Source organism: Saccostrea cucullata, unplaced genomic scaffold (assembly GCF_032062105.1).
Source record: "Saccostrea cucullata isolate Sc308-1 unplaced genomic scaffold, CSIRO_AGI_Scuc_v1 ctg153, whole genome shotgun sequence".
NCBI lineage: Eukaryota > Metazoa > Mollusca > Bivalvia > Ostreida > Ostreidae > Saccostrea > Saccostrea cuccullata.
Window position 1 is genome coordinate 96,799 of NW_026927023.1, and position 144,179 is coordinate 240,977.

The 144,179-nt window shown below is 33.7% G+C and overlaps 3 protein-coding genes across 3 annotated transcripts; all 3 read left to right on the forward strand.

Moving 5' to 3' along the window:
* The first annotated feature begins 39,274 nt into the window (after positions 1 to 39,274).
* LOC134273285 (forkhead box protein B1-like) lies at positions 39,275 to 40,314 on the forward strand. The gene has a single exon (XM_062755476.1). The coding sequence runs from the start codon at positions 39,381 to 39,383 to the stop codon at positions 40,284 to 40,286; it is 906 nt and encodes a 301-aa protein (XP_062611460.1). The 5' UTR covers positions 39,275 to 39,380; the 3' UTR covers positions 40,287 to 40,314.
* A 20,964-nt stretch (positions 40,315 to 61,278) lies between these two features.
* Positions 61,279 to 67,777, forward strand: LOC134273292 (alpha-2Da adrenergic receptor-like). The gene is made up of 2 exons (XM_062755482.1): positions 61,279 to 61,663; positions 66,215 to 67,777. Exon 2 carries the CDS (start codon positions 66,233 to 66,235, stop codon positions 67,547 to 67,549), a length of 1,317 nt encoding a protein of 438 aa, XP_062611466.1. The 5' UTR covers positions 61,279 to 61,663; positions 66,215 to 66,232; the 3' UTR covers positions 67,550 to 67,777.
* A 7,907-nt stretch (positions 67,778 to 75,684) lies between these two features.
* On the forward strand, positions 75,685 to 112,593 carry LOC134273293 (uncharacterized). The gene is made up of 39 exons (XM_062755483.1): positions 75,685 to 75,903; positions 76,008 to 76,161; positions 76,381 to 76,541; positions 80,243 to 80,921; positions 81,674 to 81,864; positions 82,231 to 82,336; positions 82,417 to 82,578; positions 82,897 to 86,079; positions 86,258 to 86,423; positions 86,520 to 86,618; positions 89,344 to 89,555; positions 89,928 to 90,140; positions 90,258 to 90,388; positions 91,101 to 91,287; positions 91,472 to 91,572; positions 91,995 to 92,058; positions 92,113 to 92,177; positions 92,731 to 92,839; positions 93,747 to 93,922; positions 94,147 to 94,300; positions 94,394 to 94,497; positions 94,596 to 95,056; positions 98,269 to 98,463; positions 98,653 to 98,912; positions 99,002 to 99,201; positions 99,398 to 99,622; positions 100,135 to 100,222; positions 100,489 to 100,645; positions 102,285 to 102,417; positions 103,048 to 104,162; positions 104,238 to 104,430; positions 104,578 to 104,743; positions 104,855 to 104,968; positions 108,293 to 108,571; positions 108,672 to 108,838; positions 110,530 to 110,688; positions 111,037 to 111,292; positions 111,400 to 111,690; positions 112,014 to 112,593. Exons 1-39 carry the CDS (start codon positions 75,685 to 75,687, stop codon positions 112,178 to 112,180), a joined length of 11,262 nt encoding a protein of 3,753 aa, XP_062611467.1. The 3' UTR covers positions 112,181 to 112,593.
* The last annotated feature ends 31,586 nt before the right edge of the window (positions 112,594 to 144,179 follow it).

The window sequence follows — 144,179 nt, forward strand, 5'->3', positions numbered from 1 at the left end:
ACTTATCAAATTAGTAATTTAATTTTAGATGTTTAATAAATCTTGTATTCGCCCTGGTTTCTTGAATATAACATATAAATTAGAACAAAAAATTAATTTGTATTTCATTAACTTTAATATTTTTATATAATTAATGATTCTTTCATTGATCTATAAAATATTAATTCTCAAGTGTTCATTTTAAAGTACTTTTTTCAAATTCATATTAGTCATACGTCTCGTATATTTTGTCCCCCGCTAAAGTGAGGGATATTAATATCAGTCTCTCTGTCCGTCGGTCTGTAGTTCTGCCTGTGCGTAACGCTATGGTTTCCAAGCGATCTCCCGAGAAGCCTTTGAGCTTCTGCAATGGCATTGAAAGGATGACTGCACTTAAGGATATGCGAAATTTGCGTCAAAATAAACTTTCAAAACAGACATTTTTCTTTCAATTGCAGAAATGATCAACATCTAATCTACAACTTTACTTAATTACAATAAATAAAAGTATGTATTTACAATGTACGAATCTGTTTTTTGAGGTTGGGGTCAACATCATTTCTTCAATCTCCGTACGATAATAAGGACGCCCACTTTTTTTTACTGACTTTATACATAGTCAGCGCATGGTCTATTGTTCTCCTTTTAAAAGTAGTTGTATATTTGCATAAGTAATATTGTGTTAAAAGGAGATTAATAGACAAACATGCGCTCATGGTTAAAAAGAGAAAAAACTGCTTCTTCTTACACTCACTCTCTCTTTGTAACCAAGGGCTGTGACACGTTGAATATTATAATTCACCACGTGATATCTTTTCTCAGGTAATATTTTGAATACTAAATTCCGTCACGTGACTTATTGAAAGCATGTTTTGTGATAACTAGGACACTGTGTTCGAACACATTGAATAGTCAGCCATCGATTTAAAATATTTTTACTTACATGGATGGACTCGCACGATTTAAACCTTTGTAAATAATGTACCTGTGCCATACAGATGAAAAATAGAAATCTCGTATTTTTTAATACATGTCATTGTTATTCATCCAGTCTGATTTTAGATCCATTCTTACGATGTTAGCTCCTCCTCTCAGACATACATAATGTTTAATCAAGGGCAGGTAAGTGTAAACTCTCTGTATTCGTAAAACCTGAGGACAAAAAAACATGAAATTAATTACGGTATTACAGTCTAAAATTATTTTTAACATTTAAATAAGGTGTCAAATGGACATACTTCTATAGTAAATACATAAAAGTGAAATTAAGTTAACATTTAAAAGCAACAGAAGCGATCGAAAAAGACCAAAAACACAGCGTTTAGTGCAGTCATCCTTTTACACAATACATGTAAGTGCATTTGACCTAACGAAGATCCCCATTGATTTTGAGGTCAAAGGTCAAGTTCATAAATTTAAAAATTCTGTCTGTTTCAACAGTTTCGTTTTGGCACGATATCTTGATAAATCTTTGAGCTTTTGCAATGATGTTTTATAACAAAACTCTTTAAGGCTTAAAGAAGACCCTATTAAAATTGAGGTCCAAAGGTCAAGGTCATAAATTCATACATTTTATGTGTATGTGTGTGTGAAACTTTTATTTCCGGACGATATCTCAAGAAGATTTTGAGTTTTTGAAATAAAATTTTATAACATAATCCCTCTGTTCCTCCACCACCCTTCTGTCTATCCCTTCATATTCGACTGTATTTCTGTCTGTCTGTAACATTTTTATTTCCAATCGATATCTCGTAAGGCCCCTTGAGAATTTTGCAATTAAATTCTATATAACAACTCCCTATGGCCTAAAGATCACGCCTATTGATTTTGAAGTCAAAAGGTTTAGTAGAGGGTAAACTAGTCACGTTTTTTTTTTGTTTTGTTTTTTTCTTGCTTTGTTTTGTTTTTGTTTTTGTAAAATTTTGATAATGTATCACTTCAGTGATGTTGTTTGTTTTTGCCTGCTTTAACCAAAAAACAAGCTCGGTTGTCGGGCAGGAGAACTAAGGAACATAAATAACGTGATGTTAACATGAATACAATATGTATTTGACTTATTGTTTGCCTTTAATTCCTACCTATGCCAAGTTCGTCGATGGCCGGAGGGGAAAGATTCTCGCCTTGCATGCGAAAGCCCCCCCCCCTCCCCGGTTCGAATCCCGATTGAACTCTTTTTTTTTATGCGCCCGGATCGATAGATTGGGAGTGCATATTGTTTTTGTTCTGTTTATCTGTCTGTTGTCAACTTTAACCTTCGCCATAATTTTTGAACCATGAGATAGAGAATTCATATGTGGTATGCATACTCTACTAATAAAGCTCTTTTACATGACACTAAGGTCAATGAATTTGTGACTTTGTCTTATATGCTAAAAATATTATCCTTTTTTAACCTTTGCCATACCTTTTGAACCATAAGAGATAGGTACTTCATATTTGGTATACTTACTCCACTAACTACGTTCTTTCAAATGACACCAAGGTCAATGACAGTGGCCTTTATGCCAAAAATGCCTTTCTGCCGCCGGGCGAATACTGTTTCACAAACACATCTTGTTTTAATTTCTTTATCAATTACAAAATGATAGTATTTAGCATCTGAAATGAAGAAGTTATGACGCACATTTTCGTGCAAAACTATGATTATTATTGTTTGATAAATATTTTTATTAGAAGAATCTTTTAGAGAATAAGCAGTTAAATTTTTTGTATCCATATTGCCATTTTTTGTTTGCTTCAGTACATAATTTAATAATTATGCAAATCCGGGGAAGGGGGGTCGACCATCTGAACATCCTCCGGTTTTCTCCTTCAGCGGGGGACACAAATTCTCCGAATTAGCTTGTTTCTTTTCCATTAAACTGCAGATGACTACTTTTTGTCTATTGAAATAAAAATATAACAGTGTAGCTGCATCGAAAATGGGAGAGGGGATACCAGTTGCAGATGTACCATACATACCACCCAGTGCAAAACGCGTATAATACATTTAATGATCACACTGAGTGCACTGTTTTTCGTGAGCGTGTGTCTATATAGCTGCAAAACTGCAGCTCTCGGGAAAAAAATATTGACAGACTGGAGATTGTTCTGGTCGTCCATCCAATTTTTTTTTTATCGAGAGGGGTATTAAACAATGAAAAATATGGAGATAACCAACAGTTTTCAAGCTCAAAAGTTCATAAAACACTTCAAAATAGGAAAAGAGCAAACACCGCCTCCAAATCATCAGAGATGAGATCAGGTGCCATTGAGGAGTGAGCATCCCTACCGGTCATGCTCCATGATTTGGAAATAATGGAAAAATCCGTCATCAGTTAATGCAGTGTGTAAGTAATGGCCTAACAATTAGCGACATGAAAAAGTCGGTCAGTATTTGACTCAATGATAAATTGTATTTGCTGATAGATCATTGTACATGTATCAACCAGATAACTTCCGAAATGATGACTTAAAACGAGAGCGCTGTAATTCTTGTTTTATCATAAAGTTTGGTTTTTAGATTAACATTAACATCTCTTTCAAGTAAATTATCCAAATATGAAACAGATGTCAGACTCTGTGGTTTCATTTATCTCAAGCTCACCAGGATATATGGCATCCACATAAGTATGGAAATAACAACTGTAAATTGACAATACGTCATCGATATATCTAAATGTCGAGTTGATGGCCACAGCAAGTGTTTTGTTCTTTTCACGTATAAAGTTTTGGACAAATTCGGCTTTATAGGATTACAAAAATAGGTCTGCTAATAATAGGCCGCAATTGGTACACATGGGAATTCCAATAGATTGTTGGAAGACCTGGTCTCCAAAATCCTCATAGATACTGTCAATCAGAAACTCAAGCATCTTTTTAATGTCAACGTCAGAGTGTACAATAAGAAAGTGTTTTTTTAAAAATAATTTTGCAAATGATTATTGAGAATGTAAGTAAATTTACGAGTTCCATTTTTATTGAAAAAGCAGCTGTCAATGAAATTTAAAAGCATGTACTTTAATTTATCGTTGAGAACTGTTGTGCATGAAGTTGAAAAGTCGTAAGTTTTATGCTTTTGATTTTAGTAAAATCTTGTGATTTCAAAAAGTTAATAAACATATATAATGCTGATTTGTTTAATCATTTTTTTATGGACGTAAATGCTTAAAATGGTGGGTTTTTTTTAAAGATTCTGTTCATTTTTTCTTTCAGTGTCCATGTTATGATCTTGCTAGCAACTCTTTGTTTACTCATATGAGTAGATCTGTAAACAAGAAGCCCACGGGCCTTATATGTCACCTGAGTATCAAGTAACAACTTTCCAACAATTGGATTTTTCAAAGGTGGAATTCAAAGTCACTAATACTAGACTTTGATGGATCTAAAAGGTTTTTACAATTTGTTTAAACATTTAGATTGAAAAATTTACTGAAATTGCTCATTTTTTGTAAATAAATAAAAGCAAGGGGTAGCCTATAAAACACCAATATTAATAATATTAATTTTTATCATATTGAAAAATAAAAAGTCTTTTTTTTTTTAAAAGACTATCTCTATTGGAAGGCATGGATGTATTTTCCACCTTTTTTTCTACAAGGACTAAAGGTCAAGATCATGACACACCCTAAGGTCATTGGCAATCGTGGTGTGAAGTGGAAACTCCGAACATTTTTCTCCATAAAGAAGATACCGATCAGACGCGAATTATGAACATTTTCTGCAGTTACATTGGACTTGATACAATTGACCCTAGTCATGACTCACCCTCAGGTCTTAAACAATTTTTGTGTAAAATATGAATTCGCCAAATTCATCCATAAGAAATTAAGATATAATATTATGGACCGGACACGACTTCAAAACTTTTTTTTCTGTAAGTGACCTTGAACTGGTCAAAATAACCCTAATTCAAGATCAAGATGTTATTTTGGGACCAAAAGCAATTTTTGTGTAAAATTGGAACTCGCCAAGATTATCTATTAGTAAGATATGGACCGGACTGGAATTGTGATTTTTTTCTGTCAGTGACCTTTCTTGTCAAAATGACCTTTGCTCAAGGTATTGACATGCCCTCAGGTTATGGGCAACTTGGTATAAAATTAAAACTCACCCATTTTATCTACCAGAAAAATACTGACCCGACACGAATTATGAGTTTTATTTCTCTGTGACCTTAAACTACACAAGAAGACCTTCCAGAGTAAGCTGGGCGAGGAAAAATTGCGATAAAAAAGTAGGTATGACTGTGCAGAATGCATAAAATTAAAGTTCTGAACATTAAATTACAGATATTGGTGCGAGCCTTTTCTCCTCTCTTTGTCCTCTTATTTTTCCATTTTACAGGTTATTTTCCCCCTCTTTCCAATTTGAAATTCGCAGTCTACTTAAATTTAAATTAAAATATGCGTTTGCGTAAAACTGCAAGTACCATTATGTCATCTGTACCTTGATCTTGAATGAAAAGAACTAATACAGGTCATGTTTGCCTGCTGTTCATTGTGTATACTTTGTATATCAACATGAATAAGAAAAATTCTTAAAATAAAGAAGCAAACTAACAAAACATTTTCAAATTAAAGTTCTTGTCATTTTCATTCCAAAAATGGAGTTCGGAGACACAACGTATCACTACTATTTACATTTAAAATGGTAGAGCATTTTGTTTAAGTGTATCGTTATATTTTGATAACATTTTTCAAAGTCAATGTTTGTGTTTGTTAAAAAATGATTACTATATACATAGTCAAGTAATGTATTTTTTGATTTATTTGCTTCGAGATCTATGGGTTATCACTATAACTGCATAAAATATCACAGAATAAATTTAGTTTGCGGGTTATAGGATCACGAAGGTAAGCACATGTATTAAGGCAGAAGATAAGGGTGTGTTACACTATATTTGTACAAATTTTATGAAACGATGCACGATGCAGTTCATCACAGATGCTCTGAATGTTTATACTTTTGGAATCTGACCAAAACATGTAAATCAGACGAACAGATCATAGATAAAAGAACCGTTTTAGGATGAAAAAAAATTAGACAAAATTTTATATAATGATTCATGTAAGCAGCTAATACATACGACAGAAAGTACAAATATGCTACACAGCAAAGTGTTCTGGTCACCAAGACAATTTACAAAAACAATGAAATAAAGATTTTGTTGTTTGTTTGACGGGTTTCGTGGAAACAGCATTGTTTGGTGAAAAACAACCCAAGCTAGAACCGCTTATTGTCTTGTTTTGGGCGTAACTAGGCATGCACAAAGGATAAGACATCAACTGCCACATTTCGGTACATTTCAATTAACTTGTCGATGGACACTTACAATACACTGGGCACTTACGTGAAATTTTCTTTTTTAGAAAGATTAAAAAAAAAATACCCCCCAAAAATATTCCCAACTTTTGTTTTTCCATAAAGATATTTTCAATAATATCAACAACCAAAAAAATTATAACTATAATAATTAATATTGGTACTGCGATTCAAAATTTTTTTTAAGCCAAATTAGGTTTTAAGGGAAAAAATCCCTCGCTTTAATAATGGAAGATTTAAAAATATTAAGGTTTCGAGAAATTAAAATTTGTGTTTAAAATTGAATATGCATCGTTTCTCATCAGTTTAGCAACGTTTTTCAAAAAATACTACTATTGATTGCGAGTGTACGTTGTTGAAGGTAAATCGTATTTAAAAGTACAGAGACGTATTCCTAACTCTGTTAACGTTAAACCACTGGTTTTAAAAGTTCAACTTTATTCTCCAATTTGTATATTAGTTTTTATTTATTTAGTAAATCTTTAATTTTTTTCATTAGCTCAATAGATTGAGCTACATGTAGATGTTCTATCAATGATTGTTTGACTATATTGATTTGTCTTTAAGCGATCCCGAATTTATAATTTTTAAAAATTTATTTATTTATTTATTTATTTTTTTTTTTTGAAATGATTTAGTGATGATGATGAAGTAGTAAAAGAAATACACAATATATGGTTTCGAAAAGGAAAAAGGAAATTTTTAAGGAACAATTAAAAAAGAAAGTTGAAAGAATTTAAAAACGTGATTAAATTAAAGCTGTAATTAAAGACCTACATGTTAAAACAGTAGTTTGAAAAACAGAGAATCAATTTACCAGAAAAGGAAAAAATATTTCACTGACATAGAAAAAGAATTTACAATCGAAGGCAAAAAATATAAAGAAGAATGCTAGTATTCTTATTTCTGGTCCAATTTAAGATTTTAAAAAAGATGAACTAGGGATATTTTAGTGATGTACAAAAAGTAATCTATGTACTGCCATATTTAATTAATGAGTTAAAAAATAAACGAAATACGAAATAAAGTTCATTTAGAGTAAAATGAAAAAGATACAAACGTACATTTTAGGCACGTAGCAACAGGGTGTGGGGTTGGGGGTGGGTGGGTGGGGCAGGGGGGCCTGCCCCCCCTTTTTTTCCCAACATTACCTATACTATTGAAAATGTCCCTTGAAACATGGGTTGTCCCCCCCTCCCCCCTTTTTTACCACAGTAAAGTGATATCAAGGAAATAGTCTAGTCATTCTACTGAAAAATGAGAACTAATTGCAACAGTATATATTTTAATGCAGATTTGTAGACAAGCTATTAGTAACTCACATATAAAAAGTTAAGAAAAATTCACTCAGGGGAAAGTTGAGAAATCGAAAGATTAAAATTAGGGATCAATATGAATTTAGAATTACCCATTTGCACACCGTACTTATTCTATATGAGCTTTCTATGACAGACAGCCTGTAAACAATAGCCAATTTTCATGAAAAGTTGTTGTTTTAACCTGTAGTTTGTTATGCAATCAAAACTAAATTAAAAAAATTATATATTTTGATTTTCAAAGAAGTGAAGTTTTGACTTCCACACCGGCCAAATATATAATGGTTGCAATTACCATTCATGTAAACAAAAAAGTATGGAACGCTGTTTGTATTCACAATATACATGCATGTGAAAATAAACTTATGTTAAATGTGAATGTGTTTATTTTCATTTTATTGATGGACATTTATACCCCCTTAGTTTTGGAATTTATACACAAGAAACAAAAAATGTATGGAACACAGTCTGTATACAAAATAAGTCAAAACAGCCTTTTCTAAAGAATTCTGCAAGGAAGCTTATCAGACAAGTACAATGTATATCAGAGTTGTTACAATTGCATCATCACAGAATATATTTTGATAAAATATCTAGAATATATATAGAAATTTATCATTTTGAAATAAAGAGTACAGAATTTATGGAATCACATTAACAGGATTAGATTCGAAGGTCTCCAAGTTAAAAAAATTCAAATATTTAATTCCATTCAGGCATCTCCGGAACTTAAATTTGAACTGTGTGATTCAAACAATTTTTTTTGCTCTCCAGATTTACTGCTTATTGCTTTTGTAAAGAGTAGCGAACCTTATATAAAAAGCCAATTGATATTGCACCATGCATCTATACATGTACAAAAGCTGCATTATGTTTATAGTAATGGAAATAATTCAAATGGAATCGTTTAGGCAGAATTAAATGCTCTTTTTTAAAATTCTTAATGTAACTTTTAACAAAATATTTTAAACCCATTTTTAAAAACTTAACTTCTCCTTGTAGATCATATGGTCATTTTTGCAACAGTAAAATGCCTGATGCGGCACTTATAGAAGCTCTGGGGACTAGTGATAACGGCGTTTCCATGAGCATGCTTTAGAATGTGAACAATCTGGAACACTTTCAAAATCACTTCTTAATAAGAGCAACATTGAAAAAAGAAAAGTAGATGGACGTGAATCTTTCTGCTATAATTGTATATTGTTTAACGTCCCTCATATGGAGACGCCACCACTTGCCGATGGAGAGCTGCGCATTTTGTTCTATACTCAGCACTTAGGGCCATTAAGCAGTGAGGGATCTTTTTCGCGCCAGTGCCTACTGCGACACGGGACCTCGTTTTATACTGTCTTATCCGACCGGTCTCCACATCCCACAGTGGGATTTGAACCCGCGACGTAAGGATCGACTCCTTACTTCGCAACTCTAGAGAAGATGCTCAAACCACTGCACCATGCAGGTGAATTCCTAGATTAAAGCCAAAGTCTTATAATTTCTATAACTGTTAGGATTAAAATATTTGGGAAAAATATAACAAACATTAATAATACTTTTACATATGAATTTGAACAAGTAAAAATTGATAACCAGTATCTACCAAGAGTTTAACAATTAATTCTTCCTTGAAACAAATACTTGGCTTGCTCTCTTTTACTTCATTCCATTTGTATAAGTGCTTTAATTTGACCTTACAGATTTTTTTTATCAATAAAAATTAAATAATCTACTGTGTGCTTTCAATTGCCCCATCCTCTTCAAGTAACATTACATAGCAACGGTTTGAAATACATTAAGATTTAAGAAGGGTAACAATATAATAATTATTAACTGCGCAGAACCTTTGCGCACACATATCACAATATTTTGTTCTCAATGCAATTTAATTACTGTTGATTCGGCTACATCTTGGTCAACAATAATCATTTTCAAGGGATGACAATTTCAGATTTTATCCTAAAACGTGTCTTATCTTAATATTATTGAACGTAGTTGAGGGTTACACTGAAAAAATCTTGAAATATTTTTGGGAATATCACCATCCATGAAGCAACATTATATGTTGCTATGTTCTTATCACACCGGAGGGTGTGGTTTCATAAAATGGAGGGTAAAAAATACATTGATCCACTTGATATGAGTAAGATAGCATTTTTATTAAACTCATGACAAGAAATACCCTGTAGGGTACCCGGATGTGGGGTGGGTTCAAGTTCTGATCAAGCAAGAACCATCATACTCATTATAGTGTACAAGCATTTTATGATACTGATGTAAATAGAGTATTTTTTTTTTATTTCTGAACATTTTATACAAGTTACCAACCAATCATATTCCAGGGACTCAAAACTGGTGTCACATGTTGAAAGAACATTTTCTGAAGGGTGGACAACACACTACAAGGTAATGTATGGGGAACAGCTTTGCTGTGCGTAAAAAATTCAGATTTCAGAATATTTTTTGACAAAAAAAAATTAACAACCTACCTAATCCAGAATAAAAGCATACAATCTATTTCGGGGTTCTATGAGATCTTCCCGGCAATTTTCTTCATATATGGGGAAAACCTTTCAATTACAGGAGGAATTCAGTTTTTTTTTTTTTTTTTTGGGGGGGGGGGCATTTTCTGCTACTTTTTCATAAAAAAAATTCTTATTGGGGATGTCCCCTGACCCCTCTAAATCTGCTCTTAATTATTTTCGGATATTACCTTTCATATTAATTAAAACATTTTTATTGTTTCTTAACTTTTGGGATTGAGTATATTCGTGCTATACTTAGCATTGCTGAATACCGAAATTCTTCATGTAAAATTCATTTATAATGTATCCATGGTTACCACCTATTTACATAAATCTTCTAAATAATTTTTTGGAAGCATTTATGGCAAATGAATGCATTTTGAGTATGTGTGTACTAACGTAGCGACTGCATGTATTCGTGTTTGTAAAGGTTCATTGTTCAAAAGTAGGTGATATTCTCAATTTATACTGTTTCCATGGCAACCAACACATACAGTAACCAAAATTTAATATTTTTCCCATTCAGTTTATTTAGTTAAGTTTATTTCCCTACTTACATGTTTTTTTAAAACCAGTATAGAAGTTTCTACTTTACATTGTTCGTTTAACACTTAATCAGAGTGAACACAATACGTCCCAATAATGACCTCAATTTTTCAATTTTCCCATGTATAAATTTTTCTAAACTTTTTGTTATATATTCAGATCATATCATAGATTGATTAAAACAAAGTTTTGAAACTGTTGCAATTAGTTCACATTTTGATGGAAAATTTGATAATTTGATTAGACTAAAATGAAGTAGTGAAAGGAAGTTGGTCTTGAAAAAAAAAAAACTACCCCCCCCCCCCCCCCCCGAATTGGGATTTTCGAGTTTTGGCAATTTCCTTTTTTTTTGGCTTGTCAACTTTTACATGTAAGTAAAAAAAATTCTCTGTTTGCCCCCCACCCCCTTTCAAAAACGATGCTACGTGCCTGCATTTTTGATCGCTACCAAAATTGGAATGAGGAAAAGAAATGTATTTATGGGCATGGGCAACACGCTGACAAAACATGGGTTTTGTAAGCTCTATCCAAACAAACACTAATTTATCATGTGAAGATAAAAATTACACAGGTGAGTATGGATTGCTACAACTTGGAAGTACATTCAAGTGGATATTTAAAGAGAAATTCAACATTTCCCAGGAAGTTAAAAAATTAACAAAATCAAGGATCCGATTTCTAGCTTTACTGGTCAGAGATTGCCTAAAAAAGTTTATTGATTATTGAATAAATCTCTAAATGCAGATAATCACACTTTAGGAAATCAGTGTGGAGGAATATTTTGAATTAGGGGTGCTGGACTTATACAATTTTTAAATAAAACACACATAGATTTTGATTTAATATTGTTCATGATCACGAGCTTATAAAAAGTTGTCCGTCGTCTGTGCGTCTGTCTGAAAACATTTTTTTAATGCTACTACTCTCTTACAGTTTTGGTCTGATTTCAATCCTCGGCTGATTCTTCTACGCTCCATTCAAACCTCGGATGTGATAGTCGGAGGAATACACACCGGAAACTTCCTTGCCACTTATTTCATATATCGCCCTGCAACAAGATCTTCGAAAAGGTTTTTTAAATTGTCTTATTCTTCATATTGTAAATATTAGGTTTTAATTACAACCTTATGTTAGTAGGCTTTGGTGGCATGAACAAAGTGTTATGTATGCCACAAAGTAACTGAGATTTGGATTCAAAGTCATATTAGTTTTCAGGGTAATTAATTGACTTTAGTGAGAAGCACTGACTTTTACAGCTAACGGTTTACTTTGACATTTAAACATGTATCGTGTACGGAGTACAGAATTGATTAAAGATAAGAAAACCTTTCTAGTTGTCATGGGTATGGTGTTAGGGGCACACTGTGAAGGCCGGGAGTGGAGGGTAGGGGGCGTGTCGTTTTCTTCAAGGACAACTTATATGTGCTTTAAAAAGCCCGATTATTTTGTTTAATAAAATGTTGAGCTCAATATTTTATATCGTAAAAAAAGCTTCCGTACATTTTCCTAGTGTAAATGTAAGCGTCAAATGTAAAAGTCGGCGCTCCTCGCGAACGTCCACTAACAAGGCTGATATATATATACGATCTTGTAAAAATTCCTCAGTCTCCACTTAGTTTAAAAAAAATATTAACAAGTCGTTAAGTATTTGAAATTAAAAATATTAAATATCGTCTGCTTGTCTTACAACAAACAAAATTAATTTATTTACTAAATTGAAAAAGATTGATTTTATAGTCCAATGTTTGAAAAGTGCTCTATTTTTTGCATTCTCTGTGCTTATATATAAATTAAAACGATGACCTTGAGATGAAAGATTGCAGAGTCTGACACATCTGTTTTATATTGCGATTTTTTACTTAAAAAGGACGTTAATGGTAATCTAACAACCAAGGTCTACGATAAACGTGATGATTTTAATTTACTATCACCAACTTCCCTTACTTATCCAGCAATATACCTTCATGGCATGCATACGGAGTTTATAAATATCTCAGCTGATTTGATACACAAGAGCATGCTATACGTATGTACAATTTCTAAAACGAGATAAAATTTTTGATTAACAAGTTGATTAAACAAGACATCAGCAGTCTCATTTAAAGCCATCATTTCGTTGGTTTTATGGTCGATACAATGACCTTGTCAGCAAATACAATTTATCATTGAGTCAAATGCTGACTGATGTTTTTCATACTTATAGTCTAATTGTTTGCCCATTATTTATACACTGAATTGAAGAGGGATTTTCTGTTATATGCCGATCATGACAAGGAGCATACGGCGGGTGTGACCGATCCGCGGGGGATGCTTGCTCCTCCATGGCACCAAGTCCCATCTTTGATGTTTTGGAGGTCCTTGTCTGCTCTGCTCCTATTTTGTATTGTTTTATAGACTTTTGATCTTGGGTGCTGTTCGTTGTCTCCATGTATTTTATATAACCTGTAAAATGCCGCGTATAACGTTCAAGAGCGGTTGGCATGGTTAAGGATGGGTTCAGTTTGCGAGGGGTTTACTTTCTTTTAATTTACACACTAAATTTGTTTACATTTTGGCATATTTTTTTTTCTAAATAAAAGAGCTGAATTTAATTTGTAATCATTGTTACAGGTTGCAAGTTATTATAACAGAGACTACAAGACATTTCGGAAAATTCAACAGAATTGGAAGTGTGAAAGATTAACGATGACGACCGAAACCTTGCGTGCCGACACGTCAATAGGATCGGTTCATATCAGTTACCCATTTGCGGGACAGGCTCTTAACGGCACGAGCGACTGCAAGACGCACACTTGATACACATGGAGGTCCCCTCAGTGACCAGAGGGTTAGGAACAGGCTCAAGGAGGCAGGGCTAAGGGCAAGAAGGCCTTATATAGGGAAGGACTTATATAGGGTTGGTGCTGTCTGCTAGACATAGGCAACAGCGTTTAGCATGGGGAAGACCATATCTGGAATGTACGCGAGCGGTCAGATTCAATCTGAGAAGATCAGATGATCGTTCCGGCGTCTAACGGAGAAGAGGTGAGCGTTGCACAGATGCATGTGTGAGGGAACGAGGGCAGTTTGGAGGGGACTCTGTCATGATTTGGGCGGGGATGTCTTTGCAGACGAAAACACAGATTGTAACAATTCATCGGAACCTGCACACTGTGAGGTATCAAAATCTTGTACTGCACCCTGTAACCATACCTCACATCTAGGCAAATTGTGGAATGATTCTGATGCAGGATAATGCAACTCCTCATACAGCCAGAACGACCTATCAGATGCTACATCATTACTGAAAACATCAGGATCCTTAACTGGCCTCCATGCAGTCCCGATCTCAATGCAATTGAGCATGTATGGGACGAAATTGACAGGAGAATTAGGCAACAGAATCCAGCAGATTTCGAACGAGATTTAGTGAACACTTGGAATAACCTTTTACAGAGGTTTTTACACAATTATGTAAATTCTATGAGAAGATGTCAAGCAGTCATTCCAGCTAATGGGAGACACGCACTTATTAATTGAGATTTTTATTTCGTAAAGTACTCCATGTTTTTTTTTGTTATTCAATTAAACAATTCAAACAACGATTAAAAAGAATTTTTTTTTACTCAATGAGTGTTTTTCTTTCTGTTAAACAAAACTTTAGTTGAAATAAAATGATACAGAAACAGTAAGTGATGAAAACTCAGGTGGGGTCCTAGAAATTTTGACTAGTAAAGTTTTGCAAAAACTGCTCTCCAATATGAAATTGTACCTTTAAAAATTCCTTACACTGATCCTAAGTGCTTAGTGAAAAAATCTAAATTCTTTTTGGCAAATATTTTGGGATTTGTGTGATGATAATAAACTGTATATACAAAAAATCAAAGATATTTTTTAAAGCGATATGCGATATATTGGATTCTAAAATAACATAAGAAAAGGCTTCTAAATCATTTTAATGGAATTTCATAACAAATGTTTTATTACCCATTTTAAAGTTCTTGTCCCATTGTCATTACAAAAAACACTTCAAATTAAAACTTTCAATGACACTTAAACCAACATGTTTAAATAAAATTCTCTTTGTATTTTGTAATAATTATAAAATTGTGTTATTTCCTTACTATTATATAATTATTGAACAATTTTAATTAAAAAAAATTGAAATATAATCTTTTGTGATTGAAATTCCCATCTTTTTAACAGAATTAGAAGAAAATTTGTCTCTCCGATATGTATTGGAAGTTATTTTTTGATACGATATTTTTCTTGAATATCGATACGTATCGATAAATCGATATATTGATACACCCCTACTGTAAACCATACAAATCAAATTTAAAGAATGAAAGAAAAAGTGAGCTAGCTCACATACCCCACGCTCCCCCAAAACTTGACGGTGAAACACATAATGAAAGGCACAGCTAGTGTACTTTAAATACATATAGATCAAAAAGGGCAATAATTGCAGAAAAATCTTCAAATCAAAATGTCTTGCATATGAGGACATTTTGATTGTAAATAAAGAATCAAAATTTTTGGCATTATACAAATCCAAACATTAATTTGAAGTGGTGGGGTGGGGTGGGGGAATTTTCTTGAATAATAGGCAAAACTCTTTGGGATAAAATAATGGAATATGTCCTAAATATCTGCATAGGTTGACGAAACTATGTACAACAGTTTAAGAGGAGTGGTGCTGACAAACTGTTCCTTATATCAAAATTGCCAAAAATTAGTTGGAAAGTCTCTCCCGGAAAAATTAACGGAACGGAATTTCCTGAAAATATGCATATCTACACATTGTGTCCTAAATACCTGCAAAGTTTGACGAAATTCTGTGCAGCGGTTTATGAGGAGTTGCGCTGACAAACTGTTCATCTCTAAATTCAAGGTATGGCCAAATATTTGTGCAGCGGAAATTCTGTGCAGCGGTTTATGAGGAGTTGCGCTGACAAACTGTTCATCTCTATATTCAAGGTATTGTCAGTTAAAAAGTGCGGAAACGGGAAAACATATAAATTTGTAATATGCACATCTACACATTGTGTCTAAATATTTGCAAACATTGTGTCGGTTTATGAGGAGTTGTAACTACTGACGGGCTCAATTTTATAACAAATGTGACACTTTGTGAAACGGAAGTCATTATTTCAAAAATAAAAATTGGACATTCAAGGTTAACCATTCATATTTACTAAACAGGGAACATCACCCGGAATGCACACAGGTGACCGTTGGGGCTCTGGTCCTATTGTTTTCAATGTACTAAAGTATGCAGTTGAAAAGGTGCTAAAATTATTTTGATTTTGTAAGCACAAGAATGCTAACTCTTGCATTCTTACTTGTAACGATTTATCCTTTATATTGATTATTCGTCTCTCCCTTGACTTTAGAAAGCGGCAACCAAGTTTTCCATTTAAACAACCTTTTATATTATCCGACCGCATGCTCAATTTTCTTTGTCATTAACACATATAAATTTTGAAATCTTGTATTTTTCAATTTTTCTTGTCATATAAGCTCAATTTAATAACAAATGGGATATTGTGGCATATCTTGTTTTGAACTGATTTACATGAGCTGACTAGTGCTTCCCTGATTTCAATATAACTTGGCACACAATATTTAGAATTGCATCGGTTTTTGATTTCAATGAACGGTGTTGCCATGGTTTCTAAAAATAGAATTTTCTGTGAAATTCCTTTAATTTTTCGATTTCAATATATTGGCACACAAGTAGACTACACTAAGATACATAGAATAGAATAGTGCATCGGTTTTTGATTTCGATGAACAGTGTTGCCATGGTTACTAAAAATAGAATTTTCTGTGAAATTCCTTTAAAACGCTACTCCTTCTACAGTTTTAGTTTGATTTCAAAATAAGTTGGCACACAAGTAGACTACACAAAGATACATAAAATAGTTCAATGGTTTTTGATAAGTACAAACCAGTAGAGCAACAGTCTCGACAGAGACTTCTGGTTATATTTTAGATGAAGTATAATTTGATATTGTCTAACACTAGTCACTATATTGAATAAATTATTATGGTGTAGCGAAACGGTATATTGCTTTGCTGCTCTCTGTCGGTCTGTCTGTCTCTGTCCACCATCAATTTGTATTTTTCGCACACATTAAAATGAAATTTGATATACAGTTTCATCATAAGAATGTCTAGGTCAAGTTCTATATTTTGGACAGGATTATGCCTCACAACTCAGAAAAAATTCCAATAATTGACAGTTCAACGCAGAGGTTGCACATATTGAAATGAAATTTATTACAGATTTACCATAAAAATGTCTAGGTCAAATTTTATCTTTCAATCGGGCCATTTTTTGGAAAGTTATGCCCCTTGGACTTGGAATAATTCCAAAACCTTATAAATCGCGCAACTCGTTGCGGAGGGGATAACTCGCGAATGTGCGTAAGTGTGTGTCAGTGTCCGTGACACGTAACCTTTGCATTAACCACTCTCAGCCTTTACTTACTTGTGTGGCATTATAAAAGGACGAAGCCTATTCAGTTTCAAATTAATCCATGGAATATTTCTTAAAATATATCGTTTTACCTACCTTTTAACTGAAATTTTATGGCTGACAATGCTCACTTTCTCCTTGCTCAAAAAACTGAAGTTTTATGTGTTGACAAATACCCTTTCTTTTAATTAAATGACATGAACTCTTAAAAAGGCATCAATTTTCATCTTTGTAGACATTCCTGTACGCCCTTGTCCGCCATGTTTCTTCGATTCCGCCATATTAAATCGAAAAATTTTGGCCACCTGTACCTGTTATATAAAGCCTCGCACATTTGTTTCACTTGAGTGATTTTCTAGCTTGGCTGTCGACATGTACACATCTCCGATAGCATAGTAGTCATAAATCCATAAACTATCCAATTACATGTTTTAGAAGTAAAAATCCAACAAAAACTTGAACTATGCAGAGAAGTAAATTATTTTTGAATGCATGTGCATTTGCAAAATAGGAAAAAACAACACGGAATACATTCATGTATACCTGTCAGCAAAAACCGTTTGGATATCCACGCCTGCAGATCGAGAATACGCATCGAACGCAGTGATAAAAACATATTGAATACTGCTATATAGGGATGTGCACATGTCGAAGAAAATTTTACTTTTATTGAAACTCGGAAGTCATGTAATCCATTGCTAACTCTACAGTAAAAATGTCGCCACATAGGATTTGGACACACGTGGTCCACGACGATCAGTTTATTTGGTCAGGGGAAATTTCAAAGGTGGAAAGCTCACTGGTATTTTGGTTGATTGAAAAAAAAAATGCATTTTTTTTACTCAAAAATAAATATATTTACAATTGTCTTTATATATAAATATGAACACAATTTATAAACATGGCTTAACTACATCAAATCTATTATATAGCATGCATCATTACGAATCTTTCGTCTTTTGACGAGATTTTTCTCGTGAAGGGAAGGGGGAGGGGGGAGGGGGGTGAAAATGCATAACAATCTTCTAAAATAAAAAAAATTAAACAAATGTCTGAAAAAGATCGGATAATCATTACGATCAATTATTTTCAAATACATAATGTGTACTGGCTTTATTTTTTAAAATATTGACCTAATATAACTTGATTCAATGTTATTCATAATTTTATACACAATAAACGAGTTTGATTCCGTGGTACATGAATGATCAAAATAGAACTAATTAGTGGATCCAGATGGGGCGAGTTCTGGGCGGTTGGAACCCCCCCTTTATTTTCGTACACACATAGAGATTTTTTTCCTGTAATAAAGAAATAATTTGAAGTAATAAAGAAACTCCGTCCTTTCTGCTCGGTAGATCTGTAGATGTATGCAGATTTGCTTTCCTCCGTGTACCTTCACAACCCCGCCTAAGGACTTTGAATACCCACAAATAATATGCAAGGAAGATTCCAGCGAACTTAAGCTATATACCATTTTTGGACCATCTCCAGAAGTAATGCATAAAATATTTTAAATCGAAAAATGTTTAAAAAGCTCCCATAGTAGATGGTGGCCTGGGGACTCACTTTTTCAGAGGATAATCTAGCTTTTGCTGCAGTTTTAAATAATATTCTGATTTGAAAGCTCTCTCCACATTTTTTGTTACCGGAAAATACGCAGATTCAAGCATTTAAAAGTAATGTACCGAACAGAAAGGTTACAGGAAGCCCCCCCCCTCCCCCCTCGATCTATCCCTTCCCAAAAAGAATTTTTAATGGTGGTAAAAAGGTTATGTTGTTGTTGTTTTATTTGTTTGGTTTTGATTTATTTCTTTTTTGCTTTTTGCTTTTTGCATAATGTATCTCTGAAGTGGCCGTGGTTTGATTCTATGCTAATGAGTGCTGGGAGCACCAACCTGGAAACCCCCCCCCCCCTTTCTAAATTGATCCGCCTCTATAATTGAATGTGAATTATATTTCTTGACATAAAATATTAATGCACGAACATATAGAAAGGGAAAGCGAACTGCCGATGAGAATGCCACATTCTTACTAAAATTAACTTTTAAACTTATTCCTCTTGTCTTAATATTTTTTGTCCAGATTCCTTGCCTGAGAATTGAAGGTAATTGAGAAAGTTCACAATGTTCCCATTCCTAGGATGTAGATTTCACTTTTTCCCCTTTCAATTTTCTGCGTTTAGGTTAATTTTCTTGTCAAAAGTAAATTATTATTTCAATTTTTGAACAAGTTTCACAACATCCCTGCCTGAAAAAAAATTCCTAGGGTTAATAAATTAGAGCACAAAGTGCGTAGAATTTTATACCTAATTTTGCGCTAACGAATGGTTACAGGAGAGAGAGAGAGAGGGGGGGTGAAATTATAATGATTCAATGAATAAAAGACTAAATAAAAATTATCCGTATTGAACCAGGTCACAAGTATCCCTACCCTAGTTTTTAAAATTTCTCCCAAAAAGCTAGACTGTCTGACAGGGATAATGAAATCTCGAAATGAAAGACTTCTTGTATTATAATTATAAAACAGTCACATACCTCACAATGTACATACTTTGTGGTCCGAGTGAGACAATAAAAAATCTCAAAAATGGATTTGGCAGAAATGTTTGTCTTCGACATGTTCCACGAAAATTTAGGTAACGGTCATGTCAATTATCTCCCCCCCCCCCCCTAAAAAAATACAAAATGCCTAAATGTCAATATAAACAGGGGATGATCTTTCTCTGTCTGTGTGTTAAAGAACCTACAGATGCACAAATAAAATTCTGTATTCTGGTTAAATGCTTTTATTTCTTGAACTTAATTATTTCCGTATATCAAACTACTCGATTTAGATTTGAGATTAGTACTAAAATAATCAGTTATTCGTAAAAGAATTCTGCGATGCAAAGCAACTGCAGACTATGTAGAATGTTTATTAGAACTATTGAGAGAAAATTTTGTGTGTGTCAGCCGCGCAAATACCAAATACATGTAGCTTCTTTTTCCACTTGTGATATTTTCCCTGACCAAAATCTGATCAGCACGGACTAAGTGTTTTGATGTGGTAGTCTGTAGGGAGTAATGACAGTGTGTTTACTATTGAGCTTTTTATGGAGTCTATTTCTTTTTTGTGATACATATTTCAATAAATGGAATTCAGGGTGTATATCACTTGACTTGTGCACATCTTGTGTGCAGTAACCTTATTACCAGGTATGGGTACGTTTAAGGACGCGTTTTCTCGATATGCATCAATTGCATAGGACCTGCAAATCAAAGACGTTGGTTGTTTTGTTCCATTCAAAATGAAATGATAATAATTTCAAAAAGTGTTTGCAGATTATACTGCTTTTTATTTCAAGTTTATTCTGCACAAATTGGCGCACTGTAAAAATACGTACTCATGCATCTAAATTTCTCTTCCAATTTTGCATTTTTTTTTCTTTTGATTCAAATCAATAATCATTCAGAAATACGCTAATTATGTTGTTTATTTTGATTTTGAAATGTCTTGATCACCTCATGTGTTCTCATATGCTTTACCATCGGAGATGTGCACAAGTCGATACCCAAGCCAAAAAATCATTCAAGTGTAACGAGCGCATTGGGGTATACATCGTTACAATGAGACAATGTATCTGAAAGAAATATGGCGGAAAACGGCTATAGTTGGTATGAAACAAGTCGTACATAGATGAAAATGTTGCGTTTTTAAGAATTCATGTCAGCTTTAACTTTGTAAATTCGGGTTGTTTCGAGAAACTCGCTCAGTGTGTTTTACTTCGTACATGTATTTGCGCATTTTGATATAATTGTGCGTATTAAATACAGGGGACAACATCCTTCAAGACCACATCTCTTCAGCCAAAAACTCCACTTACCTGCCCAAAACCATTCAAAATGAACTGATTGGGATCATTGGTGAACAGATTACCAGCAAATTTCTGGCAGAAGTAAAAAGTGCTCAATTCTACAGCATACTTATGGATGAATTGACTGACAGATCTAACTGGGAACAACTTGCTTTAGTATTAAGATATGTGGACGCTGAAAACTGCATCCACGAGAAGTTCATGTGCTTTGTTCCATGTGAAGCAGTAACTGGAGAAGCCCTGACAGACAAACTGAAAACACTTCTAAACCAATGGGGCCTTCCTATAATGGACATGCGAGGTGAAGGCTATGATGGAGGATCAAACATGGCAGATGCAGTGAAGGGAATTCAAGGTCGCATCAAAGCTAAACGAGAAATCTATCCATGTTCATTGTGCTACACACTGCTTAAATCTTTCCATTGTCTAAGCCTGTCAGCTGCCAATGGTGCGAAATGTGATGGGAACTTTGCAAGAGATCTGTATATTTTAACTGCAGCCCCAAACGGCAGAGGGTATTGGAGGAGACCATCTTATCAGAAGCACCAACATCCAAGATAAAACTGGTAGACCTTTGCAAGACGAGATGGGTGGAAAGACATCAAACTTTTGAAACATTTTCGGAGTAGTACGAATTGGTTTTGTCCTGCATGGAGTCCATCAGTGATACCAGCAGATCTTGAGATTCAAAGACTCTAATCAAAACCAAGGGATTCATTGCCTGCTTGACCAATTTCCAGTTCCTAATGACATTCATCGTCTCAAAGAACTGTTTACGAGACCTGAAACCGATCTCTGTGAACATTCAGCAACGGTCGCAGGACATCATTGCTGCATATGATTTGAGATCTTGTCTGCAAGAAATGAGGAACAACACCGAGACCTACTTCTCAGTGATGTATGAGGAATGCAAGTATGTGGCATTAAGGATTGATGTTGATCCGAAGATTCCTAGACAGTGCAGTCGACAGACAAAACGCTGCAACACCCCAGAGGACTACTACAGGAAAACCTTTCATTCCTTTTTGGACCACCTTCTGGTTGACCTGGAAAACATTGTCTACCCACAGCCACATGGTTGCTAACGAACTCCTCCTAACAGCGGCATTAGTAAAAAAAAAACACAACAGCAGTTTTGCCTGAAGGAATTAGAGTGCTTGCAGATTAATACAGTCAAAACCTGCCTGAACCAAGTGCAGTTGCAAGTGAGTACCATACATGGTGGACACAGTGGAAAACAAAAGAGAGACCACTTCCAAGTCCTGCTCAAGACAGCCTAAAATCATGCAGCAGAGGAATCTATCCAAATCTATACACCCTCTTGAGGATCATGTTTACCACTCCAGTGACCAGTGCAGAGTGTGAAAGGTCAATCAGTGTCTTAAAACGACTTAAAACCTACCTACGTTCAACAATGACCAACGACAGATTCATTGTACTAGCACTGATGAACATTCATGGAACAGCAATGGTCAGTATCGAGGAAATGATTGACACTTTTGCTGGGCAAAACTACCGGAGAATGAAGTTTGAATGCAGCGACTTCCTTACAACGGAACTTTAAAAATGTGGCAAAATACCTTAGTTGAAGTGTTCCTCATAAACTGTGAAGAAGAGTTCAGTGAAAACTTTTCTATAGTCTAGTGTAATGTAATAGAGCAATGTACAGATAGAGTAATTTATTTATTTATTTTGTTGGGATAAAAATATATGTGCACATGAAAATATTGATCATCACCATTGTTGACTTTTTAACATATGTAAGAAAGATATATGTATTTTAATTATATAATGTGTTCTATCCTATTTTTGTGAGAATGTATGACCATTAAATCTATTACGTGTGGCAAAATACCCGTAGCTAAAGTGTTTCTCATAAACTGTAAAGAAGAGTTCAGTGAAAACTTTCCTATAGGCTAGTGCAATGTACAGATAGAGTAATTTATTCATTTATTTCGTTGAGATATATGTCCACATGCAAATATTGATCAACATCATTGTTGACTTTTTAACACACGTAAGAAAGATATATGACGTTGCGCACGGTGTTGGTGTCAGTTTCGGTAACGTCAAAATGACGTTATTTTACGTGAAGTTCTAGAAAATTTACTTGACATTATTTTTATGGAGAAAAAATAAAAACCCAGTAATGTCACATGTATTTTAATTATATAATGTGCTCTATCCTATTTTTAGTGTATGTATGACTGATAAATGCATTACATGTACATGTTTGTTGAAAGCATTTATTGAATTCATGAAAAAAAAAGTCATGTATTTGTAGAGCTTAAGTGAAATGTTTGTATGAATGATGAATTTATATGTTGGAAGTTTTTTTTTTTTTGAATGCATGAACAAAATGTTGAGCTAGTAATATATTTGTTGAGTTTTAGTTTAACATGGTAAATATATACGTTGAAATTATTCATTGAATGCGTGAAAAAAAGTATTAACAAAATAATGTTGTTGTGGGGCTAAGTAAATTAATGCACCCAATGCAGTGAAAAAACATTGATTATTAAGGCATGAAAACAAATTCCTTCCACAGAGCATAAAGCAAATATTAACAATTTGGCAGCATTTCATATGAAAGTATATGATTAATTTTTAAATGTCAACATTTCTATTTTCATATTTGTATGTTTTAAGAAAAGCCAAATGATGTTAATGTTAAACTAGTGATATATCTGTTGACTATTAATAGACACTAGTTTAAACTAGTGATATATTTGCTGACTATTAATACACACTACTAGTGCAATGTACAGTTATGTTTTAAGAGATTTTTGAAAAATAAAATGTTTTTAAAAATGTTTCTTTTTCTTTACAGAATTTTATATTTCAAAGACTTTGTGTCAATTTATCGAGACAGAAAAAGAAATAATTTCACATATAAAATGCACAATTTTGCACTATTCTTTTCAAAAATTTTCCGAGGGAGCCCCCCCCCCCCATGGGAGGGGGTATCCCCCTCCAATACCTTCCACTTCAGGCCTCAACCCCCACCCACCCACCCCATTAACTTCTGGATCCGCCTCTGCGTATTTTTATGCAGTTTGTATGAATTAACATGTCATCTCAAACGCTAAGTAATGGAAATAATTTGATGAACGTCGAGGTTTGATTACCAAATTCAGGTGCCTGGAATTTTGGGGTGCACGTTATACCTGAAAGCTGTAAGAACAGTCCACAAGTTCATTTGACCTTTCGATGTACATTGTTAATTTTCATTACGAAAAAAAATGTACATTGTCTGGAACTGTGAGATAAACTTAGGTAGGTAAATTATTGAAACATGTAACATACGTGAAATGTTTCTGCTAGGTATAAGGGAAACTGCCCAATTACGTATGCATGTTATGCCCCCCCCTTCCCCACTAAAATGCTATGCATTTTGATTTTTGTTAACATAGACACCCCACCCCCTATTTTGTTAATAAAAGTAAATAGTGCTGAAAAACATTTAATTTTCTTCATCCTTTATTATAGCTGCAGATGTGTAGTGTTATGATTTATATTATTTTGTCTTTGACCATAACGCAACAGATCCCGCAATGCAAAAAAGGTCCAAGAAAAAGGTACAGTTTCAATTCAATTTAAGCCCTATATTTTTCTAAAATATGAAAGTGATATAAAAAATAAAAATTCATTCTTTCTGAATCATAGAAATTCCCTGCAGTAAGGATACACAAACCGTTTTTCTCATATGACCTCCCAAATGCTAATTGTGACGTCATTAACTTGTGCATTTTCCCGTATTTTCTTTGAAAGTTGCAGAAGACATCAATTTTCGATGGAATTTTCTTTCAGCAAACATACTCTGCCACCGTCGCCCAGAAAGATTTTGAGATATGTGATTTTTCATAGCATTTTACATCATATATGAAACCAGAAGTCTCTGTCGAGACTGAAGCTCTACTGGTTTGTACTTATAGCAAAGGAAGAGAAAAGTACTTCAGCAGTTGGGAATTGAAACTTAACAACAGCAATAGATAGAATAATGATCCTTGATAAAGTCTCTTTATGTTCTTAGTGTAGTCTACAAGTTATTTGAAATCGACCAAAACTGTTATATTGAAATAAGACCAAAACTGTACTTGTGTGCCAAGTTATATTGAAATAGCATTTTAAGGAAATTTCACAGAAATTTCTATTTTTAGTAACCACGGCAACAACGTTCATCGAAATGAAAAACTGATAAACAGAATTATGTATCTTAGTGTTGTTTACTTGTGTGCCAAGTTATATTGAAATCAGACCAAAACTGTAGGAGGAGTAGCATTTTAAAGGAATTTCACAGAAATTTCTATTTTTAGTAACCACGGCGAAATCAAAAACAACGTTCACTTGTGTGCCGAAATCAAAAACTGTAGGAGGAGTAGCATTTTCAAAGAACACAGAAATTATGTACGTTCTCGAAATCAAAAACAGATATGTTGTTTACTTGTGTGCCAAGTTATATTGAAATCAGACCAAAACTGTAGGAATTTCACAGAGGAGTAGCATTGCAAAGTTATATTAAAGGAATTTCACAGAAAATTTTAAAGGAATTTCACACTTGTGTGAGTTAATTTCCATTTTTCACAGAAATGTCTATTTTTTACCACGGCAACACCAATCAAATACAGATATAGAAAATTATGTATCTTAGTGTAGTCTACTTGTGTGCCAAGTTATATTGAAATCAGACCAAAACTGTAGGAGGAGTAGCATTTTGAAAGAATTTCACAGAAATTTCTATTTTTAGTAACCACGGCATACAGAAACGTTCAGTGTGCAAAGTTATATTGAAATCAAAAACCGATACACAAAATTATGTATCCGAAATGAAAAACTGATAAACAGAATTATGTATCTTAGTGTTGTTTACTTGTGTGCCAAGTTATATTGAAATCAGACCAAAACTGTAGGAGGAGAATTTAGCATTTTAACCACGGCAAAAAAGAAATGTCACAGAAATTTCTATTTACTTGTGTGCCAACTTATATTGAAATCAGACGAAAACTGTAGGAGGAGTAGCATTTTAAAGGAATTTCACAGAAATTTCCATTTTTAGTTACCACGGCAACACCATTTATCAAAATCAAAAACCAATACACAGAATTATGTATCTTAGTGTAGTCTACTTGTGTGCCAAGTTATATTGAAATCAGACCAAAACTGTAAAAGGAGTAGCATTTTGAAAAATTTCACAGTTTACACGGCAACAAGACGAAATCAAAAACCGATACACAAAATTATGTATCTTAGTGTAGTCTACTTGTGTGCCAAGTTATATTGAAATCAGACCAAAACTGTAGGAGGAGTAGCATTTTAAAGAAATTTCACAGAAATTTCTATTTTTAGTTACCACGGCAACACCGTTTATCAAAATCAAAAACTGATACACAGAATTATGTATCTTAGTGTAGTCTACTTGTTTGCCAAGTTACACTGAAATCAGATCAAAACTGTAAAAGGAGTAGCGGGCGCTAAAAATTAAAGCGGGCGACAGTGGCAGACACTGTTTTCTAAAGGAAAATTAGCACAGAAATGAGTCATTTTGGTGCTTTTCTGCATTTAACATAGAAATGTACCAAATTAATGACGTCATATTTCCAGAAAGACCCTCTTTCATGCCATATTCTTTTATGATTTATCATATTCATCTTCTCAACTATTGTTAAAGCTAATTTCATAACTTTTTAAGAACATTAAATTTTTAGGGCACAATAAAGCTCAAACTGTACCCTCTTCTTTACGGCGCAATATTTTTTGCGCACTTTTGGGGAGAATTTCTCCAGTTTCTAGCATGTCAATCAACTACCTTCCACTCCTTAATTCTAGTCACATTCTGTAGCCAATATGTATATTTTATCCACTCCCAACCATTTATAGTTTTCTCTACAGGCACTAAACTCGCTTGAAGTGAATTTTCAGCAATCTAAGTGAGTTAATCACTTGTAGAGACGAATATAAAGGGTTGGGAGATGGATAAAATATACAGATTAGTTAAATAATTCGCCTAGAATTAGGAAGTGAAAGGTGATTAGTTGACCGATGGTTGTAAATGGAGAAATTCTCCCCAAAGTGCGCAAAAAATCTTGCACCGTAAATTGCACCTGTTTTGCATTACAGGATCTGTAGCGTTATGGTCAAAGACATGTATATAAAACCATAACGCTACAGCTATGCACTTTGCATTTTGTAAAAAATGGTCAACAACAACACCCCCCATAATAATTATGTCAAAAGTAAGGGAATTATCCCGACGTTGCGGGTTCGAATCCCACTGTGGGACGTGGAGACTGATCCTTTGAATGAGACCGTGTACACGAAGGGCCCATGTCCCAATAGATGCTGGCACATAAAGATCCCTTACTGCTTAATGGCCGTCAGTGCTTATTAGTTATTATAGGGAAAAATGAGCAGCTCTCCACCGACAAGGCATCAAAATCCTGAGAGGGACATCAAACGTTGTACTATCAATCTTTAACATGTTTAACGTCTCTCTAGAGAATTTATCTCTCTAGGGAATTTATCTCTAATGAGACATTGCCATTACCAGTGAAGTTCCTGTCGCGAGGGGATGCACCGCTTAGCGGTGCCCTTATAAAACTTGTATCCTTATAAACTTTATATCCTTATCCTTGTAAACATTGTATCCTTATCCTTATAAAGTCCTGAAGATTTGAATACTGACAACATTCAAGCTGGTACTGGGTTAGCCGATACTCAGCAGAAGTTGTGAAAAAATACTTGTATCATGGAAGGCGTCTCGAATAACCGCCAAATGGTTGCCCGTTGAAAATGACAACCACCGCCAACGTATTATGTTTATTGTTAATCGTATATAAAAAGAGAGTAGTTTATAAAGAGATTTAATTGCAAGTACATTGTCATCGTTAGAATAAGGTTGAAGCTTTATGAAAGGAAAGCTTCATATTATACTCGTAATTGAAATGTAATCATTTACATAATTCATTTACATGTCTCATTGTGCATTTGTTATAATTATCAAAAAGAACTATTTTGTTTAATTTCTAGAGGCTCGATGAAGATGATCAATTGTTTTAAAATCCTTCTCGAGAATTTTTCACTCATATGCAGACACCACCACTTGCCGGTAGAGGACAACAAATCCTGACCCATAGTAACTCGGTCCTAACGCTATTGACTCCAGTGAAGGATCTTTTTCATGCCAGCAATTTCTGTGGCACGGGACCTCGTTTTATACGGCCTCATCCGACACGGGACCTCGTTTTATACCGTCTCATACGAAGAACCGGTTGCCACGTGACGTCCCTCAGTGATTCAAAACCGCGTCGTAAGGATCAACTCCTTACTCCGCGACTCTACAGAGTAAACGTTCTAACCACTGTGCCACGCGGACGACGGCTCGATATAGAAAACAGAACCCTTCTGATAAAAATAATCATTTTATTTAATCAAAATCTCTCGAAGAAACGATGTTGATCCCTCTCTTAATTCTAACAAGAGGCCCACGGGCCTTATAGGTCACCTGAGTATCATGTAACAACTTTCCAGCGATTGTATTTGGTTCGTGTTTTAATCCAAAAGCCATGAAATTCACAAATTTTGAAGGAGGCACCATTGCTTATCAAAGTGCAGATTTCACAGCATTAATTTATTTTTAGTCAAAGTACCCCCCTGGTACCCCTGACCCAGCGGCCCTGAAATTACCTATTTTGAAAGAGGCCCCTTTCTTCATTATAAGGCCAGCATTTTTTTTTATGTTTAGGTTTAGTTATGAACATGAGAATAAAAAAGTCCCAAAGGAGAAGGAAATAAAAAAAATTTTTTTGAAATAAATCAATTATTAACTTTTGTACATTCTTTTTTATGCTATTCTAAATAGGCTCCTTACCACTGGACACATAGTGCTTACAAATAGGAAAGTAGAACATTTAATTGCTTATTTCATCATCTGCCAGTTTGGGCCAGTTATATAAATTTTGTGATGTTAGTCAAAATATATTTTAAAAAATCAATTCTTTAAAAGTCTTTTAATATATCTTCATTTTTTTAATATGTGTTAGGTGAATGTTTAGACATTGTTCTAAAATTTACTTGATGCCTAAAATTATAATTCCTATCATAAAACAGACAGGGAGTATTGGGGAGTAGGGTGAACAATTTCTCAATTAAGTGTAAAATAATTTTTCTGGCTGATACAAATGATACTACATGCCACAGGTACTTGTGGACAGGACCCCCCCCCCCCCCCGATATTCAACCCCGGGGCTTTTTGGACATTTTTTTAAAAATTATATTTATTACACTTATACATCATGTGTACAATATGAAAAAATCGTCAAAACCCCAAAACAATCGCTCCACAAAAAAATACCCCACTATACATTATAAGGGAGAAAGGTATGCCACTCCAGTTTGTTTATGTTGTACCACCACTGGTCTTTCTGGGTTTAAAACATGCCTTTATTTGATTTCAACCTAAAATGTCGATTCACATCGTCTCAACATATATTTCTGTCTTAGTGCATGCTATCGGATTAACTCTGCATCTCGTAAGAATCCCACAATATCTGATAATCTTCCAGTCAGAACGTTGAAATTTTCCCTAGGTAATCGCAACGGAAGTGCATAGAGAATGTTTCACTTATTAGGATAACGTCCGAGAGAGTTTTGGACTGACGTAATAATCTCTCTCGGGTTTTATCATACATTCTCTATGCACTTCCGTTGCTTTTACTTAGGGAAATTTCAAACCGGAGTGGCATACCTTTCTCCCTTATAATGTATAGTGGGGTATTTTTAGCTCTACTGGTCAGAGACCAGAAGAGCTTATGCGATAGTAATGCGTCCGGCGTCCGTCCGTCTGTCTGTCCGTCTGTCTGTAAACAATTTTTCAAAACGCTACTCCTCCTACAATTTTACTATAACTTGGCACACAAGTAGACTACACTATGATACATAAAATGTTGTATCGGTTTTTGATTTCGATGAACGGTGTTGCCATGGTTACTAAAAATAGATTTTTCTGAGAAATTCCTTTAAAACGCTACTCCTTCTACAGTTTTAGTCTCATTTCAAAATCACATGGCACACAAGTAGACTACACTAAGATACATAAAATAGTGCATCGGTTTTTGATTTCGATGAACGATGTTGCCATGGTTACTAAAAATAGAATTTTCTGAGAAATTCCTTTAAAACGCTACTCCTTCTACAGTTTTAGTCTCATTTCAATATCACTTGGCACACAAGTAGACTACAGTAAGATACATAAAATAGTGCATCGGTTTTTGATTTCGATGAACGATGTTGCCATGGTTACTAAAAATAGAATTTTCGGTGAAATTCCTTTAAAACGCTACTCCTTCTACAGTTTTTAGTCTCATTTCAATATCACTTGGCACACAAGTAAACTACATAAGATACATATAATAGTGCATCGGTTTTTGATTTCAATGAACGATGTTGCCATGGTTACTAAAAGTAGAATTTTTTTCCTTTGTGGAATTGGCACACTTTAAAATGCGGTTTTTGACACCTTCTACAGAATTTTTTTGGAATTCCTTTAAAATGATTTCAATATAACTTATCACACAAGTAGACTACACAAAGATACATAATTCTGTGCATCAGTTTTTGATCAGTACAAACCAGTAAAGCTACAGTCTCGACAGAGACTTCTGGTTTTTGTGGAGCGATTGTTTTGGGGTTTTTACGATTTTTTTCATATTGTACACATGATGTATAAGGGTAATAAATATAATTTTTGAGAAAAATGTCCAAAAAGCCCCGGGGTTGAATATCGGGGGGTGGGGGGGTCCTGTCCACAAGTACCTGTGCTACATGCCTGTATATATTTGTATATTCTTGCCTTTTAATAGTTGATTTTTTTTTTTATTTCTTCAGGTTATTTCTTCCTCAAATGGACTTAACTTCTCTCATAGTTTTATTCATTAATATGATGCACAAGCAACCATAATTCTGTGTATCGGTTTTTGATTCGAAAGAATGAAATGAAATTCTTAGACTGTAAGCTATGGCAACAGAGACCTAAAGAATGTCGCTGGCAATATGAAATTTCTGTGAAATTCTTTAAATAGCTACCACGGGCAGTTTAAAACCTGGCACACAAGGGAGGAAAATAATTTACAATTTTTGATTTCAGATACTTTTGAAATAGAATTTTCTGTGAAACATAATTATCTCACTAGCATGTCATTGTGCAACAAAGTCGTCAGCATTTTATTTGTCCTTTGAACGGGTGAAACGTTTTGAATGGCACTACAGTTTTATCTGATTTGAATTTTGGCACACTAAACCAAGCTATCTTCTCAGATCTAGCTTTATTTACCCGCACCATTTCATCTTAAAACCGGAAGTGCGAGAACATTATTCTTTGGTAAATTTGAAATCTCAAAATGCTACTCCAAATACAGTTTAAGTCTGAATATAAATTTGACATCGGACTATAAAGAACAGAAAGAAAAAAATTATTTTAATTTTTTTCTGAAAATTCAAAACCTTGAGCGGAGGGTTTGTAAAACTGAAAATAAAATAAATCCTGGCCTTAAATATGTAATTAGATCATTAGTATATTAACCAGGAGCAAAGGATAAGATGTTCAAAGAATTCATGCATTTCACTATATAATCAATAGAGCCCCGCCCTAAAACAAGAACCGCCATTTGACCCTGGGGCCATAAAATTCACAATTTTGGTAGAAAAAAATTATTTTAATTTTTTGCTCATCATAACTATGTACTTAGTTAGTTTATTTAATACCCAAGAGCAGAGGAGAAGATTTTCAAAGAATTCATGTATTTTCACTATATAATCAATAGAGCCCCGCCCTAACACCAGAACCCCTGACCCTGGGGCCATAAAATTCACAATTTTGGTAGAGGCACTCTTGCTCATCATAACTATGTACTTAGTTGGTTTATTTAATGCCCAGGAGCAGAGAAGAAGATTTTCAAAGAAATAATGCATTTTCACTACCTACTTATTTAGCCCCGCCCTAGTACTAGAACCCCTGACCCCAGGGCCATGAATTTCACAATTTTGGTAGAGGACTCATTGCTGATTACAATCATGCAAACAGTTTGACTGCTTGATGTCCAGGAGTAAAGAAGATTTTTAAAGATTGCATTTATTTTAGTGGTTTTGGCCCCACCCCTCAGGCCCCAGGGGGGCAGGGATCATGAAATTCACAATTTTTGTTTCCCTTCACCCATAAATGCTTTGTGCCAAATTTGGTTGAAATTGGTTCAGGGGTTGCAGAGAAGAAGCTGAAAATGTTCAAATGTTAACGCACGACGGACGAAAACAGATAGCAATAGGTCACCTGAGTTTACTCAGGTGACCTAAAAACTAGGAATCTTACTTATACTTATTATGAAGGCTTCTTGGTACGCTATGAAAAGCCTTCGATGCCAGTTTAGAAAAAGAAAAACATGTATTTATCTTGCAGAATTTTAAACGCAATAATTATCTCAAAGAAAAAAAAACGCTCTCTTAAAGAATACAAAACAGATGTGGATTTAAAGAGAATTTTGAAAAAAAAAATGCTTTTGAAAACAAAGGTCACCTTCGAACAAGAATACATTAAAACCCAATATATCTCAATATCTTTAATAAAGTTTTGGTTAGTTGCTTAGAATAACAAATAACATTTTCTTCCCTTTTTTTTGTTGGGGGGGGGGGGTTATTTTTCTACTTTTAAGCAACTAGAATGGACTTTTCCAAATTAACCACTAAAGAATAAAAAATGTTTCATAAAACTATCTCTTTGTGGTTACAAAATTTATTCCATGTATATAAAGGAATTTAAGAAACGACTGATGAAATGTTTGAATTAAGTAAAACACTGTAAAAAAAAAATAACTGGTAAAAGTCACCAAGAAGACTAGTTAATATACTGTCCATGCAATCATTACCTTAAAAGTAATTCTTACTATGTACAGGTAAATTTACTAGATAGAATCAGTAAATCTAGAATTTAGAAGTAACTTTAACTAGGTATCTAAGTATCTATACGACCCCCCTCCATAACTCACTATCTTAGTCAGTAAACTGAAAGATTATTAATCACAACAAACGCTTTACGCGGCACACAAATTAAATTCACTAGGTTTTTTTTTTCAATTCATGAACATGAAATATTTACACTTAAATGTATATTCACAATCCTTCCTATGGTAGAACATAAATTATCAAAATGATATAGATAGTTTTCGATGGACCCAAATTTAGCAAAAGTTACCTCCCGTTGGTCGCCATATTGGAGGTCGACTCGTTGAGTTTTCCTCTTTGTCTTACCAAGTTTAAAAAAATGTAGCAGAAATATTTGGTGGAAAATCTTTATTAAATAATTTTTCTTAATAAAGGAGGCTTCCAAAAATTTATATACCTCAGAAAAATAATGATTCCCGATTAAAAATCGCAAATATAAAAGTTTAAAATTGGTTGAACAACGAAGGAATATGAGCATTTGGAACTCCAGTATGGCGGCCAACGGGAGCTAACTTTTGCTAAATTTAGGTCATATGAAAACTATGTATAAAAACAGATTTACAAGTGCTTCATTGCCGCCGAAGCGTCTTAAATAAGTTTTGAAACGTGTACGTTGAGCAATTTATCAAAAGCTTCATTAAGAATGCTGGGTTCCAATACGTAAAACACATTCTGGTTAAGATATCATGGTTTTACTACATTATTCAAAAACTTTATTTTTTTCCCAAAAAAATCCAGATCCTTAAGGTTTATCTTTGAAGTGCCGGATCCAAATAATTGTAAGCTTTGGCTTGGTGATGTCTGATTTTGAAACTACAGTATCATTGTGTTAAATACAAATTAAATCCTTAAAAGAAATGATTGTTGCGTTGATCACATGAAATGCAGAGATTACTGCGTTTTAGAAACACATTTTTCGCGTGTAATCGCAAGTTAAGTATAGCGATTAATCATAAAATTATTGCTTCTCTTTTTCTAAAAATGGAAATCATGAAAATTTGAAAGCATTTGGGAAAAACCGAGAAACGTTCAAAGTCGAGGATGCCTACATATTATACCAACTTGTTCCACAACGCAAGTAGTCCAATTTTTAAATTAAATGTATACATGTATCTTTGTAAACTATGTTGACAAAATTGTTATAAAAACAAATTGGCAGTTAAATGTTTCTTAAACGCGTAATCTATCGCTGAGCTTTTTTCATTATCAACTTCGCATAGAATGCTGATATTGAAGGTATATAGAGCCCATCATTTTATTAACGTCACATCAATTGGAGACCTATCTTTTCAATACAGATCAATCCATTCATGGAATAAAAGAACAATAAAACAGTCCCAAAACAAGTCAAATATTGACAGATAAAGTCCAACGCATATCATTTCTCAGCGTCTTTCTCAAAATATCAATTTCTATTGAGACCGATTTTCACTGCCTTTATTTCAAACGGAAACTAAACGCCATGACAACACTACAAGCGTATTATCCCACCAAGAGATGCTGGAGTTATGATGGCAATTACTTAAATGTCTGTTGATTCGTTCTTCGATTTACAATTAGCCTTTCCATCTGAAAGAAAAAAGAAAGATGTCCAGGGTAACCACAATGCTTCAGTATTGTAAATGAATTCACTGAGTGAGTTCACTGTGCAAGTTTTTGGTTTATTTTAGCAAATTCAGAAAATTGTGATCATGAGGAAGATTGAATAATTATTATGTTTTTAAAAAAAGGAACGAGAAAAGCAAAATTGTTGAACTCTTAAATTCTACATCTTGAGGGGGATTGGGTACATTAAAGATAATTGTGGTAAAAAATCCATTAAGTCATTCCTGATGCTACATGTACATGCCTCTACATGATGGGTTAATGTATAACATAGATAAGCTAACCAAATTGTACGTAGGGGAAAAATCTTAAACAAGAGGTGGTGGTGTGGTGCCGTATCTAACTTTCATTCACAGTTACATGTAGAATTAATTATACTCCAGCTTTGAAATGGTAGACAGTGTTTACTGTTAATTCTATAATAGGCGGTATTTTGAGGTTTTATTTTTTTTTTTCATTTAGAAAAAAATGTTTAAGAACTCTGATCAATTCAGAAATAAGTTCACAATTGTTTTTCCTTTCTCAAATAAGAATTTTATCAACAAAAAAAATCTTTATGGTTTTTCTGCCTTGATTTTTGATTTTGTTGTTAGCTTATATTTAATATTTGAATTTTAAAATATACATGTATCTAAAGAAATATTTTTTCTCCAAATTTAAATTCAGCCTGGTCTGATGCTTTTAAATTATATTGAAGGTCATCTAGTTAATGAAACCCCCAGGGGAGCGTTCGGAGGATCAGTTTCAACGACCATAATAATCCCTTTTGATGTGATACATTCTCCTTTCCAACATCTTAAAACGAAGTACAGGAACAATATCAAATATCAGCTGGAGGAACAAAAGTTCAAAAATTCAATTTCTTTAGTTTTTTTTCTGCGGCCCTGACGTCCAGCAACTGTTATTTATATTTGTGTTGGTATAGGTGATGTTTAACAATATGAGAAATAACACCATCCTTTCATACTATCATGCTCTGCCCACCTGGCGTCCAGTTTGGCGTAATTGAAACTCCGCATCTTCTTTACTGCTAAAGAATGAAACAGACCCGTCAAATATGTGTGTAAATAAATAAATGTATTGCCATGAATTATCCACATAAAGACATCTTGTTCATCAAAATAACCAGCGGTGATTACTGTCCCAAATATTGAAATAGGTTTACAGAAAATCACTTTAACGTCAGTAAAGAACTCTCTCATCAAGGAACACCTGTGTCTGCCTTTTTATGGGGGCAGTTCTCCGTAACCATTCACACCATCACCCACAACAAACATGTCATTTTTAATCGGAGTTTACAGAATAAACTTGATACAATGTATACTTCCAGTTCACAACAGATTGAAAATTCTGTACACCTTGAACAGGCGCATATTTTTTACAGCAACTTTAGAGAAATTAAAACTTGATGTGATACAGTCAATTTTCGCGTACGACGTTTGAAGATATTGTAATCTTAAGTATCCTGTTCCCCCTTTCACAAAAATGACTTGCAGCTTGACTTAACGTTATCAGAGCTAAGATAAATATTTTATTTTACTCTCATAAATTCAAATATATACATTTTTTCCGCCAAGTAAGAATGACATTATAGAATAAGAAAGTTTATCTGTTTCAATCTTATGAACATTATACATAAAAGTGAGGAATGCAGGATAAGAATACCGCTGTTTGATGCATTTGTAAAATTCATTCCGGTTTCATTTGGAGACCTTGCTTCTAGTAACACAAACTTAATTTATCCGGGATATCCTTCAAATCAGAAAGGCCCTGCATTAATGTAATCTCCTCATGCAACTTGTCTAGGCTCCTTATTTACAATGTAATAAAAGAGTTTCTGTGATGGTGTTAGTTCAGACAATTGGATTCGAAAGTAATATTCTCTTGATCTGAGAAATGTTTTCTCGGGATCTCTCTCAGAAATGAGTATTTATCCTGAGCTTACTATAACACATCTTGCACATAAAATAGAAATTCTAACAATACCTTTTACAACAAAGTTTCGTCGAGAAAAAGATTCGGTTTTAAGAATGCAAATTTTGCCAATTTCTTTGATTACCAACTTCGTCGTTTTCAATTAGGATTAGGGTCTGTTGTATTAATGTATATTATTGTCACTGTCATACAAATTTTCTTTTAATGATTTTGTTTTGCTAATGAAAGTAATTTGAGTTTCCTCAAATATTTTTTTATACCGTATCTTTAATCTAGAAGCTCTGATTTAGCATTTTACTTTACTGGCCGCCTCTGAATAATCAAATCAATGAAACTTTTAAAATAGTCAATTTTGGATAATGATTTTATTTTTAAAAGGTTGTGTCTGTCTACATCGCAATACACAATTCTTTAATACATTAAACATCGTATGTTTAAAAAAAATGCAATTTTGTTTCTGCATAGAATTCAATTAAAATTAAAATTGTGCAGTTCTGCATATTATACGAATTGATTATGTGTATTCCATTGAACATGTAGAATGCTTTCACTGTCAGATATGCATTATAATAAATATATTATTAATTTATGTTTTTTATTATCATCGATATAAATGTAAGCGAACCGCGATTTCAGATGGTTCATTTTTTTTATGCTAAAGCCTCCCAAAAACCACTTCTAAACCTATATTCATTATGAATGTACAAGCATACATATTCTCGACCTGTGCTTTATAGAAAAACTTTCTCTATAGGATATCTGAAATAACGAGGCTGGCAACACATGTTAGTTAACAGGCGTATCAAAGAGAAATGCAAATATGTCTAAGAACAGCGACTTGAACTACATACTTCTTTTTAATGTGAATTTTTGAAGTGTATTCTCAACTTTTCTATCGCTGATTATGGACTTTCGTTTAATATGTGAATAATGGGGCAGACTTTCACTCCACTTGGTAATAATTTATCCGAGGCATTTTCTTGAACCTCAAATGAAAACAAATGTGTTTTTCAACAAATGAAGAGTAAATACCTTTAAAGCCGCACATGCTCGATACAAATGATTCCCTCAAAGTGAAAGGGATCTTCAATTGTCTCCCCTTGTACCTTTCACCTCATTAACCTCCAAACTAACGAGTTTTGAATTTGCTTTACCAGCGCCTTGAATTCTCTGAATGGATTCTGGAAGGAAAACCTACCCAGTCGAAAAATCACACGGAATGGAGACAAATGTCACCGAAATTTATATTTATTTAATGACAATTGCTTATTTGATCTTTCCATCAAATTCCGTTTTTAGCTTTCGCGTTTACTTTATTAAACAAATGTTTATTTCAGCGTCTTTTTTATGAAAAAAAAAAATTCCACTTTCCCGTTGATCATAAATGGAAAGTAAAACACTTCCAATAGATAAAAATGTAACTTGTCATTTATTTCTGTGTTAATACTTCACTTACTTAGACTAGCTGTTCTTTGTAGTATATTTAAGCTTTTGTTCTCCAATAATAAACAAAGAGTAAACTGTGGTTCATTGTAAATTCTTGTACCTTTTGTAAAGAAATAAATGTGGAAACGTTAAAAGGTTCTGCACACTTTTATCCTTTAACGATTAGTCTAATTGGCTATATAATAACAATATACAAATGAAGTGACTGCTTGTATAAGCAAACGGGGACTAGCAAAAAAGTCCGAACAAATTCAGCTGAAACTTTAGAATATATGAGAACAAATTCAGCTGAAACTTTACAAACATATGTCTGTATACCAGGATACTGGACATATCAAATAAAAACCCAGAATAATTGATCAAGGACGTTTAACGTATCAGTTATTTAAGAATTTACCTACAGTGTGCAGTGGCTGTCTTTATTGCATCAATTTTCGTTAAAAGTTTCTAAATGTACATTAAATATAATTTCCTGGATATAGTAAGGCTAAAGCAAATGAAAAATAAATTAGAAATGAATCATTCTACAATTAATTCATTTTAAAAATGTTATATGAAAATGTACGAGGGTTGTCCATAAAGTTCGGGGACAAGCTAAACTTTTAAATGAAATGGTCTCATTGATATTTATTATTAACATATTTATAATCCTTTACTAAATGTGAATTACAAAATGTAAAATTATATTCAATTTCAAATATATAATAGTTTCATATATTTTAATATGTTTGTCAATGTTTTTCAGTAATTATCAATGTTGTCCACGAACCTTACGGAAAACTCTCGTATACCCCATCAAATTAATACAGAAACGTAAGACAGACAAGGAGAAATATCAAACATTAAAACTTTGTATGTTGAAAACCTGCGCCCCTCGGGGTCTAATGCTATGTCAATATTAGTTCGGTACAAAACTCTTTAACCGTCTTCATTGAAACATTACCATCATTCGTGTCTTATTCTCGCTTTATGTGAAGAAACTGACAACATTGCTTCACAAACTCGATAAAACGTTCCTTTCATTAAGATGAATGGCAACTTGGCCAATAAAAACGCTATAGTTCCGACGTTGAAGGGATTAAGTCTTGCTTATTTTAATTTCATTTATTATTCCAGTTTTTAACTTTCAAGCAATGTTAACTCTTTTTTTTAAATACAATGTCACGACCCTTGATATTGGCCAAGGCTGTGTTGAAATATCATTGGCTGCTGGTTAGGAGATGATAGTCACAAAATGAAGATGTAACCGCCCATGTATAGAGGGATTGACGTTTTATTGTCCTCGATGTGGAATAACTGATGGCGGTTAAAAATGTAAGCAAGCATTGTCCGACGGGGACCTAGAGTATTATTTGCAGTTAACTTCCAGGGAATATGCACATCTCAAGTAGCCGAAAAGCTGTCGTCTAACTATTAAATTCGAAATGCCTCGACCGGGAAGGAATACGTACAATGATCAAAAGCCCCCTTATTCATATATTGCATTGACTGCCATGGCGATTCAGAATTCTCAAGAAAAGATGTTACCTCTTAGTGATATTTATAAGTACATAATGGATAGATTTCCTTTCTACAGACAAAATACTCAAAGATGGCAAAATTCGTTAAGGCACAATTTGTCCTTTAACGACTGTTTTATCAAAATTCCTCGTCGTCCAGACAGACCAGGAAAAGGAAGTTACTGGGCTTTACATCCAATGTCAGGAGACATGTTTGAAAATGGAAGTTTTTTAAGGAGAAGAAAAAGATTCAAAATGACATTGCGTCCTCATTTACCTATGTCTGACAGTCTGAAGCATTCCTTGGCACTGGACTCCCGAATGTACCATGATACGACTAGGATGAACTTTTTCGCCATAAGCAATCGTACTGTACAATCCACGAGCGGTCCTCTAACTGGACATGGAAACTCTTCCAACAGAAAACAGCCCTTTACGATTGAAAACATAATCGCCCCAGATCAAAAATTAAACTCAACGTTACCGACCCGTGTGACTCCAACAGTATTACCAGCATTTGCATCACAATTTGCAAGTAATTTGTCTTATGTGACACCAATTTCTGCAGGAAATATCTTTTCGACACTCGCTTCGGCATACAGGTTTAACTCAGATTATGAGAAAATATTAAAATCTCGAAGACCTTCTGACTTTCCTTTATCACCATTGACTCCATTACCCATAAAACCGTCTCCAGTATCAGCTCTGAATCTGGCCACAGCGCAAAACAACTCTTTGACAGAAAGAATGTACCCTCCTCCTACAGGAAATTCTTGTTGTGCTCCTTCCGATTTGAAATCCATTATGTGTTGTACGCAAGTAAGCACGTGAACATTTGTTAATTCACTTTTTAATTCAGTACAATATCTGATTAGAAAAAATATTAATTAATAGCCAAAGAATATTTGCATGCTTTATGTAATTTTATTCGAATCAAATGATGGTGCATTGTAAATAAATAAAATATATACGAATTATTTGAGGCTTGTTGTAGATTTGGAATTACCTGTATCACTATCAGGCACATTTCAAAAGTTCATAACAGGACGAATTCCAGGTTAAGATGTGAACTATTAAAAATTGTCAAATCTTCAGCCTGTTTAATTAATAGTTGCATTTCTTTATATTTTTATGTGGTTAAGTAATGCACATAGAGAAATACTGAATAATGTTAGTTTTATTTTTAGGAATATTGCTGTTGTTCTTAACGAACTAAATTACTAATACGTATTTTAATTGTTTTATTAAAGCTTGAGAAATACAGTGTAATTACAATTATCTGCTAATTTTCCCATTTTAATTGCGTCATTAAGAATACTTTAAACATACGAAGAAAAAATAGCTACATTTATCATATTTATTCACTCTAACATTTATTTCTAAATATATTTGAAGATTTTTAAAAATTCTACGGATTGTGTGTTTGTTTATACAAACATGTACCAAGCATAAGCATATTCATATCTCTCTCTCTCATTCTATGTAATTCTAAAGCAAAAATTTCTCTGCTAAGAAGGGTATTGAAAATAATCATAAATCAAATACTATAAAAATTACATTAAAAGTACTTTAAAGCCGAGTCGACATATTTATCATACTGATGCATAACTGGACAGATTTAATGCGAATGTTTACTCTTGTGCCGTTGTCTACAAGTTTATAGTTACCTCGAATTAAATGGTAAATAAATATTAAAAATCGGATAGAAAAAGTGTCAGTATAAATACAAGTACTTTTGATTGTGAATTTGGAAACCAATTGGGTTGTAGACATGGTGTCTAGGAAATTAACAAATGCAGTCATCACTCATATGTAACATGTAATATAAGTAATATTTTAAAATAATAATTACAATGTAATGAAGTACATGTAATATGTGAAACAAATATAATAAACTACATGTAGTGTTTCTAAAGGCAGAAGCAAATTAAAGAAGAAATAATACTTTGTGTAGTTTCTTTCTTTCCCCAAAAGGATGATGGGGTTAAAAAAACAGAAATATATATCCTTATTTATTGTTTGTGTAATGTTTTAATTAATTAAAGTCTACGCCGATAATTCTACCTTGAATTCTCAAAAAGGAAGTTATTTCCATTTTCAGTTTTATGGAGATGTTTTATTTCACCTAACGACCGTATTCTACAGCTAGTGTTTTCAAAGATAATCTACACATGTATGTAGAAAATTAATATATTGTACTCAAATAAAAAAAAGCTACATGTGTCTTTTTTTTTCTTATATCCTCCTTTTTCATCGTTAATAAAATTTTACTTTAAGTAAGTCATAAAACGGTTGCATTTAAATTAAGATTTTTTGTGCTATTACATGTACACTACAAAATGTTTTCAGTCATAAATTGAAATTGTATATTTTTTTTAAAAATGTAATTTATAATGTCTACTGTATATATGAATTAATGGCAAATTGATTCTTTTATGAAAGTATTAAGAACACTAATTAAATTTTGTCATCTTAAAAAAATTCAAATCATTTATTGTATATATATATTTTTTAAAAAAACCCAGGTACTTAAAAGTGTGATAATTTTATAGCAAAAATATTTTCCACATACATGTGATGACAAGAATTTGACTAAAGGTCAATAATAGATTTTAAAATTTTATTTTATTGTGTTTTTATACAAATTTCAGTTAAATCATATTGTCATTACATAAATTTGAATCGCAAAATAAAAATTCAAAAACGTTCAATTTTTAAGAAATATTAGGGAAAGGGTTCATAACCTGAGTCTTCTGTCTTATCCTGTTCACTTCTGTTTAAAAAATATATTGTTTTTGAAATCATTGAGGTCGTCTTCATTTCGAAAGAACCTTCTTCCCAATTATAAAAAAAACTTTAATATTTTTTCCTCTGGTTGCTTTATGCAACGTATGGGTAAATTTCAAATTGCAGAACACATGTCATGCTATTTATGTTATATTAGAATTATTCATATTTAAAAATTGGAGAAAAAAAACAAATAGACAAATACTCACTTCAATCCAATCAAACAGCCCTCATACATGCATAACATGGGGATACTTAAAAATTCCAAGGAACTTTCGGAAAATTTAGTTTTCATAAAATCTTACCAAAATCAACACTATAAAAAATTACGATTTTTCAACTTTATAAACAATCATTCCCCAAAATAAAATCCAGGCCTTTTGATGTTAATGACAGCTGCTTTTTCAATAAAAATGGAACTCGCACATTTATTTACCCTGTTATTTGTCATTTGCAAAATTATTTTGTTAAAAAACATTCTGATTGCACACACAAGTACTCTGAAGTTGATGTTAAAAAGATGCATGAGATTCTGATTGACAGTTATCTTTTTTTTTTTTTTTTGAAACTTGGTCTTCCAACAATCAATTGGAATTCGCAAGTGTACTAATTGCGCCCTGTTATTATCAGACCTATTTATGTACTCATACGAAGCAGAATTTGTCCAAAATCTTATACGTGAAAATAAAACGCTTGCTGTGGCCTTCAACTCGACCTTTAAATATTCCCACGACGTATTGTCATTTAACAATGGTTATTTCATTGTTAAGTTGTTATGATACATGTATATCTCAGTGAGCTTGAAATAAAAGATACCATCGATTCTAACTCATCTGTTTCATTTTTAGAAAAGACGTTCATGGTTATCTAACAACTAAGCATTATGATAAACGTGATGACTTTAACTTTTCAATTTCTCTTGCTTAAGCAGCAACATAGCTGCAATATACCATCATCACCTGTATAGGGGGTTAACATCTCTCAATTGATTCGACATGCGAAAGTATGCTTTACGTATGAACAATTTATAAAACGAGGTAAATTGTTGCCAAACAAGTTAATGAAACAAGAATATCAGCAGTCTAGTTTGATTACATTATTTCGTAAGTTCTGTGGTCGATACAATGACCTTGTCAGCAAATACAGTTTATCATTAATTCAAATGCTGAATGACGTTTCTCATACTAATTGTTAGGTCATTATAAGCACACTGAATTGTCAACGGATTTTTTTTATATCCCATTCACGACAAGAAGACACGACGGGTGATCACTCCTCCATGACACCTGATCCCACCTCTGAAGTTTTGGAGGTCCATGTTTGCTTTGCTCCAATTTTGTATTGTCTTATGGACTTTTGAGGTTGAATATTGTTCGTTTTCTCCATACAGACAAAATACTCACATTCTTTTGTTTTCCTCTTAATCAAGAACGAGTATACTGTATATAAGATAAAGTTTCAGATATACAAACAATAGGCAAAAATATTAAATGGCCCAAATATCTATTAAAATAGTTTTCTTCCTCTTATGAAAAGAGGACCTTGAAAACTGTTATTGCTTCAAAATTCAAATCATAGTTGTTAATTCATACGTACATGTACAGACATATAAATTACAACATTTAGACCCTAAATATATGAGATTATAGTGTCTTGCTCTTTATTGTAGTTAAGTTAATTTGTACAAAAATTAAAACAATTCGTATGATTTATTGCGTCAAAGTGAAAGTGCACGTGTTTACAGGCGGACAAAAAGGCGGACACTGCTTTCTTACAATTTTCAAAGCATATTCGTTTCCTGTGTAGATTTTTTTTTCTCAAGAAGTTGAGATTCTAATATCCATTTAACAGTAAAGATCGACAAATTACAATTATACTTCATTAAATGTGTGAAAAAAACATTGTTTCAAGATGTAAAGTTACCCATTTATCATTTATTAATTATTGTATAATTTGGTGGCTCATTTAGATAGAAAATCTGAGTTATTGATATAAATTTGAGGCCTTTGACATCTACATCTGTATCCACAATGTTTAAACAATATACATGAAGACGGTTATTAATATAAACCTCTTGTATTAAAAGTATTTCGTTCGTAAAAATTGTTTTGAGGACTTAAAATGAGTCATGTTAAGATATTTTAACATGTGACAATTGTTACACATGATACATATCTTTATTGAATTTAGGCACATTCCAGAGGGTCAACATCAACTTGAACTTATTACAAATACATAACCATTTTTATACTAGTCTGAATAGATTGGCTACTTCAAAAAGTAAGTACCCTCTCGATCCATAAACTGGCTTTATTGGTGCATTTTACTCGTTGTTGCTACGGAAACCTTGTTGACGCACATCGCCTTCCGAGGTACACAATGCGCTCTGCAGCATTCTTCTTTGGACAGATTCGGCTGTTGTCTAAAAAGGCGTTGCCAGCAGGTGCCAGGATTTCTAGTGTCAACAAAACATTTTCTTTTTAAGACTGAAGTGTGGCAAGCAATACAAATCAAATCCCTCAAAATGTTCATCATCCGTTAATTTAAAAATGACCACTTATTCTGCTTGGTTTAATAAATCTCGTATTTGTTGTATGTTGTTAAGCCTTTTTCATATCATTCATCAGTTGGATCGCTCGAAAGTACGGTGTATATAAATCTAACATATGTACTTGAAGTAATTTTGTTTATTTTCCATATTTTACAAATCATACGGAATCCACTTTCGCAAGATATATCAGGGAACCTATGGCAAACAACGTTGGTTAAGTTGATCAGAATATGAAACACAAAATTTAGAGCTGAAGAACTGAATGAAAATATTTTTGACGTAATTGGCCTTTAATCAAAACGTTATTCGTTCACTTTTTTTCCTTCGATGGCAATTAAGAAAAACAATATCTAAAAATTGTTTTACTCTGTGTGCAGCAAAACAGAAATGCTCATTTCATTAAGATTATTACAATATAATATGATAATGATTTTATAATTACTTTTAAAAAGTGTCAACTTCATTTGATGAGAGATTTCCGCTGAGAGACAATAAAACTATTCTTTTAGATCAATTGAAAAATGAAATGGTATGTTGTTTAAAATTGGGCAAACAGTCACTTAATAATTTAAACAATATCCATTTAAAGGATAAATTTTCTGTTTATCCTGCTGTTTATAATTACATTTTTGTGATCAATATACCACGTAAAAACCAACTAAAACTTATGGTGGCAAAAGGTGAACTCATTGAATTGCCGCATACAACCAGACTTCCCTAGGGGACAGAACTGAAGGCATCTTAATGAAAGATACACGATATTTTGTTCCTGAATCTAATGCACTATCAACGAGTATCGGATCAAACAGAGCGGCCAATTGTTCCCATGTAAACTCTCCCATGGTGGCGGATTACTTTAATTCAAACAGAATTCCCGAGACAAATTCACAACTTAACACCAAAAATAAATATTTTACGATCTTTTTATTATTGTAAATAGCGATATATGCTGAGTCTTAAATGAAATAAGCATGTTACATGTACACCTTTTAAACAAATACAAAAAAAAAAATTCAAATGAAATTTAAAATTAATCATATTATATTCTTATTATATATTTTGTAATAATATTTTTTTTTTGGAAAACACAAATTGATGTTAAAGTTTGGTTCTGCAAAGCAAATAACAAGACATCCTAGCAAGACGGAGATAGGTTTTCAGAAAAAATGAAGGAAAATGTTTTAAATTATTTAGTTCCGTTATTTTATTTACAAGTACATGTGTTTTGAAAATTAATCTAAATTAAAGAAAGTTATGAATTCTAAGAATAAAATAGAAATGTTATTGTTGATTTCGATTAGAAATACAATGTGCAATTTACTTGTACCTCGGTATAATCTAAAGGTAGGTATAATCCTGTCTATAATTGTATTCAACCTATCTGTAAAGAAAATAAAGATTAGTATAGGTTACCCTAATTTATTTTAGCATTAGTTCAATTATTTAGAGATAGCTATAATAACATATATTTTTATTTCTTAAAACCTACAATGGCATGTATCTTAAATTTAACTGAACCTATATTCAATGCAATTGAACTGCTACATATTCTTTAAAAATAGGAACAAATATTTGAAGTTAGGTTGAGGTATTGGAATATATGTTTATATAGCGTCCTATACGCTATTACATTTTATGACTAATTACTATCACGTTACATACATGTAAAAACAAACAGATCAACCATATCAATACTATCCACACATACTGTACATGTAACATTAAATTAGAAAGATATAGCCAACCCGATAGATTTAAACAGTTCTTAAAATTAAAAAAAAATTGTCACTGATTTTCATTTGGTCTGCAAGTTCACCATCTTCTAGTAGCTGTGTCGGTTCTAAGTCTAAACTTTTACTTTTCAAGACCTTAGTATTTATTACTACATGATTATTTGAATTTAGCAAAGACCATACATACATGTACATCTATTTAACAAATATTACAGTCATCCTCATTAGTCAGCGTTAAGTCAAAAAGCCGACAATTTAAAAAAGTTTACCATCTTTGTTTTTCTCATTCATGAAAATCGTGGGTATAAAGAAGTCAGATAAATAAGTGGCTACCTCTCTATTACCATTTAAGATCAGAAAACATGCATAGTTATACCACAGATTAGGTATCAAATAAAATCTAACTGACAGATGAAAAGGTTTTACAAGAGTTAATACTTCAATCTGTTGACCGACGAACAGAGTTACCGAGCCAACAATATGGAGCCAATTTGTTAAATGTCAATCACGTGACTGAGATCTAGTCACAGTGAGCAAGTCGAGGCCTCAACGGAAGCAACTGATTGTTCCGGCACACCTGCGCAGTAACAGGAGAAAGCCATGTTCAAAGAAGAAATTAACTTGATACAATGCGCTGACTGGGTACTTGACGACCCCTGTCATTCAGAAAGTGGTATTTCTGTAACATTTAAAGTTATTTTTGAACTTAGGGAACATTTAAGGAATTTCGAACTTTTCATTACTTTTCATTTTATTCTTTAATCGTTTATTTGTTTTTATCCGCATAAAATTATAGCATACTCTGTAATTAAATACAGATGGAGATGAAATTATGAAAATGTTGCACATGTATATTACTCTAAAAGTTCGAAAATATTAGGAAGAGGTTACTTACTAAATTAAAAACATTAGACTGTATAATTATCACAACAATTTAAAATATAGGATATCCAGGTTTAAGCCCGACTGACATCAAGGTACGGCAATTTTCAAGATTATCTAATTTTAAAAAGGTTTCAAAAATGAAGGTTGAAATTAAAATTTATATTTTTGTTCATTTTTTTTTATTTTATGCATCTCAGTATATTTCAACGTTCTTTGACCATCTTCGAAACGGTCTTTTGACCTTTGTACCTAACATAATTATGTTTTTATGGAAATCCTACCTCAGTGCAATTTAACATTAGATACCTGTGTTTTAATTTAAGCATGGAATGAATTGAAAATAGAGACAACAAACAGAATTCAACCTCCTAAGTCCACTCAAACAATACAAATCAGGCACAGAGCAAACACGGACCTCTTAACATCACAGGTGGAATTAGGTGCCATGGAGGAGAGGGCATTCCCTGGCAACTGGACGCCCGTCTTATTCTCGTTGTCTTAATTCAGAAAACGAAAAAATCCCTAATGTATGTCGGAGTAGTATGTCCGTGAGTAAAATTATGACCTAACAATGAATTACTATGAAAAATTCTAGTCAGCAATTGGCTTTTGAATAAATTGTATTTGCTGATAAGATCATTGGATGGCACTTGCAAAATGATGGCTTTAAACGAGATATATTTTCGTTTCATCAAATTGTTTGTCAATAGCCTGTCTTCTTTTAGACATTGTTCCTACGTTCATGCTTTTGCATTAATCTTAAAGTCATTATATGTTCATGCTCCTGCGTATAGAATCAAGTGAGTGACATACAAGTCCTGTATGCAGGTTATAAATGGACATTGCTACATCAATAAGAAAGTTGACGACTGAAAAGTTGAAGTCATCACGCTTATCATTAAGTTTTGTTGTAAGATTATTATAAATAAATGTCTTTTACTAGTATCATATCCAATATATAAAATCCAAATATAAAACAGATGTGCCAGACTCTGCGCTATCTGAAGTTTTTATTTCAAGTTTACTGTATATCGAGTCGATATTAGAATGGAAGTAACTATTGATATATTAAATGCGTTTTCGATATATCAAAGTCGAGTTGAAGGACACAGCCATGAAAAATATCTTTGTAACCCGACCCTAAATTCTCTCGATAGGTAGGTAAACAATTTTATTTTCTGAAGCAGCTTTGAAAATACATTCTAAAATTTAATGAAAAATTACCTTTCTAAATAAGAAAAGTACAAAAGAAAGCGATTTGTGATCAAAATGCTACGTATCATACATATGCCGTTTAAAAGCAAAATTCATGATTAATTAATTCACAACTGTTATTTAGTTGAACTTGTGAAATATCTCACGCCATTACATTTATATAAATTGAATAAAATAGACAAGATTCTCAAATACGGAAAGACCAGACATACGAGTATATTTTTCTAACCTTCCATCAGTCTTCAGAGCTTATAGACGACCAATGTACTTGTTTGAGGACAATGAGATTTGCAGTGCTTTTGAAGCATTTTCCTTTGGAGTTAAAAAGTAAGTGGCTAATTTTAATGAGTAACAAGGAGCATAAAAACTTATTTCGCAGAAGATGCTGGCTATCACTGCTTAATGGCAAAAAAAAAATGATGAGTAGGTCTAAAGTTGGAGCAATGGGAAAATGCTTAAATGTCGTCCTAACAAATCTCGACGGGATTAAAAGCAAAGAAACAACCAATCATAATTAAAGAAAAATAAAAATGCTAATCCTAATTTCAAAACTATTTGGAAAGAGTATGTCAACAATATTTAATTGAACCAAACCAAATCTACAAATTATAAAAATGCTAAATACAATGTCACAGTTACGAAGTTTAACCACTAAATAAAGGCAGGAAGAAAGGACATCTGAATTATATTTATCAGGATGAATATGCAGGCATATTTACAACAACTCCTATAGTTCCATAATGGCTTATAGTAAACATAGGAACATAGATGAACTAGTTATTAGATCAAAACTCAAATAAAATAAAACGCAGTGAAATTAAATGATGTGTTCACTAGGTGGGCCCCTCATCTACTCATGAGGCGGGCCTTATCATGTATCATGTACCTTAAATTCAAAGACAGTTTGTTTGTTTGTTGTTTAACGTCCCTTTCGAAAATTTATTCACTCACATGGAGACGCCAAGACACCTCCGAAACACTCTTAATTAGTCACGATAAATTGTATAATCGAATTGTTTCAAGAGTGAAGAATTCCAATTTGCTAAAAGCATAAGATTGAGACGTCGCCATTGTTTTATGAAGAGCTAATGCCCTGTAATCACATCTGGACGTCATTTTGTTTCCAACAAATGCTTGATATTCACAGTAGAACAATGTCGGCCGTTCTGATAAAAACTGATTTTGATCAAATTGTATTTTATAAAACCTGGTTAACAAAAAAAAAATATTTGAATCATCTTATTTGAAAAAAATTTTCAGTCGGTGCGATTTAATTGGGTCGGTCGCGTTAGGGGATACAAAGGTATTTTTTTTATTTTGGCCCAGCAGGTGTTCTTGTGAAGCAGTTTTTTTTTAAAATACATATACATTCTGCTTCATAAATTAGGCTATTCCCTAAAATTAAAAGTGATGTCTTCCAATCGTAGCACAAGCTTTATACACTATCTAATATTTCATATAACAATTGAAATAAATAAAAGAACTAAGACAAAGCACAATTTTATAAAGTATGCGGTTCTCAACCAAAAAAGTAACATATACCTTCATAATCAAACAAATCTTATGTGTCAGTTAAGCATGATCTCCCTCGATTTATTAAACCAGATCAAAACTTTTAAGAGTAGGTACTAAAATTTCTTATTTTAAGTAAAAATGGTTACATAGTTAGTGTAAAATGGTTATTTTGTAAAATGGTTATTTAGTTTTATCATAAAGATTAATCATGACCAAGGAGGTAAGAGTCTCAGTTATGTCTAATCATTTAGTATATTTATTTATTTAATTAATTGATTGTGGGAAGTCATTAGATTTCCGTATAACCGCTTTTGTTTAAAAAAGAAATAAATAAATATTATTAGATCAATTTATTAAAAAATGGTCTACTGGCATAAAGAACTCTCCAAAAGGACAAAAACAGAATCTTTAAACAAATTGAATATCTTTTGTTACTGCAAATTATCATCTACCAGTAGAAACTGTAAAATGGTATGGTATACCACTTTGCGAAAGAATTAATTTAATTTGTAAATTTTGCAATAATGGTCACACTAGTAATGAATTTCCTTTTATCCGAGAAAACAAAGCTAAGTTAATGTTAAAAAAATATAGTCAATTACTATTCTCACAAACCGAGTGTAATGTTCACTGAAGACGAAAATTCCTTAAAAACCATTTAATGACCAAATATTTTTTGTATGAACGACTGAAAAGTAAAGACCTTAAAATTATAGTACATGTGTTTTACTTAAAAATTTTTGATTCGACATTGTCATTTGACTTATTTATAGTTTTGTTTGTCTTAAATAAACAGAACAGCTCTTTTTAAAATTTCAAATTTTTAGTTTCTGTGGCATTAAAATGATGCATCCTTAAAAAATAATACAAAGTTCTCATTTCCCTTCTTTATTGACACTACACAATTTAACATAATTATTCATTCTCTATAGTGAAGAATCCCATCCTTTATTGTCATTTGATTGAATTTAAAATATCATGTGTCATTCACGGCGTGTATAAATATTTTTACCCGAAACAACGTCAGTCTAACACAGCCAATTACTGATGCTTCTATATTTGGCTTTGGACCAATCTGCCTAGTTGGCCCTATATTTATGAGAGAATGGTCTGTATTTGCAATCGCATCCCTGTGTTGTGGATGTCATCGAACACATGCAGGAGACGTTTATTTGTAACTATTCCACTTTCAAATTGAATTTTGTAGGAAGACTTCTTTGAAAATGGGTGATCTGTTTCATGTTTCTGTTGGATTAGTTGTTCGTTTCACGGGAACAACGTACGCCTCTTTGTGGCTTTTGCAGCACGACACAATTTCTGATTATAACTTTCACGTGTCACACGCATCCATACATGAAACATTTTTCAACAACCAGTCATGATCAGGGAGAAAATGGTTTTAATGATAATGAATTTGTAATTAGAACTAAACAACCGATACACTGTCAATCTTTATTATTGATTTGTGTGATCACTTGCAATCTGGAATACAAGCTTTTCGTCTCGTATCTGAACACGAGAATTCATGAGAGCGATTTAATTTACAAAATCTCGGTAACAAAGATAACATGTATATACCTTCTTTGAAGTAAAATGCTTATGCCACCCATTTTACTTTTCAAATTTGTTTTCCTCTAATAATGAAGTATAATACATATTATTTTGTAAATGTTTTTAAAGTTATTAAGATGCATTAATTTCCTTAAAAGATATGAGCTCAGTCGACGAAATTTTGGGAAAACTCTCGTACATACATATACATGAAACAATACTGGTTATGATTGTTGATTTTTCTTTTTAAGAAATTGAAAGCTAGACATTGGTTTCCATAAAAACGATGAAGAAATTTGTTTTAATATGAGTTTCTAAAGATACAGGAAATGTTATCCTGTACAAAATATCTGACATGAGGTAAATTGATAAAGAATTTGGTACTTTCAATGCAGCAAAAACAAAAGCACTTCAAAGTAGACCATCCCCTCGCAACGGCAATTCAGATAAATCCAGGAATCGGTAGAAATGATTAAACATTGCTTGGTTCGGAATCTCTAACCCGTACCAAGTATAAAAAAGTAAATAGCCTGTCATGTATTTTAGGAGATATATTTATTGGTCGGTTAATACATCTAGACCGATTCAAACGTCAAAATTCAAAATTCAGTTTGTCATGACAGAAACTCTGAATATTGTTATCAAATTATTCTGATTACTCCAACTTTGCTGGCTTGGCGGTATACATTATTTTATGATGGCCAGAGCTCTTCTAGAGGAATTAACTTTATTTCAATGTGTGATTGAATTTATGCGGCTGTCATTGTCTCTGTGGCTTTCAGAACATGTGTTTTGAATCTCGGCTCGAGATATGGACGCTTTATCTTGGTTTGTTTGGACCTCAAAAATGATGACCAAAGCCGGGGGGAATCACTGTGAACACGACTTTATTTTGTTCGTCTAATTAAGAGAAACGGGATTATTCATACATATTAAATGAACGTTGACATTTTCTTTAGAAAAAGTCAGGCTTTGGAAAATATCTTCCGCTGACCATACCAACAGGATAAAAGAAAGAAGATTTACTTTTAATGGGGAAATTGGTATTGATATTTTTATAAGAAATTATTTTGTTTCCTTTCTTCATTTGCCTGAATTCGAATCATATCAATTTAAAATATCGAGAACTTCTCTATTTTGAGTTAATGATAGTGTCTGTACTCAAATTAGAATTCAGTAAGTCTTAACAATTAACTGAATTTGGTATATTTTACCTTTCCAAGACTGAATTTTATATACCCATAACATCAATTACTTGGATAAGAGAAAGAGAAAAAAAGTACAACTAAAGAACATGTCTGTAAGTGACATTTCATTCTGAATCATTGTCAGTTGATCAATTAAGTTTTCCCATCTCTATATACATTAACCATTAATCATTAGGCAAACTTGATAAAAAGCACAACATTTCGTGAGGGATATTTAGAGAGGGCTTTCACGAGTAAACATTTTGATTTCTAGTCTATTGGAAAATAAAATGCAAAGGACAAACTGCGTTATTTGACTTCCGCTGTCGGCTCTGGAACACTCTCCTTTTGTAATGCTTCATGACTCTGAATAGCAAACGGAGAACAAACCGGAAGCAACTGGGTTAGCTTAAATTGACATTGAGTGAAACTTTATTCGTTTTGTTTTCTTACAGTTGATTATTAAGACAATTTTATTTCGAGTTTTGCCAATAGAAATTTGATTTCTGCAAGCAAAGTCACGGCAACCAAGTGATCCTGACTATAACCATTGCAACATATCATTTAGCAATTAGATTATATATTTTTCTTACCATTCGATTTTTTTTTTTTGGGGGGGAGGTGTTTCAATGTTTGTTAAATACCAAGAATAGTCATAAACCCCTAAATAAGAGACCTTAGGACTTATAAGAAACCGTGTTAAAATATGATTACTAGCAGTTATCGTTCATTTGTGTGAACATTACATATTATGACCCAGTAGAATAAAAGTTAACACTTCATTTTGAACAGGTTCCAGGTGAGAACTTCAAATTGCGTAACAATTACCATCAATAATAAAGAATCATTAGGAATTCTTTTCGACATTATTTTCCAAGGTTTGGATGTGTAAACCTTATAATAATTCCTCCAATATGCTATATATACATGTATATATATATATATATATATATATATATATATATATATATATATATATATATATATATATATATATATATATATATGAAGGACAACATCTATGATTTATTATCTTTTGGTAGATTTAAACCTCTAAAATTAAGACTCCTTTTGCTCCACCCGCTGACAATATAATTGGGAGACTGCATTTGTTTATTGGTGATTCTGACAAGTTCATACAATTTGTTATTGATGGCTTTTGATGAGAAGTGAAGTAGTAAATGAGCTCCATGGTTTTGTTAACACGTTTGAAGAAATTGATATTAGATTGTCATTGTTGTCAATCTATTCCTTCTATCTCTCACTTAACGCTGTCCAAACACCACAATGCTACAAGAATTATAAAACTCTGTGGCGCTCCTCCCGACTTCAATGGCGTCACCTGCTGGTGCTTTTCGGGATCGTGCAAATATTAATTTTCTCTCAATTCATCTCATTTTCATATGGTCTGTTGATAATGTTTTTGATTCTGATACATACATTGATATGTTTTAAATTTTCAATTCCATGGTGTTTATTCACTTAATATTGTTGAACTTTAAATAGATATCAAATGGGAAATGCATTTTGCCATGTTAATTATCAATAAACTAGCAGCAAAAGTCAACTTCTGTATATAACCGTTAAAAATGTGTAGTTTCTTTTCAAATAATAAATTATTCTATTCTGTATATAATACGGTTTATAGTTTTGAACAGAAAATATTATAATACCTGTAAAACATATCCAGGTTACACTGGAAGCCATATACGGTACAACTAAAAAAATTAACGCCACAAAATTGGGAAATAGCGATTGCTAGTAAAGGAAATTGGAATATCAGATCAAATCCTAAATTGGGTCAAAAACTACTTAGTAGACAGAAGACAAAGAGTGGTCCTTGATGGTTATACATCAACTCTTAGACCAATTAGTGCAGGTGTCCCCCAAGGATCTGTTCTAGGTCCTTTTTTATTCTTATTATATATTAATGATATTTCTTCAAATTTAACAAATAATGTCCGCTTATTTGCTGATGATACTTCACTCTACATTATTGTTGATAATGACATTGTTAGTGCTGCAAACTCATTAACAAATGATTTAGAAAAGTTGGATCAGTGGTCAAAACAATGGAAAGTTGATTTTAACCCCAAGAAAACAGTGAATGTAAATTTTTCCAGAAAGCATTTTTCTCATCCCAATGTTAAATTTGGTTTAAATGGCCCCTTAATTGAGCCATCGGAAAATCACACACATTTGGGACTAAATTTTCAGTGTGATGCAAATTGGAAATCTCACATCGCAAATTACTTATGAAAAAGCATGTAAACGGTTAAATATTCTACGAATGTTAAAACATTTTGTAGACGCGCTAATAAAAATATATATGTCATTTATTAGACCAGTTTTAGAATATGGTGATGTTGCCTGGGATAATTGTAAAGAAAAGGAGTCTTCTTTATTGGAAGAAGTTCAAATTACTGCTGCAAGAATTATTAGAGGAATGAGAGAACTCATCAAGTATACTTTTATATGATGAATTGGGTTAAATAATACATTATCTGACAGAAGGAAAGTACATAAATTAATATTATTTTACAAAATTGTGTATGGGTTAGCACCACAGTACCTTCAAGATCTTCTAAGACCTTGTATTCCACCCCAAACCACATATCCATTAAGAAACAATGACGGTCTTACTTTTCTTATCAAATGACCACATCATATATGAATAGTTATTTCCCATCTACAATTAAATTATGGAATAGTTTGTACCATATTAGGAGTTTACCAACACTATCTTCTTTCATTAATGCTATTAAAAAGACTCATTATAGAACACCCAATAAACTTTTTAATCATGGAAATCGTAGTCAAAATATTATTCATTGTCAGCTAAGAAATAATGCTAGTAGTTTAAATGCTGATTTACAGAAAGATTATATAAGTGATAGCTCAAAATGTGAAAATTGTGATTTTCATATAGAAAATGCATATCATTTTTTCTTTGAATGCCCGTGTTATGTTGAGCAAAGAAACACTCTTTTTCACTGTATATCTAGGATAGACCTGCAAAATCCTATTCCTATTTCCCTTAATCTTTTATTATTTGGTGATAGTAGTATTTCATATGCAAAAAATATGAAATTATTTGATTGTGTTCACAATTATATATCACAAACCAAAAGGTTTCATAAATGAAGTGTAACTATGTAATACTTATTCCAGTTAATGTTTTAAGTTAAATACACATTCATTGTATGTTTATAAATTGCTGTAGTTCTCATTTTTTCGTTCCAATTCATTTCCACATTTATAAACCGGTATTCATATGTTGTTTTTTTTTCCTTTTCTATCTTTACTCATGTATCTTTCTTTTCCCTATGTTCTATTTAAATTTGTGTCTGTATACAACTTATTGGTCATATATAAACCTGTTACTATATGTGTATTAATTAACCTTGTACCTTTGGAGAGGGCTCATATAGGCTATGCCTGCTGCCCAATCCAATTATGTATTTTACATAATAAAATATGTTCAAATCATTGCTAGTGATCCAAATCATAACGAGGTGCCTTAAAATTGTCCCTCTGGAGAATTTTTCACTCATCGAGAGAGATTCCCCCACTTACCAATGGAGAGCTGCAAATTTTGTCCTATACTTGGCACTCGAGGCCATTGAACAGTGAAGGATATTTTTCCTGCCAGCACCTACTGCGACACGGGACCTCGGTTAAAACGGTCTTATCCGAATGATCCGTCTTCTCCTCCCACAGTAGGATTCGAACCTGTCGCAGGTTCGAATCCTACTGTGGGATCAACTCCTTACTTCGCTCTTCCAGAGCAGACGCTCTATCACTGCACCGGTGACATTATAAGGACAACGATTTTTATGTTTCAAGCTATTACGTTGTGCACTGAACATATTTCAGAAACTAAAATATAATAATAATAAATTTGTAAACTTCTTTGATAAAATATTATTTATATATGCCATTTGATTGCCTATGAGGAGTTTAAAAACTTCTAAACATTTATAAAACAAGAACTACAATGTACCTATTGATACATGTAGATATCGCCTGCTTAGCCTAGATGTGATGGTCGTATCATATTCTATTTTTTTATTTTACAGGGTGGTAGTTAATTTAAAAATGAAGTTGTCATATGAATTGTAATCTTTGTATTTACCCGGTAAATTTAAAGATTACAATATGACAGTCGTTTCGATCTAGGGTCGCCTAGTTTGGGGGTTAACCTTACGTTGCAGATTTCGATCTCTCTGTGGGAGGAAGACAACGGGATTCAGATAAGAGTATAAAACTGACCCGTTTAAACGAAACCCCAAAACCTTGCAAAAATTGAACTTCTTAGAATAAATATTCTGTAAAAGTTTTATGAAATCTTAAATCTTATTGGGTGGTAGGTGAGGAAAACATGAAAGGAAATACTTAATGCAATATGAGCTGCATTTTTGAAAATTTTATTTTGCTGTCAAAATGTGTTATCATGATAAAGTATGTAACTTAAGTCTTTACGATCAATTAGACTAAAATAAAGCAGAAGTAAGACTTCTATATACAATCCAATATACAGTTTTATATAAGAAATCATTATTGTACGAGACGACAGTAATATAATTTTGATTCAATCAAAGATTATAAATTGTTCTTCAATCGCAAATATGAGCACCAGAAGTTTTTTGACGTTATTTTTTCTGTCGTTAAATAGTTATTTATAATTTTTTTGCACCAAAAATTCAAAAAAAAGTTGCAGCTCACACTGCTTTAAATTGTGGTAATTTCTTTGAAGACATGCACAATTTATTTTTCCTTTCAATGTCATCGTTATAATCTTGGCAGGAACTCTTTTTATATAACATATATGAATGACCATGACACCAGACTTACCAAGAGATGTCAGTATTGCACTATCTGGCTATGATTGTCTAATCTCTTAGAGAAAATATGTTGTTCTTTGACCTAGTTCATAATTTTATTTTAAAAACACCACTAAAAGATTTCAGAATTAGAAAATTTACTTTATGTATTGTGAGGCATATTTTTCAATCTTGATCTTTCGATTGAACAAATACACAAATAGATATGGTTCTGAGCCTTTTTCCCTTCCACTTTTTTTCTTTCCTTTCATTCTTATCAATTTTTATTGTTTTCTTTCCCTGTTTTTCCACTCATTTTTCTTCCTCTTGTTACTCCGTAAGTCTTTAAAATTAGTTTGAAATACATGTCTCTGTGAAACTGCAAATATGTGCAATTTTTACATTTGTTCCTTGAACTCAAATGGAGAGAACTAAAATAGGCCATATTTGCCTGCTGTTCGATCCATTTTCATTGTACGATATTATGTTGCCCTGCTCCCATTTTGTATTGTTAAATGGACTTCTGAGCTTGACTACTGTTCGTTATCTTCATATATTTCATGAATAAAAAACTTCTCACATGTAATGTAATATAAACAGGCGATGCTCAGTAGGTAAAGGACGAACGGACGTACATCTCCTTCTCTTTTTCTTTATTTTGTACTTGTACAGTGTACAGTGGGCCCTCTTTTATTTTTATTGTACATAAATGACCTTCCATTACATGTAAACAATTCAAATATTGATATGTTTGCTGATGATGTTACTCTGTATTCAAATAATCATAATGCACGATGTTTAGAAAATACGCTAAATGCAGATCTTTGTGAGATTGAAAAATGGTGTGCTCAAAATCAAATGGTTTTAAATGTAGATAAAACAAAATGTATGTTAATGGGAACACAGCAAAGAAAATCAAAATTAGATAATCCAAATTTACAACTTTATGCCTCAGACAAAACAATTGAAATTGTTGAAACTGGAAAAATTCTTGGTGTACATATTGATGATAAGTTACAGTATGCAAATCATATTGACTCAGTTTGTAAAACGGTTAATTATAAGTTATTTACGCTTCGTAGGATTAAGAAATTTCTCCCTCTTCATACCAGGAAACTTTATTACAACGCTTATATTTTACCATCTATTAACTATTGTTTGACTGTTTGGGGAAATGCCCCCAAGCAGGACATGGACAGACTATTTAAATTACAGAAAAGGGCAGCAAGGATTATCCTTGATGCAAGTCCTGATTCTTCTTCTAAACCACTGTTTGAGAAACTTGGATGGTTAACAGTTTATGAACTAGTTGATCTATACAAATACATATTATTATACAAAATTTTCAGTGGAATGACTCCCGAATATCTTCGTAATTTAGTTGAATTTCAGTCTTCAACTTCTTATAACCTGCGATCCGAAACTAATTATGATCTTAGATTACCAAAATTTCGTACAAACTTATTCAAGACCTCTTTTCAGTATTCAGGTGTACATCTGTGGAATAAACTTCCCCAACACATAAGATTCTCTCATTCTCTACGAACATTCAAGCGTAATGTGGAAAATTACATTATCAGCTGTCGAACAATCATTTGAGCATAATAAGAGTTCAATATCGTATATTGTACTGTTATTGTTAAGATGTGTCTGTATTTGAACACTCTATTCATAATTCAGTGATTGTAATTCTCAAACCTATATAACATGTACTTAATTGTATGTGATTATGATGAATTGTATCTTGATGAAGTGTATATATTTTGTATTTGATATATGTACATATATATAGAGGGCCCTGGGGAAGAATAGTGCATGCACTAACCAGGTTACCTTCTTTAAATAAAGTTTTATTATTATTATTATTATTATTATCACATGGCAAAAATATTAATTCAAATTCACACTTTTAACTGTTTAGCTTATTAGAATACTGAATATAAAATAATTAGAATACTGGATATAAAATAATAATGGTTTTCATAGCAGTGAATGCTTTTTGTAATTTATAATGTTTCGATCTTTTGGTTTATGCAATTTTTAAGCAAATGAAAATTTTCCTAGCGTTTATATAAATCTGTTCTAAAGTGCCAATGAAAGGTATATTCCTTGAAATTTTTTTATAATCAACCCCCGCTTGAAAAGACCATTATAAAGTGATATTCCCAGTAGTAATAAGAAAAGTAAAATAGAATGTTTAGACAAATATCTATTTATTTAACTTGAGTGATATTCCTACCTTTAAGTTACGATCAATCATAAGAATGCTCTGATGATTCGATATACGTATGTAAGCTTAAGAACAGATTGGTAACCTTCTTGCCAATTTGAACCGTACATTTTAAGTTGAAAATTGAGATTTCATTTTTCACGTCCTGTTTGACGCACTAAAGACATTTCGCACGCTTTGCTCATCCACCTTCTTTCTTAGGATGGTGTATTTTATTTTTTTTTTAATTCATAAGTTCACTGACAAAAACACTGACAAAAATCTAGAACGATATTTTCCTCTTCAAAAATATAGAATTTTCACTTCAACTTTGTATATGACAATTAATTGTCATTTAAAAAATTTAAGTCTTTGCAGAGGACAGCACTATAAGCTGTACAGAAGAGAAATAGGAATAAACATAGTTAAGATAATTAAAGTTTTTTGTCAGCCACATTGACTAACAATTTATTCTTTCTATGAAGTATAGATTTATAGAAATAATTCAAACAATTCAAAAAGATTTCTACATTGTAAACGGCTGTCAAAATTTAGCAAGAAAAGTGTAACTTGAAGAAAGACAACTCGTGGTTTGTGTGAAGTCATGAAAAATTTGTGAATAGAGAAAGATTTTAATGGTATACATACAGATATTTTGGGAGCTATTTTTATCGCAAATGATATTTAGAAATTGTTATTTTTCTGAATTGATATATATATGTATATATGTTCAAAAATCTACCCTTCTATAACCATCCTTATTATTCTTTACAAATTTTTGTCACTTAAAATTCCATTTTATTCTGAAACATGAATGAAAAAAATTAAAATCTATGCGTTTAAACTTGTTCATTTTTACTTCATTAATTTAAACATGACTTAATAAAAAAGTAATATTTCCAATTTTTTTGATAAAGTTTGTATCTGCATCTACCTTTAATCATGAAAACTTTAAGAATTTTTTTTTTGCACAAAAGAGGTGATATCATTTATATGTGTGACGTAACAGCTACATATTTTACATGTATTTCAGTGATACAAGCATGTATATAAAGTAAACTGTGGGGGATACTCTTATAAATCTTGTCATCAGCATAGTTTTCACAAAGCTTTGAAAAGGGTTGACGTTTAAATGTCCCTTTGAAATACTAGTGAATAAATATGACATAAAAGAGGAATTTAACTTGAAATATACTCGTTTTTCTACAAGAATTATATTTGACTGATAACTTAAGAGTTTCAATTAAGTGGAATCAAAATAGAGTGCTTTCTAGTGTATTGTAACCGGCACTATCATAGGAATTAGAAATATTTGAGAGTTGTGCATGCTTTCATTTGATTTTAAGGACCTTTTCCGAACCAGAAGTGCTACAAAAGTCGAGTGGTCATGTTTCTGTGATAGCCACCTACATGTAACGCAGAGTGATTCACGGAAATAAACGCAATACAGTACCAGTTTGCCAGGATGTAAACTAATATTTGCACGTATTTTGTTAAGATTTGATAATTATCTGTAACAAATTTTTGTTCCTTTGTCTATGTGACATTTAAATTGTATATGTTTCACTTCGGGCAAAGGAATGCAAACACTGAGGGAAGACACTGTGAGAGACAGCCATGTGTTCTGTTGTTGATTGCAATTAGCCTAGATACCATTTTATCACAGTGGATACAATGTTTTGGATAAAAAGAATCACATAAAACTCACTTGTTTTCACATTATGTGTGTTGGAAGTCAGGAAGGATTATACGGTACGTATTAACTTTATTTTGTAAGTTTGTCTTCTGTTACGGTTCAATAACTATACATTGTATTTAGAGAATCGGTCGGTATTTTATTTACATGAGCTAAATAAAACGAAACTATGAATGTGTGGACACCATGGTCTTTTTATAAAGCATCGGTATTTCGTGTATTCCTTTTTGTGTTTAAACTGAGGATACAAAAGTGTATTTTTAAATGTATGCATTTTATGTACACATATCTTGACTATCTATTGCTCCTAGGTAGGTCAACATACTAACTCCGCTTAAATCCGAATTTCCAAAGTTACATAAAGTAAACATAAAGAGGCCCAGAGGGCACATCGCTGACCCGAGCAACTAGCTAGGAAAAATCAAAAATCAGTTTAGTTTTGAAAAGTTTAAATATATTACAAGAATAGATATGGGTTATCCCATATCCAAAGATATTCGACTATTAGATTTAATATGTTTAACAGTCACTGTGTTTAATTACTTTTAGTGTTAAAAAAAACTGCACTGTCTAGTTATGGAACTGGTGTAAATTTCGTGAGTCCGTAGCATTATGGTCACCCAGTCTCCTAACAAACAGTACACATACCTGTGTCCGCAAGACCAGTTAGCCTTGGTCTACATACGTGCGATGGAGTTGTCAAAGGCATCTAGCAAGCTCGGAGAAAAACGTTTTGTTTTGCACAGAAGTTAAGATCTGACAGACAAAAACTTTTTTTCTTAATTAGATCATATGAATACGAATTCTCATTAATAAAAATTATACAAGCCCTGTTGAACTATATTTTGTTCTAGCATTTGCATCTGCAACAAAGTGTGTTTAAAATGGGTTAGGAAAATCAGGGCCGGGCCGGGAAATTCTAAACTTAAAACTTTTTTTTTTGAAAATTACTGAAATATACTAATGTATTCGTCACGGAACTTACTTATATAATTCAAATTCTATATAAATTAATATGCTGCACTTCAACACGAACCCGGTTTTCAGTTTAAAAATAGTTTCGCTACACATTTTATAATTACACTCCCTACATTTTCCACAGTCTTCACACGAGCAGAATCCGGCCAGGAATTGAAAATTCCGTCATTTAATAACACACACACACAGTATGATTAATTTTTTTTTATTTAAGGATGACGTTTACTCAGGTTTCAGATAACAGAAAGGAAATTTTATAAAGTAAACATGAACAAAATTGTTCTAAATACAATTGAAATCAATTTAAAAATAATATTTTATTATAAAGAAAATATACAGGTACAAAAGTCAATGTATGGTAATGCAGAGGAAATTGACTAAATTTTTAATTTTTCTGTCAAAAATTCTCTATCAAACATGTTAAAAAAGACTGAGGAGGGAGCGAGCGTAGGAATATTGATATTTTTTATTTGCATTTCGGGGGAAAGTGATTTTGTAAAAATATTTTGACATTATTTTTGGTTTCTTTAACGTATGACATACACAACATTATTCTTATCATGAACAATAATGTTGTATCTACTTGTCATGATGGAACTATTTTTGTAAGAACAATTTGTGTGAGTCGACCCTGGCTACAGTAATATATCTTGAATAGATAGTAAGCACTGATCGAATATATTAATAAAGGTGGGTTTTAGGTAGGAGGGGGTATTTGAACAAACTTCCTAAGAATGCTTTTGAATTAATGTGTAACATGATAATGACTTTGTTGTTTATTGTTAGGATTCACTTTAATGATGCTTTTAAATTGATGATTAATCATGGCGTGAAGAATTTTAACGATTGTTCCCATGTATTCCTATGAAAAACTCTGATACCCCATTTTGGCCCCACTCTACCCGTGGGTCATGATTTGAACAAACTTGAATCCACACTACCTGAGGATGCTTCCATATAACTATTCACAATCACGGCTTTGCTGTTCTCAAGAAGAATTTTAAAGATTTATTTATGTATTAAATCCTACTTTGATCACTCATAATGGCCCAGGGGTCATGGTTTGAACAAACTTGAATCTTCACTACCAGAGGATGTTTTCATATAACTATGTCCAATCATGGCTTTGCTGTTCTTGAGAAGAAAATTATTAAAGATTTCCCCTATATGTATGTATTCCTATGTTGAACTTTTATATCCAATTGTGGTCCCACCCTATCCTCGGGGTCATGATTTGAACAAACGTGAACCTTCACTACAAGAGGATGCTTCTACATGAGTTTCATCTTTCCTGGCCCACTGGTTCTTGAGAAGATTTTTAAAAGATACCATTACTTTATCACTAATTAATAATTATCTCCCCTTGAAAGAGGGTGTGGCCCTTCATTTGAACAAACTTCAATCCCCTTCACTCAAGGATACTTTGTGGCAAGTTGGTTAAAACTGGCTCAGTGGCTGTTTAGAAGATGAAAATATGAAAAGTTTACGACGACGACAACAACGACAGACAAATTTTGATCAGAAAAGCTCACTTGAGCCTTCGGCTCAGGTGAACTAAAAATGACTCGTTCCAGCTTTGGTAAAGAGCAAGGTATGATTTCAATACAAATCTTGCCCTGTGATTTTCAAAGTGAAACTTAAATAAAACATGAAAATTCATGTTTTCTGAATCATTGAAATTCCATACAGAAAAATCCTACAAATTATTTTTCACACATGCATTTATAAATGCTAATTGTGACGTCATAAACATGTGCATTTTCCCGTATTTTCTTAAAAAGTGACAGAAGACACCCATTTTCAGTAGAATTTTCTTTCAAATAAGTATGTCCACAGGCATCGCCCACAAAGATTTTCAGATATTTTTAAAAGAATTTTCATTGAATTTTGTACAACATATCCAAAAAGTAAACTGGGCGACGGCTGTGGACAATTTTTTGAAGGAAAATTACCCTTGAAATGAGTCATTTTCAGGCTTTTTCTGTTTAAAGTAGAGAAATAGATCAAATTAATGACGTCATATTTCCAGAGGATGTGGCCCTTTATTTCATAATCTTTTCTGATATATCACAGTCATAAACTTGGCTAATTTTTAAGCCAATTTCAAAACTTTTTGAAAGCATTAAATTTTTAGGGCACGATAAAGCTAAAACCATACCGTCTTCTTTCCCGTCAAAGTTTCCAATGCCTGTACGTGTATGTGTTAACTTAATCTTGTTAGAGAATGACATGGAGCAAAAATAAAGATGTCAAAATGTTCAGCTCATAACTCCAGTCACGAATGGTTCCAGAAATTTAGACTTCCTGCTCGAGTTTTATATGATGTGCTATACATGTAAATATTAGTTTTAAATTGATTTTAAAAATTGATGACGCGATAGAAAATGCCATCACCTGTCTACGAGAGTGGAAAAAAACGGAGACAACAGGAAAAAAAAATTATTTGATGATTATAAAAATAATATTCTTTTTCCGGTTAAAAGATGCAATCACAATTTTTTTCATTGTTTAAAACCAGTTTTGCATATCGTGTTCATGATAAATACACATTTGTTCAGAAAGCACTAAAAACTTAAAATAAAAATCGTAAGAAACCCTTCAGACTCTTTTTTTTGGTTTTGAATGACAAAATACAAGACGCGGCAAGAAAGGGATTTTATTTCATAACAAGAGTTATTTTTCTTGTAACCTATGAAGAGGGATAATCTCTACTTAAACTAATTGCAGTCGGTTTTAGACTAAAGCGGCGATATTGAGAAATAAATAAATATTTATACCATGTAATAAAAAATAAATATTTAATATTTTGACCATTTATAGAGATTTTATAAAATACTAAGATACGTAGTATATACATGTACTGCATAAATATAGACTTCAGGAAATACCACTTAACAAAGCACTGATATAGATACTAGTATTTTAACAATTCAAATGAGCCAGAATGATATAAAAGTTGGGTTTCAGAGTTTTAAATCCTATCGATTCTCATTCCTACGGAATTGTAAATATAAACTGCTTAGTTTAGTTCGGATTAATTTCAGACGGGCAAAACTGTTTTCGCATCTAGAGAATGTTTGTAGACCTTAAAATAAATGTGTTTATGGAGGTTTTAACTTAGCTGCGAATACCATATACATGCAAAGAAATTTTCAATAATAAAATATGATTAAGTGAATGCTTATAGCAGTGTCTTTCACTAATTAACAATTTTCAATTGCCAATGAGTACATGACTAATTTAATTAGTCATGTATATTGGCAATTGAAAATTGTTAATTAGTAAAGGACAGCAGTATAACAATTGCAAGATACATGAATTAGTTTGAGAAACTTTTCAAGTTGTAGATATTTTGTCATTTTATTGAGGAATATATAAATATTATGGCAATGTTTAGATCATGAGATACATGTATTCAATCGCTTAAAATTATTTTTTATTTTGTTTATCAAAAAATATCTTTGTAAAATTAATACACTTAATCCCTGTTTTTAACAACCATTAATACTTCAAGTGTATAGTTAAAATCAAGGAAATTCGTGAGCTATTTTCACAATATTTTAATTCACCACACCTAAATCACATATATAGTGATTAATTCAAATTAGTTTATTTTCTATTCTTTACAGGTATTGTCTTAAATACCGATGGATGTGAACTTAACGAATAACAGAACACTAGCGATTTTACCCGCAGACTACATCCTCTGGCACTTAAATGAAAAGCTGTTCGAAAAGAATAAACCTGCTATAATTTTCTTACTAATTAGCATGGTCGTGGGAACAGTTGGAAATGGACTTGTGGTTTATGTATATGGATGGTGTCTACGCCCCAATTCTTCCAAGAATATTTTTATTACCTGGTTGGCTGTGTTTGATTTGATTTCTTGTTGCGTCACAATTCCATTTGAGGCCTTTGATCTACGCTTTCCAATGTTGTATGGAGAAAGAACATTATGCAAAATGTCTCGCACGCTGGCATTTGCTGTTAACATCACTTCCGGTTTAATTCTAGTGTTGATTGCTTTCGACAGACTTCAGATCACAAGGCCTCCCTATAAAAGTTACACGAAGAAGAAAACCCGACTGTTGATTTTATTAGTGACTGTCATATCGTTCGTGGTGTCCATACCTGCTCTATTCGTGTTCGGAACGAAAACCATACCTACTATATTTCCGGGTGTGAACGGAAAAGACTGTTCATATGACGATTCGGTGAAAAATACACAGTTTCCAATTATTTATTATGTGTTCTTAGCTGTGATTTTTCTTTCAACGTTTATAATTCTTGGTGTCTTGTATATAAAAATTGCAATTGCAATATACGAGTGGAAACATACTATTATAGGAGATGCCTTGGCAATGTCTATTCAAAATGGACACAAAATGTCTCGCAGTACTTCTGTTGATTCTTCCAAATTTCACGCTGTGAACTCAAAGAAGACCAGCATTTCATCAGTTTCTTTAGGAGAATCATTTGATTCAGAAAATAAGCAAACAAGAAGTCACAACTCCTCCGATCATATGGAATATGAGACTCGGACTAATTCACAAGATCAAACTCACAACTCTTCCACTCAGCAACATGATGTCAACCTCGCAAACTCGGCAAAAAGTACCAAGAGTTCAATAACAGACTGTACAGATAATGGAAAGAGAAAACAATCATTAAAAGAGAAAGCAAGTCCCATTAAATCAAATGTTTTATTTATTACAATAACTGCCGTGTTTGTGCTTAGTTATCTCCCTTTCTTATTATTTGAACTATTAAAAGGAGTTCTGAAAGAGGGAACATTTAATGAAACAGCATTTGAAGTGGTTACAAAATCTGTGTATTTAAACAATCTTGTAAACCCAGTCATTTACGGAATTTACAACGAAAAGTATAGACAGGAAATTTATAATTTGTTCTGTAACCGACATAAGTTTAGATCAAACAGATATAATACAAGTTTTAGTAATTAATATTAATTATGATAGTTTTATTATGAATGTCTTGTACATGAATAACTTTTGCAACATCGCATTTTAATGCTTATTGAATCTGTTTATCTGTGATATTTCCGGAAAGTGTAAGAAGTTTTTAAACACGTTTTACATTCTCTCCACCATTGGTTCATACATTTATTTCCCTCGTTAGCTCACGAGTACAGAATATAGTGATACGGACAAGGAAATGTGCATTTCTTTTTATCTATTCATTAAACCCCTGTCACACCAGGGCTGCGTCCTCACGGCGACTGCACGGCGTCCTCAAAAAATGCAAAACGCCGAAGTGATCGCAGTGGAGTCTCCTACAGCGCCGTGACAACGCGGCGAGATCTCCACTGAACGCCTTAGTGTCGCGTAGGGTCTCCTAGAACGCCAGGGGACGGCGATCACTTTGGGCATGCACAAAGTACGCGCCGTGTGATCGCGGTCTGATAAGAACGCCGTAGAAACGTAGTATGATCGCCGTAGCAGCGCGGTGAGATCTCCAACAACGTAATGGAAGCTCCGTACGAGCGCCGTGAAGACGCACATGATCGCGGCACGAACGCAGTGATAGTAGACTGTGCTTCCACGGAGACCTCACGGAGATGTCGCGGAGTCCTTGGAGATGTCACTGCGTTTCTATCGCGTTTTTACGGCGCTTCTAATGAGATTTATCGTCTTGTGATTTTTTGGACTGCGATTACACGGCGACAACACGGAGTCGTCACTGCGATCATTGCGCTCCCATGGCGTTTCTACAGCGTCCGTTGGCGATCACAATGCGCTTTCACGGCGTTGTTAGGGCGTTGTCAGCCAGCTCACAAAACAAGAGCGATGGGATCATATTTGTTCAGCAATTATTCCAACGTATTTGTTGCACTAGGAGCATTTGAGTGAAAACAAAAATGGAAGAGAAAATTACATCAGAACTTGTTCTGTTGTTTCACTTAAATTTTGTAGAAAACTTTTCAGTGTGTTTATTTTTTTTTTTTACATTCATAATAAAATCAAAGAAAATCTAACAACACATCTGAACCGATAAAATTTAAAAAAGGGAATTTAATCATAAAACTATTTATAATTAAGTACTAAATTATGTAAATAGAACATTTTTGATTAATAAGAATATTTCTTGGCATGATTAGAAGTTTTTTCATCGTGTAACTTGAATCTTTAAACAAAAATGTTTTACATTCCTTAAGAATTTAAATCAATGAGTATAGAACGCATTGCGAACGTATTGTGAACGCAGCCAGCGCAGTGAGAACGCCGTGAACACGAGGTGAAAACTCCTAACGCGCCGTGAAAACTCCGCGGAAGCGCAGTCAATCGCCGAGAGATCTCCTTGGGAACGCAGTAGAACGCCGTGAGATCGCCGGAGGATCGCGTCCGTCGCCGTAGGGACGCCGTGACATCTTCATATTATGAAAATTTTACAGAAATTTGTGCAGTTTTCCTGCGATTCCACGGCGATTTTAAAAATTTAACAACGCCGTAATGACTCCGTGTGAACGCAGCTTGGTGTGACAGAGCCTCATGTACGTACTTAAAATGTCTGTCCCAAAAATTTGCTCTTTAAGTAAGATATTCATAAAGTTCATGTAGATCTAGAAGTATTTTATTACTTTTGAAATAATCCTAATCCTTTGAGCATCATGTTCTTCACTTCGAATTCGTCAAAAATTTTGACTCTGGTCAACTGCTGATGTGTTCGAGACAAGAACAAACAATTTGCCATAGAGATTAAAAACTATGTAAACTTTAATATGATTTACTGATTGATTTTACGGGTTCCATAACATTAAAGAACTATAAAATTTAGTATACCTGTTTTGTAACATCCTTGGCCACTTTTGGTCGGTAAGTGCTAGATATTTCTTATTTCACAGGTGTATTTTTTTTCACAAAACCCTTCTCTGGGTACCTCATTATGCATCCATTGTCCTTGGAGATTGACTTGCATCCTTCGCCATAGCTGCCATACGGGGCAAAACAAACCTTTTTGTGATTTTTTGGAGTTGATTTTACAGTGTAATTTTTGTATTGATGATTTAACACTTGTTACATGTATATTGCCACTCAGATAAGAAAAATATTTTAATAAATTTCTTAAGTTTTGCAGATGTGTTTTCATTTGCTTTGTAATTTGGTAATCGTACAATTATACATTCAAAATGTCTGGAACATTTAAAATTAACCACCACAAAACTGTTAAAATTATACCATTACAAAAATAATTTGTCGTGTTGATGAAATATGAAAAAGCTAAAATGACATATAATAAGTACTTATTAACATCTCGTAAGAAGACATTTGAAAGTAATGCTCCTTTGTATGCATGATTTTCCAGAAAATTGGTTGCATCTTTTTAAACTTGGCAAAGTGTATCGAATAATACAGTTTATTACATACAATGATTTTCATACATCAAAAGAAGCAAAATGTGGTCTTACACATAATCTTATGCTCATGTGATGCCTTTATTTAAATAAAAGTTTCAAAGTTACATGATATAAATGTTGAACAGGTGGAGTTGGGGATTTTATTTACTGTTACATATGTTTTACATACCGGGTTATGTTATTATTGTGATAGAACTTTTCCATGGTTATAAATATTTTGTCTTGACATTAGAGTTTGAACGACTTTAAAACAAAAAAAAAATTGGCCGTAACTTTTTAACAGTCTAGGGCGTTCGTATTGTACAGGTATTTTGTTACAAGATCTTCTCCAGGGTAACATTGACTCTGGAAATTGAAGAACTTAAAAAAAAAAAACAAACATGTTTCTATCTTTTGATCTTGACCTTAAGAGTAAAATTTGACTTGTACTTGAAAAACTACAATCTTTGCCTTATAGCTTTTTAGGAGACTGTCATGAGTCGAGCGATCGCCTGATGATCGGAAGGTCGTGGATTTAAACTTCGGTCGCGACTGACCTAATTCGATAAGAAAAGATAGCAACTGTTCCTTCGCCGATCGCTTGGAACTTGAAGTGAAAGTTGCGGATCCTTTGGATGAGATCTTGAAAACCGAGGCCCTGTGTCACCATAGGCGTTTGCACAATAAGGATCTGCTCAGTGATCTTGAGTGCCGATAAATTTTTATCGGTTTATAATGACGTCTCGAAAAAGAGAACTTGGATAAGACGTAAAACATTCAACCAATTTAATAAATGTAGAATGCATTATCTTCGACATTTTGGGAGTAGATTTCTTCTTCTCGTATTTTATTAAAAATAACATATTCGTCCCGGGCCCGCGTGGCGCAGTGATTAGCGTTTGTACTGGAGTTGCGGAATAAGGTATTGACATTGACATTCGGGTTCGAATCCTACTACGGAACGATCAAACCGCGGTCCCTTGTCGCAGTAGGTGCCGGGGTACAAAAAAACATATTTAACGAGCAGATAATAAAAAGATGAAATACATATACTTTAAAACGATAAAAATTATTCGCTTTGCATAATAATAAACTGTAACATTAAACATCAAAAATTTCCTTTGATTTTTTTTTCAGAATCCCTCTCATAACCCAGAGCATTACATAGATATCCACCATTGGTATTGGTTGTAATGGTACCTCTATTAGAGTAGTTGGCCATGAATGAGTTCGCAAAATGGCGGCGTCGTCGATGTAAACAAACTACGCCTCTAAAATAAAATATGTTCTTTGTTTAACTTATGAACAGTACTTACCTTCTTCACTTAGTATTTCGTAATTTGCCAACTTGCACGTATTACACTATTATGGATTCTGCGAGGTATGCTGGCATACAAGCTCTGAATGTAGTTAAGAGGTAGAGCTGTCCATATTTCTTGTACTATACGTTTTAAATCATCAGCGTTTTTAATTTCCCCCAAACATCTTTGCACACGGATTTTTAAAGTTTTTCAGACGTCTTCTATGATGTTGAGATCTGGACTCTGGGCAGGCCATGGCAAAATATTAATATCGTTGTTGTTAGCCTTCCATGCATTGGCCCTAGCAGATACATAACATGGGGCGTTGTCTTCCTGGAAGATCAAGGCTGGGTTTGGGAAGTGTTGTGCTACTACCGGTCATAAATTGTCATCAAGAATGGAAATATATTTATTTGTGTCCATGTTGACATCAACTGTAACTAAAAGTCCCTGCTCCATGATATGAAATGCACCCCCAAAACATAAGGGACACACGACAGGTGCGCTCCCGGTCTCCAAACTAACCCAGACATTCAGGTCTTAAACGCTCGTCAGACCTCCTCCAAACGTACACTTTATTATTGTTACCAGCATGATTTAAGTTTCATCACTGAAGATGACCCTAGACCAGTTATGAACAGTCCATGTCAAATTTTGCCGACAAAACCTTGTCCGCCGCTCTCGGTTCACACGAGAAATGGTAAATAATAAATCCGATTGGAAACCACACATCGTTTATAGCCATCCTCACAAAGTCGTCTTCTTATAGTTCTTTCAGACACATTATATCCTGTGAAATTGTTAAATCTACTTGTTAAGTCTTTAACGTCTGTCTTCTGTTTCCTTTTAGCCGTCTGAAAAATATTCTGTCGTCCCTCGGCGTAGTCTTTTTCTTATTCCAACTTCGCTGCTTGTTTTCTATGCTTCCTCTCTCTCTGTCTCACCCTTTTCAAAAATTTCTGGACAGTTTTACTGTTAATATTTGTCATCTGTTGAATTTTGTAGCTCGAAAAACTGTTATTTGATAGAAATATAATAATTTCTTTTTGCTCAGTTGTGAATTCTTTTCCATGAGGAGCCATCGTTTCTATGCAGACGATAAATTATTTATTTAAAAGAGATAATCCAGAAAATAACACAAACAGTTGCAAAACTTGAAAAACTATTTATTCTGATAAAATTGGATGCGATATGACCGTGTTTCATGGCAGAATTTTCCACTCTACTTTTGAATCGGAAATGTTAATACGAACGACGCCGCCATTTTACTGTTATTTTAATGTGTTTAGTGTAAATAGTTTACTCGTAATTTATTCAAATAACTGAAGCGGGTTGAACAGCAGGCTTCAATGTCTTTGATCGTTCTCTCCATAGGTTATTGTTTAAAAGAAGGAAGCAAATAGAAATTTTAGGACTTATTCACATTTTCTCCAATTTTCGACAATTTTGATTAACTTATTCTCTTAAGCGTCATTACAATCAGGGAACAAATGGCTATTTTGTAGCATGTTCATAAGTATTCAGAAAAATTGTACATTTTCCCAAAACTCCCCTTAGGAAAAAATTGGTATTGAATATAATAGAAGGAAAAGATGGTTTTAAATAATTTCAAAAATAGGAGGGGCAGTGTAACTGTTGCTTGTCAACACAAAAAAATAAAACTTTCAAATGTACAGCTCGTTTATGAAACAAAATCTAACAATCTATTGTCAATCAATTTCAATATCAAATTATTTGAACAAAAAAAAAAAATGCGAACGATTGAGTTAAAACCTATTCCACCGTACCAACAGTGCAAGAAGTATAATTACAAAGAAAATGCTCAATAAAACGAAACAAAAAAATGCTCGATATAAAACAATGCGCATGCTCTAAATAGTATTTAAAGTAGTTTAAAACTCAGGCTGTTCCTGAGAGGGGATCGAAGAAGAAAGATCATGACAGAGGAAAAGACACATTAGAAATGGTAAGTTTTCTAACAAACACAAAGAGGTAGAAAAAAAGGTTAGTGTAACGTACTCTGTACTGAAAAATAAAAGTAATTTATTATTTTTTAAGGACAGATGATACAAACAAACTTTTGTCAAAGAATTTGAAAATAACAACTTGGGTCATGTTTAAATGAATAAAATGAATAACTATTACCGCGTAGTTTTTAACTTTTTGTTCAAATTTGGACAAAAATGGAATTAAAAGTGAAAAATGTATTTGTATAGATCAATAAGGATGGTTTCAGACGGGCAAACTTTTGAACATCACAGAAGGTTTACAATTTCTTCATATTCTAAAAATTTATTATTTGCATCATTTGCAATGAAATAAGGTCAGAAAATATATACCAATTCACTCAGGCATCCATTTTTGTTTGTATCATCTGTCCTTAAAGCATTATTTTTAAATAATAAAACTCAGTCTAAATGTGACGAAATCAGTCCGTTGCCATATGGAATCTTGGATGCATCAGTTACAGTTACCGTGTATTTTCCATCATTTTTTAAATTTTGTAGCCACTTATTTTATCGGTGCTTGATCCCTATTGAAATTTAAAAAAAAAATCTTTAATCATTTGAATCACTCTAAAACTAATTGAACAAGTTTTAAAATTATTTAGTACATGAAATAAATACAAATTTATTTTAACAGATAATTCAAGTGGTATTGCTACTTTTATCCCCATACGAAATCGAGACAGGTAAGATTATTCCCTTAAATTATTTATCTTTTGGTTAATTTTTTTAGTAATCATTGTTATTTTGATTAGGGAAAAAACAACTATTTTATCAGATATCAGTATAATTCAATCCACTAAGTTAAAAATACGAAGTTTTAATTAAATATTTGAATTGTAGCATACTCTGGCTGCTTTCCGGAAACCCCAACTACTAGGCAGCTAGCAATAAACCCCGGGAACTACGTACCAGCTTCCTTAACCCCTGTGCAATGTGAGGACTCCTGTTCGAAGAAAGGGCATCCCCTCGCGGGTCTTACGGCCGGCAAAATATGTTTCTGTGGCACGGCGTTGACACAGCCTCAGGCGTCTGAAAGTGCCTGTGTAGAGAACTGCGCCGGCGACACCAGTCAGAAATGTGGAACGGACGCAGAACCACCTTATGTTAATGTGTATACCACCCCAGTGGTTCTGAATGGTTTTAGGATATTCCCTGGAGGTATGACCATGAGGAAAAACAATTATATGAATTTCCACTCAATTTGATATAAAGCTCTTTTTTTGTTCTGTTTGTTTGTTGTTGTTGTTTTGTTTTTTTGCTTTTTATTATTTATTATATATTTTTTCCAAGCTTACAATATATTTTTTGAAAAAAATATATGTTCTGTCTACAATTGTTCTTATTAATCGTTGATCAAAATCGATTTTCGTAACAACTTCTTACAAATGAAGGAAATGTTCGGCAAATGTAATATTTGATCCCGTCTCCTACAACGCAGGAAACCCTACGCTCGCATGAACATTGTTTCAAATTTTCTTTGGCCTATATTGTCATTTCACTTCAAAAAACATTTATTTACTTATATGAAGTTACATTATTTGACTTGGAAAGAAATGAAGTCGGCATTTGTTTTCATTTAAATATTCTAAAGAACCAAAGTTCTAATCAATATTAATTTCAATACACAAACTTAGCCGAAAATTGATTGATTTCACATTAAAAATTTAACTTTGTGAAAAAATATTGATATTTCTTATTTCTCAAAGTATTTATTTATACAATTCTATTTGTTCGCTTTCTAAAGATTAATTTTTATTGTCTTATTGACTGCCCTAATATGCTGTATGGTCGATGTGCTTAGCCCTAATACACCTTTTGAAAACATTCATTGAGTTACACAATACAAAATAAGTTGTGAAATACTGGAAATGTAAATAGATAGAAACGCTTAAATAATTAAAGAAAAAGAATTAACTTAAAGTTTATTAGTATCAAGATATGATTTGTATTATAATATTTTAAAAATTTTTCTTAAATTCGTTTTACAGAGGCCAAGAGATATTTAAAATAGGATAATTTAATGACTGTCAATGGAGATTATATACATAAATTTTGAGATACATTTTGTTGAAGTCGTAATCTATTTTTTTTTTTTAAAAATAGAAATATTTATTTCATTGAAGTTATATTACTTTATAAACGATGTAAAATGAATTTAAAAACTTTCTCCTTTTTTGTATACAAGTCGCTCCCTTTGTTTATATTTGTATTCAAAAATTTACATAAAATTAAATGCATAAATGCCGGTGTCTAAAGAGGATAAAATCCTTGCAACGCATAGAATTCCTTATAACAAATAGCAAAAGAGAGGTTCTGTTTAGTCTACTTCTCTTGAAATACCCCCAACTCCTTTCCAACTCAATTCTTTATGCTTTGATAATTTTATTGAGAATACAAGTTTGTCACCCAAACATTGTCCTTTCTTTGCATTAGATATGCTTTTGGAGACGTTTGTATCTCAGAATATCTACTTTAACTTGACCAATGGTGACATACAATCCATTGTCGCTGTAACATCAGACAATGGACCCGACTTAGGGCCCGTCACTACTTTATCCGTTCCAATTATTCCGAGAAAGTCAAGACCACTGCAAATCAAGGCCACAATCAGCGACACCGGGTCAAAAACATTGGATGCAACTCAAGCATTTAAGGTAACTTTATTTTACATTTTGTGCAAGCCAACATCTTGGCAATATTATACTATTTGAAATTCATTAACACTTGTAGGAATGTCTTTATCTATTTTATTTAAAAGGTGGAAGCCAGAGTCAAACTGGTAAGTTTGGACTGTCCGGATTACGCTATTGGCAATGTTCGATTTGATTGCTTCCTACGAATTGGTGTTGGCAGCCCTATATCAGTTAACGTAGACATGGGCGATGGATCAACATTTTCACTCAACGTTCAAGGTTTGAGGATATATTTAATCATTTTTCCCTTGAAATATTATCTGCAAGAAGATTGAAGCATCTCTGAATATATTTCTGACATTTGTTTTACGAAAAGATATATAGAGGTCTATTTTGAGAAAAAGTGAACAGTCCGTGTAAGAGAGAAAAACAGAAAGAAGAAAGTGAATTAAAGTCTGAATATGTACTTTGCCGTAAGAATCAGTCTCTGTATTGTAGAATGTAAAGAATTTTCGACGGGTCATGCAGATGGTACTATTTCTAGCGTCACACATCCGGGCAACAATTTATACTTGTACCCAGATACAATTGTCAAGACGAACGCTACTCTGGTGGGTCTAGATTATACGGCAACTACTGCTGGGGATGTCATTGTGCAGGTACGTGTATAGTGTATGATCAGAGATCGTGTCATTTATTTCTTACAAAACTAATGTACATGTAAAATCCATAATACTTGTATGTAGAGATGGAGAAGTGAGATTCACTGACAGGTATATTTGATAAAAATATAAATGTGGATTATTAACTTGAGATAAACACCAGTAATTATTTAATGTTTTTATTAAACGGGCTTGATTGATTGATTGATTGATTGATTGAATATTGTTTAACGCCGAGTCGGCACTTTTTCAGCCATGTTTCGGCGGACCATTAGTTTAAATCGGTTTTTGAAAGTTTTTGGTTTCTCTGGCGGCCCCCAGTGAGCCTACTCTTTTTCGAACTCCAGAGAAACGATCTTTTACGTGCCAAGGGGGTTTTTATCCATGACACGGGGCACCATTTAACGTCCCATCCGACGGACTTAAATATTTATTTTAAAAATATGTAAACTGTTAAAAATATTGCATAAACTGTTAATAAAATAAATTTGATATGTACATGTATATCTCATTAAAATTGTTTTTGATTCGGATTTCATTCACTTCCTCTATGGAGAACTTTTTCTCAGAACAAAATTCAAGATGGGTCCGTCCACAAATGTCATTGTCCCTAACTCTCAAAACTGATTCCTGCCATGTGAGAAAGTACCGTTGGTTGTCATTTGTTGTAAATGCAACGTACTTCATCGTCATCAGTAAAATTGTCATCATCTTAAGTATCATGTACATGTATTGGGCCGGATGTTTTGCTTTGAATGCCAGATGTTCCTGCTTTGGGCCTCAAATAATTTGAAGTTGCTGGAGTTTTTCCTTATTGTCTTATTTAGTGCTTTGCCTTTTGAAATGTTTTTTTTTCTTTTTCTTATTTTTGCTTTTTATTTTGAGATGTTTCCAAAACTTAAATATAAATTCCATATACGGCTTCTGTTCAATATTTGCGATTGGTTGTGCAGCTCCCTCACCCATTAGTTTTGTGTCTACTGTCAGAGTCGGTTGCATTACATATAAATCATTGGCATATATGATTGCAAATGCTGTTGTCCCTTGTGTTCCTTCAAAAATGTCTGGTAGCAGAAGGAATATTCCAGTTTTCCTGAAGGAGAAAACAAGATAATATGGAGACATTGCCTTTGGCTGTTGCTTAATTTTTTTAATCTCATATTTAGTAATGTTGGCTCCAGGATTTTGTCACACATACATGTAGGTCGAACATTCTCTATAATACATCTTTTTCAGTGGACCGAATAAAGCTTTATCTATTGGCTGGGTAGTCTGACTGTTATGGGATAGAAGGAAAAATAAAATAACATTCCTTTGGCCGGCCCAATTCGTCATAGTTAGTCGTATTTGTGATTTGTGGCCATCATAGTTGGTTCCTGATTTGGATTATCTGTAATGCCTGCATCATGCACCATTTGACCAACCACTTTCACAGCATGCTCATGGTCAACTCCCTCGAGAAAGGCAGACATCGATTGCTTGCCTGGTAATACATAATACGGGGGAATGTGATTTCTTACATCATTTCTTGCAGCAATAATTGTAATTGTGCATGACCATGGAGATGTAAAATACTTCCGTTAGTGTTTTGTTACAAACTATTTTAGGTGACACATGATTTGTGGTAATACAGCTGTTTCTTCTATTTTAAAATTTCGATTTGACTAGTACATGTTTAATACATTGTTTGTAGTCATATTTTCAGAAAGCTCTTCAAGGTTTTTAAATTTTTTTTTCTTTTGATGTGATCTCTGCCCTGTGTACAGAAAGCTTCTGGGGCTTAATGAGTTCAGGTTGGGGCCATCTATCTGCTCATAAAATGGTAAAGCCAATTATTGCTAAGCTTGAAAGAATTTTGTAATTTTGTTGTTACATGTATTCAGTTTCTTTTTCAATGAAACAGCATACTCTTTTGCCATGAAATGAATGCTTTTTTTGTGTATCCTTAACCTATCTCAGCCATGTATGTTAAATGGTCGACAAAATTTTCCCCTTTTTTTCACGTTTCAGTAAACAGGTGTTCTTTGCCCACTTTTGATGTTAATATTACATTTCCTTTTGTTCTTGTTATGTCCTGTACAGTTAATTCAAAGATCTTTTAAACATTAGCAACTCTATTTACATTCTACATCGACAGAAATGACAGCTTTGTGGGCTTTTTCCAGATTATTTCTGTCGTATTGCAACTTTTTTTTTTGTTTCATTAAAACCATTTTTAGACCATTACTAATTTTTCCCATATTTTAACTAAAATGCATCCAAGAGCACTGTTCCATATACGGTTATGTCAACAACCAGGAACAGACTCACAATTCATGTACATGTATTGAATTTTTAATTTTGATTATACTCTACTTATAAATCCGAATATTTAAAAAAAAACCTTATTAAATGAAATAACTACTTCTTATTTAAAAACAAAATAAAGAAACACCACAGTTTCTGACTTGGTTTAACAACTTGCGTGCAGACGATCTTCAGTATATTCACTACTTGCAAGTCACCTCTTTCTGGGCATAAGCCGTTGGAAAGATTCCTCCAGGCCCCTCTTTCCTGGACAATGCTTTCTATCTCTTTACAGTTCTTGTCCATTATTTTGACGTCTGCCAACAAATCTCTCCGCCAAGTATTCTAGATCTTTGGCCTACCACTCCTATGTTTTTCTTGGAGGGTTCCAAGATAGGGCTTGCCTTGTGATGTTACAGATAGTTTTCGATGGGCACAATTTAAGCAAGAGCTATATCCCGTTGGTCGCCATATTGAAGGTAAACAGGACTGAATTCCTTCGTTATTTAACCAAATTAACTTGTCATACTGAGCAATTAGGGGAAGATAACACAATTTTTCTTCCGACTTTATTTGAGCCGAAATATGGCTGAAATATTGCGGTAAACAATAATATAATCAATCAATCCTTTGATTCGTAATTTTAGGTCATACAGTTGAAAGATTTTTGCCCTTGTATTTCTGCCATACAAGTTTAAAATCGGTTGTTTAAAGAGGAAAATTCGCTTGTTGGATATTTTGTATACTGTTTGTCGTGGTAAAGGTCATCCTCCATTTCTAGGAACCCTAGAGTTGTACAGCCTTAACATTGCTGTTACATAGCTTAACTACAAGTAACTAAAGTTGGCACTAAAAATGCGGAAAACCGGAAATGCTATTTTTGGAAAATACCGCTCTACAATGGAACTCACGGTGATATGAGAAAGTAGTACATGTATATATTATGGCCAGTTGTAAGGCCAAAATTATTTTCATCATTAAATAGATTATATATTTTTAATATACTTTTACTTTGTTAAGTAAGATATAACAGTTACTGTAAAATAACAAATAAATAATGTATAAGTACGAAAAACAACTCGTCCGTATCGCTTATTTCTTGTTTAACAAAGGGATAAAGTACAAGTTAATACTTTCAACATGAAATTATTTTTAAACATGTATATACATGTGTATACTTTAAATCGTTTAACAAAATAAATGTAAAACAATAACTTTAGATACCAAAACAAATTTTTCGCATCAATTATAATGTCTAACTACAAAGGGATTTGTCACAAAATATTTTCATTATAATTACATTTTGTTTTTAATTTTTTATTTAAGAAAAAAAGCGGAAAAAAGTCCATATAGATTCCCGGCATCAAACGTCAAAGCCCTTAAAATGTAAATAAAATTCTTTTTTGACCTAGGTATACCGACCCTCATGTGGACCGGACCTAACACAAACGTTCTGTCATAAGAGTTACTCTTGCATATCTGTAAACGAATCCTGCTACAACCAACCACGTGGATCTTACTGGCAGACCAAATGTGGAACAGGGACAATCTACAGTCTAGCACTTGGAAAGTGTGTTAACATGGCAACGGGAACCGTAGTGGAGAAACCGCCTGTCTCAGACTTTTCACAGATGCCAATTCAGACGTTTGACCTCGTTCACGAGTTTACATTCACCATAAGCACTGGAAGAAACTTTTACACTGTTCCAGACGACAAACTCTTCATTATGGATCCTGCTGACGTCATAGCTATTAAAGAAGAAAGTGGCCAATTTGAACTTTTAGACCCTCTTGATAACTATAAAGAATTTTACTGGAGCGTCGGGGGAGATTGGGAATCCCGTGCTACGAATGGGTACTCAATATCCAGCACAGGTGTCAACACGATTTCAGCTAGACATGCTGTGCGGACATATTTTGCCACACCTGTACGTGCAAAATTCAGACATACCTACGCGGGGGTCATGGCTGACTACAAGAACATAACTATAATGGCATCAAATGCTGTAACTCAGCCTCCAGTTACATATGTTCGAGAAATTGAACTTCAAATTGTTATTTCTGGTGTTGATATTGACGCCCCTGCAGTAGGCAAGTACATGTATTATTCTGGAAATTTAAAATTATGTTGAATCATTAAAATTTACTTAGATTACATAATGCTCTCTGATATTAACCCTAGTTTAGAATATCTGATATCACATAGTATATGTATAACCTAATTTCCTTGACTTTAAGCTATGAATTCTCATACAAAGAGCTTTTGATACGATGAGTTCTTTTAAAATGGTCTCCCGCGTGGCACAGTGGTTAGAGTGTCTGCTCTAGAGTCACGAAGTAAGGAGTTGATCCTTACGTCGCTGGTTCGAATCCTACTAAGGGACGTGGAGACCAGTCCTTTGGATGAATCCGTATAAACCGAGGTCCCGTGTCGCAGTAAGTACTGGCAGGAGTAAGATCCCTCACTACTCAATGGCCCTGAGTGCCGAGAATAGGACAAAATTTGCAGCTCTCCAACCGCAACTGGTGGCGTCTCCATATGAGTGAAAAACTCACGAGGGGGACGTAAAACAATATACAATCAATCTTTTAAAAGGCTCGCATATCGATAGCTAACATTTATGCATATGCTTCAATATTTTGATACATGTAAGTCAGAAGCCAGACATGGATCCCTCACAAGTAGCAAGTTTCACTGATTTTTTTTTTTAAATATTGACCCGTTAATGATCCATAATAAAACGGAGTTAAAGTTACTTCACTGTAATACTAAGTAAAAAGGAAGCGATACAATTTTATATATCCTATCAGTGAAAATCATCGAATTTAACATTATCATGTAGGCGCAACGAATGAAACGATAGAATTGAAGATTCCTCCCCATACTGGGACCAAAGTTCTTTACACCTGGAAGTTTGGAACAGGTGACACAATGAACTCTACCGATAGGACCATGAACTATACCTGGACAGATGCAGGTGTCTACACAATCATAATGACTGCAGAAAACAAAGTCAGCAGCGTCAACAAAATGGTGAGTAAAAATATTAACATAGTTTTGTCATGTTTACCTGAAAAGTACCTGGATCTATTACGTATACAAAAGTGAGTAAAGAGTTTCTAGTTTGGGTATATGTACAGCAATTCAGTGAGTAATTGTTAAGTAGGTTCTAGTTTGGGTATATGTACAGCAATTCAGTGAGTAATTGTTAAGTATGAAGTGTAAAAATAACGAACAATGATCATGCTCATAGTTTATTTGAACAATAATGATTGAAAGCACTGCCAAAATGGACCAAAGAAAACATTTGCTGCATGAGCGTTGATACAGCTTTATACTAGATATTAGAATTAAAACTGAATATGAATAAATATCATCAATGAATTTCATTTGTTTTAGTTTGTGATAACAATTCAAGATGAAATACTGAATTTTACGACTGAAGCTGAAAGCATTGCTACCGTGTTTACAGAAGATACCAAAGTCCTTTGGAATATAACTCAAGGTATAACAATTCTGATGAAAATATAAAGATCTTAGTCGTAAATCACCATTATTGAGCTTACTGGATTTGTTTTTGTCCAGGTACTAATGTTAGCTATCATCTATCAATGGGAGACGGTGTAACGTTTGTCTACAGCTATCCGTTCCATGGGTATCTTTGTGATGAGGCGAATTTGAACGATTCTTGTAGCATTGTCTATGGTAATCTAAACTGCACAACTACATGTAATGGGACATCTACAGGTAAGGGGATATTTCACTCAGTACCACATGGACTTACACCATTTGATTTGCGTTTTATGCATCGTTGAGTTTTTGGATAGAATTTTAATTACATCAGATAAAAAAGTAGGAGGATTAGGATTTTGAAGGAATTAAAAGATATATTTGTAGTTAAAATGTAAGTATTGAAAAGAGATTGCTCCTTTTTTAAAAGGAAAGTAATGATATAATATTGTTTTATCTAGTATACATAAAATTATTTTGTCTTCGACCAATTATTTTTGCAAATATGTATGATTGTCAATAGGCATCTACTTAAAGTAATGTACTGCTTTTCAGGAATGGAAGGCTTTGTTTCATACTATTATACAGACCCAGACTGGTACACGTTCACGATAACGGCATATAACCTCGTAGGAAACAGCACTGTTGTATTAAATCTACCGGTACAGATTCCTATTTCTGGTTTCTTTATCAATGAGACTGACCCTATACCCTTTGGTACATCTAGGGCAGTTCCAATGTTAACTGACGCTGGTACTCATATAGATATGGAGGTCTCGATGAATGGATCTCTTCTGAATACGTCGTATTTTGATTGGGCATTGAATTCTGGTGAGGCTATAATTAACACAGTCAACTACAACTGGACAGGGTATTACATAATTGAAGCAAATATTACGAACCTTGTCAGCCCTACCCATTCATTTGAAAGGGGGGTTTGGATAGACTTTCTTATCACAAATTTGTCGGTAATTAATGACAGACCCTACGTACCTGTGGGTGAGAATACGACGTTTGATATCGGAATGGACTATTGCTCTCGGTTTAATTCGTCCATTCTGTATGCAGATGGTTCACCTCTTGAGTCCCTATACATGGACTTGATTGTTAGCCCTCAACGGTTCAATTTTTCACATATATTTACTGCACCGGGAATATATGGTGTTAATTTCTCAGTTGTGAATCCCGTTGATTATCACAGTAGCATTCATAATGTATTTGTACAGTATCCCGTGAAAAATGTCGAGGTTTTTATGAGTACTCCAGTAAAACTAGAACCAGTCGGTGTCGTCCCTGTGAAGTTTGTGTTAACTTTCCTAGGTGGTGTTCCTCTCGCAACGGATGCAAGCTATTATGTAGACTTTAATGATAGTAACACGGCAACAGATCTCTTTGAGGAACCTCCAACCCCAAGTACAACGCCTTTACCAACAGAGGAACCTATGACAGGGCCGGATTGTGCTGCTCTCTTAGATTTACTTCAACAATCTTTAAATACATCCGATTTTGATGGAAACAATAGCACAAATGTAACGAGTCCATCTACGATAACGGAAGAAGAATACCAACTTCTTTGCAACACTTCTGTAACAACACAGTTCACAACTTCCATGATTATTACCACACCAGACCGTATGGAAGGTTTCTTTGAAATAATTTTCTTTCATGACTACACAAAGCATGGAACATACGATGTTGCGATAAATATCTCAAATTTGGTGGATTTTAAATTTTTTCCATTGATTCTTGACGTTGATGAACCTATCTACAATCTAGATTTTACACCAAGTGTTGTGTATGTTCCCATTAGAACTAATTCAGACCTTGTTGTTAGCATGTCATGGGGTTCTCGAGCAGAATGTACAATCAATGTTGGTGATGGATCGCCTAATTATGTTAGCCCATGCAACAGAACAAACCCAATGTCAGTATCGCATTATTTTGATACTGTTGGTGTTTTTTATGCAAATGCAATAGGGAATAACACAGTCAGCACAGAATACACATCTTCTTCTTTGGGACCCATTTACGTGCAAATTCCTGTATCAGGGTTTGAGGTCAAATGTCTGGTTTGTTCAAATGATATAGGCCCTCCCACCTACCCAACATACAATACAAGTGTGAGTTTTGAATTCCTCTTCGACAATACTCAGGAGAGACCTACAAATGCATCTTATACGATTGACTACGGTGATGGGACAGAAACACCAGTACAGCCTCTACCAGAAACATTTGTAGCTGATAATTACGGTGGTGGAAAATCTCTTGTATTCCGTTTCCAGCATTTTTATTTAAAAGGTGGTAACTACACAGTTATTGTAAATGTATGGAATCTAGTTAGTAATGTCAATTTCACATGTTTACATGATCTTTATGAAGCGATTGTCAACCTACGTGTAACAGTTTACGATTACAACCCAGACATTGGTGTTTCCAAGATAGGGGGCGGTCCTAATAACAACTATTTTGCTCTGGAACATCAAGTTCTTTTTGTTGCTTCACATGATAGAGGATCCCATGTTACGTACCACTGGGAATATGGAGATGGTTCAGCTTTAGAATCTATATACTACAATCAAAACACCTTTCATGAATACCCTAATGATACTACATATCACATTATTTTAAACGCAACAAATAAATTTGTGGGTAGACACGCCAATACAGGATCAACAATTCATATTCAGAGGGGTTGCTTTAATATATCAATATCTACTGACGACCCTCGGTCGAAGAACACAACATTTGAGTACCAGATGTTTCCGGGTACCATTGGATCTGACGCCTGTTATTTTTTCGACTTTAAGGATGACACATCTGAACCAAGTCGGTATTTAATGTTTGGCGATTCAGGCTTTTGTGCTTTGGTTCCTGAATGGAGTTGGTACTGGAACGATCCAAATAAAGAATTTATTTCTCGTCCCTCTGATCCATGGTATGCCAATAAACTGGCGAATCCCAACAACTTTAACATGACAATACACAATGCATTTATGTTTGAAGGTGCCTACGATGCAACGCTGGAATGTAAAAACTACGTTTCCCATACCAGTGTGATATATACCACAGGTGTAACGAAGGGTCCTTGTTGGTGGCCTTATGTCAACTTGACAGCCCCCAACATCTGTCAGCCGCCTGCATGTGATTCTGTTTTTCCTGAAATGAGAACAAATCTAAAATCTGAGAATCTGATTGTATATTCCGATGTGATCATTAACTGTACATCGACTAAAGTTGCTTACTATTCCTGGTCGGTTTTCAAAATTGATGAAACTTATGGAAACGAAACTCAGATTACAGAGCTTGGAGGTGCTGATGTGTATTCCATTGGAGCTAGGTATCTGCAGTTGGAACCACGTATCCTTGATTATGGTCTATACAGATTTGAGTTGAACGTCAGCATGAACGAATTGATGGGAATGTTTTCTATCGATTCTGTTAAACTAAGAATAGTGGCTACGCCATTGAAAGTGTCTATTGCTGGTGGAGACTTTATACAAACACAATGGGGTAGTGAGACCCCTTTAGTTCTTGATGGTTTCACAGAAACTTTTGACCCTGATGTAGCACCAGAAGACAAAAACGGGATGGAGTTCATTTGGATATGCAGAAGGTTGTGTGAAAATTGGCCAACGTTTGACGCAGATTATAATCCAATCTCGTCCTTTACCCATAATTGCACATACCAAGATGATGCTGATAGAGGTTGTTCAAAGATCGATATGCTTAATTCACCAGGTACGAATGCAGTTATTGAAATTAACCGTTGAACAAATTAAACTGTTTATTTTTAAAAATCTTTTTTGGACAATTGTTCTTGTATATCCCTATGTTCAGCATATTTGGAACTCAAAGATATAATTACATATTTTAGATAGGCTATAAGATATAAAAAGATGTTCTAATTTTTTGGCAGGAAAAATGCCTAATGCATCTGACGGTGAGGTTATCATTTATACTGGGGAAATGTATGAATTAGACTACGTTGAAATAAAACTTATCGTGCGAAAGGACAACAGACAAGCCGAAGACTATTTAGTCATGTTCATAACGATGGGAAATCCTCCCATTATTAAAATAAAGTAAGAGTTGAGCTTTATTTTTTCGATTACAGAGCAATACCAAGAGAAATATGTATTGAATTACACATTTTGATTATTATTTTTAAATATTTAAAGATGCGTCACAAACTGTGGTCCAAAAATGAATCCAACTAGTCGCTATTCTTTGGAGTCTCAAATTGATGGTTGGACAAGAGGGGCATTTTTCTACTACAGGTAAGATTAATTTTTTGACAGTATGGAAGATAGTCAGGATATGCTGTACTTCTTTTGCACCTTTTTGCATAATTGTTGTTATTCAATTATTGTTTACATCGACCAATTTGCAATCGGTATTCAGAATTGTGAATGATTTGTACTTTTAACTTAAATCTTTTACAGTTTTAACTCGGGTGACTGTAAAGGCCCTTGAACATATTGTTTTGTTTTTACTTTTTGTCCCCCGCTTGAAAAGTGGGGGATATTATTTGGGTCTGTCCGTCCGTCCGTCATTCTGTCTGTCTGTAAAGCTTCCGTTTCCACACGATATCTCGAGAACCCTTTGAGCTTTAGCAATGAAATTTTGCATATCAACTTCCAACAGACTGAAGAAGAAACCTATTGATTTTGAGGTCAAAGGTCAAGGTAATAAATTCGCAAATTTTGTCTGTTATAACACTTTCGTTTCCGCGCGATATCTCGAGAACCCTTTGAGATTTTGCAATGAAATTTTACATAACAACTCCCTGTGGCCTAAGGAAGACCCCTATTTATTTTGAGGTCAAAAGGTCAAAGTGCAAGGTCGTAAATTTATACATTCATAATAAATTTATACATAACACTATCCTTTCCAGGCGATATTTCAAGAGGATTTTGAGCTTTTGCAATGTAATTTTGTACCAAAACTCCCTAGGACCTCTCTCACCCCTCTCAAAGTGTCCCGCCCCGTTTGTTTTATTAGTATTTATTGTATTACATGTCGCTATTTTTAGCACATGGGCATGAGGAGAGTTATAACGTTTAAAACAGGTTTTCGGCGGACTTTATATTCTTATTACATTAGAACTGTTTAATAAAGGTTAAATTAGACACCATGCATTGTGTAAAATTTTGACAATATCGAACGTGAATATATAAATACATGTATGTGACTTCACCTTTGCATATAATAGTCGCCAGAGTAAAGCAGTTCCGTGGTCTAGTGGTCTAGTGGTATGTCTCTCGCTTCACATGTGAGAGGACCCGGGTTCGATCCATTTTCTTTTTTTTTCGAAATCTTTTTTTTAACTAATTAATAGTATTCAGCATGTGAAATAAAAAAATTATATGGTCTGACTTGTACAAACTCATAAAATCATCATTACAGTGTGATAAATATTTCATATAGAAAGAATCTGCCATACATATATTAAAGAATATTAAGCAATCAAATCTTTATATGCATATTGACATTCATGTATTTTATTTGCTTCAGTACACATTTAATAATTCTACAAATTCCGTCAGGGGGATCCGACTTTTTCCCTAAGCACGGGACACGAATTCTCTGAATTAGCTTGTTTAAACAGTTGTATCATTGTTGCGGTGTTTTTCCTTTGAAGATCGCTGTGTTTTTATTTTTGATACATCATGCCTAACTAAGATTTAACAACTGTGATCTATCAAGAAAGAGAACGCCAGGGTGATGATGAAACAATTCTAATAAACGACCCATGACCTTACACCGAATAGTTAGCGGAAAAGTATTCAAAGTTATGTAAACATAGTGAAGGAATACCTTCCCTAAAATAAAAAAAAATTATTTTTCTCATCGATTTTTAACTCCAAAATGAAATTCACAGAGCGGGTTTAGAAATTAATGTTTTTGACTCTCATAAACTTGAAGCGTAACAAAACACACACAATGAATTACATGTACAGGAAATAAGGTAAATTTTATATTCGGAGCCGTCTTGTATTATTAATTCGAACAAAAATCGACCCATCAAGTAATTTAAAGAATCGCCGTACATCGGTCAAAAGTGTCCATTTTCCCGTGCGGTATTCCTCGAACGTTTAAATTGCTCATTTAGTATTTTTACGAGTATAAAGATTAAGTGACGTAATGAATTTACCTTCATAATTTCAATTTGCATCGAAAATTGCAATTGCATAAAATCACAACCGTCTTCCATGGCGTTCAGACTTAAATGGCGGGGTAATCCAAAGTTTAAGAAATGCAGCGCGCTATATACTTTTCGAATCACGTGCTTCTTTTTCATTGGTCAGATAAAATTGTATGATGAAAATTTGATAGATCATGGCTAACTCAATGCGTGAGAATGCAGTCGAAGTACGTGCTATTAACGTAAAAGTGATAGAGCATGGGTAACTCAGTTCCTGGGATCAATGATACAAAACATTTAGAGTACCTTTTAACTCGTGCATCTTCAGATATCACAAGCCCCCTCGTCTGATATCTGAAGATACACTCGTTAAAAGGTACCCTATATATTACCAAGAACATACAAAGGTCTGAGTTAATGAGATTTTTTAACAAATATATAACCAGAATAAAACTTACCAGCTGAAAAATTTGTAAAATGCAAACATTCTCAAACGGTTTTGATTGATTGATTGTATATTGTTTAATATCCCTCTCGAGAATGTCTCGCTTATATGGAGACGCCAAACAGTTTTGAAATCAAGCTTAATCGATTATGCCAGACCCCGGAAACAAAGCCCTTTGTTTTCTCTTTATGCATTACTTTTCTTCGATAAACTTGGTTTTTAATTTAATGTGTTTGATATATTTCTTTATGTGTCCTGATTCTGCAAATAGAATTCATTCAATTGTGATCATTGAATTTGCTAAAACCACGACCCAGGGACGCAGAGAAGTGCCTTGACAGAGTCAACTTCAAATTTATAATAAAGTGTATAGCTTATTTTGCCATTGTATCTCATTTTTGTTCATTTACAGGTGGACACTATATGGTGTACCCTGGGGAAGTAGGTATTACTTCAACAGAAGGATGGTCTCGGAGTCTGAATGGATAAACCAAGCCACCACTGGGTCTGAAGGACCCCACATGGCGGTAGAACCCGTTGTAGCACGATTCACAACAAACAGCTCTTACAGCTATTACTTCTCTGTCAAAACCTGGAGATGGGGAACCAGCGAGGCGTATTGTGGTATAAGTCGTACAATTTACTTAATATAATATTTTAAATGTGCAAACATAATAATTTTCTCTTTAGATCGCTGTTGCCATAAAATTATTTTTTTAGTTAGTACATAAAATTTTTCAACGTGAAATCAAGTTCAACTTATATGTATATGTATTAAATGATTCATTTATTGATGGGGATACATCAAAACGTTAATTATAAAACTTGTTCTAAAAATCAACATTATGTTTAGTCTACCATACATGTTTGGGTTTATAAGTGCCCGTAGTTCATTTTTATATTCCAAATAGCCTCTTTATTCAGAATATTGTAATTATCTTCGGAAATATTTCTGATTTTTATGTTAATTAATGATAGAAATGAAATAAATGATAGGTATTTCGGAGATCAACTTCAGAATCAATGAAAAGCCACGGTCTGGGAGAGCTACTGTATCCGTTTCCCCTGGCTCTGGTATAGCCTATGAAACGAAGTTTACTGTGACTGCCAGTGGATTCACTGACTATGAGGACGGCTCCAGAATGAGCTTCTATAAGTTCGGGTACAGATTACAAGCAGGAAGTCTGATAACATGGTTTCACGAAGGAAGTAAGCATTTCTTCTATCTCATAGTATCTTGATCCATATCTCAATTGGAATATTTTTAATGAGTCAATGTATACCTCTGTATTGTTATGACATTGCATTAACTTTGTATTTGAATAGCAAGACCTGATAACCTTGGCTTCCAAAATCCATTTCCGGCCGGACTGGAGTCAGAAAACTTCCAAATTAGTATTGTTGTTAGAGCTTATGACCGAAGCGGAGCATATGCAGAAAAGTGGAAAACAATTACGGTAAAAAAAAAATATGTTTGAATATCTTTCTAGTTAGCAACGTTTACCATGATTATTGGTCTTTCAGATGGTCCTTAGTCAGCACGCTTGAAACTTGATGTCGGTTTCCCTATATCTAAAGATTACAACTTCAATAATATACCTGGTCTAATATAATAAATTATGAAAACGTTAGTTGACCTGCATCTGTCTTCCCAGTTGAATTTATATTTGTTTCTTTCTTCAACAGTTATCCATTTTTTTTAACTGATAAAATTGGTTATAATTTTAAGAAATTTATTTTTCCTGCATCCGGTTTCATTTCAAGGTGACTATGACTATTCATTTCACATTGGACTAAAACTATATCAAGAAATTTCAGAATTATATTCCTGTTTAAATGGAATATTTTAATCTCGCTTCTCTCAGTACTGGGTAAGACTTCAACAAATGGATTTCCACTGAGCGATTTGAAGACCGGTTTTTGGTAAAAAAACAAAACAAAAAAACCCCAGATCTTTCGCGAAATAAGTCGCACAAAGGGGATCAATCATTGTCTGCTTTATGATAACAACTGCTGAATGTAGGGCTAAATTTACGATTGCGGGTCCTCTTTAGTTAAATGTTCCTAAAAACGACATAAAGCAAAACAAATGAACTAACAAAAAATTGAACAACCAATTCTCAAAATGTTTCTTGCTTGTTGTTAACATAACTGTATATATATTTTTAGGTTCAACCACCACAACCCTCGAACGTTAAAAACGTCATTGCCACTGCTACCGAACCCGGGGGACAAATTGATAAATACCTTATAGGAGCTGATATTCGAGTGGCACCCATGTCTTTGAGTCTCGCTAAATTTCTTAACGAAGAGGCAAATGGCGCGCTAACTACTGCTCAAGTTGTTGAGACAACAAGTAAATATAACACATATACGTAAGCTTATCAGTAAATGATAATGGCATTTTTTTCTATTCACATATTCTAACTAGTTAACCATACTTTTTTAACACAAGCATTTTTTTTTACAATTTTATGGGTTTAAGTGTTGATTATCATATTGTAAATATCAATTTAATTGTTGTTGTTTTTTTGCTACAGCTTCTATTGCACAGGCTCAAAATCTAACAGAAGCTGAGCGGCTTGCAATGGAGCAAGCAGTTCTACAACAACAAGCTGCAGAAAAAGAAAACCGAATTCAGGCAAGCCTCTCTTCCTAAACTATTTTGGTACTTCTTTTCAAATCACGGTCGCACGCGTGGCGCAGTGGTTAGAGCGTCTGCTCTAAAGTCGCGAAGTAAGGAGTCAATCCTTACGTCGCGGGTTCGAATCCCACTGTGGGACGTGGAGACCGGTCCTTCGGATGAGACCGTATAAACCGAGGTCCCATGTCGCAGTAGGTGCCGGCACAAAAAAAATCCCTCACTGCTCAATGGCCCTGAGTGCCGAGTATAGGACAAATCTTTTAGCTCTCCACCGGCAAGTGGTGGCGTTTCTATATGAGTGAAAAATTTTCGAGATGGACGTTAAACAACATACAATCAATTAATCAAATCATGTTGTACACGTGTTTTTCCTTGGATGGGTGATCAAGTATGTGTTAATGTTTTCTCTTTAATTTTAGACACGGGCAACTCTTTTGAATGGATTCAAAAGAATCAATCCTTCTAACGTGGAGGCTATGCACTGTGAAATTCTTTCAAAATGCACTGATTTTGATATAACAAGTAGACTACACTAAGATAGGACAGCAGCAGCACTCGCGGAAATGTCTGTGAAAGAGGACGAACTGACAATAACAGCTCAAGTAAATTAATTTTTTTAATCAAAATCTAATTTTTGGGGTGATTATTTCTTCTGCAACATTTACTCCTTTAAGGTTAAATTTAAGCAAACCTATCACGCTGAAATGATAAAAGAATACGTGGGAAAAATAAATCTAAACTTTAATAAAACTATTATATTGTTACATAATTAATAGAATGCCTATTTTTTTCTCCTCACACAACTGTTATAGAAGTAATATCGAAATTGAATAACTACAAATAAAGTGGATATTACAATCATAACATTATGAATTTGCAACTGGACTTTAGTATTTTTGAGAACAATTACAAAATTGGAGAGGTGTTCGTTGCCCAAATTAAGGTGTGTATCTTGGAAATCTATATGTGTATCACAGAGTACTAGTATGTCTGAACGGAAAAAAAAGAAACTAAAATCGAATGTTTTGAGCCAAAGAAAAATTTTTCACAGGTAATTTTTTTATTTTAGATATATATTTTAATTTACCACAAGAACATTTAGCAATATCATTTTAATTTTCCATTATTCCTATCGTTCATATATTCTCTGAACAGGAAGACGCCGCCAGTATAATGGAGGATTATGTAGTAAAGCTAAAAGGACAGACGAGTCTCTCAGCAGACGACAGAGAGGACGCCACATCTAACCTTATATCTGTCATAGGTAGGTTACGAACTCAAATCATTACTAATTTGTATCTGTAATAAATCATATTACCACTTTATATTGTCAACTTATATGACATGGTGGTGTCAAACGATTTTCTTGTTTCCTTGAGTTTTTATCTGTCGTAGGTCAGGTTACTACCGTATATATTACAAGTAAGCCAGCTTATCTTTCATTGGTTGGTTAATGACATATCTCTCACATGTCTTTCTACATGTACTCAGCGTGGGGCCTTTGTTAGAGAGTAACAAAGTAAGGTTTCTTGGTATGAATCCCACTGCGGGAAGTGGAAACCGGTCCTTTGGATGAGACCATTTAAAGCGAGGTCCTGTATCGCAGAAGTTGCTGACACGAAAAAAAAAATCCATTCCTTGCTGCAAAATAGCTCTCAGTGCGGTTGAGTTTCTAGGTTTTAAACCCATTTCGGGAATTGGATACCGATTCTTCGTATGAGACAGCATAAATTGAGGTCCCTAATCGCAGAAATTGCTGACACAAAAAAAATTCCCCCACTGCACAATAGCCTTTAGTGTAAAGTATAAGTCTATATTTACAGTCCTTCATCGGCAAAATATGGCTCTCGACATTAGTCTGGACTGGGGTGTTTAAAAAACATTCTAAATATCTTTCATTTATCATAGGTCATTGATAACCTTGAATCAGTTACCACCTTATATCGGCATAGGTCAGTGTATATCCTAAAATTGGTTACGGGCTAGACATGTCTATCACAAGTCAGGTTAATACCCATATATCCGTCATGTGTCAGCTTAGTACCCTGTATTTATTAGTATTTTACCTCTAAATATAACTGATATTTTTTGTAATATACAGCAAATAGATAAAACAAATTAAGTCTTGAAAAACAAAAATGACTTATAAACAATGTTTCAATGTTTGGTAGGCAATACAATGCATGCCGCTGGGTTGACCGCTGAATTAGCTGAAGAAGAAAGCACAAATTTAGCCAATATGGTTGAAGCTGCGACAGCTGGAATTGTATCCACCACACAAGCCACCACTCTCTCTCCTGAACAAATAAAGGCCCGCCAGGATCAATTGTTGAATGAAAAGAATAGTGTACGTAGAATTAAATTACAAGTATCCACTTTTCAATCGAATCTTGACCTTTTCTCTTGAGTATTGCATTGTTAATACAGACTTAAGGTTCCCATGTTATTTTTATATTTTTATCAAACAAAATATATCAGATATTAAAACACGCAAAAAACGAGGTCAATATTTTACCTTTTGTTTCGTATTTTTCGAATTAAAATTTTGTAACACCAACTTTGATATTTTAGGCAAAGAGTACATTTTTGAGACTTGAGCAGTCTCTAAATAACATCATTAACACTCTTGGAAAATTCAAAGTAGTTGGCGAGAAAAATGCAGTGGTGGAATCCCCAAAGCTTAATGTTACTCTGGCCAAGACGGAGACTAAAGATATGAACTACAGTAAGTTAACATTACTTCAAGATCAGTTACAGTTACTACAAGCAATCTTTTAAACAATCATCCAATAGATATTATTTTTCATTTATATTATAGATCCAAACTTTGGCGTTGGAGGTTTGAGTGGTTTTTTGTTACCAAAAACGCAAGCTATTTTTGGCGAGGAAGGTAATGCAACGACTTGGTTTGTCGAAACAGAGGTATGTTCAATCAGTTTTTTCTACACTATTAGCCTTGATGTCAGTATTTGAAAAAAGTAATTGCATATCACCTGCTACTGTGTTTCATTTATCCGCAGGCATTGAGAATGCCCAACAACCCGTTCACATGGACAAATGCAAGTGGCTCTACTTCCACAAGAATAACCAGTGATGTCATCTCCTTAAAATTCAGAAACGACACAAATGAAGGCGTAGATGTAAAGGATGCCCCACAGTACTTTGATATTTTTATGGATCGACAGAATTTCGATACCACAGTGCAAAACGTCATTAACTTGACTAGAAGTTGGAGTGAGCCTTCTGTATATCATATTCTGCCCGTGGCACCCAACAGTTCCTTGCATATCACAGTCAACCAAATATTCAAACCAGAAGATATACAGTATTACTTAGACTGGCTTGATTTTGTTGCTGGGGTCTCCGCAGACGATAATTCCACGGAGGAACTAGATCCTAATGTTACAGATACTAGCCTACCCAAGGGGGCTGCCGCCTTCTACATGGAGACGAAGCCCTCCCTATTTTTTGTATTTATCAAGTAAGGTGTTAATTTTGTTTTGTTTTACAAAAACGCTTTTATTAAGAATTATTCAGCCTATTGGCATAACAGTAGATTTGTCTTTTTAATTATGTCCTTTTCATGTAATTGATTTATTTTATTCTGTAAAAAATTATACTGTAATTTTATTGCCGAATAAAACAATTTTACGATTTATTTTGGACATCTTAGTCAATCGGGTAATTATTTCCGTCACTTTACAGCTTTTTTTGTAAAGTTGATTAAAAAGTTTAACATAACTTACTGCATCACTACAAAAATAAATGTGTACAGTTGGCGCGGTACAGTACTATTGAATACTAATTTTGTTAAAAATGCGTATATTATACATTATTTTAATTTTTATTACTATAAGATATCCATGAATAAATCAGCTAATTGGTGCCCTTTTGATAAATCAAATATCTTTGTCAAAACACTAAAAATAGATATAATTAATTTAGACGTGCATTTACACGTATTTTGCTATTTTGACTTATAGGTTATTTTGTTTTTACGGAGAGAATTATTATAATTTATTATAATTTATTAAAATTTAAAGGTATATATAATTTATTATAATTTATTATAATTTATTTATAATATTATAATTATTATTTTAATTTTTATTACTATAAGATATCCATGAATAAATCAGCTAATTGGTGCCCTTTTGATAAATCAAATATCTTTGTCAAAACACTAAAAATAGATATAATTAATTTAGACGTGCATTTACACGTATTTTGCTATTTTTTACTTATAGGTTATTTTGTTTTAATCAGGTCGGAGAGAATACTCGAAATCGGGTATTATCCGTGAAATCGCGTATAATACCCGATATTAGGGTATCGTTGAATCCGCGAAATCGGGTATTCCGTGCAACTTTCATTAAAAACAAAAGAATAAAGGAACGGCGCATTATGCCAGTTACTGTTACTTGTACATCAGTATCTTGTGGATTTATTTTTATTAAACCTAATTTATATGGTTGTCAAATAAGTTTAAAATCACACGACAAACACTGCTGGGGTAACAAAGAGTACACAATGGCGTTATTTTTTTCAATATAATTTCTAAAAACAAACAACTACACTTCATTTGTCTTTATTTCCCATTAAAGTATTCCATATACTTACTTTTCTAATTTGTTCACTATTCACAAAATGTGAAACTTTAAAGAAATTGAACGACTAATGCCGTGTTATGTATTTTTACTGAAAAATGTATGGAGTCCCTTTCACGTGAAATATAAATTATTCCTAACAGTTAGAGAGTGCAGTATAAGCGAGTCATAATTGTATGTTTCTGCCATAATAGAATACCAACGTTATTATAAAGAAGAAAATAAAATATGATTAAATAAATATCCACGGGAAAACAGTTTGAAACTAGCTAATTGAAGGTGATTATCTTTTTTATGTCAATTTAGCATGGAAATTTTTATTCAAAGACACCGTAAATTTTTTGGTTACATTTTAATCGATACAAGAGATGCTATTTTACCTTTATTTTATGCATTTGTGTGTGAAAATTGAGAGCGAGAAATCATGTGAACAGGATTTTCTTGTTTTATTTAATTTATTTTTTTTTGGGGGGGGGGGGGGTATAAATAAAAGTCAAATGTGTACATCTTTTCATGAGCTTCTAATACATTGAATTTCTCAATATAGGTCGAGGTACAGTCATTTTCAAATATGAATTACATAGTCAAGTTTTCACATTTCTTATAGTTTTTACGTTTATGAACATGTTAATGAACAAACTGAAATAATCGAGTGTTCAGTTGCACCTTGGAAACTCCTGTCTTACTTTTGGGGAATATAATCCCTCATCGCACATTAAAATTTCATAAAAATTGTAACCACTTCCTTTCTTTATTATACTATTTGATAGACAGGTTTGATTTTACGCATTTTTTTTATATCGCTGTCTTAAAACCTCATTATAATATGCTATACAACGCACTATCTGAATGGTTCTATACATCACTATGTCACATATATCTGTGATACTTATTTCTCATGGCAATAACTTTTCCTAATACTCATCTATAATGAAAAAATGTGTTAAAAAATAAACATGAATTTTAGTTACTTGTAGTATCATATTGTGTTAGAAAATAACAGGTTGCTTTTTGTTTACCTTTATAATTTTTATTTGATGAATAAATATTCCCTACAATTAAAAATATATAACCGAGTTTTAAAGACCATGACATTCAAAGACATATAGCAAAAAACTTTGCATTAACATTTAATTCAATGATTGCGAAAGTGAAGGTCTCTTGGACACATGCAGAACACAGTCGAGGTTGTTTTGTCAGAGGTGGCCAAGAAGCCTTTAGCCCCCCCCCCCTTTTTTTGAAGTCGCCAAGAAATGGTAAAATATCGATGACTTAGCGAAATTAAACTATCAACAGTTATGTTCTCTCATAAGCTGTATTCCTGAAACTATCACTGTCTCTGCTAAAATGTTCAAGACATATTCTGCAAATATGTATGAATGATAAAAAAAAAAAGATTTTCAAAAAAAAAAAAGAGAAAGAGGGATTTTTTAGCCGGAATTTTAGACATTTTTATCATTACATTATTTAAACATTCATAAATAAATTTGATTTTATGCACAAGATGAATGTGAAAGTAATTAATGACGCATAACGAGATACGATAGACAATCCCTTGTTTATACATGGCATTATATCTTGTGTGTGAAATGTGTTTCCGTATAATTTGATTTATTTACAAATTGTTCATGTTTGTCGTGTTGATGTGGAATTATTATAAATTCCCGAATTCTGATACTTTGGAATTCTGTTGTGTTGGGAATGAACATATGAGGAAGATGCATATACTTTCGACATTACGAAAAATATAAAGCAAATCGAACGCCTTTTTGTGTGCAGATCATGAAATGTACTGAGCTCCACAGGTATTTGTTGTCCTGAGCGCATTAATCTTGACGCCCAAATTCTTACTTGGCTAGTGATACCTGTAGAAAACATTTCTATCTAGATGAAAGTTGACTAGACAGCATGCGCCATCCCATTGTTTAAGTTTTATTAGGTGATTACACCGTCTATACCCGATTTCGCGGATTCAACGATACCCTAATATCGGGTATTATACGCGATTTCACGGATAATACTCGATTTCGAGTATTCTCTCCGACCTATTAATTGTGAGTTTTATTTTGTGTAATTTTTGTTACAGAATGGGAGGTCCCCCAACACCGGAGGATCATGATTATAACTGCACTTTGCCGAAAACATTGGATGAGTTTCTGTCCATGTTGGATTACATGGATGCTCTATCGTATGAAAATGACACGTCTCTTCCAAGGTCCAACTACCTAACAGAGCTTCCAGACTGGAACACGTGCTTGTTCTCAAATGACGAATTAAGCCTGTAAATATTGATATAAATAAGTTCATTGTTACATTTTTGACAATTTCTTTCACACAAAATAATATCCTATAACTAGGAAAGTGCTGTTAATATTCTGTTTTTGTGTATGCTCCTTTTTTATCATACTCCTTTTTTCAGAACGTACATTTCAGTCAATATATATTACATGCATTTTCATTTTCTTTTAAGAAATGAAACAACGGATTTCTATATTGCCATTAAACATAAGACATATGAACAACTAGAAGCAGAGGCTGCTGGTGAATTTACCACCACAATGTTAACTTCTACCACCAACACTGTGCCTACCACAACAGCTAGTAAAAGGAAAAAGAGATGGGGTAAAAAATGGAAGGGTGGAAAGAAATGGAAAAGTGGAGGAAATAAAGAAAATTCGGCACTAGAAGATGCTCTTCTCGCTCTTGCTGGAACCACAACAACTGCTGCCAGTAAGTGCTGGCCTATAATTTAATTCAAAAACTTTCATTTGTGTTTGAGTTAAAATCCACTTTATCATCAAAGGCTTCTTTTTCTTTAGGTACAACAATGGGTGCTGGTGGTACAACAAGTGGTAATGGAAATGGAAATAATAATGGAGGTGGTAATAACAAGAAAAGTAGTGTCGTTTGGCCCCCACCTGGCTCTTATTATCCAGCCGTGTACAACATTTCCTTCTACAGCGCCTCCTGTGTATGGAGAGACAGATCAAAGAGTATTTGGACCACAGAGGGTTGCTTTGTACGTCTAAAAACAGTTTAGCAAAATTTTACATAAATTTGTTGTGGATATTTCTGACAAAAATGAGAAAGAGAAAATGCAGAATATTCATTTGGTAACTTATTACGAACTAAATGAAAAACGAAATTAGAGAAATAAACACATGGTCAAAAAATAAAAATAAAAAGTTGATCCCTCATAATTTAATTACTTAAAGGTTGGTCCACTCTCCAAGCCATACAGAGTACATTGTCTTTGCAATCATCTGACAGCCTTTGGCGCTGGGTTTGCTGTTCCGATGAATTCCTTAAATCTCAATGACTCTGGATTTGCCAAACTTGATGAAAACCCCGTTATATTTGCAACCATGGTCTCCCTGATGTGTGTCTACGTATTGATGTTAATCTGGGCTAGAAAGAGAGATCTGTTGGATAAAGTCATGGTAAGGCAAACTAAGCAGTAGACCTGAAGAACACATACCAATAATCCTTGTCATATTCTATACACATAAGTTAAATGGTTGGCAAACTTGCTAGAATGTAGACTTTTAGCAATTGATAAATTTATTACCAGTATTATATCAATGTTAAGTATTTATAATCATTATAGGTATATTTTACACTACCAATATTATATCTTTCCCTCCATCCCCCAGTGAAACATTGAAAGTTTTGTGAGCTTCGCTATATAAAAATTATGAATACATAATGTTGGAAATATTAATTGATACAAGAGGGAAAATATGGCTTTTGAAAAATATTTATCATTTTCCGTCTATTTTTAATGATAAATTCTTAGGTTTTTACCTTAAAATATTAAGAGTTAGCTTTCTTGTCATGATCGAATAGTTCCAATTATTTTTATTATCAATATTGATTTTTATATTTTAAAAAAATTGTCCTGACGTACCATCGTTAAAAATACGACTTTAAAATAGTTTGCACTCATTTCCAGGCTGGATCATCACCTCTTCCTGATAATGATCCTAGGGACAAATATTTGTACGAATTGACTGTTTTTACCGGTTCAAGGAAAGGTTCAGGTAAGTAAAACGTTACCTATGAAGAATTCGCATTTAATAAACTTATTTCATAATATTTGTTACAGTGTACATGATTTCAAATTATGTAAAAACTTGTACTAAATTTTAAAAAAAGATCCTTTATCATTCTCTGTATTCACATATTTTATGTACACTGTACTGCAATCTTCATTTCATTTAAATTTTTAGAAATCTTAGGAATGCCATCACATTTTCTATTTATTTGAATCTGAAATTTTAATTTTCTTTAAAATAAAACCTTTTAGGAACCACAGCCAATGTTTCTTTTATTTTGACTGGGGAGAAGGCCGAGACACCTCCGCGTTACTTGGCTGACGAGAAACGTCCTGTTCTTCAACGGTCAAATTGTGATGGTTTCATCATGGCAACCCCCAAATCTTTGGGAAAACTTACCCACTTGAGGTAAAATGAATTACATTGTATGAAATGACTTAAACTTTATTTACATGTACATGTAAGAGGTAGCAATCGTTAGTTTAAAATATATTTTATTCATTGGATTGGATTGAATAGCAGGCATAAATGCCTATGATAGTTCTCTCCACAGGTCAAGGTTCAATTACAAGTACATGTAAACATTGACAAAAATGTATGAAGAGTAGATTATCAATTAATACATATTTAGAATGAATTCGAGAGAGAGAGAGAGAGAGTAAAACAAATGAATAGAAAAAGAAGAGGGATAACGAAGGTTCTGTGATTGCACAGCAAAGGACAAGGTATGGTAAGTGCTGAATCTGGGCCCTTATTTGATGTAAAAATCAGAACAAAGTTAAAACTGTGATAGTTTGTAGTTAGATCTAAAATTGATATTTGTTTTAAAACCAGCACTTATTTTAATTCAAAGCATACAAGAAGGCCACAAGAAAGTGCATAAATAGGAGGTATTTTTATGCGCCCTAATCGATAGATTCGGGGCGTATATTGTTTTTGTCCTGTCTGTCTGTTTGTCTGTTGTCAACTTTCACCTTCGCCATAACTTTTGAACCGAGAGAGGTACAGACTTCATATTTGGTATACTTACTCTACTAATTAAGTTCTTTCAAATGACACCAAGGTCATTGACCTTTCGACCTTGACTGTGACCTATATGCTAAAAATAGCTTTTTCAAACTTTTGCCATTCCTTTTGAACCATGGGAGATAAAGTCTTCATATTTAGTATGCCTACTCTACAAATCAAGTTCTTTCAAATGACACCAAGTTCAATGACCTTATGACCTTGACTGTGACCTATATGCTAAAAATAGTTTCTTCGAACTTTGTTGCCGCCGGGCACATAGTGTTTCACAAACACATCATGTTTCAATTCTGATATAATTTCTTCAAATTTGAGATACTTTTCACTTCTGAAAACATAGAGCACAAGCTTGCCTATCTGAGATTTTGACGCACAAGATGCATCTAATACTACTGTATGAACTATATAAATTTGGTAGATAGGCAAGCTTGCACTCTATGTTTTCGGAAAGAAAATGAGCTGAAAAATTTGCATATGAATGAGACAATTTGGGAATTGGCCCATTTTCTAACCTTTCTGTGACTATTGTGTATTCGATAACTTAGAACCAATTCCCATTTTGTGGCAGGGGTAATAAGTTGTTTTCAATTTACAAACTGTTGCAACATTCTAAAAGACACCCTCAACAAGGCGCCAAAAAAGTTGCCTTACCCTATATTGTCCTTTGATTAATGTACATTTTATATAACTCATTAGAAAGCAAATTAGAAAACCCATTGCCAAAAGGATAATACATGCACGAGTCAGATAAGCTCAATTAATTCCGCAGTATAAAGTATCAATAAGAACTGGAATCTTTATCTTCAGTCAATATAACAGCAAGCTAATTGCAGTACGTATTTTGAGTATTAAAAGAACTTTCATATAAATAAAAATCATCTGTACACGGAATGTTATAAGATGCAAAAAGACATGAAAGAATAATCATTGCAACACTTCGGTAATCACCAAACTTGAGGAAATACCATTATTATTGTAAAATATACAAAATTTTATTGAAGTTTATTATTATTTTTTTAAGAATCTGGCATGACAACATGGGATCCAGCCCTTCATGGTATTTAAGCCGAATGCAAATACAAGATCTTCAAACCGGAGACAAATATTTCTTCATTTGTGAACAATGGTTGTCAGTCGACGATGAAGATGGACTGGTAATTATCTAATGATCAAAATCAAATTTTAGCCAACTTGGTCAAATTTAAGCTCACCTGAGCTAAAAACATCAGAAGATATTTTGATCACCTTTTGTCTGAAATCATATTTGCTACTTCTTTTCGAGAAATGAAAGGTCAATTTCAACAGCAAATCTTATCAAAGTGACGAAGATAACGGACAAAAATGTTAAGTTCTTTGAATTATCTCTATTTGAAAATCTTCTTACACTTCATTTTCGAATTTTTATAAGTGAATAATTGGTGAACTGGGCATGAAATAACATACAGTTAATCGGTCGTTCAATAAATTTTTCGAACCACTGGTCGAAAAAGATGTTACTTATGGTTTATGATAAAGTGTCTCAATTCTAAATTCTTAAAATGAAGGCAACCTGGTGTACGAGTGTTGGTTTATAATGAATATTTTATAAATGACCAAGTGTCATTCGTCTTTTTCTTTGTGAAATAACTACAGTCTCATCGGAGAATTCTAGTTTAAAATATATCAAATACCATTTCTTAAATTTAGTAAACTGTGAAAGCCATTGCATATTTAAGCAGAAGAACCTTATTGACATCTATACATCTTATTGAAAATCTATTTTATCGACATTTTGTACTTTAAAGATTGATCGAATGGTTCCAGTTGCTGGTAGAGCAGAATTGACGAGCTTTAATTATCTGTTCTGGCAAAAGACGAAACACAATTTGGCTGATGGACATTTATGGTTTTCTATCTTTCAACGCCCTGCAAGGAGTAACTTTACGCGAGTCCAGCGACTCACCTGCTGCCTTACACTTCTATTCACTACAATGGTTGTAAGCCTTGCTTGGTACCAGACAGACACAAACTCTTCACCCACGCAAGTAAAACTTGGTCCGGTTAGCTTTTCTCTTACTGGTGTTTATATAGGCGTCGTGAGTGGCATCATGACCTTCCCCATTAATTTCATCATTGTTTTAATCTTCCGCTACTCTAAGCCTAAGCCTGAGAAGAAGAAAGAATTCATTCCAAATAAGGTTAACGAAGACGAGGAAGAAAAAAGCACAAACAATAGATCAACAGATGAAAATGCAGAAGAACCTAGAGCTCCTACCAGAATGGGTACTGAAATGAGTATTTTAAGAGAAAAGTCTGAACTCAATCCAGATTTTGTTGAACTTGAACTGAAACAACAAGAGGAATTTTTAGAAACTGGAGATGAGAAAAAGCGTGTAATGTCCTCAAATGATAATTCTGATGAAAACAATGGCGTGAAAAAAAATCAGACCGAGTTTTCTCACAATGTACAGGTTGTTGCATTTGAAAAGGAAGGGGCAACTAAAAGCAAGAAACGATTACCCTGGTGGTTTATCTATGTAGGATACGTCCTGTCCTTCATTACAGTCGCCGTAGCATTTTACTTTGCTGTGGAATTCGGAGGTGTCTTTGGTCTTAATAAATCAGTCAGTTGGTTGATAGGTTTCATCATGTCTTTGTTTGAGTCAGTATTCTTCTCCCAACCAATCAAAGTAATTATTTTTGCAATCTTCTATGCACTTGTCATAAAGAAACCTGAGGCGCAAGACGACGATGATGTACCTTTAAAACCAGACTTAAGTAAGGACGAAGAATACCTTCATGATCATCTCACAGAGAAAGACTTAGAGGATCCTAAGAAGCTTCGAATGCTGGAACAAAGGAAAACTCAAGCAACTCTGCCGCCAGAACTGGACTTCTTAAAAACTATTCGTGAGGAAAGGTAAGTATATGCTTGTAAACAAGAACCCCCTCCAAATAAAAACACTGAAAGAATTTAAATATGTTGTCCTTACAGGCAAAAGGAGCTTGCCATGTATGCCATGTTCAAGGAGATAGGAATCTGCATTATGTTCCTGTATATTGTACTAACAATTGCCTACGCCAACAGAGATCCTTGGTCATATATACAGTATAGTAACTACGAGAACATTCTGAACAAAGGCACATTTGCTCGAGAAATCGGAAACTATACTGTTTCTTTCATTGATGTAAGTATATTGATTGCTTTCGGCTTATCTATATGACTTTTTGCATGCTGAGTATTACAGTATATATTTTAAATACTGACAATAAGTTTTTTAGTCCATATACAAATTCCTGTGATGATGTTCAGTACACATTTTCACCGACTTTAGATCAACTCACGGGATCAATTTTGGAACTGGAGTGAAAATGCCCTTTTACAGGGGTTGTATAATAACAAGTTCTACAACGGTGATCCAGTTATTGACAAACTCATAATCGACAAACAAAGTATACTGGTCGGTGGAGCAAGATTACGCCAGCTGAGAATAACCCCAGGTCAATATAAAAGATATCATTTTTCTGTTTAATACCCGTTTATATAGGAAAAGACTTAGTGCAATCAACTTTAAGTTTATTATCCTGGAATAAATTTGATTGTTTTTTCAGAATTGTGCTTTATCCCACTGAATTATTTTGCCAAAGAATGCATGCCTTCTTATGATATGTTTTATGAGGACAAAACAAACTACAAACTACGATGGAACCCAGTGAACGATTCAGGTCAGAGAGGTTTAAAAGAGAATTTAACTATATAAAATAGTTTTTGCAATCTGAGAGCTTTTTTGTAAAACCATTTTGGAATAATTGTAGCGATGCCACGTACACCCATTATCATTTAGAGATACTATAACAAATACTTTGTAAATCCGTATAAATCTAGCATTAAACAAATTTAAAGTAAATGGAAATTACTGACAATATAATGAGGATAACTGCAATACTTTTAATTTAATGATTACTATTTGTAAACTAGAGATATTGTGAGCAATGAACTCGCTAAATGATACCCCCGCCTCCCATATGGTTATAATGGCAAAGTCCATGTTTTGCTATGGCCGGGAAACCCAAAATATGTGTTGGATCAAAACGTAAAATAGGAGGTGCACACTGGCAATATGTTATAAAGATTCTGTAAAAGTTTCATTACATTTCACTCAGTTGTATAAGAGAAGTTGCGGATAAGAGATGGGTACCCCAGAGCGTAACAGACAGGCGGACGGACGGACATACCGATTACTATATACCTCCCGCTTTTCAAGCGTACACAACTCTTATGATTCTTACATCACTGAACAGAAGTAATCGTCTACTTTGAAACATCATTTCGCTTCATATTAAAGATACTTTAACACTTTTGCTAGAAAAATCTTTTTGAGGAATTAAATCTATTCACGCTTCAAAAGTCGTTAATTATAATATATGATTAGTGTGCCTCCCATATTGGGTGCTAAACCTGATTTTCCAGAACTATTGCACCTTGTTTCGACCTGATACAAATCATGTGTGTCTGGCTACTTTTGTTTCAGGGCTCTTTATTTGATTTACTATTAAACCAATAGCAGAAATCCCTCAAGCTGCCAGTATCATAAACATGTTGTTTTTCAAGGATCTTTTGCTGTAACTATTCAAACTGAAACAAAGAGAGCGTTTTACGTAAACTATATTTACGCAAATAAATGGATTTGCGGAGCAAATGAACAATTTCTTTTATCAAACAATGTCTGCACTACCAGGAAAATGTATATATGTCATTGTGCCCTGACATACAGGACAGACCTTGATATTTTTCAACTTTAATGATATTTTTTAAAACAACACAAAGTACGTATTTACACATTCATTATAACATTTACATTTACCGAGTTCTTCTACATAGCCAACTCACGCATGAAAAGTACATGGCGAAACTTATCGAAAAATGACGTCACAATGAGACTACAGCTTGTTTGTTTGTATTTACTCTCGGACAATACAGTGGTATATGAGGTACAGGAACATATTCACATATATACAAAATACAAAGTCATGTAAGGAAGAGTAGTGTCAAATAAGAAAATAATTACTGAAAGCATGCCAGTATCTTTTTTTAACAAACACAGTTTTAAAAGCGAGTCAACATTTGTGATGGACATAATTTTCTCATACTTTTAAGTATTTACATGAGAACAATCCTTCTTATCAATAACTTTTACACGTAAAAAGACGAAAAATATGGACATACAAACTACAGAGACGTTAATAAAAATTTACCGATATGGGGCATCGAGAAATTCATATATTTCTTATATTCTTGTGCTTCTTACATTGTTAAATAAGAAATATAAGGATTGATTTTAAATTTAGTTTGAATTTTTGGTTGGTAAATCAGTCAGACTTGCATATAGGCATGTTTTTCATCAAGCGATAGCGCGCTTCATTAGATATATGCGTACGAGAGAAGTCTGTGATTTTGACACCAATAACTCAAACAAAGCTTAAAACAGTCCGTAAATGTCACTTCTTCAAGTAAAATCCCATAAGAAAAATGATTTGACAGTAAACTATAGTTTATTTGTCAATTTCACTTTTAAATTTGGTCATTCTTTAAAACATAGAAAGTCTAATTATAATTTTTAATGAAGTGGAAATTGCAGTACTTCTCATGCATTTTATTTTTAAAAAAGAAATATTATACTTACATTCATATTATAACATTTTACATCACTGATATGACATTCAGGTCCCACGGTGTTAATCACAAGAAAGTGCTACAGCAAAAGTTTTTTTATTGTAAAAGTTTTTTTTATATTGTAAATCAAATATAATTAAAGCTGACAACAATGAACCATAGTTAACAACAGTAAATTTTGTTTATGGTATGTTTGGCCAAAAAGTTGCTTTCTGACTTAAAATTCAATAAATTTTGTTCAATCAAAGGGAACTGATGTTGGGGAAGTTTTACTATAGATAATCAGATTAAAACGTGAAAATCTTTCGATGGTTTATGAAAAAAAGGTCCACCTTTGAAATAATGTTTGCTAACCCACTCCAAACTCGTGTAAAATTATTGGGTCGGGATGTATGTATAAATAAAATCTTTTTTCCAGAAATTTCAACATAATTGTTGACGGGATAAGAGAAATGATAGAAAAAATTTCGTGTCCTGGAATGTAAGAAAAACTGTTTTGAGTCGGGCCATTATTAGTCAGTCGGTCGGGAGAGGTCAACCAAACATTTTTAGCTCACCTGAGCCGAAGGCTTAAGTGAACTTTTCTGATCACATTTTGTCCGTCGTCCGTCCGTTATCTGTCCGTCTGTCTGTCTGTCTGTAAACTTTTCACATTTTTGACTTCTTCTGGGTCAATTTTAACCAATCTTGGTACAAAGCATCCTAGGGTGTTGTTAAAATGAAGGGCCAGGTCCTCTCACAAGGGGAGATAATCAAGAAAAGACAAAAATAGGAAGGGGTTATTAAAAAATATATTTCTCAATAACCACTGGGCCAGAAAAGCTGAAACTTATGTGGAAGTATCCTGGGGTAGCGTAGATTCTAAATTGTTCAAATCATGACCCCTGGGGGTTGGGCGGGGTCACAATAGGGAATCCAAGTTTTACATAGAAGTATATAGAAAAATCGTTTAAAATCTTCTTCTCAAGAACCACTGAGACAAAAAAAAACTGAAACTTACGTGGAAGCATCCTGGTGTAGTGTAGATTCTAAATTGTTCAAATTATGACCTGTGGGGTAAGATGGGGTCAAAATAGGTATTACAATGGGAAATCTGGTTCAGAATAGCATAGTCAAAGCTTCTCAGGTGAGCCATGTGGCCCATGGGCCTCTTATTTAAAGAAAATCTTGGGTCATCATCTTAAATCACATACAAGTTTGTTTAAAATATAAGGGGTAAGGATAAGGCTACAATAAAAATATCTCAGTTAACCATTTCAAGGCCGTAGAACGAAGATACATTAGACAGGAGATATTGCAGTATCATCTGTGACCTTTTAGCCTCATACACCTTTTCTTTCAATAATTAAGATGTTTGATCATTATGGATGTTGCAGATCCGACCGATTTCCCTCACCCCTTCTTCAGTTACCAATCGATGTGGGAACTTTCTGGCTATCCCTACCAAGGAATTTTCGAAACTTATAATGGTGGTGGATATGTGGCTGAGCTGGGCGCCACATTTTCAGAGGCTGAGATGGTACTGAAGTTCCTCAAAGACAACTCATGGGTTGACAAGCGAACAAGAGCTGTGTTCATTGAAGCCAATATATTTAATCCTAACATGAATTTGTGGGGCATTTCTTTATATCTCTGTGAATTCCTACAGACCGGAGGTAAAAAAAAAACTACAAATGATTTCAATAATAATTTTATTATAATTACTTCATGAGAAAAATGAAATTAAATTATTAATATTATACCTATTCATTTTAGCCATTGAACCGTTCCCCAGGGTCCATGTCTTTAGATTAGACCGGTATATTAACAACGACTATATGTACTTTGTCTTGGCCATTGAAATTTCTGCATTGGCTTTTGTCATCTTCTACACTGTAAAAGAAGTTAAGAAAATGAAAGAACAGGGCAAAAAATACTTCAAGGTTAGTTATACCTCTGCATTGAAGATTGGGATCTCTCTGGCATTATTATCTTTCAATTCACCCTGTTACATGTATTGAATTCATGATCTGACTTTAGGTTTTTAGTTCTACTGGTCCGAGACCAGAAGAGCTTATGCGATAGTAAGTGTCCATCGTCCGTCCGTCTGTCTGTCTCTCCGTCTGTAAAAATTTTTCAAAATGATACTCTTCCTACAGTTTTGGTAAGATTTCAGTATAACTTAAGACACAAGTTGACTACACTAAGATACACAATTCTATATATCGGTTTTGATTTCGATGAAAGCTGTTGCAATGGTAACTAACAATAGAAACTTCGTCGAAATACTTTAAAAATGCTACTCCTCCTACAGTTTAGATTTGATCTTAATATAATTTTGCCCACAAGTAGACTATACTAAGATACACAATTCTCTTTAACGGTTTTTGATTTCGATGAATGATGATGCCGTGGTTACTAAAATAGCAATTTGAAATACTTTCAAAATGCTACTCCTACACGTTTGGTTTGATTTCAATTTACCACACAAGTAGATGATACTAAGATACATAATTCTGTCTATCGTTTTTTGTTTTTTTTTGAATTTCAATGAACGATGTTGTCGTGGTTACATGTATCAAAATAGAAATTTCTATGAAAGACTTTAAAAATACTACTCTTCCTACAGTTTTGGTTTGATTTCAATATAGTTTGGCACACTAGTGAAGTACACTTCACTAAGATACATAATTTTATATATCGGTTTTTAATTTCGATGAAAGGTGTTACCATGGTTAATAAAAATAGAATTTTTTAAAAAATACTTTTAAAATGCTACTCCTTTTACAGTTTTGGTCTGATTTTAATATAATGCAGGATTCAAGAAGACTACATTGAGATACAAAATAAAATTCTCTTTTGATATTCTTTTTTTTATTTTGACAAGTGATGTTGCCATGGTAATAAAAATTTAAATTTCTGTAAATTTCTTTTGAAAGGCTACTCCTACAGTTGTAGTCTATTTGCAATCTTGCCACAAAAAAAGACTAAATCAAGGATAATTATTCTATTTACTGTTATTGCAAAGTTTCAAGTCTAACTTCTACTTTTCCTTTGTTATAAGTACAAACAAGTATAACGTCTAGTTTGGCAAGGTCAAGGGTGCAGTCTATGATCTCCTGGTGGAGAAAAAATTATGATATTGATACTTCACATAAATTTTTCTTACACGAAAGGTTTGTTACGACTTTGACCCAAGATTATTTTGGCAAGGTCAATGATACTGGCAGAAAAAATATATTGAGAATCGTGTTAAATTCAATACTCTTCATTAGATTGGTTTAAAAGTTGAATCTTTAGGGAGATTATTCATGAGGACAGGTTACGGTATAAAATGCTAGTAATCCGCAGCAATTCATTCTGTCAAGTTCAACGTTGCAAATTTGTGTCATTTCCATAATTTTCTTATTGAAAAACAGGAATGTCTATATTTTCTTTTAAAATGTCCATGTGTCATAGTTTTCCAATCCAAGAAAATTGAGTTTAAAAATACAGCTGGGGTAGAATCTTGTTTGGTTATCCTCACGAACCTATTTTTCATCCAGTATCTTTTGTTGATTAATAAGAAAAGAATACGTTCTCAACTTCTGAATGCTTTACAACAGGTATGAAATATATATTATTCTACTTTCAGCAATTCTGGAACAACTTTGAGGTGGCAATCCTGCTAATATCTTACTCTATTGGCTTGATGTTTATCTGGAGAGCAGTTCTTTGCGTTAGAATGCTAAATAAAATTGACGAAAACCCTACGAGTTTTGTTAATATGCACTTTACAGTTATGCTGGATGATGTAAGTTTTATTTGTTGAATTGTAACCTCTTGATATAATTGTAATCTTTTTAGATATAATACACTGGAAGTTTTTGATGCATTTTGCTCTTTTAATATACTTCTCCTTGGTTTTAATTTGATTTTATCAGACAACTAGACCAATCAAGATATGCGATTTTGTTTTTCGGTTTCAATCAATTTTGATGCAATAAAAATAGAGCAATTTGTGAACAAAAATAATTTTTCCTTAAAGCCTATAGTGTGTCTATCGCTTATTGTTTATTTACATATTAATATGAAGTCAAATAAATTGAACTCTACTTGAACGTTAACTGAATATAATATATTTTTATTACTTCATTCACAGCTTTCCAGTTGGTTCATCGCTTTCTTGGTCTTTCTTCTGAATGTCCGATTTCTCCGACTGCTTCGTTTTAATAGGAAAATCTCTTTACTAAGCAGTACGCTACGACATTCCGCAAAAATGCTTATCAGTTTTAGTTTTGTCTTTAACATCGCCTTCCTTTCCTTTGCCTGCACTGCATACCTTTTCTTCATGTCAAAACTGTTTGAATTCCGATCTTATATGGTAACTCTGGAGACTTTGCTGTCAATGATGTTAGGTAAATATTTACAAAAAATTATCTACAAGAAAGAAGAAAAAAATAGTAAGCAATAACCAGCTTGTATTGAAACTTTATTAAATATATTTGGTTGTGGCATATTTCAGGCAAGTTTGACTATGAGGCAGCATACAGTGCAACTCGAATTACTGGACCTCTGCTGTTTGGATTCTTCAGCATTTGTTTCAGCTTTATTCTCATCAATTTCTTTCTAACTATTTTGATGGAGGCCTTCGAGGCAGTGAGAAGAGACCCGGCCAATCAGTCCAATGAGCATGAGGTTATAGATTATATGATGAAGAGACTTAAGATGGTATTAGGTGTAGGAACTCCACCAAGACGAAAAGTTGCTCATATGTACAAAGATCCACGATTGCAACAGTACATTTACATTGAAGGTAATAAAATATTTACTATCCAAGAGTTATTTTGAAGATTGGTTTATGAAACTATATATATCAAAAGTCTGAAAATTGAATCTTAATGAAGTTTTCAAAAAAAGTCTTTTAACTGACAATGAAGTATACAAACAGACATAGGACAGATGTCATTCCTCTAGGTTAAAAATATTTTTTTTTTAAACTTATGGTGGCATTTTACAATTATTTTCATTTTTTTGAACTGCTTTAATACTCACATCCGTCATAATAAATCTATAACTAACTGTATTCTAATGAAATGTAGCTCTAAGCCCTGTCTAAATTCTTGTGTTTATTTACAGGAAAAACATCAGACCAAGAAAAACTCCAGGAGCTAGACGAAAAAGTCGACAAAGTCATTAACAAAATGGAAGGATTTGTTGAATGCGATGACGAAGTTAAAGATGAACTTGAAACGGAAATGGAAGAAGTCAAGAAAAAACGGAGAAGAAGAATAGTGATTGGATGAAGACATTTAGCGGGATAAATTGCTTTGTATGGGATAGAATAGTTTTTTCCCCATTTTTTTTCCGTTTCGTACCTAGTATTAATTTTTGACGATAAATAATTGAATAATGTTGTTCCTATAACCAGTAATCTCACTGTGGAAAGTATATTTTGTACAAGTAATAATTTTACAAAGTAATATCTCAAGTAAATTGAGTAATTTGCGATGGCAAGGCTTCTGACACAAGAACTTATTCTTATCATTTCTAAGTAGTTTATATTTAGTTGCTTCTTACCGAATTATCTTTTTATAATTTAATAAAAACTTCTTTGTGCATATTATTCATTTGAAAATTAGTATTCGTTTGCAATGTTTCTTGACGTTTCATGTCCGCCATGAATAAAATATTGTTTCTGATTTCTTGTTGAAATTTAATATCCCTTTGCCTTTTTTTTTTTTTAGTTAAGTGACGACCAACTTGCATGTATTCAAAAGTTTGAAACACTTAATTATAACGTTAAACACTAACATTGAAGATGTTGGTAGAAATTATTTAACTGGATATTTTATTCCTCTGTCTTTCTTTCAATAATGAAAAATAGAAGATCGTCAATAGTGACAAGATTTCGCATAGTTAAAATTAATTCCACTTTTGGTGTTATCCATTTTTAACTTTTCATCAAAATCAAACTCACCTTGGTGAAGTCTTAGTTTATTTAAAGCGTAATATATATTCTATCAAGTACTGTATTTTTCTTATATTTTTTGTATGATAACATAATATATGATGAACTGATATAATTTTATATTGTTATATCAAATAAGATGTAAGTGAGTTAAGCAATACATATTCTCTAGTATGTCTAAGAGTTGTATGAGAGAAAAATTGTAAAACCCCATTAATTCAACTTCGGCTATGTAATCGTCAAAGTTTACCTTTAATGCTTCTTATAATTAGATGTTTTGGAGAACCACTCAACTTCAGATGAATCAAAAAACCCTTAGAATTTGACTTGATAAAATTCTGTGTAAAAGTCATCCCTTATCATGAATTTTTGAACACATGGAAAATACATTTCTTGTACATTTTAAAAAGGTATTGGTAGAACTAACTTAGAGGAACACTAAAAAAACACGATGTGTTTGTGAAACACTTATTCCCCGAATGGCAGTTTATAGCAAGGGTTGAATTTGAATTCTCTCAAATGCATGTCAAACTCCAAAGGTCAAGGTCAAAAGTGTTGGTACCCAAAGGAAGGTCTTGTTACAAGGAATACATCTGTGAAATATGAAAGCGCTATTTCTAACTGTTCAAAAGTTATGACCAAGGATCAAGTTTTTTAAAAAGTGGGTCAAACTATTAGGTCAAGGTCAATAATATTTATACCAGCTGAAAGGTCTTGTCACAATGAATACATATGAGAAGGACGAGAGCCCTAGATCCAGTTGTGCAAAAATCATTGCCAAGGTTAAGTAGTGTAGTAGTAGTAGTAGTAGTAGTAGTAGTGGTACTAAATTATTCATATTATACCCTTTAGGTTTGGTAGGATGATAAAAGGGTATCATAGTTTTACACTGAAATATATTAGAAACATTTTCTTGTCCAATATGAGAAAAACACTATTATGTCACAAACTGGAGTGTTTCTTGCCATTAATAATATATGGAATACCTTATAACGAGTGTATCTTTCGTATCAGACAAGGGATGTTTCCTCCGTGTCTGATATGTGAAGATGCACCTACATGTACAATGCATGAGTTAGCCATAAATTTTTATCATACCATTTTACATAATCAATGGAAAAAGAGCACATGTTTCGAAAATTAATGCGAGGTATCTCTGGAACTTTCTACATCAACCATTCAAGTCTACGCCATGGCTGACAGATATAATACGGTGGATGGTTGTTAGAGCACAGCTAGTCATGATTAATCAAAAAATAAATAAAAATATGGTCTTTAAAGGCAAAATGCTGCAACAATGACACAATATTGACAGATAAACCCATAGACGTATTTCCCAGTCATACTTGTAATCCTACCACATTGTCCAACATTTCAAGAACGGTTAAACACTTCCCGGTTGTTATATAACAAAATGCATGTTCTTTCGAAATTTTTATTTTGCTTTCATCTTTCACAAGTAATCTAAATGTCACTTAACACAATACGATTGGGCAAAAATATACGGATTGAAAAGTAATTCAAACAAGAGGCCCAGGGGCCACAGCGCTCACCTGAGCACATCGGCTAGGAAAAAGCACATATCAGATCACTGAGGTTGGGGGGGGGCTTGAATTTTAACACCCCAGGGGATCATGATTTGAACGAACTAGAATCAACACTACCTGAGGATGATTCCATATAACTATTACTAATCATGGCTTTGAAGTACTTGAAAAGAAGATTTTAAAAGGTTTCCCTATATATTCCTATGTAAAACTTTGGTCGGCCATTTTGGCCCCACCCTAGCCCCGGGGGTCATGATTTGAACAAACTTGAATCTACACTACCTGAGGATAATTTCACATGAGTTTCATCTTTCCTGTCTCAATGGATCTTGAGAAGAAGATTTTTAAAGATTTTTCCTATATATTCCTATGTAAAACTTTGATCGGCCATTTTGGCCCCCCCCCCCCCCTAACCCCGGGGGTCATGATTTTTGATTTTTCATATATACAAACTTGAGTTTACACTACCTAAGGATGATTCCACATGAGTTTCATCTTTCCTGGCCCAGTGGTTCTTGAGAAGAAGTTTTTATAAAACTGCCATTAATTTTTCTCTAATTCATAATCATCTCCCCTTGGAAAAGGACGTGGTCCTTCATTTGAACAAACTTGAATCCCCTTTACCCAAGGATACTTTGTAGCAAGTTTGGTTGAAATTGGCCCAGTGGTTCTTGAGAAGAAATGAAAATGTGAAAAGTTTACAACGACGACAGCGACGACAGACAACGGACAAATTTTGATCAGAAAAGCTCACTTAAGGCTTCGGATCAGGTGAGCTAAAAGCATTTCTTTGCAAAACACACATAAATAAATGTGATCATTAAATTACAGTTACATAAATGACAATTGGTGAAACGTAAATTGACATGTGTACCATGTAGTAACTCGTTCTGATAATTTCAACTTTGTATAAATGTCAAGGATAATAACTGAAAATTGTTTTTAACTTCTTAAGATAAACATGTCAAAGTCATTGCCTTATATGTGAAAGCGGAGGACAAAAATACTAAATTATGGATTAATAGCTTTAAAGATTTTTCAATGTACCAAAGATGATATACATATGTATGTTATTCCCGTGTTTTTCTCCTTTGATAAACTAAACAAGAGAGCCCAGCTACATCTCCCCTTTTAGTCTACAGACGACCTCTCGCAAATCAATTTAATGGCCCCTCAACAATCCATAAGGTGGCGCGACGATACAATAAAGTGTTTGCTATAGATTTGAATTCGCGGAGTTCTATGGAATCCGGATAGGGCCACGCAGTTCACTATCGCATCATCGCGCCATTGAGGTTTGGGTCGATAATGCGATGACGATGAAGCGATTGTGCGATAGCGATGAGGTGATGGTGTGATAGATCGATGACGATGAAGCGATGGCGCGACAATGCGATGACGATGTGATAGTACGATGAAGCGATGGTGCGATAGCGTTGACACGGTAATGCAATGACGATGGTGCGATGACGATGAAGCGATATTCACTTTCGCTCCATCGTGCTATCGCACCATCGTCATCGCATATTTGTGCCATCGCATCATCGTCATAGCGCTATTGCACCATCGCTCTATCGTTATCGCACCATCGCTTCATCGTTATCGCGCCATAGACCTTTAAGTCGATGCACGATGGTGCGACAGTGAAATGCATGGCCCTATCCGGATTCTAAAGAGTTCATCCTTAAAGCTGAACACTACTCGTAATAAGACATAGTCCTCCATATGTCCCGTTTTTTCAACGCTCTCCCTGCAACCACTATATAAGGCGCAGATCGCTTATCACACCCCTACTAATGTTATTGTGATTTAAATTCAAGACACGTGGTTTAGATTTACCTATTCAAAGGTTATAGGGTAGATCCGGTTTGATAAATAAAATTGGCAGTTACCAGGAAATTGCTATAGTCTGTTTCTTCTGAAACATGTCCTGTGAAAAATGTGTGTTTGCACACCTTTCTGAAAGACTTTCATGATTTTCAACAGAAATGGATGGCTTCGGGGGCGGTAAATAACAATCAATACATCTTATACTTAACTGCAAAAATTACAGCTCACTAGCGACCGAGATGCTTGTAAAAAATGTATAATATCATTTACATTGACAAACCTTTATTTGCCTTATATGGCTATTGCTATTAATGCGCACAGAGGATCTTACCACGAGCAACGCCAAATACATGTTTACATGTTACTTCGAACACGTGGTTCAGGTCAATCTATGATCATATCAATGGAGTGCAAAGTAAAAAAAATGTTCCTATGAAACATTAGAAACTATTAATAATATCACTGGCGTTTTTAATTTGTTAATAACTATAGAGAAAAATATGCTTAATAAAACGTATACGTAGTTCGTGTCAAGTTCAGAACACCAGCAATTCAAGGATAAGGAAAACGAGCAGCTTCTCCTATGCGTTTAAATGGACAAAACATTTTTTACATAAGGCCAGGTAAAATTAATCTTTAGATTCTCATCCTAATTTGCTAAAAAATTGGGGCTGGTGGGCGGATTTTGTTTTTTATTTTTTATAATTGTTAAATTGTAAGTATCAACAAAACAAGGACTCTTCGTATACATTTTTTCATTATGTTAATGCCAATATGAATGGATGTTATTTTTTTCATATTCTTTTAAATATTAAAAGAAAATTCTTGCTTAAATTATTAGATATTTATTGTTCATTAACAAATTATCAAGTACACATATACGGACATGCAAAAAAAAAAAAAAAAATGAGGTGGGGTTCTGATACCAACAAATTTTGTATGCATGACTTCTCATTGGCCTTTCCCTAAAAACCCTTGAGTTTTACCTTCAAATCCCTCTGTTTTCTGTAAAATATCATAGATTTCCACCTTTCTCAAAAATTGGATTGTTCTAGAAACTTGACATGTTCGACAATAAAATAGGTCATATTTACAAAATCTATAATAAAATATTCTAATAAAATATCCTACCGAAAAAACCTAGGCCTGAACAGTTTTAAGATTAAACATTTTCTTAGCACTAAACATTCTCTAAAGTCTGCCTACGATGTTTTATTATTTTTTTTTTCAAATCAAAATCACACACAGTTGGAGATTGTTAAAACTTGATCAGGTGTCATTTTCCATGTCTATTTTTATAAAATCTTTAAAAACTTGCTCATGCCAGTGATGGTATCTATATGTGTTTATGCTATTGTTATTTCTCTGCCTTCTCTATACTGACAAATAATCTTTTCTTTACATATTTAAACTGCTTTTATTGCCGATTTTTCTCCATTCTTCACATGGCTCCTTTGGTATAAATAGCGACACGCGACTTTTAATACAGACAGGAGATAACTCTTAAACTTCACCCAAATTCTTACTGAATTAAAATACATGAAAATCCTTTATTAACACTCAAAAATCAAAATAAAAAACGCCGGGGCGGGAGACTTTGAGAGGGGCGGGCGGGGATGAGAATCTAAAGATTAATTTTATCTGGCCTAACTATACATGTATACTCGTGATCACGTGTGTTGGCAAGGGAATCCACCTGGCAATTGTATTCACCGATAGTAAAATAAAGGAATTTATCAAGCGTAAAATTCCTGTAGTATTCGTATAGTAACCCATAATGCAATTCTCATTCATCTGATTTGTCAGTTAAAGTCACATTGGTGCCCCATTTGCTAATCTGACGCCAAAAAATATAGTCCCGGTTCCCATGCAAAATATTTGTCTAAAAAGAAATTCTAATTCATGACAGCAGAAAATTGTATCATAGAAAAAACTTTAAAATAATTTAAACTTGAATGAATTCAAGAAAGATCGATTGAAGTACATTTCTACAGAATGATATTATAGGGTGGTGAAAACTAAAACACAACATAACTTTTCTGTTTACCATGTCTCCACGTGCTAGTCACTTCCTAGCCACATTTCCGTGAATAATTTACTTTATCTCGCTGAAGTCTCGCTAGCTCTCGCCAGAGCCAATGTCAGAGCTACTCTGAACTCATCGGGTTTTATAATATGCAGAACACCGACAAATAAAAGGTTCCGAACACATTAGTAGGGGTGTATCAGTTCAGTGTATTTCACTGTTGTAGATGTAGATCATACACTACCGTGCTAGTCGGTCGCGATGAAATTATCAAATTTTACGTATTTTTCCAAAACTGGACAAAAGTATTATGAAAAATGCAGGTCAATACATTATTTAAAACAGAAAATGCACATAAAAACAAGAAATAATTAAATGCAAAACATCTAAGACCACGAAAGGAGTACTACATGTCGGCCACGAGTTTCGAGTGTGCAATCGGGTGTATTGAAATCGAAAGGTTTATATACCCGTCTGACGATGCCTATTTATGAGAAGTGTTCAGGTTTAAGTCGCTGGTTTGAATCCCACCAAGAGACGTTGAAATCAGTCCTGCAGGTAAGTATGGAATCCGGATAGGGCCACGCAGTTCACTATCGCATCATCGCACCATCGAGGTTTAGGTCGATAGTGCGATGAAGAGATAATGCGATGACGATGAGGCGATGGTGCGATAGCGATGAAGTGATGGTGCGATAGCGCGATGACGATGATGCTATGGCTCAATCATGCTATCGCACCATCGCCATCGCATTATCGCGCCATAGCATCATCGTCATCGCGCTATCGCATCATCGTTATCGCACCACCGTTCCATCCTTATCGCGCCATCGCATTATCGCGCCATCGACCTTTAAGTTGATGCTCGATGGTGCGATAGTGAAGTGCGTGGCCCTATCCGGATTCCATAGGCAAGACCGTATAAACCAAGTTTCCGTGTCTTGTTAGGTGCGGGCAAAAAGATTCCTCAGTGCTCATAGGTGGTAAGTTTCAAGTACAGGACTAAAACCGCTGCCATCTACCGGTTTGAAATAGATAAAGAAAACGGAACAGTGCCAAATGTGAAAAATAAACAGCAATTTCATATCTATGAACAAGACATAACGATGCATCCCCAATATACAAGATGATCAGTGGCAGATCCAGGAATTTCGTAAGGGGGGAGGGGGGGCAGTAAAAGGCAGGGGGTCTGGCGGCTGTACTGAAGCCCCCAGCAGGTCTAAGGCAAGGCAAGTTCAAATTTTCGTATTTCGTACCGGGGGGGGGGGGGGGAGTAAAAGGCAGGGGGTCTGGCGGCTGTACTGAAACCCCAAGCAGGTCTTAAGGCAAGGCCCTTTTAGAGGGTCCGGGGGCTGACAAGTTATTACAAATACGAGATATTATTCCTTGATTTTAGGATAATAGACATATAAATTTAACATACAAAAATTTCAAACGGGGGGGGGGGGACGCCTGAATCTGCCTTTCATGATGGATCCGCTGACATGGAGGGGTATTTGCATTCCCTGTTAACCAATCACATTAGCTGTGAGCCCTATGTATCGATCACGTTGATAGAACACTCAGATTTAGCATAAAAATAAAGGTATAAAAATTGTATGAAACGGTTCAACCAGAATACTACTCAATGATAGGTTTTGTTTGATAACCAGGACCATAGAATTAGGAATAGTATTCATATAAATATGGAAGTTTAGCGATAGAAAAGCTGGAGTAATCTCATCAGTCCTACAATTTAGTATTTAAGTATGTTACTCGTCAGCTTTTTAGAAAAGTTCACGCAGAACCTTTTACTTCAAAACTATTCGTTATAAATCAATTTTTATAGCACATTAAGGTAGGTCCGTACTTTCAGAATTTTCTGTCAAACTGTTTATTTTTCGATTTGAAAATCTTGAATAAGTCATAATCTAACTAAAATACCCATAAAAAAACATAACTTTGCAGGTTAATTTTCATGCAACATGTCTCGGAGTATATACCTCTAAAAATTCAACAGCCAAAATTCAAGATATAGAAGTTTAACATCATATCTTATTTAGCTATGTACCAAATCACATCCAATTACTGTTAAAACTTAGGAAAATCATAAATATTCATTTGTCGAGAAAATATTTGAAATTTCTATTTGAAAACACTAAAAAATTTCTGTTGATTCTGTCAAAATCTTTCAGATAAAAAGCTCAAAATATCTTTATTTTAAAATTCCTCAAAATTTTATATGTTTATATGCTATTTTTTCTTAACAATTATTTAGAATTATATTTAAGATTAGCAAAAAAACATACTTTATTATGGTTGACCAGAAAAATTTTACAAAACAGCCTTTTGAACACCTATACCCCCATTTTTGGAATATCTATTTTTTCATCGTTCTTCGCAAAACTTATAAAAAAGTAGATATAGATGATATATGCTAAAAATTAAAGATAAATAGATCTAAAGTTAGTTTGTTTAAAAAAAAATTAAAAAGCTTTAGGTCCATAAAGGCAATTAAGAATTCTTTGTGTATGTACTAAATTACATATAGATCCTATGGACAGAGTGCAAAGTGGTTATTCCTATAAATAATGTACATTAAATGCTTTGTGTGCACAATGACATTTTAATAAACAAATATATACTTGCTACATTATTTTCAATCATCAAAAAAAGATTTTATTTCAATAGACAAGGATAATCAAAATTTTATATTGGTGTGTAAAATTAAAACCGGATCCGTAAAAGTGTGGACCTGCCTTAAAATTCAACAACGTAAATTATTGAACATTAACTGAAAAAACTGCTCAAAAATCCACAAAGAAGCAAGATTTATGAGAGACTATTTCTTGTGGTTGAAGGATAATTATCAGAAAATTCTGCAAATCTGCACATTTATTAAATTTAATATCTTGAAACTTTAGCCTCACATACCTTTACTCGGGGAATATTTCCGTTATGATATGCTACGGACTTAATTTATATTTTTAGAACAAATTTTATACCTTCCCTCAACAAACTTTGCCGAGAAATAAAGATATGTTAAAGAAGTCAAGATAAAATTTACACCGTTTTTTGTCTGAAAATCACATGTTTTGACCAATATCAAAATTAACATCACTGACCCCAACTTTTTCTTTTGTTATTTTAAATACTAGATACTTTTGACTGATCAGCACTTAAGTCATAAAAAGCTTGAAACAAGAAAATATTTTATTGCTTATTTAGATTTTTAATACCCCAAATATGTTACTTTTTAGTGCAAAAAGGTCACACAATAATTTTTCGCGCATTAATTTGCAAGATTTGTTCAATGATAAATATTATTCAAACTATATTGCGTAAGATTATACTTTTTGCCATCGTTACATCTGATAAAATATGATAAAGGTAAAAGTAAGTAACCAAAGAATTAAAATTTCAGTGCAAAAAGGTCAACTTAATTGTACCGTAGTTCAATTAGATGCACACTGACCCCCCTATTTTCTCTGCGATTTAGAGTAATACTATATGAGTACTTATCCAAAATATACCTTTTAAATAATCCTTGATTTAACAAATTTCATGAGTGACATACCTTAAAGTTAGCTGTTATCGTCTTGACGTTTAAACTTAAAGCAAATGTTCAAACATGAAACAAATGTGACAATCGACTTCTGTGGTGTCTGCCACTTCAAGTTCAAATTTACTTTTATTAATTGATAATACGTCGTCGATATTTTGTGAATGTCCTGTTTAAGACCATATTTTTTTTTCTACTCGTGTAGAAGTTTATGAGTTAATAATTTAATTTTGGTTGTAACACGTCATTTGATTGGATAAAAAATTAAGGTTTCGTCAAAGGTCAACACGTCCAAATTTATTTTTACAATAGCTCCAAATCTGTGAAGTTTAAAGTTAAAACTTTAACATTTTATCAATATATCTTTGATCAACAGATAGAAAGTATCGTACTTTTGGAACTATTGTAAAAATAATTTTTGGACTTGTTGACCATTGACGAAACCTTAATCTAAATTGTATAATCTGGTTTGCCTACGTCACAATGACTAACGTAAAAAACGTATCAATCCGCTGGACGTTACGTTTAAAATATGGACAATCTGAAGGCGTTTTAAGGGAGAAATTGTATTGTTTTCACTTCATGATTGAAAATTAAATCATAAGGAATGAATTAAATAGCAACCCAAGTTAAACTGTTACATATTTGTCCTGGGTTAGAACAGTTTACGCGTAAACTGCACCAACCCAGGTTATACGGTTTAACTTGGATGGCTATTTAATTCATTCCTTAAATATTCTGCTGCATAGGAATATTTTTTTTTAAAAATTGACAGAGAGCATAATTGTTTCCATCCAAGTTTCTGGAGACCACATATAAATGTTGTCAATTAGGAACTCCAACATCTTTGCATATCAACTTCTTTATCAACACAAGAATTTTTTATATAGGGGAAGTGAAAATTCAGTTTTATCGTGGGAGTTTTGCTAAAATTTTTAGGATAATCAACATATCTGATACACCCAATCTAAAAAAGTGAAGGAAACGTTCTTCTTTACAGCCCTAGTCGACAGTGGTTAAAGCGTCTGCTCTAAAGTCGCGAAGTAAGGAGATGTTTCCTTACGTCGCGGGTTCGAATCCCACTGTAGGACGTGGACACAGGTCCTTCGGACGAGACCGTATAAACCGAGGTTCCATGTCGCAGTAGATGCTGGCACGATATAGATCCCGCCCTGCTCAATGGCCATAAGTGCCGAATATAGGACAAAATTTGCAGCTCTCCATCGGCAAGTGGTGGCGACTTTATATGAGACACAAATTCTCGAGAGGGGCATTAAACAACATACAATCAATCCTTAACAGAGCTTAATTTGTTTTCAAGGTGTCAAGAGAGGCATGATTGGGCTTGGACTGGACCCTATGCGTCTTTGTAAGGATTTTTTATGACGTTCAGGAATTCAGTATAAGTAGGGAAATTGATATTAACTGACCAGATTATTAAAGACATTTATTGTTAAAATAGTCTCAAGTAGTTTCCGTAATTGTTCTACCCTTTAGAGATAACTGAGGAATTGATAGTTTACCTTTTAATTTTCCTGTGCGATGCTTCAAAATGTCTCGGAAACACTTAATCCTTTTTGAAAACATGTTGAATTCTTTCTTTTCATATTTTAGCCAACGTTTTGCAGACGTAATCTTCGGCAGGGATACCAACAAAATGCTGTTCAGCCTTCTCTAAAAACGTTCGACATTAGAAGGATCCTTCCTATCACTGCAGTACTCTCAGATATGAAAAATATTAGAAAGCTCGAGCTAGTAGAAAATTGAATGAAAAAGAAATGCTATGCTTCTTATTGTCATGAAAATAAGGCCTGGTCTTACAGACCAAGATTTAGCTGATATATTCCAGATAGCTCCTTCTTATGTATCAAGGATTTTCACAATACGAGACAAGAGGCCCATTGGCCTTATAGGTCACCTGAGTATCATGTTACAACTTCCCAGCAATTGAATTTGGTTCGTGTTTTAAACCAATAACCATGAAATTCACAATTTTGAAAGAAGCACCATTATTTATCATAATTAACCACTTAGCATGTTTACTTTGGTTACTTAATACCCAGAGGTAGATCAGAGAAAGAGAAAATGCCTTTTCACTTTATAATCACCAGTTGTGCACCTCCCCCACAGAAACCACTGACCCTGGGGCCAAATATTTCAAAACTTTGGAAATTTCATCTTTCATTTTATTTCATCATAAATTGTTGATTACCGTAATACCAAAATGCAGATTTCTAAGCAATAATTTATTTTCAGACTATGAACACCCCCCATCCAAATACCTCTGACCCAGGGGTCCGTAAATTAATGCATTTAAGAAGAGGCAGCTTTCTTCATCAAAAATATGTACTTCTATCATTGGCATAATACCCAGGAGTAAAGGAAAAGATTTTATGTATTTTTGTTATATAAACATTAGAGTCCCGCCCTAACACAAGAAGCCCTGACCCAGGGGCCATGAAATTCACAAATCTCAAAGAGACATCCTTCCTCCTCATATACATAGTTCATTGGTATCCAGGCGCAGAAAAGATTTTCAAAGAAATAATTCATTTTCACTATATAATCTTTATAGCCCCGCCCTAGCACTAGAACCCCTGACCCTGGGGCCATGAAATTCACAACTTTTGGAAGAGGCAGCCTTATTCAACATAACTGTGCACTTGGATAGTTTACTTAATGCCCATGAGCAGAGAAGAAGAATTTCGGAGAATTTATGCATTTTCACTACATCATCTATATAGCCCCACCCTAGCACTAGAACCCTTGACCCTAGGGTCATGAGATTCACAATTTTGGAATAGGCAGCCATATTTAACTGAACTATGCACTTGCTTTGGTTATTTAATGCCCAGGAGCAGAAAAGAAGAAATTCAAAGAAATAATGCATTTTCACTATATAATCTATTTAGCCCCTCCCTAGCACTAGAACGGCTGACCCTGGGGCCATGAAATTCACAATTTTTGTAGAGGACTCAATGCTGATTACAATCATACCAACAATTTGAATGCTTGATGTCCAGAAGTAAAGAAGATTTTTAAAGATTGCACTAATTTTAGTGGTTTTTGCCCCACCCCCCAGGGGGGGGGGGGGCAGGGACCATGAAATTCACAATTTGTGTTCCCCTTTACCCAAAGATGCTATAGGCCAAAATTGGTTCAGTGGTTTCAGAGAAGAAGCTGAAAATGTTCAAATGTTAACACACGACGGACGACGACGGACGAAAACGGATAGCAATAGGTCATTACTCAGGTGACCTAAAAATAAGGACTCGACATCACGAAAACAATTGACTATTAGGAGTTTAAACCATTTCTGAAAGGTGGTCAACTGTTTTGTATAAAATGGTCAGTTGACCGTCAATCGACTGTTTTTCACCGAGTTGACCGTTAGATGAATGCTAATACCTTGAAAATTTCATGCGAGGAAAGATTTGACCATTTTTGAGCACCCTGATTTTGTGAGATCTTACAGAGTTGGCCATAGTTGACCACTCGGTGTTGGAAAATTTCATCGACTCAATATAAGGTTTGAAATTACATTATAATAGATTGAATTTGCAATACCATAATTAGGTTTGAATCTTAGTGTCAATGTTTGTTTTGTGAAAAGTTCGAGAATTTTAAACAAAAAAAAAATTGCCTTCATCAATAATTCAGCTTTTACAATCCTTGTTAGTGTAAGATTTTACGATTTTTCTTACATATTATTTTTTCTAACTGATTGTTAGATATTAAGAAGACAAACACTGTAGCCAATATAGGTCATGTTGTGTACTTTTACTAATATTAAAGAATTCTGAAAACTCAGTTGCATCAAGTGTTTTGTAGATTTTTCTTTTTTGTTTTATTTTTAGAAAATACGTCATATTGCTTTGGATTAACTATAGAAATAAAGAAGGCATAACATATTGTGAGATTTTCAGCTCCAAAAGTGGTTATTTATGAAAATGCATGCACACTGCAAGTATACTGTTTGAACAAGGATCCAACATTCTTTGTGGAATCTGCATTTTGGGTATACGATTTACATTTTAAAATCATAAAGGTAACTACTTTCTTTTGTTTTCCAGATATAAGCTGTGAAAAGAAGATTTTTTTTTTCGAAATCTAGAGCTATTGGCCATCGTTTTGCAGACATAATCTTCGGCAGGGATCCCAACAAAATGCTATTCAGCCTTCTCTAAAAACGTTCGATATTGAAAGGGTCCTTCCTATCACTGCAGTATTTTCAGATATGAGAAATATCAGAAAGCTCGAGCTAGTAGAAAATTGAACCAAAAAGAAATGCTATGCTTCTTATTGTCATGAAAATAAGGCCTGGTCTTACAGACCAAGATTTATCAGATAGATTCCAGATAGCTCCTTCTTATGTATCAAGGATTTTCACAACCTGGGTAGAATGGCATTTAATATCTTTTCTTCATTTTTTTGTGTTAAATGCAGATAAGGAAGTTGCTTGGCAAAACCTACTCCCTGTTTTAAGAACTGCTAAATACTTCCAGGTAAGGCACATACTGTAAACCATCTTTTTTTCGCGATTTACCAGGGGTAAACTACTTCGCGACTTTAAGGGACGGGTTCGCGGCGAGAAATATATAAATATATAATATTCGCGATTACGAGGATCTCGCTAGCTTCGCGAAAATTTCTTGCACGCCAATAAAAGTTGGTTTACAGTAATTGATTGTTCAGAGATATTCATCGAAATCCCCCAAAACTTAGAGCACTAGAATCAGTATTGGAGTGATTATTAGCATCGCCATACAGCAAAATATTTAGTCACCACCAACCCGTCCGGAATGATCAATTTCATTTAAGAGTGCTAGGATGGAAATAGCATTTTTAAGCATATCACCTTGAATTCTGGGTTTATGGGTATTTGAGAGCCTTTGTCTGTATAATAGACGACAAATGTTTTAGTATTTTTTTTACCTTTCTTCGTACCACATTGTTGACCCCTATTGGCAGGCTTGGGGTTACCTAGCTATAGCAGTCAAACAGTCATCAACTGATTACTGTAGAATACTATAGGGTAAAGTGATCGTGAGTCGGACACCTCTTGTTTTCCTTCAAATAAGCAGTTCACATTCGGTTGTATACCCTCTGCTATTGGGTACTGTCCGAAAGAACTCGCAAAGATCTACTATTTCTGGCTTGGATTACCTCGGTATTTTACCTTATAATGCATTCAGATGTGATAAACCAACATCATCGAAATTCGATCGTAAGTCGGACACATTTGATATTGACTCGGACACTTAAAATGAAGGAACTAATTAACTTACAAGACCTTATATGCACCCTCTGAGGTGCACTTCATCATTGAACAAGCATGGGACTGTCACAGACAATATATTTAAAGACAGGGGGCAGAAAAAAAACTAAAATGAAAAAAAGGGCAAGCAAAAAAATGTCAATATAGAAAACCCCTTCCGCATCTGTGTCCCTAGCCCCTTTTTGTAGTGTCTGTACAATCTTTAAAGTATACAGGTACTTCATTTCGATTATGAGGTGAATTATAGCAAGAAATAATTTTTCTTTCACTGGGGAAAAAAAAGAAGAAAAGAGTCTGACCTTGATATGTGACCCCCATTATTATTTTTTAATCTCGTATTGTATTAATTTGTGTATATTTTGGGTCTTTTTAAAAACTTCAAAAATTGCAATCTTTATCCGTCATTCTACGAAGTTTCGCAGGAATCCGATATTAAGATAAAATTTACGGAAAACTATAGTTAAGGAAGTTAATTTCCTTTATAAGAATTAAAATTCTTATCAATAGATAAAATTTACGTTTATTAAAAGAATTTAATTAATCAAAAGTACACAGTATTTATCTCCAAAAATAATTATTAAATTCTATACCTTTAACCCAATAACATTCCGTTATGGTAGTTAGATTTATAGGAGAGAAAATATTTATTGTTTTGTCGAAAATGGGAGTGTAGAGCAGCGGACTTTCAAATGGAATTAATGATATAGGTTCCATGCATGGACGGTCACTTTCAGGTACGTTTCAATTCTTTGTAAATTAATCTGCATTCTGTTCCTGCAATTTAAAAAAATCTTTGCGGATATAATTTATTTTTAGCTCTACTGGTCACAGGGACCAGAAGAGCGTATGCTGTTGTCTGTACGTTTGTCTGTAAACATTTTTTTTCAAAATGCTTTTCCTCCTACAGCCGGTTTTAGTCTGATTTCAGTATAACTTGGCACACAAGTAGCCTACACTTATATACATAATTCTGCATGCCTATCTTTTTTTTTTTAATAAACGGTGTTGCTGTGGTTACTAAAGATACTTTTTAAAAAAAATCAAGTTCAACGACTACTTTTCTCTTCATTTATTAAAAGAACAAACCAGGAGCGCTACAGTATTAACAAAGACTTCTGGTCAGCGACATTCATATAGAAAAAACTTCTTTAATGTTCCCTGCAATCTACTCGGAATACTTTTATGGCTGAATATTTCGTCTTGAAAAAAAATGAAGGGACTTCAAGATTTGCAGTGGAGTAAGTTTTTAAACTAAAATTATTTCTCATATCAAAACTTTAACTATCACTAAAAAATTACAAAACCGTGTCCCTTTTTAAAGTTTTAGAGTTGAAATCGATCTATAAAATTATAGTTTAGATAATACAAAAGTAAATTTGTAAACGACAAAAAAAACTTTAATTGTGCATATGCTTTTGTAGAATGCCTGCTATACGCAAAACCCTAGACAGCATATATAGTAGGAACTTCTAAGAGCAGTTGAAGATCTCTATAAAATAATCATAAAACGCTAATTTTATGAGAGAGTGAGTAGGTTCAACCCTATTCCTTTATGGCTTGAATTATAATTTAATTGATTTTAAATATTTTTTTCATATAAGAAATTTTAGGGTTATCTTAAACAAAAGAGAATTCAAACATTTAGCTTAATCTATAATATTTCTAAAGCAATTATATATGTAGTAAGATTCATATAAAATCTGATAGTGTCCGACTTAACATCGAAAAGCTAAAATTTACTGTCCGACTCAAGATCAAATTGAGTCATTGCATCCGAACTTAATTTCTCCGAAAAAGAATGAAATATTTCAGAAAACAATATATAATTGTGTATTTACAATGTTTACTGCATAGTTTATGCCTAATTTCAAATTTCAAATAAAATTGTTTTACACGATATGATAAGTTCCAAGCGTTTGATTTATCGAAATATTGCCGTGCGGGTCGTCGAATTCCCCGGTGATTAGTGCTTCCAAAGGTCAAACGTCACAAACACTGGTTACAGGATACTAATTTTACCCCTATTTCATTGACCACGCAAAGAGTTCCAGATTAAAAATAGAGGTTTTTTCTTAAAAAATCTTGGGGGTGTATATGTTGTGGAATGGGGTTATTTTAGGGCATAGATGGAAAGGAGAGGGTCTGAAAAAAATTATAAAATTAAGAATAATGGGAATTTGCTATTAAGTGCGTAGTAGGAAGGGTGTAAAGAGGCCATTGTTTACCTGTTTCTCAAAGGGAAATGGAAAAATGCAGGGTAGGGGTTAATTGCAGTGCCATAGCAAGGCTTGTAGACTACAGAATTTTCTGAGATTTGAGAATATTTTTGGCCTTGGATTTATCTAGCTGTGTGCCAGATTTCAGGTGAGTTGAGGCGGTGAATTTTTTTTAATGATTTTTTATGTTATAAAGGAATGTACAGCAAAATAATTGGTAGTCTGTGTCCCACTGCAACACCGTCTTTTGATAAAGAAAGACAACTCTTAATAGATTAAGAATTGCTTGATTCAGTCAATCGCGACAGAGGGTGGATTCATTATCGGAAGTCTGTTAAAAATAGCGTCAAAATCGTCCGACTCTAGATCGTGTCCGACTCAAGATCACTTTACCCTATATACGCATGGAATTAATGATCGCGTTATTTTGGAGAAACACCATAAAATGAAATTACTCGCCTTTATTTTTATGGAGCTGAAATATATTTTTAAACTTTTGGTCAACCGTCCATTCGCCAATTATCATACTCCTGATTTGGCGTAAAATGACCAATTTGCGATAAGTACGAAACCAGAAGCCTCTCTCAAGACTGCAACTCTACTGGTTTATCCTTCTAATGAAAAGTAGCATTTGGGACTGAAGACTTTACTAAAGCTATAAAGAAGAATGATTTGAAATTCTTCTTGTCTGCTCCAGAGCATTAAGCAAACTAACGAAGTGCATAGTTGAGTTTAAAATGACTGCCTCCCCAGTCTTCCAAAATTGTGAATTTAATTGCAGGGTCAGGGGTTCTAGGGCGGGGCTATATTGATTATGTAGTGAAAATGCATAAATTCTTTGAAATTCTTCTTCTCTATTCGTGGGCATTTAAATAAACTAACCAAGTGCATAGTTATGTTGAATAAGGCTGCTCCTCCAAAGTTGTGAATCTCGTGGACCCATGGTCAGGAGTTCTAGTGGCTGGCGAGGCTATACAGATAATATACATGTAGTTAAAATGCATAAATTCTTCTCTGTTCGTGGGAAATAAACAAGAGGCCCATGGGCCTTATAGGTCACCTGAGTATCATGCGACAACTTTCCAACAATTGAATTTGATTCATGTTTTCAACTGTTGAGCTCCCCATCCCACAGGAACCACTGACCCTGGGGCCACATCTTTCAAAATTTTGGCCATCTTTTAAAAATTTTATTCCATTATGCTGTTGATTAATACAGAAGTGCAGATTTCAAAGCATTAAATTATTTCAGACTATGTTACCCCCCCCCACCCCCAAGTACCAAGATCTGTACCAGGGGCCAGGAAATTAACCATTTTTGGAAGAGACAGGTTTTTTGTCATAAATATATACTAAGATCATTGGCATTATACCCAACAACAAAGAAATTTTTTTTCAAAGAATTCATGCATTTTCACTATATAAACATTAAAGCCCCGCCCTGACACAAGAAGCCCTGACCCAGGGGCCCTGAAATTCAAAAATCTCAAGGAGGCATCCTTCCTCCTCATAACTATGTACATAGTTCTTTGGTTAAATACTCAGGTGCAGAAAAGATGAATTTTAAAGAATTTATGCATTTTCACTATATAATCAATAAAGCCCCGCCCTAACACCAGAACCCCCAACCCAGGGGCCATGAAATTCACACTTTTGGAAGAGGTAGCCTTATTCAACATAACTATGTACTTGGTAGTTTAATTAATACTCAGGAGCAAAGAAGAAGATTTTCAAAGAAATAATATCATTTTTTACTATATAATCTATATAGCCCCGCCCTAGCACTAGAACCCCTGACCCTGGGGCCATGAAATTCACAATTTTGGAAGAGGCAGCCTTATTCAACATAGCTATGCACTTGGTTAGCTTATTTAATGCCTATGAACAGAGAAGAAGAATTCCAAAGAATTTTTGCATTTTCACTATATAATCTATATAGCCCCGCCCTACCACTAGAACCCCTGACCCTGGGGCCATTAAGTTCACAATTGAAAAGAGGCAGTCTTATTCAACATAACTATGCACTTGGTTAGTTTATTTAATGCCCGCACACAGAAAAGAAGAATTTCAAAGAATTTATGCATTTTCACTATATAATCTATATAGCCCCGCCCTAGCACTAGAACCCCGGATCCTAGGGCCATGAAATTCACAATTTTGGAATAGGCTGTCATTTTCAACTTACTTATGCACTTGGTTAGTTTATTTAATGCCCACAAACAGAAAAGAAGAATTTCAAAGAAATAATGCATTTTCACTGTATAACCTGTTTAGCCCCGCCCTAGCACTAGAACCCCTGACCCTGGGGCCATGAAATTCACAATTTTGACAGAGGACTCAATGCTAATTACAATCATACCAACAGTTTGACTGCTAGATGTCAAGGAGTAAAGAAGAAGATTTTAAAAGATTGCACTAATTTTAGTCGTTTTTACCCCACCCCCCAGGACCCAGGGGGCAGGGACCATGAAATTCACAATTTTAGTTTCCCTTCACTCATAGATGCTATATGCCAAATTTGACTGAAATTGGTTCAGTGGTTTCAGAGAAGAAGCTAAAAATGTTCAAATGTTAACGCACGACGAACGACGACGGACAAACAGATATCAATAGGTCACCTGAGTTTACTCAGGTGACCTAAAAACTAACCAAGTGCATAGTTATGATGAATAAGGCTGCCTCTTCCAAAATTGTAAATTTTATGGCCCCAGGGTCAGGGGTTCTAGTGCTAGGGCGGGTCTCTATTGATAATATATTGAAAATGCATAAATTCTTCAGAAATCTTCTTTTCTGCATCTGGGTCTCGTACATAGCTATGAGGAGGAAGGATGCCCCTTTGAGATTTGTGAATTTCATGGCCCATGGATCAGGACTTCTTGTGTTAGGGCGGGGCTCTAAAAAATCTTTTCCTTTGCTCCTCAGTATTATGCCAATGATCTTAGTACATATTTATGACGAAGAAAGCTGCCTTTACCAAAATGGTTATTTTCCGGGCCCCTGGGACAGAGGTACTGGGGGGGGGGGGGGGGGGTACATAGTCTGTAAATAATTTAATGGCTCTATGGTCAGTGGTTACGGTGGGATGAGGTGCACATCTGATAAAGTGGAAATACATTTTCTCTTTGTTACTCTGATCTACCTCTGGATATTAAGTAACCAAAGTAAGCATGCTAAGTGTATGGGTCATTCTCAAAAAAATGTCCAGATTTCAGTGAAACAAGTTTTCTGGTAAATATTTTAATAAAATAAAAAAAAATGTGCTCATGAACTTAACAATGATCTAAAATTGGGAGGACAAATATAAGTAGGATTAAAAATTGATATAAACACTGAAAAAAATCCTTCAACATGAGTTAAATTTAAGAAAATTGGTTGTGATTTCGCGGAGGGGGTATTTTTAACCCTCCTTATTGAGACAGTAAATATAATTTCGGAGTATAAAATACCTTTAATGTATGTAAATCCTTAACATTGTTCAAAAAACGCTAAAAGTTGACTGAAAAAAGTAAGAATATTTGTAATTTCTTAAACAATAAACGTTTAAAAAAAAAACTTTTTAATTTTGCCGTGTCCTTGGAGTAACCAAGACATAAAAGTTATCTGTAACAGTTATTTTTCCTGAAAGAACTCTTCAGCATCAGCCGCCATCTAAACATCTCGTACCCGCCAAAATATAAAAAGACACAAAACACGTGTGTTTCACTTCGTAGACACAATATTTGGTTTCAGTTGAGTTTGGTTGAAAGAGTAATTTATTTCTAAGTCCTTAGAGTTACTCAAATAATGTGAAGCTAAATTAATGAATGTTAGTGATGCATTGAGTGACTTTGTAGTGAAATACACATGCTGTAGGAGCTGTGCTCTATCTTATTAAGTCAGCCATAGCTTTTATACTTGTAACTTTTGATGTAGTAATTCCCTAGCGTTACTGTCCATTTTGTTACTGCGTGAAAAGTTACTCCAAGGACGTTTTTAATTACTCTATGGACAATCTATACAGAATTTTATTAAAAAGAATGCAATTCGATTCATCTGTTTTATCTACCTCCTGTTTTTAAATACTGACTTGTAGTGTAATTGACTTAAATACCAAATTATTTCCTAAATGCTTTTTACAATTTGACAATTCTATGATTGTGCAGTCTTGGTAATGTACGGGACAAAATTGGGTAACACCAATGACTAATTTAAACTAACTGTGAAATTTACATTGTGAAAATAAAATATGTGTAAAGTTTATCAAAAATAATATATCAATAATATTTGTATCATCTGATCATGTGTTTTACATATAATGTTCCATACATGCTACAAATTAATTCAATAATCGATAAAAGTAACACAAAGGACAAATTTGATAACTCCATGGACGTCAAAATGATGAAACATTTACATTATAAATATACTCATGTATTTACACCTGTTTCAGCAGTAGAGTAGAGAGTCTTTATTTATTTTGAGTAAATTGAAATATCAAAATTTCTTATGAAATACATCTTTACGCCTTTTAACCTTGTAATACTTAGCTGTGGTAACATTATAGACGAATTCAGTTACTCAAGGGACACAGCAAGCATTTGAAATCTATGAAATAAAAATATCACATATGAAGTCGTAATTGTTTTCAATGTATAAAAGAAAATAATTGTGGAGAGATGGTACAATTTAAGTTACATTAAAAATAATGAAGGCCTTAAAAATGAGATGATTAAAGTGGTAACTCCAGGGAAGGTTAGGAACACAAGGGAATGTGAAATAAGAAACCACGATTTTATGATAGATGACATTTTTTTTACTCTGAATCCTGTTGATTCTATGTCATGTTCTCTCGATGAAAATATTGGAAGGACGAAACATTTTAAAAGTTGCAAAAAAGAGGGCCAGACAAGTGAAAACCTTCAAAGTAACGTCAGATAGAGAACATTTGACTATTCTTGGAATGTGTATGTCCGACAATGAAATAGTTACGGATTTTTCATCACTATATCAAAAGCGATATCAAAAGATTATCTTTCCGAGGAACAATGCATCAGTCACCAGTCATCATGAATTTATGTTTGAATGGAGATGAAGTTACTCTTCGTGCAGATTTGTCTAATTGATTTTCCACGTAAAGGTTGAAAATTGTTTGTAAACTTTGTACTATAGATGTATATTAAAGCTTTTGGAAATGAAGTTAGAGCAGCTGAAGTAAGAGTGGACATTACAGTAGAGGCAGTACTTTATATGGATCTCTATCTTTTGAACCCAGGATATCTTGAAATTTATATCAAACAGCAAATAGGCATTGGGCAAAGGCATATTCTTTTTATTCTGGTGAGTATACATACAGCTGATCAACACCTATAACATAAAATCAAATAATAATAATTCATGAATAGGAAAGGCAGACAGTCGGGGTTTTAGTGGACAAAAGAGTTCATTTAACGAGAAACCAGAGCAACCAGAGTTCCAGAATGGAGAAAAGTTCGAATAGAAATACTGAAAAAAAACTGAGACCCCAGAAAAGAAACCAGATAAAAATGCTGAAACACAGAGACATCTGAACTTCAGAATACATACATGTGTGATCAAATCAGTAATGAAAATAAAAAAAACTAAATACGACCAAAAACTGTAAAAGATGAATATATGTACAACTTAGGTGATGTTTTGGTTATAATTCGTCCTCAACATCCTGTAGGTAGGAAATATCAAATAGATAGTCCAGTGTGGAAGGAGGCTGTATGTAAAATATAACAACAAACAAAAATGAGATGTCCTTTGTGTTATCTTTTGTCTTTGATGTTACAATTTCTTTTTGGATATACAAATACTTGTACGTACCGATCAGTGATTCTAGGTCCTATGATAGTAATCCTTCATTATTCATGCAATAACTTACTTTTATATTTTGTTGATGTTCATGTATCTTTATAATTAGACAATTATGTCTATGTTGTTACTTTTTAATCATTCGTGTTACTTGTCAGACTCCAAATGTAAAAAGAAATGAAATCCCAAGAAATATTTTTCTTAAAACCATATACTTTCATTAACATCTACAAGATGCCATTGTTGTGCTTTTTGTGGGGGAAGGGGAACAAATTTATTATTTCTTCTTAAGGTTACTTTTATGTCCTTTGTGTTATTAAAATATCCTTGGTGTTACTAAACCATTTTTCCTAAATTTATACTCTAAATCTTTCCACAATTTTATCAAAACTTGCTACACAATCCTGTTGTCTTCTAATACAAATTATATTCGCAAAGCAAGTGGTTCTTGCTGAGGTAAAATGACATATGCTTAAGGTATATTTGTTAGAAAAATCAAATTTTATAATTTTAACAACTTTTAGCTTTATGTCATCTGAAATTTCTCTTTTAAGAACCCTCAATTTGTTTTGATAGAATATTTTTTATTAGGATGTTCAGATTATGATTCTAGTATTAGGATGTTCAGATTATGATTCTAGAAACCTTAAATTTTTGTAAATTATTATTTTTTGCCACTTCTAAGTAAAGTAACACCATGGACATTTATTGTTGAATGCATGTACTTGTAATAGATTTTATAGTAAATGTTGATAGAATTCTTAGTGTTTCAACATTATTTACGCATCTCCGATGTTTCATTACTAACATAAAACTTTAAAATATTTAGTTCTCAGAATTTATTTTCTCTGAATTCTGTTGATGGAATCTGGAAAAAAATTGAGAATGACCCGTATAGTTATGATAAGCAATGGTGCCTCTTTCAAAATTGTGAATTTCATGGTCTCTGGTTTAAAACACGAATCAAATTCAATTGTTGGAAAGTTGTAACATGATACTCAGGTGACATATAAGGCTCATGGGCTTCTTGTTTTTTTATTTTGAGGAATGATGTTGCCATAGTAACTAAAATTGAAAATACTTTAAAATTTAATTAAAAACTACTCCTACAATTATACATGTAGTCTTATTGCAATGAAGAGACTTAAGGGTACTTAACACAAACAAAAATTTGATGCATGGATTGATATTTTTGACTGATTTTGATTTAAAGTGACAAATAATTAATCCCCGAAATATAATGAAATCGTAGGACTTCCTTGGTGCTTAGATTTGATACTTTGTTTTGCTTTCTATATATAGAATTCTCTACAATTTTTAACCTTATGACGAAATCTTATAAAAATATACTTGGTAAACATTATTCAGATTACCAATTTAAATTTAAATCTATGAGGAATACTGCTGATTTTTGAAAAAAAAAGTTTGTGTTATTTATCCTTAATCAAGGATCACTATTCTATTTATTGCTGTTGTAAAGTTTCAAGTCCCAACTGCTACATTTCTCTTCCTTTGTTACAAGTCCAAACCAGTTGACCTTCAGTCTCGACAGAGACTTTTGGTTTTATTTCTGAAATGCATGCTATCAGTGTTCACTGACTAATGGAGTGTTCAACTGTGGTCAAGTGCTAAGGAAAAGATAAGTATTTAACCACAGGAGTCTGGAGTTTTTATCGTCAAAAAAATAAAAATTCCGGAAAAAAAATATCCTACCCTCAACTAAAAAAAAACCACCAGGATGACAACGTGTTTTGGGGGAACCCACCTAAACAAATAGATCTGGGCTTGGCCAGAAAAATCTTACAACTAATTCAGTATCCGGAGCGTTTGTGTTATTTATTTAAGTTCAGAGATCCAATCTGATTGACGACTATACGGGCCGTTCCTGGCCCTTTTTCCACTTTGATATCCTGGACTCCATGCCACTAAACCGGAATTGAACTCCGTAGTGAATATTTGACAAAAAAGAAACAAAAAATTGCATGCTAAACTTCATGTACAATATTATGTTACCATATGTGATAAATAACAAAATACATTTTTTCAAACAAAATAATGTCTTATAAGGTCACTAAGTCTAGCTGTTTGGCTCTTTGTTGACTTGGCTTTTCAATGATTAGTTCATATCGTCATATAAGTAAGAAAAAGAATTGCTAACTTTTTAAAGTTCTCTTAAATATATTTAAAATACCTGAATCAAATTACGTTGAATAATTATTTATTTTATTTGAACAAGCTTTTATATACGTCAAATATACACTGCGGAGTTTACTTCCGGTTTAGTGGCATGGAGTCCAGGATGAGCTGTCAATGTGGAAAAAAGGCCATGCACGGCCCGTAGTCGTCAAGCAGATTGGATTTTTCAACTTGAATAAATATCACAAACACCCTGATACTGAATTAGTTGCGAGATTTTTCTGGCCAAGCCCAGGTCTATTTGTTTAGGTGCCCCCCCCCCCCCCAAGAGTGAATATTTGACAAAAAAGAAACAAAAAATTGCATGCTAAACTTCATGTACAATATTATGTTACCATATGTGATAAATAACAAAATACATTTTTTCAAACAAAATAATGTCTTATAAGGTCACTAAGTCTAGCTGTTTGGCTCTTTGTTGACTTGGCTTCTCAATGATTAGTTCATATCGTCATATAAGTAAGAAAAAGAATTGCTAACTTTTTGAAGTTCTCTTAAATATATTTAAAATACCTGAATCAAATTACGTTGAATAATTATTTATTTTATTTGAACAAGCTTTTATATACGTCAAATATACACTGCGGAGTTTACTTCCGGTTTAGTGGCATGGAGTCCAGGATGAGCTGTCAATGTGGAAAAAAGGCCATGCACGGCCCGTAGTCGTCAAGCAGATTGGATTTTTCAACTTGAATAAATATCACAAACACCCTGATACTGAATTAGTTGCGAGATTTTTCTGGCCAAGCCCAGGTCTATTTGTTTAGGTGGACCCCCCAAAACACGTTGCCATCCTGGTGTTTTTTTAGTTGAGGGTGGGGATTTTTTTCCAGATTTGTTCGTTTGTTGTTGTTTTTTTTTTGGGGACGATAAAAACTTCAGACTCCTGTGATTTAACTTATGGTCAACTGCAAAGAAAATAGAGGAATTTTTCAAATAATTGTCATCTGCAAAGAAAATAGGGTAGTCAACTAATGGTCAACTGCAAAAATAACAAAAAGAGTATAAAACTAATGGTCAACTATAGAGAACATATAGGTGTACTCAACAAATGGTCAACAGTAAAGAGTCGCCGACGTGGCGCAGTGATTAGAGCGTTTGCTCTAAGAGTCGCGAAGTAAGGAATTGATCCTTACGTCTCGGGTTCGAATCCGACTGTGGGAGACAAGTCCTTCGGATGAGACCGAGGTCCCGTGTCGCAGTAGGTGCTGGCACGAAAAAAGATCCCTCACTCCTCAATGGCCCTGAGTGCAGCTCATGGCAATATTTGCATCTCTCCACCGCCAAATGATGGGTCTCTATACGAGTGAAAAATTCTCTAGAGGGACGTTAAACAACATACAAACAACTGTGAATAAACAGAGGAGTATTCAACTAATGAGGTTTTTCTCATGTGGATAAACATGGTTATTTTGTGCAGTCATATGCAAAGATGCGTAACTCTTGCATGTATAATTAACTCGGGTTTGGTATGCTGATTGGTCTTCCTGTAGTTTGCGCATGTCATCTAGAATATTCCTTTTCATTTGCTAGCTGGTTAAGAGCAGACGAACTTTTTTTCACTAGAATACATCGAGTGTAATCTTGCAAGTCTAGGCTCTAGAAAAGTAAAATATGCTCCGTGCTTCTAGAAATTCAAAGTCAGGAAATCCGTATTACAGGACAAGCACAGCAAATTCTGCTGTTGGAACTAGAAATCGGCGAGCCGGGACCACGACACGTGCCAAGGCTACCTCCGCCATTACTCAACCCAGGGAAGTGACCCAGGCTATTGCTTCGGCAGTAAGTTCGACACCGGCGGGGATTCAAAGTGCGCCCCCTGTTGTTTTGCATAGTTTGACACTAGTTTTGATGCCGAACACAGCTCCGGCGATGATTCAGACACAGACTATGCAAGCGGCACCATTGAACGAGACCCAGCCTGCGCCTGGTCCATCCACATTGACTTCCGTTTCTGTCAACGATTCCTGAACAAATGTTGCAGGTACGGTGAATTATGACCCCTTGAATAACGTGTTCATTTAAAATTTTTGAAACATATTCTGTACTTGAAAAGTAGTACCCCGAATTATATGGTTTATGGTGAAACAGGACGTTTCCCACTATCTGTTCTTATTTATTCAAGAATAGTCTCATACTGGTGTAAGTTACTAAATAGCACAGATAAGAAAATTTCATGTATATTATATCAATATTTAATTGCTAATTCACAATCTGAAATTGGTAAAAATCCTTGGATTGACTGTGTTCATCGTATTTTTGACTCATGTGGTCTATCTCATATTTGGAATGAACAATTTTATTGTAATCCTAATCAAGACTGGGTTACTTCTGTTGTTAAACAAAGATTACAAGATCAATTTATACAAAAATGGCATTCTGATATTAATAGTTCTTCTAAAGGCACTTTGTATAAAACTTTTAAAACAAATTTTGAGTGTGAAAATTATTTAAATATTTTACCATTAAAATTTAGAAAAATACTATGTCAAATTCCGCACTACTAATCACCGTCTACCAGTTGAGCTGGGAAGATGGGCATGTATACCATTAAAAGATTATGTACACTTTGTAATGCTAAACATGTTGCTGATGAACTCCATTTTATACTTGAATGTACTGCACTGTCAAATATTAGGAAAAAATATATTAATGAATATTACTTTACTCGACCAAATATTTTGAAATTTTCCCAACTGATGACAAAACAAGATGCTACGTCACTTAAAAAACTGTGTATGTTTATATTAAAAATATATGATTTAGTCTGTCCTCCATAATTTTTTCTCCTCATTTATTTCATTTAATACACGTATCATATGTGTTTTTTCTTTTTCCCACATTGCCATTTTCTGATTATGTATATCATTAACTTATACCTCTGACCTGAATAGATTTATGCTATAAATAGTTTTCATTGTCCTCATGTACCATGTATTTTAAATGGTTTTGAGAGAATAAATGAACTTGAACTTGAATAATTTGCCTAATCCTTTTATCAGTGCTGCGTCTCCACTTGCTGCTCATGTGCCGCAAAATACTAAAGAAAAAATTTTAAATAATCAGTTCGTTAGTTTTGCATCCCTTTTAGCCCACGATCCTACTGTAACACAGCAAAATCAAGTTGTATTTGAAGATGGGTTTTTTCAAGTAAATCCGAAGCTAAAAGACCAAACGATTTCCAGTTTTTCACAATGGCTTGATGCCTTCTCTATCTTTTCTTCTGTATACTTGACAAAACATACATCTGAAGCAATTCCTTTGTTTAAATATTTGACACTGATTAAGAGGGGGCTGAAAAATTGAGAGGTAATTGGTTAGATTATGACATCCAATTTCGACTCAAAAAAATCTTACAATACCTCACGTCCTGGGCCTCGGTTGATGCAGAATTGTGGATGATTTACATACAGTCTTCCCTTTCCACAAACCTTGGTTCTCGTCAGCAGCCAGCCCAACAAGTTCAGCGAAAATGTTATGCATACAATGACGGTATTTGCAACAAGCCCAATTGCAATTTTTTCCACAGCTGTCTTAAGTGCAATGCTTTACACCCATTAGTCAAATGTTTTAAGAACAATTCTAATTCAATGGCAGTTAAACCTGCATATCAGTCTAATGTCCGTAATCCCATCTTTATTCCAGGAATCAACAGTCCCGACAGCCTATCGGAGGGTCAAAATCCAATCCTTTCGTATAATTGTGCTAGCTTATGGGCTCTGGGTCATTCGCCAATCAATTCTATTAATTTAGATAATTTGTTATCTTCATATCCTAATGCTGATGATGCCAATTGTTTATCTTTAGGCTTTAGGTTTGGATTTTCTTTAAATTTTAATGGTCCTAGGAGGAGGGTGGAGTATAAGAACATGACTTCTGCAGATCAATATAAATTTGAATTACAAAAAAAAATTGATAAAGAGGTTACATAAGGCAGAATATTGGGGCCATTTTTAGATCTTCCAATATCAAACTTGCGGTGCAACCCCATAGGTTTAGTCCCTAAGAAGTAGGGCGGTTGGCGGATGATTACTAATCTTTCATACCCCCCAGGAAGTACTGTTAATGATTTCATAGATCCTGAAAGGATGACTGCACTTAACGCCGGTTTTTCGGTCTTTTTCAATCTCTGTTGTCACATTTATTTTTGTTTTTATTTTTGCATTTAGTCATTTGTTATAGAGTTTGGTCTATTTCCAAATAAAATGCGATGTCAAACTGGTTATAAACTGCGATGCAAAAAAATAATTTGTTGTTTTCTTACCCCACCTCTCTGCAAATATTGGGAAATTAGACTCATCTGCCCTTGATTGAAGATAAGATTTATAAATATGCATAAGAGGTGGAGCTAATATTGTAATGAGTGGTCTGTGACAGACTCATATTTTTATACATTATGCACATGTGCATAGCAATGCATATTGCATGTGCATCTACTCATTAATTTAATTATGTATGTTTTTATTTGCAGCACACTTCTACAGCTGAATTACATAATTATTCATTTAACCTGTAGTTAAGTGTATTGATTTTTAAATTATTCTATTCCAGAGAGGTCCAGAGTTAGCCTCAGGGCGCTAATTATATTCTGGCCATGGTTATTTTGTATCTTTTAGTTTCATTGGTTTTTTTAGTATTGTCTTATGCTTTTCTATTGGTTTTTGTGTTTCCCTCCAAGTTTTCTTTGTGTTTTTGGTTAATTCTTGCTTGGTTGCCATATGTGATGGAAGTGCAGTTTTGTCTCTGAGTATATTGTTTTACATATCTGACATTTGACATAGACCAACACTTCCTCTTGCATGGTAAGTAATTCTTTCAGACTAATAAGTAATAAGATTCTAATTTTATTAAATGTGAAATCTGTAATTTTTGCACTTAATTCCTTAAATCACTTTTCTGGAGTAAATGTTTAGTGAGAGTGAGACCTTAGATATAGAGTTATGTAAATAGTAAATATATTGCTCTCTCACTTTATCATATTTTTAAAGTAAACTTTACTTTATGATCAGTGTAGATATCTACAAGTTGTTTATTGTTGATTTGTAGATATTGAGATATTGTCATATTGCTAGCTGTCTTGTGTGCGCAGCTTATACGCTGTTATAGTGTATGGCCCATTCCCATTGAATGGTATGCATGTTAATTGTTTTTATGCCGAACAATAATTCATTATGTACATATACATTGGAATGATAATTATTGTAAAGATTTTATTATAAATATTCATTGATTAAAGCAATGGGAGATTTTATTATGTAATTTTCATGTAATTGGATTATCTCCCTTGATTCGGATAAAGCTATATGATATATTGATTTGTACATGTATATTGATTAATAGCTTTATAGTTTTTATGCTTAAAATTTATAATTTGTTATTTCATTATAGGGTTTTGACGATTACTATCTTATTGATCCATCGTAATAAAAGATACGTCTTGTTAACTCGAACCAACAGTCTTGTTGTCTATCATATAACATCATCACAAGTCTGTTACATTTTGGCGCCCATGTAGGGACCAGACGCAAATCTACTCTACGATGGATAAGACGTATACTCAGGACATCCACGATTCCCATATGACAGGAAGCCTGCAGGCCGAGGTGATTTTGGTGAGCTTAGACTGTTAAGTTTCTTAAGAACATATACGCTTTGAGCCTAGACGATATTGTGCAGTAGTGACTGTGTATTCCATAGACTTATCTGCGATTCCTTCTGGATTCCGGACCGTTCCGTCCATGGACCATTCCATTGCAGTATATTTGTAGTGTATATATGTATATGTAAATATTATAAGTATGTAATCATAAGATCAGCTGATTGGTGAGTGAAGGTAGTTTGTGTTAGACGCCGGCCTAGATATTGTCTGTCTGTCTTAATTTTTTTTTGTTCTTTATTTTTTTTTACTTTTGGGTACCCTATCTCATATTTCAGTGTAATTTATTTTTTCATTTTGTAAAAATTTGAGTACTCCTAAAATTATTTAGAATACCCTCCTCAGCAATTTCGATTCATTTATTTTTCAGCATTACATTTATAATTTGATTTGATAGCCCATATTTAGACACGTTCACATTGAATTACCTTCCTTATTATTAGATTACAAAGAATTTGATTTATTTGCCCAACATTTGCCCTGTGTTTTACTTAGTTTTCAGAGAGACTACTCACCTGCTACCTTGAATTTTGTACATGAATTATTGTCTTTTGTATATTTTTATATCATTGTGATTCAAAACATCAAGCATGTCTACCGAGAAAAAGTCTACAACAGAACATGAAGAAGGAGCAACTGCAGGAACGTTTATGTCGGAGAAAGAGAAAGAGCAGTTGATGAAAACCCTGGAAGCTATGAACCTGAAGCCAAAGGCTGATACACCTGAGGATCTGCTTGGTTGGATGTCAGATGTTGTCGCAGTTGGTAAAGAATCAGGAGCTATACCAAAGATGCCCAAAACACCGATCAAGCCAGAACCTTTTTCACCTTTCTCCAACACAACAATGGACTTTACGACTCCATTCAAGCATCCCGTGCGGATTGCCATGTTTTCTGGAGGAAAGAGTGACTTTTCATATGAACTGTGGCGTTATGAGGTTACTTGTTATACCCCCCGCTTGAAAAGTGGGAGGGTATATAGTAATCGTTAATTCCGTCCGTCCGTCTGTACGTCCGTCCGTCCGTCTGTTACGCATTGGGGTACCCATCTCTTATCCGCAACTCCTCTCATACCACGAAATGAAATTTGATGAAACTTTTACAGAATCTTTATTACATATTGCCATTGTGCACCTCCTATTTTACTTTTTGATCCGACACATATTTTGGGTTTCCCGGCCACAGGAAAACATGGACTTTTTCACCAGTTATAACCATATGGGAGGCGGG

Excerpts from the sequence above, each read along its gene's own strand:
- LOC134273285 (XM_062755476.1), top strand. The coding sequence starts at position 39,381 with ATGCCTCGACCGGGAAGGAATACGTACAATGATCAAAAGCCCCCTTAT.
- LOC134273292 (XM_062755482.1), top strand. The coding sequence starts at position 66,233 with ATGGATGTGAACTTAACGAATAACAGAACACTAGCGATTTTACCCGCA.
- LOC134273293 (XM_062755483.1), top strand. The coding sequence starts at position 75,685 with ATGCTTTTGGAGACGTTTGTATCTCAGAATATCTACTTTAACTTGACC. Across the intron at positions 80,922-81,673 it reads TATTGACGCCCCTGCAGTAG|GCGCAACGAATGAAACGATA; the intron begins GCAAGTACATGT and ends ATTATCATGTAG. Across the intron at positions 91,288-91,471 it reads TCAAGTTGTTGAGACAACAA|CTTCTATTGCACAGGCTCAA; the intron begins GTAAATATAACA and ends TTTTTGCTACAG.